This window comes from Lepidochelys kempii, chromosome 21 (genome assembly GCF_965140285.1).
Source record: "Lepidochelys kempii isolate rLepKem1 chromosome 21, rLepKem1.hap1, whole genome shotgun sequence".
Lineage (NCBI taxonomy): Eukaryota > Metazoa > Chordata > Testudines > Cheloniidae > Lepidochelys > Lepidochelys kempii.
The window spans coordinates 1,068,242-1,211,794 of NC_136400.1; the positions used below are offsets into that span (position 1 = coordinate 1,068,242).

Genomic DNA, 143,553 nt, shown 5'->3' on the forward strand with positions numbered 1-143,553 from the left:
TAATGTCCTGGTACTGTGGGGGAGCCTAAAGCCCCTAATCAGGGTCAAGCCCCCCTGTGCTTAGGGATGTACACCTCGCCTAACAAAATGAGAGGTCCCGCTCTAAAGAGCGTACAGTCTAACTAACGCCGAGATGCAAACAATGGGGAGAGGTGCTTGGGCGGCGGGCACAGGCGGCGGCTTGGTTACGTGGACGAGTTCTGTGGATGATTTGCAATTTTCAACAGGCAAATAAAGATGGGGTTTAGTGAGGCTGTTATGTAAACTTTAATGCAAATTGCACAAATTGCCAATGTGGCTTCCAGTGCTGCCAAGTTTGGGCTCCCTGCATGGTTTGCAGAGTCCTGTGCGCTCCATACGAGACCCTAGCAGGTTGCTGGCACTGATAACGTTCTGTCTTGCCCTTGTGCGTGGCAAACTATTCCTGAAATGTCTCTGATGCTGCGCGTATTCGTGGCTGAGCTGGCCAGGGTGGGGGAACTAATTAGAAGTATCTGTGTGTGGCTAGCCACAGGACACTGCCTCTCAATAAACAGATTCAATCATGTCATAGCAACTGGAATTTTGACCTGCGAAGTGCATGGTATCTTGCTCCATGCGGTACACTAGCTGCGGAGCTCCATACCGCACTCGCATGGCAGCCTGTGCACAGGCAGGACAGCTGGAACATTGCATCACGTTGCCATGGTGAAACGGCAACTCTCGCACAGTTAGAGTTGTACGCCGCAGTGTCGCACGCTCCAGATGTGTAGCAAGGAACAAGGCGCCTGTGACAGTCCTGTGCACAGTTACATGTGAACCTCGGAGCCTGCGTTGCTGGTGCCACTCGTTGGCACATGCACCTCAGTCTGGAGGGCTTGTCGCTGCCGTTACAGAATCCACACGGCCTGCCTTGGGGGCCGTTAACCTGCCATTCCGGCGATTTATTGTGCGTTTTAATGGACTTGGTTATGCGCTGTGGCTGTCTGACTGATTTTTATGTGTCCTTTCACTCAGGGTATCTCCTTAACTCCCTGATGGCATTTCTGATGTATGAAATAATTGGGCATCCCTCCCAAAAGTGGCTCTTGAATTGGGAAGTAATAGGTTGTTTTTATACATAACTAAATATTTGGAACCTCTTCCAGAGGTTTGCAAATACCACCTTTTCTGTGACAAACAAGGATTTTTCTAGGCCTGGGAAGGCACAGACCACTGGACATTTCCTGCCTTTTTCTATTGGGGCCCCACAGCAAATAGCTCTGGTAGCAGTTGTCTCTGAACTTGACGTCCATGTCCCTGAGACAGAAGGTGAGAGAAGTTAGAGAAGGAAATGGCCACATCCAGGGGTCAGAGCAGGCCTGGCCCGTTTTCTAGTGTTATATTCAGCCCAGTGAAAAAATACAATAAATATTCCAAGTGACAGAGCTTCCCTCAGAGTCGGGGGGCCCCTCAACCTGGGGTCATGACCTCCAGTAGTGTCACAAACAAGGTCAGGGGATTGTGACCACCCTGCCGTCCCCTCACTGCTGGGTGGGGGCTCCTGGCTAGATGTGGGGTGGGGAGGGCGGTTCCCAGGTTACTGTATGGAAAAGAGTCAGAACTACTGCTCAAGGGACTGACCGTTCTACGGTCTAGATCTCACCATCAGGGCAGCCTAAACTTCTGGTCAGTATCACCGTTACTGATCAGGGAGATGAGAGCATGAAGGCCAGTTTAAAATATTATTATCCAGGGCTGTTGCACATGTTACAAGATCTTGAAGCCTTGGCTACACAACAAGCTGCATTGTTTTAACTAACGGCATGATTTTTAAGTGATTTAGTTAATCCGAAGCAAACCAATGTGGACACGCTTATTTCAGATTAAACCAGGTTTATTTCAGTTTAAATTTTAAACTATGCCAGGCAGCCCATATTGGTCCATCTGCAGTGCTATTTGGCAGAACAGTGCCAGTTTATTCTGTGCCCCCAGGAGTGGGCGTTGAAGCCCCTGATAGTTGGCTGCAGTGTGTCTTTTCGTTTGGTCTGTGTGAGGAAACACAGCTGCAGAGGTGCCTGATGCTTTGTATGGGCATTTGCGGAGCCCTGAGCTGGGGCTTACATTGTGGTGTCGCTCGGAGAGCTGCAGCAAGTAATTACCGGCCTGGACGGGTAGGGCGGCATGCGTTCAGACACACTTCCTATTGTGCCGTGAAATGGCGGCTTAGCGCACCAGCCAGCGTAACTCTGCTTTTCTCTCCAGCACCTTCGTTTATATTTGCACTACTGCTCCTCTCCAGAAGCAGCAAGAAATGATTCCACTGAGGATAACTGTAATTATCCCCTTATGTGATCTTCTTCTTCGCTCATGCCTAACAAATGTGTTTTCTATTAAACAGAGCAGCTCTGTCATGCGGCATGACCTATCTGTTAAATTGCAATAGGCATCCAAAAGTGACACCATCATACATTAAAAAAATCATCTAATTACACAACACAACAATGGCTGCACTCCCTGTCGCTGTCTATAGCCTGGTACATTAGTACTGGCAAAAGCCAGTAAATAAAACCTGTTTCTTTCTGTGTATTGCTCTCTGCAATTGGAAGCAGTGTGCAGCACACTCCCGGCTTTCCACTATTTCTGGTGACAAGCTGTTCCTGGTTGGAGGATTCCAACGCTCATTTTTCTGCACAGAAGCTCTTGGGCTTGGATTTGAGCTTTGCACCTGGGCAGGGGAAATGTCTCCTCACATGCTGAGAGAGAAGGTGCAGCAAGTAAGAGGTTAAAAAAATGCTCTGGCTGCAGCTTTAAAATTTAACATGGAAGGTATCAAACTGAATTGGGTAGGAGGTTCCTTGTCTGGCACACGCCTTGGCAGCACAGCGCTATCTGATCTCAGAGGCAATCAGACACTGGCTGGATTGCAGGAAGCTGCCCTCCGGCAGTCAAGTCCTAACTCTGAGAAGGGCTCAGATCCCTGACGTCTCAGGGGCAGTGTGCAGCCGGGCACAGCTCAGGAGCACCAGGGGGTAGAGTGGGTGGTGTTGTGTTCCTGGAGATAAATACATTCTTTCCCTAGTTTGATTTTCCTAGACAGTCAGCTAGGGGGAGAGTGAAGGATGCAGTTTGGGAGATGAGTGCCACCAAGGAGGACAGCCGGTGTCAGAAAGCAGTTCGGATTGTCACTGACCTGTGCCGGAAGAAAAGCCTGCCCAGCCTGGATTTGGACACCTGCAGGGGGTTCCTCCTCCTGCCTTCAGACCAGAGCCTGAGTATCTCGGAGCCAGGTACAGTAACCCCTGCCCTGCAGGGCTGAGCTCTTCCTGTAGGTAAGACAGCTACCGCACACCAAGAGCCAAGGTAGACTGGCATGGGAGGTGACTTCTCCAAAGCAACTGAAGTTGGCACAGCTGTGTAGCTAGCAGCACTGATAATCCCCTAGCTAGGAGCTGAGGGGCTGGGTCTCTGTCCAGAATTTATCTCCATCTCTGTGTATATGTTGCCATTGACTCCCCACCATCCTGTAGTTCCACTGTCATGTTCTGTCTGGAAATTCCAAGTAACCTGTTGCAAGTTGGAAGTTCTGGAGCTAGCAGCTGTGAGGACAGCTAGAATGGAACTGGAGAGGGAGGGGATATTACCAATGCAAATAACAGAGGCACAATCATGCTGCAGAGAAGTTTTGTCTGTTAAAGTTTCTGTGAAAGTCGCATGTTGTACTGACAAGTTAGATACTTATAGTAAACACAGCAGTGGTTTTAGTGACCAGAGTGGTCTGAAGTGTTTGTCCATATCTCTATTTAGGAGGACAGGAAGGGCTTGAATCGATTTGTTTAACTAATGAGGCATTTAATAGACTTTTCTGTATCTGTTTGCTAGCAAAAGCAAACGCAGTTGTAGTTTCACATCTGTCCCCAGTTCGTCCTTGCCAGCTGGCTAACACTAGAGGGACACCTGGGCATTTCCGAGATGCACTCTGTGTGGGTGCTGCAGCTCTAGCAGCAAAGGGGTATTTCACCCTTTAAGTGAGGTCAATTTCCTGGATCTCTCTGCCTGTCAACTGGCAATTCCAGGGGCTTCTAGATTAAACGTCTCATTGCAGAGGAATCCTTGCACTCTACCTCCACAGTTCAGGAGATCAACCAGGCAACCTCTTTTGAGGTTATAATGCCGTATTTGAGCACTATCCTTTTTTGGAATGCGGCCAGTTGCCCACAAAGTGCAGAATCCGTATTCAGCAATATCTGTCAGCTGCTGAGAGTCTTTTAACGTCTTTAAAGAGAACGTTCTGCCATCACCAGTACGCAGCCTGCACAGATTGTGTTAGGCAGTTCTCACAGACTTCTTGGGCCAGATTCATTCAGTCCAATGGCGTGATCCCCGGGAGGGGTAAGTATTTTGCTACATTGTTTCTTGTTCTTTTAAACAATTTAATCATATTTAAAAGCATCACTATTGTTATTATTTAACACTTACATGGTGGTGGTGCCTGAGCCCCCATTGTGCTTGGTGCTATATAAACACATTCTGTCCCAGAGCATCTCAAATCCTGCCAGCCTTGCCGGCTGGTCCTGGTGCTGTGCTCAGAACAGGCTGGCAGGGCAGTCATTGTAGCCTTATTAAACAGGGCCTTTTGTGTTCAGCACAACCTGTGCAAGGCGCCAGCATACAGGGCAGTGGGAGAGTCGCATGCCATAGCCCATCTCCTGTGCAGGCTGTGTGTAATAGCTCTGCCAGACATCACGTCTGTCTACATCTTTCTACTGCCCACAGCACTACACTGTTAGCATGCCAGTCGGAACTGATGTCTCTATTTCACAGCTCCTTATTGGATAGGGTGACCAGATGTCCTGATTTTATAGGGACAGTCCCTATATTTGGGACTTTTTCTTATATAGGATTCTATTACCCCCAACCCTCTGTCCCAATTTTTCACACTTGCTATCTGGTCACCCTATTATTGGAGTTTCTGCGTATTTGTAAAGCATAGTATTAGGGATTGTTGGTTTAAAACAAGCCCTAGGCTAAACCTGCACTGAAGGGATGAAGTGAGTCTGTTAGGAAAAGGTTACATTTCCCTGGTTTTGGCCATAAGCGGAATTACTGAAGTCTCACCAATTTTCTCAAGTTGAGCTGCAGACCCTGGGGACTGGCACTGGTCTCTGCCAAGAGAGGGCCTGTACCCCCCTGCCGGAGCAGGGCAGCATGCAGCTAATGGGTCCTTCGGCCTGAGGCAAGGTAACACATCTGTGTCCCCAGGGCAGTGCAGTGCACTGGCTTAGGGCTCTCGGATCTTGCTCTCAACCGTAGGAGATGCTGGGGTGGGGGTGTATAGTAGAGGGGGACCCTGCAGAGCCTGCAGGAGGATGGTGCCACCATCTTCCACTCAGCTGCTCCTGCTCCACTTCCCACGGCAGCCAGCACGTTCCCCATGTGCATAGGAGCAGAGTTTGCGCTGATCCTATCTGCGTGTTTTAAGTAAGGCAGGCGTGCTGCACTGGAGTCTCTCTCCATTGTGTGTGTGTGTGTCTATCTGTCAGTCAACTGCTGTTTGGGGCTACGTACCTGTATGTTAATTCTAGTCACTAATGTTACAGTGGCACTGGTCTTTATCCATCAGCCATTTAAAACCCCATTAGTCCACACACAGGGAGAACTGCATGCAGTTTTTCCTTGCAGTGGCCTGTCCCGTTTTAACCGTTCTCAGCATTATACCCTTTCGAGGGTTAAAAACTCTGTCTGATTATGACTGCAGTGTTCCTAGCTCAGAGTGGAGCTACATCATGTATGTGAACCTGGCTATGGGAGAGGATCATGCTGAGCAGAGGGCATGCTAATAGCTGCTACCACTGTCTCTGCTCGCTGGTCCCTGTGTGGGGCAGGCCAGGGCTATGTGTATGCCTACGGAGCATTCAGCACGCTGACTGGTGCCTAGCTGAGCTGGTAGGGCTAATTCCAGAACGCCTGACTGCAGAACTTCTCCAGCCCAGCAAATGAGCATATTTGCATACTGAGCTGAGTACAAGCAGCTGCAATTTCTCTCAGGCCTTCACTCTGATAAGAAACTTCTCCCAACTGCTACTGTTTATTATTTGTAGTATGCCTTAGTTCCTCTCTGAACTGTCTTAGCCTGCCTGCTACACATTTTGCATTAGAGACTTATAACCTGGGATATTGGGCTCAGATCTGGACACCTCTCCTGCATGAGGATGGAGCACAAGGCGAAAGGGTCCAGAGGTGGCCAATGAAAATGCTGTGTGCAGGGAGAGTGCTAAATGGGGAGAGGCTGAAGGAAGAGACTGTGCAAGTCAGAAAGAAGATGAATGGGGGGCCATTAGTGTGGTGTTTACACGAAGGAATGGTGTAGAGCAGGTAAACTGGGCTCTTCTGTTTACTCTCTCTCATTGTGCGAGAACAAGGAACACCCAATGAAAAGATAACATTTAAAAGTGATGGAAGGACGCATGTTTTTACACAATGTTTAACATTCTCCTCCACTCCGCACTACAAGGTGTCACTGAAGCCAAGGGCTTGGGAAGATTAAAAATGGATTAGACATTTATATGGATAAATGAGAAAATCTAGTTCCAGTAGAGAGGATCAAATGTTTATAGGGGATATTAACCTTCCTGATTCGAGGCATAAACCAGTCACTAACTGACGGGGGTTAGGGACATGCTGCCGCATAATGGGCTATTCCACTAGTGGTGCTGGCTGCTGTTGGAGGGAGAATACTGAGCTAACTGGACGCCCGGTTGGACTTCTGGGTTCTAGATGCTCTTGTTTACACGTTACACTTGGAACACACAGCCCCCTTTCTGGTGTACGCCCAATGAATTTGGGTATTTAGCCCATCTCTGACTTGGGGAATGGTAGTTCTGCTTATTCTGCACCACATAGGCTCATTTATCAATCCAGCACAGAACAGACTGAGCCAGACAATCTTGTGTGAAGAATCAGATCCAAGCCCCAAGCAGAAGCCTGCAGGTCGTATGGTAAAGACGATAAATATAACAGTTGGTGCAGTAATGGGGAGGCAGCAGCTGCAGGACTTTTCTTATGCGTTACCTGTTGCCACCGAGACAAGACTGACTCCTTCTCTAATCACAGCATCTCTGGAGCCATTTCTCTATCCGAGTTTGATAGTTTGGGTCAATCTGTTAACCAAGGAATAAATCAAGCAGCGTTTGCCGTTTCTGTATCCGTTTATCTATCAGTCTTTGATTTGCTAAGTGCCCATCACTGATGTTTAAGTGCGGTCTGCAAAACTGAAGTAACGCTCCAAGGCTAGGAGCCATGGCTGTTCTGCATGGCTGCTCCTGCTTGTCACCCGACCTGTAGGAAAGAGTGGATTCTGGGGTGGGCTTTCATAAGCCAATGGAGAGCAGTGTGTGCTGGGCAAAACTGCAGTTACACAGCAAATGGCCAGCCGATCCTAACCCTGTTCAAATGCTGCTGGTTGCCCTGGTCAGTGCCTAAACCTGTGAAGGCAGAAACCTTTGCCAAACGGTTCATGAGCTGGAATAATCGAGGATAAGCTGAGCAGGTTTTTATGCAGGGAACCTTTGTTAAAGTGCTTTGGGGTGTGTGCGAAAGGTGCTACAGTATATAAAAGCAGATGCTGTTCCATTGTATGCACTTAGGGTTATATATCAGCTATTTCTCCCCTATTCAAAGTGCACAGGTTAATGCAGCTGCAGCATGTTCCCAGTCCATTCTGCAGTGTTGTTTACCCAGCAAAGGCATTCTGCAGGCTGCTGCTGGCTAATACTGCAAACAGATCATTAAGTCAGTTAGAAAAATCAGGGATCTGAATGGGAATTTAGCAGGGGAGAGCATCACTTTGCTTTGTCTGCCTCAAATCCCCCCTGCAGCTCTGGAAATCCTGCTTCCCTTCAAGTCTGAAGCTGTTGTGCAGTGGTGCTCTGAGCTGTTAAACAGCTCATCTTGGTTCACCCCAGGGACAGCCGCATTTAATGCTGGCAGAAGTGAACTCTAAAATATCAGTTCATCTTTATCATAGCACTTGGATACCCCGGTAATAGGCACCTTAGCTGGTGGATAGATGGGTTACCTATCTCACTGTGGCAGTGTGAGGCTTAAAGTTAGCAGAACACTTTGAAATATGGGGGAACAGGTCTCAGAGAAGTGCAGAATATCTATTGTTGTTTGTTTGTATGGCTCTGGAGTCGGGATTGATGCCCGTTGTGCTAGGTGCTGGACAGACGGCCAGTGAGAGATAGTCCCCGTACTGAAGAGCATACGGGCTGAGAGTTGTGCCCTCTCCACACGACTGGAAGTGACAACGTTTACTAGAAACAGAGCAGCAAATGCAGTGTGGTGGTGTTTTACTTCTGCCTATCGTCACGCTGGCTGAGCTGGGGATCTGGGAAGCTATAGCAGGTCTGCCAGCTAAGACAGCACCTCTCCAGGCTCTGTCATACCGATGCCTGAAGCACCCTTTATTATTATTCTTTGTTTTGTATTGTTGTCGTGCCTAGGAGTTGTGCTTCTACAGAGCTGGCTGGAAGCTCTGTGCCAGTGAGAGGGCAGGAGGAGAGCTAAGCCCGGGGTGCATTTCTCATTATGCGAGTGGCTGTAAGATAAAGCTTCCTCATGCTTGCCAGGGAGTGCAGCTTTCCATGGGGAAGAGGGTCTCATTCCTAGCCCGCTTCCCTCGTGCTTCAGCAAAATGGATTGTCCAGCCGAGAGAAAGAGAGGGTTCCAGGGTCGCTTTGCTGCAGGCTGGTGTGCCTTATATTGTAGAAGTACAACGCCCCGCCTTCCTTTGGGCAGGTGTCTCAGAGTGATGTGATCACTGACCAATCGGCACTCACTCGCACTGTGACATCGCTCCCTGAAGTGCCCTTCTGGAGGGGGCCATGCAGACAAGCAGGATGCGCCCTGGGGTGAGGCAGGTTTGGAGGCTGTTCTGTGGGTGCCTGTGTCAATACAATATCTCACACCAAAGCTGCTCCCATCTGCAGCTCCAACGTGCTTCTAGTCAGATTCCCTGTGACATGGCTGGCGTGAAGTGTGACATGCCACTGGCTGCATGTTCAAATCCCATCTTTGTCCAGAGCAGATGTGCCAGGGCATGCCACGTAGCTCTGGACAAAGCTTGTCAGAGGCCAGCTGAACTGCAGCCAGGCATGAGCGTGTGGGACTGGGGGTACATTTCACCCAAGGTGGCACTTGCCTTCTCCCCCCATCCCCCAAGCTTCCTCCGGGAACTGCTCTGTAAGGGTTTGTCTGCCGGGGACATGCCCCCCTGGTTTGCCTGGCCTTTACGTGCCTTTCCCTACTTCGTGTGACAGAGCCCAGGGGCCGGCCAGCCTCCCCACTGTGTCCCTCCAGCTTTACACTGCTTTCATGCCATTCACCCCTGGGAGTGACACAGCTCTGCTGGCATTAGTTGGAGAAATGCAGCTGGGACTGGGCCCCAGGTTTTTTACCTAGAGGGCATGCTGTGAGCCCCCCCGGCCTCCCACTGCTGGGGATGGGGGCGCATGTAGTTTGTGATGCTGTGGCTCCATTGTGTAGCCTGATCCCATGACATATTTGGGGCGTGTTGGCTTGTGTCAAGAGCAGGCAGTTTTGGGTGCTGTTACATTAAATCGAAATCCCCCTCTGTGAGTTACACCCTCTGTTTGCAAAGGAGCTTTCACAGTGTCGCATCCAGAGCTGGAAAAGACTTGCTTGTACCAAGCCAATGCCACCCACCCTCACCCCAGCCAGCCCGGATGGCTCTGTCCTCTGCTTTCTTGCCAGTAAAAGCAGCTGTGCGCTGGTGTCTAATGCATTTGCTGCAGCAGCTCCCACAGCAGCCTGGGGACCCTGGTTGGTTGGAATACCGGCTGCTGAATGTAGATTGCGTACCTGCCCCGAGGCAGCTAATGAGCCCCTCCTGGGGGGTTGGTGTATGCAGAATTGGTCCTGCCACAATGCAGTCTGAGCAGTGCTCCGGAACTGGTCTGTGGGCAGGAAGGGTCCCTTGCCCTCCCATTGCTCTCAGCAGTTGAGCAAGCTGCTCTTAGACTGAGAGGTAGATTCTGTGCTGACAATAAGTGTTTATTGATTTATTTGTTTATTACTACATCCTTTTTTTGCAACCTAGACGCATCGCATGATGCTGTATCTGCAACAATGAACCAATAGTGGGCCTGATCCTGCGTGGTGCTGTGCACCTACAGTTCAGCATCTTTCAGGAGCTCCGCAGCATCCTGCAGGGACTGCCCCATAGTGGCACAGACTCAGGTTGTAAAACCCTGGCTGTTGTATCTGTCTGTCTCTCAGTCACTGTGGACAATACCACCATCCTGCCTGGCGTTAAGGGTTAAGGCCCGTAACCTGGGCATCACCTTCAACCCAGACCTCTCTGGATCCTCACTTCCAGGTTATGTCTAAATCTTGCCAATTCTTCCTGCATAGACACAGCCTTTCCTATCCACCCTCCCAGCCATAACTCTTGTCCATCATCTTGCATCTTGAGTACTGCAACATCCTCTTCTCTGGCCTTGACAAATGTGCTCTGACACCTTTCCTAACTGTCAGAATGCTGCTGCAAAGGCCATTTTCCTAGCCTGTCACTTTGGCCACATCACCCCTCTCTTGTTATCCCTCCACTGGTTCCTCCTTCTCCATCACATCGCTGCTGTCTTCCCTTGCGAGGCTTTTCACTGCCTATTCCCACCCTACTGATCTTTAATTCACTCTCTAGACCTTTTTCAGAATAACAGCCGTGTTAGTCTGTATTCGCAAAAAGAAAAGGCATCTTAGAGATTAACCAATTTGTAGACCTTGGCTCCCGCCTCCTACCAGCCCATGCTGGCAGCCTCCATCACCCGCCTGTTCAATAACATCCAAGTAAGCACCTTTCTGCTTTCTCCCATGCTTTCCCCCACGCTGGGGAGGGGCTCCCATAAAGACCTGCAAAACTAAGGAATTTCTTCAAAGCACTCCTTAAAACTCTCTTTGGAGTGATGCACTGATACCACTGCCCGTCGTGCTGACTAATACTGTGTCCTTGATCCCTTGTGCTCCCCCATCAGTCTGTGGCTTGTTTGATACTTAGATTGTTTTGTTCAGTGTTTGTACGGCGCTGAGCACAGCCGGGGCCTACTCTATGGCTGGGCTCCAGGACACCACAGTAACACAAATAATAATAACAACTCTACTTCTCTGTCAGCATTTTCCAAGGGCCAGAGCTCTGGTACTCAGACGGGAGTTGGTAAATGACTGAGAATCACAGTGAGCTCTCTCCAAAAGAAACCCCAACTCCTTCCTTTAGGGAATCTCTCCTGTCCGGTGCCGGGAGGCAGCAGGTCTGGCCTGAGAGAAGAATGGAATCCAGCTAGTAATCTGACCAATGTGTTTGGAATTCCCCAGTCTATGACGTTGGTGGCTGCAGACTTGGGGTCTTTTTGCCTGGTGGCCCACACTCTGGAGGTACCACTGGCTTTATTGCCTGGAGACAGAAAATTCCTTCTGTAAAATGAGGAGAAGCCCTTGGGGGAGAAGAGCAGAGGAATCAGTATAGTTAGAGTCCAAAGCACAAAGTGAAATCCAATGCTGGCTCACACACTGTCACGGAGTGTGTGGGAGTCCAGGCCCTGCACCCCTCTTCCTGGGATCCACTGAGACTCTCAGCCAGCCAGTAAAACAGAAGGTTTGTTGGACAACAGGAACACAGTCCACAACAGAGCTTGTGGGTGCACCCAGGACCCCTCAGTCAAGTCCTTCTGGGGGAGCAGGGAGCTTAGACCCCAGCCCTGGGGTTCCCTGTGTTCCTCCACCCAGCCCCAAACTGAAACTAAACCCACCCAGCAGGTTCCCTGCTGCAGCCTCCATCCACATTCCCGGGCAGAGGTGTTACCTCCCCCTCCCCCTCTTGGCTCAGGTTACAGGCTCTCAGGTCTCCCATCCCCAGGGCACATTCCCAAGTCAACACTCCCCCTGCTGCGTCACATCGTCACACACACACACACCCTTACCCCCTCCCCCCAAAACTGGAAGGGCAGGTTAGCAGGGCAAGCAGTGGCCAAAGACAAATGCCATGGAGCTGTGGGGGAGCCCAAAGTCCCCATTTTCTGGGCCGCTGCTTAGAGATTCTGCAGCATTGTGTGACATCTGAGAGACTGGGCAAAACCAGTGTGTGAGAGAGTGGTGGTGGGGGAGTCAGTGGGGTCTTGAGAAGCAGGAATCTGCAGTGGCAGGCTCTCAGTTCATTTAACTGAACTGTCCGTCAGAGGGAAAAGACCTAGTTAGGTCACAGCCATCCTACCTCTCCCAGGGGCCAGTGCAGGATTCAGAGTCCTCATTGTCAGCTTCACAACATGTTATTGTTTTTCTGTGGCATGAAAATGAGCTCCTCTGGCTGCCTGCAAACAATGAGTTTCCTTCAGAGTCTGACAGGAGTCAGCTGGTCTGCAAAATTAGGCTGCCCCTCAGGGCTGAATTGTGTTACTGACTCACTCCTAATGTCCTGGGGGAGCAAGGCCCAGAGGCCTGGGGCATTCTGGCAGCAGGGCTGTCTACTGGAAGGCAGGGTCACCAGCAAGCCGTGGCAGACAATTCGAATGGATGTGGTTGGTCAGAAGGGGTCTGAGAGACAAGTGGGATATCGAGAGCGTGAGTCCAAGGTGGGATGAGAATTATAAAATGGATCCAATACTGGACGGAGACCCAGTGGAATAAAATGGGAAATAGGTACTATGAACTGGCTAGTGTCTTAGAGGCTGGCAGGAGGGTGTTCACGTGGGAAAAACATTGTCTGGTGGTTAGAGCAGGGAACAGAGAGCTGAGACTCCTGGGTTTTACGTCTGGCTCTGAGAGGGAATCTGGTGTAATGGTTAGAGCAGCTGGCTGGGAGCCGGGACTCTGGGCTCTGGTCCCAACCGTGGCACTGAGGCAGGGCGTGACCCTGTGTAAACCAATTAGCTACTCTTTTACCTCAGTTTATCCATATGTTAAATGTGTCCCTGCCTCATGGGGAAGCACTGCAGTTTAAGGACTGAATGATTGCAAGGTATGTTCGCAAAAAGAAAAGGAGTACTTGTGGCACCTTAGAGACTAACCAATTTATTTGAGCATAAGCTTTCGTGAGCTACAGCTCACTTCATCGGATGCATACCGTGGAAACTGCAGAAGACATTATATACACAGAGACCATGAAACAATACCTCCTCCCACCCCACTCTCCTGCTGGTAATAGGTTTCAGAGTAACAGCCGTGTTAGTCTGTATTCGCAAAAAGAAAAGGAGTACTTGTGGCACCTTAGCTGAGCTGTAGCTCACGAAAGCTCATGCTCAAATAAATTGGTTAGTCTCTAAAGTGCCACAAGTACTCCTTTTCTTTCTGCTGGTAATAGCTTATCTAAAGTGATCACTCTCCTTACAACTTTAAACTTGAAGAGTGGTCAGTTTGGATGAGCTATTACCAGCAGGAGAGTGAGTTTGTGTGTGTATGGGGGTGGGGGGGATGTGAGAAAACCTGGATTTGTGCAGGAAATAGCCCAACTTGATTGTCATGCACATTGTGTAAAGAGTTGTCACTTTGGATGGGCTATCACCAGCAGGAGAGTGAATTTGTGTGTGGGGGTGGAGGGTGAGAAAACCTGGATTTGTGCTGGAAATGGCCCACCTGATGATCACTTTAGATAAGCTATTACCAGCAGGACAGTGGGGTGGGAGGAGGTATTGGTTCATATTCTCTGTGTATATATAAAGTCTGCTGCAGTTTCCACGATATGCATCTGATGAAGTGAGCTGTAGCTCACGAAAGCTTATGCTCTAATAAATTGGTTAGTCTCTAAGGTGCCACAAGTACTCCTTTTCTTTTTGCGAATACAGACTAACACGGCTGTTACTCTGAAACTTATCTAAAGTGACCACTCTCCCTACAATGTGCATGATAATCAAGGTGGGCCATTTCCAGCACAAATCCAGGTTTTCTCACTCCCCCCCCCACCCCCAGACTCACTCTCCTGCTGGTAATAGCTCATCCAAACTGACCACTCTCCTTACAATGACAGGTTTCAGAGTGATGAGTGCATCCGATGAAGTGAGCTGTAGCTCACGAAAGCTCATGCTCAAATAAATTGGTTAGTCTCTAAGGTGCCACAAGTACTCCTTTTCTCCTTACAATGTGTATGATAATCAAGGTGGGCCATTTCCAGCATAAATCCAAGTTTAACCAGAACGTCGGGGGGGGGGAGGAGGTAGGAAAAAACAAGGGGAAATAGGCTACCTTGCATAATGATTTAGCCACTCCCAGTCTCTATTTAAGCCTAAGTTAATTATATCCAATTTGCAAATGAATTCCAATTCAACAGTCTCTCGCTGGAGTCTGGTTTTGAAGTTTTTTTGTTGTAATATCGCAACTTTCATGTCTGTAATCGCGTGACCAGAGAGATTGAAGTGTTCTCCGACTGGTTTATGAATGTTATAATTCTTGACATCTGATTTGTGTCCATTTATTCTTTTACATAGAGACTGTCCAGTTTGACCAATGTACATGGCAGAGGGGCATTGCTGGCACATGATGGCATATATCACATTGGTGGATGTGCAGGTGAACGAGCCTCTGATAGTGTGGCTGATGTTATTAGGCCCTGTGATGGTGTCCCCTGAATAGATGTGAACACAGTTGGCAATGGGCTTTGTTGCAAGGATAGGTTCCTGGGTTAGTGGTTCTGTTGCGTGGTATGTGGTTGTTGGTGAGTATTTGCTTCAGGTTGGGGGGCTGTCTGTAGGCAAGGACTGGCCTGTCTCCCAAGATTTGTGAGAGTGTTGGGTCATCCTTCAGGATAGGTTGTAGATCCTTAATAATGCGTTGGAGGGGTTTTAGTTGGGGGCTGAAGGTGACGGCTAGTGGCGTTCTGTTACTTTCTTTGTTAGGCCTGTCCTGTAGTAGGTGACTTCTGGGAACTCTTCTGGCTCTATCAATCTGTTTCTTCACTTCCGCAGGTGGGTATTGTAGTTGTAAGAATGCTTGATAGAGATCTTATAGGTGTTTGTCTCTGTCTGAGGGGTTGGAGCGAATGCGGTTGTATCGCAGAGCTTGGCTGTAGACGATGGATCGTGTGGTGTGGTCAGGGTGAGAGCTGGAGGCATGTAGGTAGGAATAGCGGTCAGTAGGTTTCCGGTATAGAGTGGTGTTTACGTGACCATTGTTTATTAGCACTGTAGTGTCCAGGAAGTGGATCTCTTGTGTGGACTGGACCAGGCTGAGGTTGATGGTGGGATGGAAATTGTTGAAATCATGGTGGAATTCCTCAAGGGCTTTCTTTCCATGGGTCCAGATGATGAAGATGTCATCAATATAGCGCAAGTAGAGTAGGGGCGTTAGGGGACGAGAGCTGAGGAAGCGTTGTTCTAAGTCAGCCATAAAAATGTTGGCATACTGTGGGGCCATGTGGGTACCCATAGCAGTACCGCTGATCTGAAGGTATACATTGTCCCCAAATGTAAAATAGTTATGGGTAAGGACAAAGTCACAAAGTTCAGCCACCAGGTTAGCCGTGACATTATCGGGGATAGTGTTCTTGACGGCTTGTAGTCCATCTTTGTGTGGAATGTTGGTGTAGAGGGCTTCTACATCCATAGTGGCCAGGATGGTGTTATCAGGGAAGATCACCGATGGATTGTAGTTTCCTCAGGAGGTCAGTGGTGTCTCGAAGGTAGCTGGGAGTGCTGGTAGCGTAGGGTCTGAGGAGGGAGTCTACATAGCCAGACAATCCTGCTGTCAGGGTGCCAATGCCTGAGATGATGGGGCGCCCAGGATTTCCAGGTTTATGGATCTTGGGTAGTAGATAGAATATCCCAGGTCGGGGTTCCAGGGGTGTGTCTGTGCGGATTTGTTCTTGTGCTTTTTCAGGAAGTTTCTTGAGCAAATGCTGTCATTGCTTTTGGTAACTCTCAGTGGGATCAGAGGGTAATGGCTTTTAGAAAGTGGTGTTGGAGAGCTGCCGAGCAGCCTCTTGTTCATATTCCGACCTATTCATGATGACGACAGCACCTCCTTTGTGAGCCAGTAAGTCCCCACCACAAGTGCTGGGCGCTAATCTCAGTACAGCACACGCAACCTGCCTCAAAACTCACTTCTTCCGCACGCCCACTCCCGCTGAGTCACTGCCGTTAAAACGCTTCCCCGCCCCCTGGGATACCAATGTGGAGAGAGGAGGAAGGAAATGGCGGGGTGGGCAAAGCGTAAAAACAAGGAGAACAGAAGGTCCTAGGCTAAGCTCCCAGTTCCTGGCAGACGTCGTCTGTCCGTGTAGGCCCGGTCCTGTTTACCTGTAGCCCTGTGTGTAGTCCTGGGGGGTGCCCCGTGCATGCTCTGGGGGCAGGGAGAGGGCCTTGGACAGTGGGGAACACCCTGTTGGCACTTGACAAACACTCATAAACGGTAACTACTATAAACACCCGCACGTGAATGACTCCGCTCTGTGGCTGTGTGGTCCCTGCATACAGACATGCAGATGCCTCTTCATGCACTGCAGCTCTCTGCATTGTGTAGACTTTGCTGGGCACAGACATTGCTTGGGGTTTTTTCTATGGAAAATTTGCCTCTAAAATTTGTGGGGAAAAAACTCCGTTTGAGGTGGTACAAGTAGCAGGGAGACCTGTCGGGAAAGCTGCATAGAATTGTGACGTCACTCCTTGCTGATGCTGTGTGGCTACAAGCAGCAGCTCTGAAAGGGCAGATGTGTGAAGTAAATTAGTGCACTGGGCATAATGGGTTCATTCGAACCATCTGTAAAAATGTATTTTAAACAAAGACATTAATACAATAGCATGCCATGCCATGTGAGTCCTAATCCTCTAAAGCAAAGATATTCCTTGCTTATAATTCCACCTCTAGTGGCCACGCAGGTGAGGAGTAGCATGTAGGGACAAAGAGCTGACAGGGGAGACACAGGGACAGACACCTACTTTATCTAAACATTGTATAACACCATTGTAAGAATGTATGTTGCATTCCCCTTTAGTGGCTAGTCCACCTTTAGAATAAGAGCCTACTGCTAGCTGATGGAGTTATTCCTTTAGTTCAAATAATAGAGAGAGGGCTCTCTTTTGATGTTGAAGGTTCCAGATTCAAATATAGGGTGTATTACATTTGCAGGTTACATCTTTAATCAAACTATATTAAAAGAATATTAAACGTACAAAACCAGAGACATGCAGATAGAAACAATAATTGAATCACCTATTCACACGTGAATGTTTGTATTTGTGTGTGTACCTATATATGTAGCTATATTTGTGTAGTATGTTTGCACATGTAAATACCATGCACACACAGAGCCTTGTGGTGTGCGTGTGTTGGTAGCATCCCTCGGCACAGATGTGGGTTTAGGTTTGGCTGATTGTTGTTGGTTGAATCACTCCTGAAGCCGTACAGTGAGGCTGATCATGTTTGTAGACTTTTTTGTGTACCTCGGAGCCTATTCCAGTGCAGCTGCAGTAGCCTCATACATAGTCAGGAATCAGAATCTAAAACTCCATAGAAACAGCCAGCCAGATCTCTGCCAGTGTTAATTGTGTGTTTGGAGTGGGCTGCGGAAGGTAGCTAGGAATTGGGCTCAGGAACAGAAGCCTGGTTGGTAAGTCTACACTTCCAAAGTTGCTTTCTTAATTTTGGTTGCCTTTCTAAATGTAATGGTAACCCTTCCTCCGCATTAACAGTTTGCCTCAGCGGTTTTGTTTCTGAAACATTTTCTTTTGCTTTCAAATATTTTGCCTAGATTGTGTTGAGACCAAGCATGTGCTTTTAACTACTTCAGATCAGAGCAAACCCTTTCTATCCTCTTATCCATTGTCGGGCAAAATGAAACTGGGAAGCTAGTGATTTTCTATTTGTAGATGTTTGTTTGTGCTTGACATCTTTTGCTTGTTAAACTAGTCTCAGTGTAGTGTATGCTGCACTTCCATGCCGGCTATGCACACATTCCAACATGTGTGTATGTATCAGTGAGAGATACATAAACATCACCAAAACCAGCAGTGGATCTCATTGCCTGACACAATTCTTCATTTAACTTTATAGCTTAACCACTGCTTGCTTTTTTATCTCTGCTCATTTTCTCACTGTTCACATATTTAGGTGGAATTTCATTTTTTCCCTGAGAAACCCTTGTTTTCTTCTTACAATTTTTGGCAGCTTTCCTTGTCCAGTATGATATTTTTCCTCTTCCTTCTTGTCAGAAGCAATGATTGGTGCTCTTTCTACCTGGGAATTGTGTAAACACAAGACTTGTCTGCAATAGATGTCATCATTTCACTTTGATGAACTCACTAATCTAACAGTCACTAATGAATAGCAGTTGTTCAGGGGGAGACATGAATCCTCTCTGCACCATGCAGTGTCTTTAATTAGACTTACACATTGCAAAATGGCATCCTAGTGGGGCTGAGGCGGGGGAGATTTGGAGATGTTGTGAATGAAATTGTAGACGGGATGCAAAGACGAAGTTACTCTCTCGGGAGTGCTAAACATTTGGAAGCTGTGGATGCTAATTAGGGCCACCTTGAAATTTAGTTCAATTTGTTATGGTACAGTATGCTAGTATTTGACAACATCTGAGGAAACTGTGCAGCAAAGACTACAGGCAGGCTGCCAAGATCTCAGTTCTTTACATACCCACCAGAAACATTAGGACAGAAAATCCAGGGTGCCTGGTCCTGTCTGAGTAGTAATTGCATAGAAATTCCAGTGTCCTGATGCCTCCTGTACTGTAAATTATAATTCTGATTTTCCATCCATGTTTGCAGCTGATGCAAGGAAATGTATTTACTATTGAAATACAGTCTTAGGTCAACACCTCCAAACCCCACTTGAATGCACCTTTCTATGTGCAGTGTAGTTTGTCAGCTATGGGCAAGCATCTGCCCCAAAATCACCTGGCTGAAGTGCTGAATCTGGTCTCTGGTTAAAAGGTTTATTTTGCTGGGGTGTTATGGTGCATGGCACAGAGCCACACAGCTAATTAGAAAAGGCAAAGGAAGCTTGGCATCTGCCTGTAAATCTCCAGGATCAGACAGTCCTGCCTGTGTGAGCTGCTGCTGTGTAGTACATTCTAGGGGTTAAAGAGCTCCGCCTTTGCTACAAGCTAATAGAAACGACAGCAGCATCTAACAACAGGAGCCAGCCGTGCAGAGCTGGAGTGGAGAGTTCTCGATCCCTCAGCCGAGCCTGAAGTCAGCTCCTGAGCCTCTCTACCAAAGAGAGATGGTTTCCATAATTGCTGCATTACCAAGGCTGGGCGATTCCCGGTGTCCGGAGCAGGGAGCTGGGGCCAAGAGAAGCACTGGCCCCTGCACAGAGCTAGGCTGGGGTATCCTTCCCTGCAGCCTGCAAAGAGGCTTTGTCAGTCACATGCTGGGGTGAGTCTTAGTGTAACCCACACACACCTTCTGGGTGTGGTGTTCTGTCCCATCTGAGACCACTTAACGAGAGAGTTAAATGAGTCTGCTCTACAGCCTTAGCTAAGAGCGAATTGATTTTAGCTCATGCTGTAGAGGCTCATGCACTAAGCTCCAGGGGTCCCCAGTTCAATCCTGCCTGCTGACGACCAGCACACAGCCACAACTAGTGCCATTAGGGAGTCAGGACTGATAATCAAGAGTGGGACTTCAGTGGTGACCTAAACCCACCGGCAGCCAAACTGCCCCCCTCCCGGATACCCTATGCCAGGGGAGCAATTGAGAGCAGAAACAGCCATGTGTCCTTTGGAGCTTTGCCAAGAGGGGGCGCCCTCAGGACGTAGTTCCAGCCTTGCCCCATCATGGGATGGGAGGCTTGAGAGGCTGTTTTGTTCCAAGCTGTGGGGCTTTCACCTCTTCCCTGGGGAGCCTGCCCCATGGTCTAATAGTGCTCACACACAGGCTGCTTTTCCTGATGCTCAGTCTAGGGTCACTCCTGTGCAAATCCCTGGGGCTCCCTCAATGAGTCCTGTGTCCCCAGTGCGTTGCACCATGCAAGTGTGTGGATGATGCCTTGTCTCCCCTCACGTCAGATCTGATCAGAAATGTGAGCCCCAGAGCCTGACCGTAGGAATGAGGAGACCCCGATTCCACTCACAATCCAGCCTTGTCCTGAGCGCTTCTGCAGGAAAGCTCCGTGACAGACAAGAGCATGAGCACTGGGTCTAGCCCAGAGCCCAGGTCAGTGGGATGCCCAGGCGAGTTGGCTTAGAGTTCCCTTGCCCTGATTCTGAGCAGGGGCGTAGTCCAGGAGTACGAGCTGTCGCTGCGCTGCAGCTCATGCACTCAAGCGGAGTTAAAGGCAGAGCTGTGGGGATGCTCTTGGGTGACTCCTCCTGCCTCCTGGGACTGCAAGGCACTTCCCCTCTCCCCCCCTCCCCGCTGTGGGACCCAGCAGGCTGCCTCTTGGCTCGGCAGAGGGGCAGAACAGTTTTGGTGACATGTTGTAATGATGCTGGTTCTGGGGGGACCCAACTGAGAGTGCCAATTCAGGACAAATTGCTTAAAGCAGGGCAGTTACTGCCCCAGGCTGGGGTTTCCATGCACACCAAGGCAAACCAAACCAGACAGACAGAGAAGACTTTGGTTTTACCCCACGGGCTAACCACAAGTCACACAGGCAATTCCCTTAGACACTCCAGTTTCCCAGTATCACAGCAGTGCCACTCGTTATGGGGACGAATGGTTATGAAAACCAATATCCCAGTAAAAGAGAAAAGGTTCTCTCGATCCCAAAGTACCAAACCCCAGACCCAGGTCAATAAACAAGTTAGATCTTACCCACAAATCATGCTGTTGCCAATCTTTTAGAATCTAAAATCTAAAGGTTTATTCATAAAAGGAAAAAGATAGAGATGAGAGCTAGAATTGGTTAAATGGAATCAATGACATACAGTAATGGCAAAGTTCTTGGTTCAGGCTTGTAGCACTGATAGAATAAACTGCAGGTTCAAATCAAGTCTCTGGAGTACATCTACAGCTGGGATGGGTCATCAGTCCTTTGTGTAGAGCTTCCATTTGTAGCAAAGTCCCTCCAGAGGTATGGAGCAGGACTGAAGACAAGATGGAGGAGCTGCAGCAGCTTTTTATATTTTCTTGCCATGTGGACTCTGCTTTCTTTGTCCCAAAGACAAGCTGTCCATCACATGGCATGGAAAAACCTCAGAGTTCTGTCCATAGGCATGTCCCTGCATACCTTGCTGAGTCACAAGGCGTGTCTGTCTTCTTTCAGTGGGTCAGTTGTATAGCTGATGGTCCTTAATGAGCCATCAAGCAGGATAGGCAGAGCTGACACCAACTTGTCTGGGGTGTCACCCAGAAGCACAGCGTAAGTTTGAAATACAGACAGTACAGAGCCAATACTTATAACTTCAAATACAAAAATGATACATGCAAACAGATAGTCTAATCATAACCAGCCAACCATAACCTTGTCTTAGACACCTTATTTGACCCCCTTTATACAAGATTTGGTGCCGCTGCAGGACCTTGGTTGCAACAATGATCTATACGGTCCCAGATTATGTCAATAATGTCACACATGTATTGCTGTCACAATGTGCTGTTCTATCCAAGCCAGAGCATTTAGCAGAGCTGCAGTGGTTTTGAACTGGGAACTACGTTTCAGTGGGAAGATTTCTGAGATCCTGGGCTCTGGTCACTTCTGGGGAGAGAGAGAGAGCACCAGAGAGAGAGAGCCAGATAACAATTCTGCTTCACACAGACTTGTGAGGTTTTGACAGCTCTTTCCATTCCAATGTGGAACAAAAGCAAAAACCTTTTGAGCATTTTTGTAGAATGGGCACTTTGGGATCCACACAGTCGGATCTATCTATCTATCTATAGAGATCCGGCTGTCTGGATCCAAAAGTGCCCGTTCTGCAAAAATGCTCAAAAGGATTTGCTCTTATTCCACAATGGAATGGAAAGAGATTTTAAAACCTCACAAGTTCGTGTGAAGCAGAATTGTCCTCTGGCCACCTCTACTCAGGTCCCAGCGGCTTGGGCAAAGAGACATGCTGTGTACGGATTATGTAGCCTTCATTCAGGGGACACCACGGTGTCTCTCTCCTCTTTATCCCAGCAGAGTTCACAGACCAGAGGGCTCTGGCCTTCCCAAGGGAGTGAGCCTGCTAAAGTACATCGGGCATTTTGCAGGAGGAAGGTCGTGAGGTTCAATTGCAGCTGTTTCACATGAGCCTGGGACAGAGCAGCAGTCCTCTGTATTCAGTATTACGGAGTCATTTACAGATGTTGCTACAGCACATTATGATAAAATGTCATGGGGTTAGCACACAGCCCAGTACTATAATTATACTCAGCATGGCTTGTTATAGCTTACTAGATTGGTATCTGTTAGGCATAAAGCATTGACAACTGTTTCTACTACATTTATAACCCTCTGGAGAGCAGCTGATTAAGACACAACACCGTAAATCACTGAGGAATTGTGTTCTCCCTGGATTTGGGAAGAAGGGTTTTTTACCTTTCATTTTTTATAATGGAAAATATATTTCGGTGCTTCTCGTCACTAGAGGTTCTTCTACTGTGCTCCTCGCTGTAGTAGCTGAGCACCTTCCAGGAGTGAATTACTCAACATCACTCACACCTGTCACACGTGGTTTGTCCCTTCATCCTCTCTGCAGGGGAAAAGTGTGTGCTCGGAATGGCTTAGTTTGGTAGGGTGAGCTTTTTGGGGGAGGGATTTGGTTGGTTCTTGTTCGGGTTTATGCGAGCTTTGGGGGCATGGGGAGATTTTGTTTTGTTATTTGCATCTTGTAGCTGAAAACTATCCTTCTGCTTGCCCACCTTGGCCAAACAGCAAGCCGCGCACATGCAGGGTGCCAGGATTCCAGAAGCAGGGTTCTTACCGGGGCAGTAACCTTGTGTTCCTTTCATTGAACCATGATTCCCACATGCCTTATATCATTTGTGTAGGGGCCTTGCCTTTCTGCGAGTGTGGCAGCCCATTGAAATGGCTGCTTGGTTCTCTCTAGGTACGTGTCTGAGACCCACTCCGGTAGTATTTGCTGCCTCGCAATGTGCGACAGGGAATGTCTCATCCGCACTTCACAGATGGGGAATTGAGGCACAGGGCAGATTAAGCCCATGGATAAACTATGAGCGGGGAGTAAGTCCCAGCTCACATAGACACACTTGCACGAGCTCTCATCCGAGCTAGCAGGCCAAACATAGTGGGGCAGCTGTGAGCAGAGCATGGGCCAGCTGCCTCAAGTACAACTCCACCGGCCTCCCCCACCCCCACCCGCATCCCTCCAGGGGCAGCCTGGGTTGTCACACAGGGTGGAAAGAGGAATTTGCAGAGATCTGCTACACTTGGAGCCCTTATGCTAAGAACAGCTCCGGATTTTAAAGGAATTTCATTGTACAGCAAGTGTGACCGTTTGCTTATTACTTGGCTTGTGACTTTTCTATAGCCCTTGCAGCCAAATTAAGAAATAACACATTTCACTCCAGCCTCAGTGTCGAACTTTCCATTTTCTCCTTTGTGGCCTGAAGCTTCCCACTAGAACAGATTTGAGATTTCTTTTTACTGCTAATCCTTGGTTTATCAGCCATGATCTGACTCAGGCCATATAAACACATCAGGGTTATGTAACCTTTCAGTGCTTCAGCGTGCATCTAGTGGAGACAAGAGGAAGGGAACTTGCTGCTTTAAGACAGACAGTCTGCCTAAGCTGGAAGCCAGTTCCCCATCCCTTTGGGAGACAGGTGGGCCTGGCTTCAGATACCCCAGAATATTGGGGAAGTTTGCAGTTAGAGCTAAGCTCTGCATCTTGGGCCTGTCTGTCTCAAAAGCTGTAAATTGTACTTTGTGGGTGTGTATAACTGTAAAGGGAAGCTATGATCAGTGGTGATGTACAGCAATGAGTCAGCGATGGCTGCAGAGTTTCTGAGGGGCAGACCCCAGAGCCACCCCATAGGGACAAAAATACAAAGCACTTACCCACCGTGGCTTGTGTATTCCACTCACACCGGACAAAAGTAGAGTCCTGCAAATTAAAGATGTCTAAAGGCAGATTGATTTTATGCTTGTGATTCGATTTCCCCATCCTGCTAGATGGGGCACTGTACTTGCAACAATCCAGAGGAGCAAAAACTAACTATATCTCCTCTTGAACATTCAGTGTCCCCCCACAGAAGCTCTGTCGCTTGTGTGTGGTATTAGTGCTTAGTAGAGACGTCTCTGAGAGCCAGGATTCACTAGCTGCGCTTTGCCTGGCTGGAGCCTGATAAGATGGAGGCTTCTCATACATGGAGCAGGCACACAGAATCCTTGTGCTCATCAGTCATTTATGATCCTTTGCTCTTTGCTGGGCAATTAAATCCTTCCCTGCCTCACTCCACCCAGAGGGGCCCAAGAGCCAGACTGGAGACTTGAGTCAGTTCCCATTATAAAATAATCTGCCTCTGCATTTGAACCCCCCTTTGGGTATTTCCCTGGGAGTTACTGGCTCTGGGGTTTGGTTTGGTTTTTAAAGCCACAGCACAATGAGCCAGCTGCCCACCCACTATAAACTGGTTCGCGAGCTGTGCCTGATTAGCCCTCGTCAGAGAGATTAGTGGGCTTGCTGCCCCGTTCTAAACGCATCAAGCCACACGTTGAAAGGCGCTGGCTATGGGGGGAAGGTCAGTTCTGGGTTTAATTTGTTTCCATAAAACACACCATTAAAAGACAAAGGCTTTGGCTACACTACTACGAGGCTTTTAGCAACACGACTGTGCTGCTACAGCCGGGCCGCCAGAAGACGTCCAGTGTAGCTGCTGTTTGTCAGCAGGAGAGAGCTCTTCCATCCCCTACGAGTGGCTGCAGCTTCATCCGCAAGAGAGCGCTCCTGTTCACACCGGTGCTTTTCGCCAGTAACACTTTTGTCATTCGAGGGGGAGGCCGACAAAGTGTCAGTGTAGACAAACCCTAAGAATGCAGGCTCCTGATCACGGAACTGAGACTGGAAAGCAGAAGAGGCAATTCTGAGGGCAGGTGTTATGTGGTAACTACTCTGTGCCAGAGAAGAAGTGAGCGTGTAATAGCCAGCTAAGATGGCAAAGGGACCTGCAGCCCTTCCCCCTACATAGCCTCCTGTACAATTTGCTCTGAACCAGGAGCTCTGCAGCAAGCGAGGCCTCAAGCTGCAGCCTGAAGGCAGAGATGAAACCCCCCGATCTCAGCAGCATCCAAAGATGGTGAGCTGTGGCTGCTGGTCCAGGATCTGAGCCTTGCAGTTGCCATCTTTCCTCAGCAGAGAGACAGGGGTGAGAGGGAAGCAATGGGATGTGCTGGAGACAGACCGTGGTGTGTACAGGTCCATTGCTGTGCAGCTCAGGAAGTGTCCCTTGGTTTGAGCATCCAGGCTGGTAGGCGTTGCTGGTGCAAAGGGTAGTGTTTACAACAAGGTTAATTCTTTCACCCAAGGCTCTGCTCAAAGGCCTTTTAGAATGCCACTTGCTCACATTCTCTCAAAGAGCGTCCCTCCTTCCAGCACGTTATAAGTGACAGCAAAGCAAGCAAAGGGCCAGCCAACCCAAAATAAACATAGCTCCTGGAAGCCGGCAGCCAGGTCTCTCCTCTCCTGTGGCAGAGTCTGGCACTTTCCTTTCCAGTCAGAACTGAGAGGGGGTGGTGTCCGAGCAGCAGCTCCTGAGCTGTTCTGGTGGCCCTGACGATGCCTCGCGCCGTAACCCTGTACTTTGGCCTCGCTGCCTTAAGCTGAGCCGTTCCCACGTGCTAGAATCGAGCTCTGAATGTGGAGTAACGGACTCAGGACACAGTTCACTTTCTGTCCCACTGATGGTTGTGTTCACAGAACAGATCCTTAGCAGGGATAGGAGCATTCATAGTACTGGGGCGATTGTGGCCGTGCGGAGATGTCGTGAGCCATTCCCCAGAGGTTTAAATCCTGGCACCTGGGCTCTCCACAAAAAAGCCCCAAGTCACGAGGCTAGTGCTGGGGCCCCTCTTCTGTCTGGCTTCCGAAGCGAATGCCACGCGGACTCTTTCCTTACATTTCTGTGCCGGCCTATGTTCCCCTGCGCCACCAGGTCTCCAGCTGGAAACAGCTTGTCCCTCTTGCATCTGCCTCATTCATCTTTCTCTCTCCCAGCATCCCCTCACTGACATGCAGGAGCGCTGCTTTAATCCCCAGGCAGCATTCTGGCCCAGCCTGCATGAGAGACAAGGGATCAAATAGCGCTGGGTGGGATTTGTTCCCATGTAGGCAAAGGGCTCAAATGCCTGGGTTTGGTGTTGATCTCTGAGCTTGATTCTCTGGATCTGTCAGACTTTGATCTCGCTCTACTGTCGCTGCCTAGGTGGGAAAGCTGCTGCCAGCCAGAGCGGCGCTATCCAGAGGAGACCTGTGCAGCAGCTGCCCACAGCAAGAACCTGCCGTTGGGTCTGTTGGTCCCCAAGCCCAATAACTGGAATTCCCCTTCTGCAGGTGAGGGAGAGCAGCCCCGGCTGGGGGAGGAACCCAGAGGAACAGCTCATTTTCCAAAAATCCCACCTGAGCTCATGGCAATAGAAAGCATGTGAGATAAAGGGGGGGTGACTCCGCCAGACAGCCAGGCTGCTAAAAGCCTTCAGCACTTGAGAAATCACTTTAATGCATCTCTTCCTAAAGACTCAGTTACAATAAAATGGCAATATACAGTTTCAGACACATAGCAAAGCTGCAGCAGTCCCCAGCCTCCCTCCTGCCAGAGCCTGAGGACATGGGGGCATGCTGCGATCCAGTGGCATAGGAGGAGAAACCTCATTCAGCTGATTGGGTTGCATTCCGTTTAGTTTCTTTGCCATTTGCTGGGAAGAGCTGCCAGTGCCGAGGTGCTCTAGGAGATGGCCTGCAGTCCTGTACTGCTGGGTGGATGGTGTTCTCATTGGGATAGGTGGGGACTGATGCTGACGGAATCACTGTGATAGTCTCCATATGGCTGGGCTGTAAGTGTCCTCCAGGTGTTTGCTCATTTCCCCGGTGCATGGCAGCTCCACAGCTATGGAGACTTTCCTGCTGTTCCGGATGGAATTGTTGGAAGTCTCTGCTGCTGCTGAGAGGTGCTTAACTGAAGGGAGGACAAATGCTTCAGCAGTTCTGTTCCAGCAGCTTATGAAGCGCCCATGTTCTTCACTATTCCATGTGCTTGGAAGCAGAGGCTCCTTGGCTTCCATGTGAATTCCCCTCTATAGCTCTGGGCACTGGCAGAACATGACCAGGGCCTGTTGCTTTGTCCTTTGAAAAGCTCCAAACTTATGTCCTCACTCTGATTGGCATAAAATATTTAATTCTTAGCCCAGCCCCCAGACTAATTTCAGAACAAAGTCTTGCTTAGAGTTAATAATCTCTGCAAATACAGGCTTGTCCAGATAATGTGGCCAATACGACCTCAGTCATGTCTCCGCCCCAGAAAGTGCAAGAAATAGGGCACCCTGCTGTTAGCATTCAGGCAGCCGAGTCAAACTGAGATGCAGCCAAGCAAGTTCAGAATAGTATGTCCATCTCAGAGAGCAGCTTGCCACCTTGACGTGATAGCAGTTGTTTTTGCTGAAGGAAACCTCAGCTGGAACACATGGGGAAACCTCATGTCCCCAGTGTACTTGTAATGGGATGGCTTCCCCGGCAGGGCTGGATGCAGCGGCCAGCCAACCCTAGTTACTAAGGAGGTCCACCCAAGCAGGGATCAACTGATTTCCCTTATAAGAGCAGCAGGAAGCTCCCGAGAAGGGGAGATGCTCAGGGAGAGACGAGCAGAGGCCTGCCAAGGCAGGGAGTGAGGAGATTCCAGCAGGGAACCATGAGGCATCACATGGGGATAGAGAGACTCCAGAGATTGTGGGGCGACTAGGCTCTGGCAGGGAACCCTGAGGTGTCAGGGAAAAGGCTCCAGGCAGGGGAGGCCTGGCAGACTCCCAGCAGGAAAAGTGGGAGTCTGAACTTGGTGTGAATCTGAGAACTTCCTGTGGGAATGATTTTGTTATTTTACAAAATCCAGCCCCACGGAGGGGAACCAGAGAAAAGTTTGTTTGGGAATTTGTTTGAGAAAGTCCTGAAAGAGGGGAAACTGAGACAGGTGCCGCAAAGCCACTCTGAGCCACGAGGGGCTGTTACAGAACTGCCCAGGAGTGGTGTGCCTGTGACACTCCCCTTTCTTTGCCCACTGCTCTGAAAAGTCACGTGAGGAACACCCATGGTACAGTCCTTGCCCATAAGCAGCAGAGGAGAGGCACAGCAAAGCAGCCAGCACTGTGGGTGTCAGCAAGGCAAGCAGTATGGGGCCTGTCAGCACAGGTTCCCCGGTCATATCTCTAGTAAATGTTTGCTCCTAGTGAATTTCATCTCAGTAAGTGGCACTATGCATTTCACCTCCACAGAAAGACACCATGCAAAGTACCAAGCTAATGAGCGCTCCAGGCTCCCAGGCTGTGCTGAAGAACAGTTTTGTTTATTGCTAATATTGTACTCTAGTGATGAACATTAGAGGCGCTGCATTCCCTGCTCTGCCATGCTCTCCTCTTCAGCCTCCTTAGAAGAGAAGATAGCCACAAACACAGTCTCCCAGTCCACTGATGTGTGTAACTCCCCATTACCTTATCCTCCACCTGCAGCAATGGGTGCACTGTGCATTGTCACTGTCTTAAACCTCGGTATCAGTAAAGGCAGGGAGCATTCTCCATTACAGGGTAAATTCAAACCAGTGGGTTTACCTTGTTAGTGACTGTTCAGCATCCCCACTAATGGGGAACCCCAGAGGCAAGAGACCAGGGCCTGAATGGAGTTTATGCAACCTCCATCCCTTGTTCTCTGTGACTGTGGGAACTAATGCATTTCATAGCAGCTAAATAGCACAGAGAAGGGCTCACCAAGGCTCCCATCCAGCAACATACCAATGAAACAATGGCCAGACTGGTCAGACCAATGGTTCATCTAGCCCTGTTTCCTGTCTTCCACTGAATGTATCCGATGAAGTGAGCTGTAGCTCACAAAAGCTTATGCTCAGATAAATTTGTAAGTCTCTACGGTGCCACAAGTCCTCCTTTTCTTTTTGTCTTCCAACAGTGGCTGGTGCCAGGTGCTCCAGAGGGAATGAACAAAACAGGGCAATTATCAAGTGAAAGCAAAGCACTTAAATTCATGCATAACTTTAAGCACATTGGTAATCGCGTTGAATCTATGCACATACTTAAGTGCTTTGCTGGACTGGGGCCTATAACGTAGAGACAGCTGGAGGCCTTCCGAAGCTCAGCTTTCTCCCATTTTCTCCCATTTACGCTAGTGTTAGCTCTCTGTCTTCAAAATGAACCTCCAGCTATGTATTGGAATACAGTATGGAGAGCCCTGCTAATAATGCACTAATATATGTGTATATACTGTCCCTGCTGTGTTTATAATACAGCCTTTCATCTGAGGATCTCAGCACCCTTTACAAGGTTGGGTTAAGCCTCAGCATGCCCCTGTGAGGTTGGTGTTATCTCAAGCTTGCAGACAGAGAAACTGAAGCAGAAAGAAGTTAACTTGCTCAGTGTCAGGAAGTGAATCAATGTCAGTTGGGAACAGGACCCTGAGCCTGGGCGACTAACCCACTGGTCTGCCTAGCCAAACACACGGCCTGTCTTCCTAAATAAAGGTTTCAGAGGAACAGCCGTGTTAGTCTGTATTCGCAAAAAGAAAAGGAGTACTTGTGGCACCTTAGAGACTAACCAATTTATTTGAGCATGAGCTTTCGTGAGCTACAGCTCACTTCATCAGATGTTGATGAAGTGAGCTGTAGCTCACGAAAGCTCATGCTCAAATAAATTGGTTAGTCTCTAAGGTGCCACAAGTACTCCTTTTCTTTTTCCTAAATAAAGGCACTGCCCAGTCTGTGAACAGCTGCCACCAACAGCTAAGCATAGTTGCTTTTCTTTTCTTTTTGCTTGCAAAGATCCAGTCTTCTCATGGAAAGACCCTGTACCTACTGGACATTAATGATATGGCAGACTTTTCTTGGTGCTACATGGTAGATTATCTGTGTATTCAATCTGCTTTGATGTGAAGAAGAAGTTACTTGAGTTTTGATGTCCTATAGCTGTTACCAGATTTGGATCTTTCTGGCATGGTGAATGATGTTGATACACTTCGTTGCTATATGTAAATACACTGCAGGGACTGAACCTGTTTTGCATTAGCCCCTAATTGTACAGATATGTGTTTTGGTTCCTGCTTTGTAATTAAAAATAAATAATGGATTGGTTTAGCACCTCTGCGGCTTGGGGAATAGCACCATATGGTAGAGCAGAATTGCAGTACTTGGTTAATTTTCTGCTAATGGCCAGTGGGGCTGAATCACAAACGTGAGCAAAAAGGGTTGGCAGCTTACCAAAGAGATGGAAACCACGTTTAGATATCCAAAGCAAAGGAGAGGATCAGGGTCATGTTTATCAAGTTCACATGTTGCATTAAAATCTGGTGAGGAGGTGGGGGGTGGATCCATTGAGGACTTCTTTGGACAGCTCTCCCCATCCATTTTTTCTGTTCTATCTCAGGTGTAAGCATTTTTCCATCTTTCCTTTTTATTGGCCCATGTCCTGTTTTGAAATTTCTACCCAGGTCACTAGATAAACAGCTCTGTGGTTTTCTATCAAAGCAGCAGCTTCAGCTTCAGCTGCTAGGTCTCCAGCATATCTCCATTTATCTTCCTTGTGTTGCTTTTCACAGCTTTTGTCTGCTTTCTTATATGCCTCCTTTGCCTTTTCCAGTAGTTCTTTGGTCTTAGCATTCCGGAGTTTTCCGTTCAGTACTTTTCTTTCCTCAGTGAGAGGCCACATCTCTTGGTTTATCCACTTCTTGCTTTGTCTATTTTGATATCCAGTTGTGACGGCTGCAGCTTGAATCACAGTGTCTCTGAGCACTGCTCATTCTCCATCAGAACCAAGCTGTATCTCACCTTCCTCTGCCTCTGGCAGTGTCGCAGATCTGCCCCTTAGTTCCTGTTGGGATTTCTCACAGTACTCCTTTGTTTTCAGTTTTATACTCTTAATGTTCTCTACCACCTTCTGTTTAAAGCTGATCATCTCAATTTCAATTTCAGTTTAGCAGTGCAAGTGTTGTGGTCACTGCAGAATATCTACAGGATGATAGGATCTCATTCTGGGTCAGGTGACCTGATGCTCAAGCTAATGCAGATGTGCTCAACCTGAGTGTTCATATTGCCATCTGGTGAATTCCATGGTTCTTTGTATGAGAACAGGTTACTTGCAGAAATAAGATCAGAACCAAGCGCAGCTCAATGAGTCTCTCCCCATTTTGGTTGATGGTCCCCAGCTGATGCATCCCCATGCTCTTTCCATGTCTTGGTTGTCACAGCCTACTTTTAGCAATACAGGTTTCAGAGTAACAGCCGTGTTACTTTAGCAATACAGTTGCCCATCACCTAGCTGATGTCGCTAGGTCCCAAGTCTGGAATCCGGGGCATCAGTGAGAGCAGATTGATAGGTGTGGATGAGAAGTGCTGCAAGCAACAGAAGAAATATCTCATTTACTCAGGTCATAGTGACAACAAACCCTCTGCGGTAATACACTCATTATGGAAAAATCACCCATTAATTGGGACCTGACTCCAAACCAGAGTCCAAAAGATGTCAGTTGTACAGTGCTGTGCTCAAACAGGAACAGAGCAGTGGGGAAAGAGATGAGTTCTGCAATTGTATCCAAAGTGCGATTGACAGAATATCTAAACTATTCATTGTCTGCTAATAATTTTTTGTGGTTTGTGACTGGTTATCTAGCCACGTGGTTTGATGTCTGTTGGGTGAATGAAGCTTCTGAAGCAAAATAGTTAAAAATAATGAATTATGCAGTTGGATTAATCATAATTCAAGTTGAAATTCATGAAACATAATAAACTAGTGTCCAGACTCATGAAGAAGGAATAATTTCACCCTCTGAGTAACTGATGTAGAACTCAGAACACTTTTCACAAAGTTGTTAATGAGCCACTTTTCCAATTATTCTACCAGCTCTAGAACTCATGGAAAGGACCTCAAAGCCACATCCTTGAGTCAGTGGCATTCAGGCACTGGAGTCTATAAAAACACCCCAAGAAAGAATTACAGAGGGTGGGAAAAACTGCAGCTGCCTATGGAACAAGGGTGGTTTAGACTGAAAATGTGAGGTTGCCTTGTATGCTCATGGGCAGCCGAACATGATCCAGCCACTAGCTCCCTCCAGCCTCTCCCTAGAAAGCAGGTTGTCTCCATGCTTAGCTGGCAATAATTAGGTGGTTTTGATGTTATAATCTTATATAATTACTCTCAAAATATCCTCTGATTCATCCCAGCCTTTGAAGTCGGCGCTTTGCATTCCAATAAGCTCTCTCATTGAAGAAGCATCTTGTAGTGGTAAATTAAACTTTTCAGAAGTCATTTCTATGTAATTGAAACTTTGGTGTAGCTGACTCCAGTACCTGGTATCTCCACAGTGTTGTGGAACATTCTTTAGCAGGGACAAAGGGTGCTCTCTCTGTGTGTAGAGCTCTGCATCCCTGCGCCAATGCCCTTCCACCGGGGCCCTGCATGCTGGAGCCACTCTTCATGGTACTGCAGAGCCCCTGGATTTCCCAAGTGAGAATCTCAGTGGGAGTTAGAATCAGCCACAGGGAGCTAGGCTTCCAGGAAGGAGGGGTGGGGTTATAGAATCATAGAATCATAGAATATCAGGGTTGGAAGGGACCCCAGAAGGTCATCTAGTCCAACCCCCTGCTCGAAGCAGGACCAATTCCCAGTTAAATCATCCCAGCCAGGGCTTTGTCAAGCCTGACCTTAAAAACCTCTAAGGAAGGAGATTCTACCACCTCCCTAGGTAACGCATTCCAGTGTTTCACCACCCTCTTAGTGAAAAAGTTTTTCCTAATATCCAATCTAAACCTCCCCCACTGCAACTTGAGACCATTACTCCTCGTTCTGTCATCTGCTACCATTGAGAACAGTCTAGAGCCATCCTCTTTGGAACCCCCTTTCAGGTAGTTGAAAGCAGCTATCAAATCCCCCCTCATTCTTCTCTTCTGCAGGCTAAACAATCCCAGCTCCCTCAGCCTCTCCTCATAAGTCATGTGTTCTAGACCCCTAATCATTTTTGTTGCCCTTCGCTGGACTCTCTCCAATTTATCCACATCCTTCTTGTAGTGTGGGGCCCAAAACTGGACACAGTACTCCAGATGAGGCCTCACCAATGTCGAATAGAGGGGAACGATCACATCCCTCGATCTGCTCGCTATGCCCCTACTTATACATCCCAAAATGCCATTGGCCTTCTTGGCAACAAGGGCACACTGCTGACTCATATCCAGCTTCTCATCCACTGTCACCCCTAGGTCCTTTTCCGCAGAACTGCTGCCTAGCCATTCGGTCCCTAGTCTGTAGCGGTGCATTGGATTCTTCCATCCTAAGTGCAGGACCCTGCACTTATCCTTATTGAACCTCATCAGATTTCTTTTGGCCCAATCCTCCAATTTGTCTAGGTCCTTCTGTATCCTATCCCTCCCCTCCAGCGTATCTACCACTCCTCCCAGTTTAGTATCATCCGCAAATTTGCTGAGAGTGCAATCCACACCATCCTCCAGATCATTTATGAAGATATTGAACAAAACCGGCCCCAGGACCGACCCTTGGGGCACTCCACTTGATACCGGCTGCCAACTAGACATGGAGCCATTGATCACTACCCGTTGAGCCTGACAATCTAGCCAGCTTTCTACCCACCTTATAGTGCATTCATCCAGCCCATACTTCCTTAACTTGCTGACAAGAATACTGTGGGAGACCGTGTCAAAAGCTTTGCTAAAGTCAAGAAACAATACATCCACTGCTTTCCCTTCATCCACAGAACCAGTAATCTCCTCATAAAAGGCGATTAGATTAGTCAGGCATGACCTTCCCTTGGTGAATCCATGCTGGCTGTTCCTGATCACCTTCCTCTCATGCAAGTGCTTCAGGATTGATTCTTTGAGGACCTGCTCCATGATTTTTCCAGGGACTGAGGTGAGGCTGACTGGCCTGTAGTTCCCAGGATCCTCCTTCTTCCCTTTTTTAAAGATTGGCACTACATTAGCCTTTTTCCAGTCATCCGGGACTTCCCCGGTTCGCCACGAGTTTTCAAAGATAATGGCCAATGGCTCTGCAATCACAGCCGCCAATTCCTTCAGCACTCTCGGATGCAACTCGTCCGGCCCCATGGACTTGTGCACATCCAGCTTTTCTAAATAGTCCCTAACCACCTATGCATGGTGGCTCCTGGGTCCAGGATGAAGGGAGGTTCCTTGCCACATGGATCTCAGATCTGTAGTGCTTGGAAGGGGCCCTTGAGCCTCTCCCAGCGGGGTATCAGTGAAGTTTTCCTTGTGGAGATTTCTGCCCCACCCCTTGTGGGAAGGGAGAGCCAGCCATTGGAAGATATGCACACAGCTAAACCTTGCAGGAATACTTCATATAAAGCTATGCAGATCAAATTCTGCTCTCATTTACACTGGTATCAATCCAGATGAACTGCATTGACTCCTATGGAGATACTCCGGATTGAACCCAAGCATAACTGAGAACAGGATTCAGCCCACATTCTATGATAGGGAGCCGCCGAAACCAAGACTCCCTCCTCTACAGGCTGTAACAGTTTGAAAATGTGCCCTGCTCCTTTGAGACCATGCATGGTGCGTCTGAAGCAGCCCCCCTGGGTTCCTGGGCTGCTGTCCCCAACAAGCCCAGCATTCCCTGGCACCTTTTGGTATCTCTGTGGCTACTGCCTAATGCTGCCCTGCACTGGGCAGTGAAAGGTCTGATATACTCCTGGGGAAAGAAAGTGATTGATTTGTTTTCTTTGCCTGGTCACACTGGCAAAGAACTCAGTAACTGGGGGGTCAGCTGCCTTTTACTAAGGTTTGCCCTGTTGTCTGTTCTAGGAATTGAAACGCTTGCTCTTCTGCAAGTCTCTCAGATGGCTGGGCTGTGAAGTACCTCACCTTGCCTGGAGGTATAAACCTGTGTTAGTTCCAGTTGCTACTGTGAGAAAGATACAGTGACTGGTGACATTTGCTCTTGTCATTCAAGTTACTGGTTGAACAGAAGCTGTTCTGAAAACCAAGTACACCCAGCTCAGAACCTGGGGACTTGTGGGGCCAAATCTCAGTTCGCATTGAATGCCATTTGCTGGCTGAGTGGCTGCTACATGGAGGCTCCATTCAGAGAGAGGCTGCTTTGCATTCCTTATTACAGCACACAAGATGGAAGAATGTCTGAAGGAGGATAAAGCTCTGTCCGGTTCCTAATTGTTTTCTGACCTGTTTTGCTACCGAGAACTTAATGAAATATCTCCCCATCAGTTGTGCCCCTCGCCTCTACCTGATGGGGGCTTGTTTCTACAGGAGCACAGTTTTGGTGCTTAACAACACATTCACATCAGGCATCCAGCCTGTTTGATGGCTTGTGAAAAGCAAATCAGCTGCAGTTAGACTTGGAAGCAACAGATGCAAATAACCTTTCTAGTTCAAGAATGTTTCAGGAGATATTTTCGTAGCTTGCAGACACCAAGAGAACACGGCCAGTTAATTAGAATTAGAAGCATTAAAAAGCTGGAAAAATACGCCCCCCCCGGCCAACACCCTGAGAGCGAAGGGCTACGAGGTGCAGATGGATGCCCTGATCGTCGGACCCCTGCAACGAGCTTGTGCTGCGGACCTGTGGGATCGGTCGATGCTACGCACAGCTCATGCGGCGCCTCATGGTCTCAGACACCATCCGATGGTCCAGGGACATCTACATCGAACACATCACCGGCCACCAGCAGTACCAGGAGGTGTGAGCCAGTCCGACATCGTGCATCAACTATGGGAAAAGGACTGAGAGACTTTTTCCATTGGACCATATGAACGGGAATCATAAACTCACTGAACATTAAATCCCACCAAATGAGGGTAGATCCATCCTCATCATCGTATCTGCTCATTATACTCCACACCTGAACATAGCCATTATATGGACAACATATCCCCATAGCTCAATGTCTGTACTTTGACCTGTTAAACTTTTACCCCCAATCGGGGAGATTGCAGATTATTTATTCCTTACGCCACCCGCTCCTAAACCGAATTTCGCACCCCTTGATAATCTGTACCGTATTCCCTGATAACCAGTAACTTCTATGCCTAAACTCTGTATGGTTTTCTTTTTACTTCAACATTACCTTAATAAAATTATTAAATTTGAAGCCTAGGACACCACCCAAATGGAAACAAGTAGCCCAAGGACACAGCCACAAAACTATCAGCTGGTTGACTGGCACCTGACTCTAATGCCAACATTAGAGAGCAGGTGGGGGATACTTCTCACCCTGATTGGGCCCTATGCGGGCCTGAAGCTGGGAGTCCGCAGTCATAAGGGGGTCAAAGGTGATCAGATTTTCTTCTTAAATGCCCTGGTAAAAAGAGGTCTTCATTTCGCATTGCTTTCATCCCCCTCTCTGAGCCTTCCAGAGCTTAGTCCAAGCTGGGTTCCTGCTTCCGCAGGACCCACTCCCTATTACCCAGGTGGTCTGTGATTGCTGTTCCTTGGGGTGCTCTTCTTTTCCTCTTGTTAACATTATGCTTCTATCCCATATTTTCCCTGCTTCCTTGGGTGTCTCTGCACAGGTCACAAGGCAGAGCTCCAATGGCCAATGTCTGTGTATAGCTGAGGTTTAATGGATAAATTCAAGGTGAGCTCTTCTCTTTCATTAACCCATTTGTGCCTGAGATTCCAAGCAGCTCCCTGTGCACAGATAGCAAAGCCCAGCTGGTGGTGCTTGGTGGAAAAAGAATTAAATTGCCAGTTGGTGTGTGTCCCACATGGGCTGCCATAGCAGCAGAGCGTCTTTGCCTCTCCCCTAGCCATATGCTCTCATAGTAATCTGACAAAAACCCACAGTCTGATTGCCAAAAGCTCTAGAGATAGACCCATACATCTTCATAGCTGCTATTGTAACAGAGAGGTGCTGAATGACAGAGGGGCCCTCACAGGACTCCGCCAGGCCCTGCCGTGTTGGTAGGGGGGGTGGCTGGCTTGCTGTACTAGCATCCTTCCCCAGGGACAGTGGGCACAGTGCAGCCAAGACTCTGCCGTATTGCTTTGTAAGGTTTTTGTAATGACTTGTGCTGTCCAAGGTCACTTGACAGGTTTTTGTGAAGACTAATTAGATAACGTCTTTGCAGAGCTGGGAAGGTGCTGTCTTATACAAACTACTTTTATCGATCAGTCTCACTGACTTGAAAGTATCCAAATGCTTCGGAATCACATCAAGACAAAGGGCTCTGAGGTTATTTCGTAAAAGGAGCCACCTGAGATATTCTCACTCTTCCTGCTCTCCTGTAATGAAACGGTGGAGTTTGGTGTTCCTCAGCAGGTGGCTGTCACATCCCAGTAGAGCTCCGAGCCAGTTCTTCATCTGAAAGAAAATCTTAGCTGGGAATGCAGCAGCCACACCTGCTCCCGGTGCCAAGACTTTTCATCTCTCACTAGGCCATTTGCAATGTTACCAGGCAAGAAGCATTCCCAAGAGAGATGCGCTCTCTCTCTCATTCTCAACACACAGAGTCCAGGCCAACTAGAAAGTTGTACTGTCACAAGCTCGGTCCGTGTAGTGCCACCAACAAACCTGTTTCTGCAGCGTGCATCCCACTTAGCGCATTCTGTCCACACAGAGTCCAGTTGCATGGCAAAAGCGTGGTGCACAGTTGGTAGGCATCCCACAGTTCCCTGGGAGGCATGCAGGCATTCCACAGTACACAATGACAGTTTCCCACGTGGCTAGAATGACCCAGAGATGCTACAATGTTGTGTGAGCTACCAAATTTCTTTTCTTTTCTCTCTCGGGGAGGGTTGGGTAAAAAGCTAAATTATAGCTAGTGATATAGTCAGTAGAGCTCTTCACATCAGACTAAGAATCATCTATGAATCTTAATGATGGTGAAAGCTACTTCAAAGTAATAAAAGTCAGGGTTGCCGTAATTAGCCCAGCATTGTCTTGCGGTGAATAGACTGGTGTAATTGGGGCTTTGTCTGGAGCGTTAATTCGTTTTCTGTTTGGACTCTGCTAATTATCTCCATTGGTAACTCAAGCCTGGGGAGCATAAAATCACCAGGGACATAAAAACTGCATTTTAATCACACCATATCCTCCTAACATGTTTTCAAGGTGAAACAAAACGGACCATTTATTGATGAGCTGTTTTCAGGGTCTTCAGAAGGCATTGGGCCTGGGCAGGGGGTCTGGAGGGAGGGGGGCAGGAAGGGCTTTGACAAACCCAACAAAGGCTCTCCCTTTGCCTCTGCAAATAGCACAGACTTGCTTTTAGATTGAAGGTGGAAATCTCCAAACTGTCCTGTCTGCCCACAGGGTCCATCCCATCTCCTGGGCACCCCTCCTGGAAAAGACCCACAAGATGGAATAGAGAATGGAAACCTTCCCACAGGTTGGTTGGTTGGTTGGTTTTCTTCCTTTTGAGTAAATCCTGCAGGGTTTACTAGACAAATCAATCACAGGAATGTAATTCTCTAGACAGCTACAGATAACTAGAGAAGAGAGATCATTCTCAGTTCAGTTTGAACGATTCTAGCACCATTTCTCTAGAACCCTGTTACATTCCTCTAGGGCTCTATTGGTTTAAACTCATTAAATTCTATAGGCTGTTTCCATGACAAAGAGATTTCTTTATTGGACATTTCAGTGTGTGAGTCTCCAACCAAACATTATCCCAGTGTCGCTGAGACTGGAAGTTGCGGTTGCCAAGTAGAGACCCTGAGGATGGCCTGCTCTCAGATGCCCAGGCTTCTAAGCCAGGTTCCTGCCCCCCTGTACGGTGAGCCCATGACATGGCCCTTGCGCGGCTCTCCCAGTCACCCCTGCTTCTGACTGTGCCAGGCGCCGTGTTGTCGTGCTGAGGCAGCAGCTGATCATGTGCTCCATTTCTCAGGAAGGAGAGAATGCTCTGGGGCTCTGGACTTGCTGCTGTTTCCTTGGCTTTTTGGAGGCCATCTCCTCCTCCTTGTTTTTTACTTGCATCGGCCACCAGAGTGGCTAAGCTCTGTCTCTGCCAAGGTCTCCAAACCAGCGTTCCCATTCCAGGACTGCGTGCTGCAACCAAGGTCAGGCCTGGCGTCAGTGGCAGCCTCTGGCTGGGGGATGGCATGTGGATGTGACACCTTCTCAGCAGCCATGAGCAGCCCTGGATCAGGAGCCAGGGACATTGCTTGTAAGGGGAGCCAGCTGGCCACAGGTACTTCCCAGCAGGGTCACTGGCTGCACATGGGAGCAGGTAGGTGACACAGAGGCCACTTGGCAAGGTGTTGGAGGAGCAGTTTGCACTGACTTTTGTATCGGGGTGCCAGCCCACTGACACTGTGGGGCTATCCTGTGAGCTGCTTCACTTGGGCTGCCTCCTCGGCAGCAGACCCCAGGGAGCTATGCCACTCTCTGCAAAGAGCAATGCCTGATTCATGATGCTGGTTTGGTTTGGGTCTGGCTGGGAAGTGACTTAGGGGAGATAGACCGCGCCCTCTGAGATCAGTCGCTAGTGCAGGCAGCTGGGGGCATCTGGCAGCTTGACGGTGGTTCTGCAGCGTAGCTAGAGCTTCTTAGCACCTGTACAGAAACCGGGCAGAAAGAGGGGGCCAGCTACTGCAGCGACCCTGCATGCAAGGGGCCTACAGGGAGCTCTGTGCACCAGTCCCAGCAGGATTCTGAGTGTGCTGTGTCCATTGGACAGAGGGAGCAAAAGGGACCCAGAGCTTCCTAGGGTGGCTCCAGCTGCCTTCACACAACATGCGCCGCTCCTGAGCTGCACCCCTCTGGCCACTGTCTCCCACGCTGCTCTGTTAAAGTGACAGCTACTTCCGCAGGAAAACAAGAGTGCACAGTGGTGTTTCGGTGATGAGCTGATCCAGGCTCTTCATTGGCTCAGAGGACTCGTCTGATTCATTGTTTTTCTTAGTGTCAGGAGGCAGATATGGGATATCAGAGACAAAATTGACTCAGTTTCTTTGATGTTTTAACTGTTCCTCCTACTGCATAAACAGTGAGAAAAACTCATTTAGCAGCAGCTTCCTCTGTACCACCTGGCCTCCTCCAGCCAGTGAACATCCCCTCACCCCTTCTCAAAACCAAAGCACATTAATTATGGTCCAACTCCATCAAATTAATATTTGTTTGTTAAATCTGTTCTCAGATAATCCAATGTCATCTTCAAACAAGCTGATGTTTTTCTGAGGCCGGCTCTTTTTTTAACACCATCTGTAAACTCCTGGTCCCATCCTCCTTTGTTTTAGGTGAGCTGCCAGAGGAAGGATTTCGGAGCTCATGCATAAAAGCATCTCTAAATCCTGTCAAATCTTGTGAATGCCAGCTCAGCAAGGAGACGTGTGGAGCCATCTCAAATAGGCAACAAGTTTTCAGAGTTGATGATTCATTAATTCTGAAACTTTTCATTAACAGCTATGGTGTGTTAGCAGATTTGTGAGTCCTACATAATTCCATGGCATGAAAGAAATGTCTTAGGAGAAGTTTCCTGCAACACAACCACTTCTATCAGTGATAGATTCTGCATTGCAGCTCTGCTTATTTCCCTTATAGCATCATGCACTGTAGGTAGTTTAAATAATCAAAAGGAGGGAATGCACATTAAGGGGAGGAATTATGATTATTACTATTTTGAGTTTCCTGATGGTAAATCCAAAAAGCAGCTTTGTCCTGATGCAGCCAGGCTGGGCTGTTGCATTTTGTAACTCTTTTCCTTTTAAAACTTCCTGTCAGACAGCTGAACTGTCTGAGGATTTGCTCTCTCATTTCTGCTGTCCCCTTGCAGGGTGATATGGATACTTCTCATTCAGCCTCAGGGCCTTAGCTCAGGGCCAGCAACAAATGTCCTTATTTTTGTTGCTAATCATAGGAATAATAATAAGGATAAAGATGCTTTCAGGGGATGCACCACATGGTAACCTCGTGTTGTTGATGCTAATATACTGTGTGTTCATATCTATATCTCCAGGCTTAGGGCTAGAGACTTCTGACAAGGATTTGAAGGAACTGTAGTGGAAACTATTTCTTCATTTAAAAAACCATTTGCAAAGGAAAGTGCCAGAAAAGGAGCAACAAAGACACATTTTCAAACAACCCAACTGCTTATGTTTTCATAGAATATTAGGGTTGGAAGGGACCTCAGGAGGTCATCTAGTCCAACCCCCTGCTCAAAGCAGGACCAATCCCCAATTTTTGCCCCATATCCCTAAATGGCCCCCTCAAGGATTGAACTCACAACCCTGAGTTTAGCAGGCCAAAGCTCAAACCACTGAGCTATCCCTCGTACAGAACTGTGTTTGACACTGAGAACCCTGAGAAAAATTCTAGGACTTAGCTCAAAATACAGTAGATCGGTGTCTCGGAACTCTGTGATGTTGAGAACACAATTAGCCAAGTCTCCTAGGAAGCTCCGCCATCTGTCTTGCAATTCTATTTATTATTAAATGAGACTAAACCCATTCACTCACCAGCCCATGACATGCCCTTTCTCCCGAGGCTCTGATTGCAGTGGCTTGAATAAGATAATCTGTACAGTCTGACTCAGACATGGACTGTTCATGGGGCTGCCGAAGGAGAGTAGCTGAGTGCAGGAGGTTTCCAGTATTCAGAGAGGTGGGAGGTGGGTGCTTATTCTCTCCATGTCCTGCTCCTTCACTCACTGGCAGCTTTTACATGCCTCCTTCAAGGCAATTAACCTGTGGGTAGCAAAGAAGCTTTCCCCAGCTCTCCTAGACAGCCTGCAACCTAGATAGTTAATGCAATTGGGATGCAGCTCCTAGGTGTTAATACAATTAAGATACATGGAACACTGGGAACCACAAAAAGCTGTATCTCCTGAAGAGGTTTCTTTACCTCAGTGGCGCTAGCTTATTGATATCCAGATGTCACATTGTGTATATATGACACTTGTTTGAGAATTGTTTGTTTATTTCAACTGATGTTAAAAATCATGTAGATCCAATAGCAGTTGTGTTCCCAAATAGCAAGCCAGCGACAGCTAACAATATGAACAGGTTCCCTCATTATGCCAACAAAGTGATTTTCTTTATTTCATTTTTAGATTCAGGTGTTTTGTCAATATGAACATTTAAACCCCCTTCATTTTTTATAGATTTTTTTTCTAGCCTTTAACATCAAAGATCTAATTATGGCTAGATCTAAAGTAAAACATAGAATCAAAGGGAATAGAACTCATGGAAAGACCTTGTATTTTATGGTGAGACATATTTCAAGGCCTATTTCTATAACAGCTGCAATGAAGAACAGATGCAAGTTGCCTGGATTGTCTGATAAAGGCTCAGCTGCCCAATAACAGGTTTGGAGTGATTTATTTTTAAATTGCAGTTTTGGGGTGAATTAAGAACCTTTTAGAGCTCCTGAAAGTGAGAAGTGGTTGGCATTATCTAGATTTAGGCATAGTGCAAACAGGTATTGTACACTCATACACATTTATGCCAATTGTAAAAAATAGCAAATAAATAGCAAATAAATAAATTTCTACCAATGCACTTCAATCTCAACCAGCAATAAAAAGGCTGGTTTGAAAACAGCACACTCTCCGGATTCTCCGTTGTGTGTGACAAGCCCAGCGGTAGCAGAAAATAACAATTTTCTGGGACTGTAGGCAGGGAGGGTTCTGATCAGCCCCAGCTCTCCCATCCAGCTGCTCTCTGTGTCCTGTCCTCACGTCTCTTTATTCTGTGCAACTCTCCTGTTTATTGTTACAACCTCTGTATACTTTGCTCCTTCCCTGAGACATTGTACTCACCCGCCCTCCTCCTAGGGTGTCTCTTTACCTGTTCTTGTCATTATCCGTCCCAGTCCGTCTCTCCCTCTTTCCATCATTCCTTCTCTTCCCTCAACACCTGTCCTGGGAGAGCGGGAGAGTCCTGCCCAGGGGTGGCCACAGTTATGGTTGCTCTCTCAAGGGCTGTTCCAACCAATGAAAGCCTCTGTCTCTTTGCTTCCTGGAGCTGGTTTGAGCTCCATTGTGCTGGCCCCTTTGGTAGAGCAGAGGCCTGGCACTCCTCACACAGATATGGTTCGAGAGAACTGGGCAAGGAGCTCAGAGTCTGCCCCGCAGTGCAGTGTGGGGAAAGTAGGCAGGTACCCAGTGGGTCTCGTTAGTTCCACTTCACACCAGATGGTTTGAACGTCCAGCAGATGCTTCTGTTATATTCCTTCGAGTATCTCGATGGCTTGATTGGGTTTGTGGTATTCAGCAAGTGTTAATTTTAGTTCTGTAAATACCTTAACAATACTGACAGGTTTCAGAGTAGCAGCCGTGTTAGTCTGTATCCGCAAAAAGAAAAGGAGTACTTGTGGCACCTTAGAGACTAACAAATTTATTTGAGCATAAGCTTTCGTGAGCTACAGCTCACTTCATCCGATGCATTCAGTGGAAAATACAGTGGGGAGATTTATATACACAGAGAACATGAAACAATGGGTATTACCATACACTCTGTAATGAGAGTGATCAGGTAAGGTGAGCTATTACCAGCAGGAGAGTGGGGGGGGGGGAATAAAACCTTTTGTAGTGATAATCAAGGTTATTAATTTCCAGCAGTTGACAAGAACGTCTGAGGAACAGTGTGGGGAGGGGAATATACAGGGGGAAATAGTTTTACTTTGTTAATGACCCATCCACTCCCAGTCTTTATTTAAGCCTAAGTTAATTATATCCAGTTTGCAAATTAATTCCAATTCAGCAGTCTCTCATTGGAGTCTGTTTCTGAAGTTTTTTTGTTGAAGAATTGCCACTTTTAGGTCTGTAATCTACTGACCGAAGAGGTTGAAGTGTTCTCCGACTGGTTTTTGAATGTTATAATTCTTGACGTCCGATTTGTGTCCATTTATTCTTTTACGTAGAGACTGTCTAGTTTGGCCAATGTACGTGGCAGAGGGGCATTGCTGGCACATGATGGCGTATATCACATTGGTAGATGTGTAGGTGAACGAGCTTCTGATAGTGTGCCTGATGTGATTAGGCCCTATGATGGTGTCCCCTGAATAGATGTGAACATAGTTGGCAATGGGCTTTGTTGCAAGGATAGGTTCCTGGGTTAGTGGTTCTGTTGTGTGGTGTGTGGTTGCTGGTGAGTATTTGCTTCAGGTTGGGGGGCTGTCTGTAAGCAAGGACTGGCCTGTCTCCCAAGATCTGTGAGAGCGATGGGTCGTCCTTCAGGATAGGTTGTAGATACTTGATGATGCGCTGGAAAGGTTTTAGTTGGGGGCTGAAGGTGATGGCTAGTGGTGTTCTGTTATTTTCTTTGTTGGGCCTGTCCGGTAGTAGGTGACTTCTGGGTACTCTTCTGGCTCTGTCAATCTGTTTCTTCACTTCAGCAGGTGGGTATTGTAGTTGTAAGAATGTTTGATAGAGATCTTGTAGGTGTTTGTCTCTGTCTGAGGGTTTGGCGCAAATGCGGTTGTATCGTAGAGCTTGGCTGTAGACAATGGATCATGTGGTGTGGTCTGGATGAAAGCTGGAGGCATGTAGGTAGGCATAGGTTTCAGAGTAGCAGCCGTGTTAGTCTGTATCCGCAAAAAGAAAAGGAGTACTTGTGGCACCTTAGAGACTAACCAATTTATTTGAGCATAAGCTTTTGTGAGCTACAGCTCACTTCACTGGATGCATTCAGTGGAAAATACACTGCACATCTACCAATGTGATATAGATGTTCCTCAGACGTTCTTATCAACTGCTGGAAATGGCCCACCTTGATTATCAGTACAAAAGGTCCCCTCTTCCCCTCCACCCTCCCTCCTGCTAGTAATAGCTCACCTTACCTGATCACTCTCATTACAGTGTGTATGGTAACACCCATTGTTTCATGTTCTGTATGTATATAAATCTTCCCACTGTATTTTCCACTGAATGCATCGGATGAAGTGAGCTGTAGCTTATGAAAGCTTCTGCTCAAATAAATTTGTTAGTCTCTAAGGTGCCACAAGTACTCCTTTTCTTTTAACAATACTGTGGCAACCCAGGTTCTTGAGAGCTTTGGGTACTGACCGTGTGAGCTTTATTTTCTGCATGTCAACCCATGGCCCAACTGTCTGCACGTACACAGGACAACAGGGGGCACAGTTTCACTTCGGACCACATTTTGGAACATTGAGATTTTTCCCTTTTTGCCTGTTTTTCTGTTACCCATTTTGCACCTGAGAGTCTTGGCTAGATCCTGGAATATAGCTTTAATGGTCACTAAGCTGCACAGCTAGGCAGGGGAACAAATGTGCAGTTGTGTACTCAAATCCAAAACTACCAAAACGGTTATTTGCAACTCTGTGCACAGACCTACCTCAGCTCCCAAAGTCCCAGGGCACACGTCGATGCTGAGTGGGCCGTCTCTTCTTCATATATGCCAAAGTGCCAGAATCTAGGCTATGGGGAGGAATCTTCCTACGATGTTATATCAGTGATTTGTCCATTAATATGCTGCAAAAAGTGATGTAAAAATAAACTGTCCTATCCTGTTCTGAGATATTGTGGATCCTATTAAACCCCATGTCATGTGCATGCTCTTTATTTGTTCCATGATTCTTCCACTATTGCTATGAACCCTCTTCCCTCTCCAGAGAAGAGATTTAAAACCTGAAACCTACACCATATAAGGGAAAATGACCAAACAGCCAGAGGACAGTGTCAGCTTTCACTTTGGGTTTGTCTGTTTTATTTAATGCAGGGGAGAACATGTACTGCCTGCTATAAAACCTCCCTCTCTATTTGATTTCACTGTGTCAGCAGCCTGTGGTTTTGTATTCTCCATGAGCACAACTGGATGGAAGGTGCACTTTAATAGGCCAATAACCAGCCTGCCTTTGAGAGTCATGGCAGTGGGTTTTTAATAGCACATCAGAAAGCCCGTGTTTTGCAGTGGAAGGCACGTTCTGCCATAACAGCAGAAAGGTGCGTCTCCAGGGTGGTTTATTAAAGCTCGGTCCCACCGCAGTTCTGCAGTCAGGCTTGCGGCTAAGCGGCCTGCTAGGGACACAAACCCAAGTGCAAACTCAATATCTGACAGTGCCAATGAGCCAGATCAATTGTAGTTTTACCCCTGAATCTGAGCGTTCTGAACCATTCACAGCAGAGATCGCTATTGCCTGGTAGCCTTGCAGCCCCTGCCCCTTCTCGTCCCTGCCCCTTCTGCTGACTCAGTCTGTCTGAGTCCAGCGCGCGACAGGGGACCTGTGCGTGTTCAGCGGTCACGCACAGAACTGCAGGGCCCGGTGTAGAGACAAGACAAGCCAGCTTGGACCATCTTCTCATTTTACCTTACAGCTTTCTCACAGCCATCTTTTCTTTTCTTTTCTTTTCTCTTCTCCCTCCCTGCCCCTCCTGCTCCCTGCCTGTGTGTCACCCTCACCTCTCCTGCCCTTAGAGCTCTCCATCAGCCTCCTTGCAGTGATAGTTAGTGTGTGTGGCCTCGCCTTGGTGGCAGTTTTTCTCTTTCTCTTTTGGAAGCTGTGCTGGGTGCCCTGGAGGAACAAGGCCATTTCTTCTAACGTCTCCCAGAGCGAGGCGGCCTGCAACCAGGAGACCATGGCAGACAAGCTAAAGGACACAGGCACGCTTGGCTTCCTGGAGGCAGCTGTGAAGATCAGCCACACCTCGCCGGATATCCCAGCCGAGGTCCAGATGTCCATGAAAGACCATATCATGCGGCACGCTCGGCTACAGAGGCAAACAACAGAGCCGGCATCGTCCACCAGGTGAGTGCAGTGCTGTGCTCCGTGCAGCATGGAGACCGCGTGGGTCTGTGCAGATCGGCGCCACGAGCTTGGCTGAAATGGCTTTTCCATTTACATTCTGAGAGCCTTGCATTTAAGAAGCTGTGCAATACCTGGGCTGATCTGCAGGCCTTCCCAGACACCCCACACCTTGGCGACTGTTGGCACTTAAAGCAAGAGGCGTAAGTTCAGGCTTCGGTTGGATTCTTACTAGCATGAGCCTGCAAGAAGAGACAGTTTTGCCCCATACATAGAAGAGATGTAAGTTTCCTTGTTAATATAGCACCTCCTGGTGGCTGGAGGTGGAGCTGCGTTGTTGGCCATTGGTCAAAGACTATTTGCCTACTCTTCCAGGAGGTGGTCAAGGATGGAGTTAGCAACTGTTGGGGGGAGGTTGGGTTTCTCAGGGAGATGTTGTTCCCTGAATTTACAGAAGGTACAGTAATCCTGAGCACAGGCTGAAGAAGAATGGAGCCTGGCCAGCAAACCAAGAGAGGATTAGAGATGCTGTAGGTATCCATTGACATGGTCTGTGGGCAGAGGCTGTTAGGTTCTATATCCCTCATGTATGTCCCAGCCCATGTTCCCCAAGTCCGCTCCCACTGCACTACTCCTTGGGAATGACTTCAACTAAATTTACCAGGTGGTGCCTTTCCATAGGGGAGAAACGCTGTCTCTGGAAGTTCAGTAGTAAGTGGCACTGAGCTGCCAACAAAAGCGAACCATTGTTTCTAGTTTCAGAGTAGCAGCTGTGTTAGTCTGTATCCGCAAAAAGAAAAGGAGGACTTGTGGCACCTTAGAGACTAACAAATTTATTTGAGCATAAGCTTTCGTGAGCTACAGCTCACTTCATCGGATGCATTCACGAAGTGAGCTGTAGCTCACAAAAGTTTATGCTCAAATTTTGTTAGTCTCTAAGGTGCCACAAGTCCTCCTTTTCTTTTATTGTTTCTAATGTCTGCCTGGCGCTAGAGAGAAGCCCTAAAAGCTAGAGTACAGCCTGCAGCTTCTTGGCTTCTGTGCCTAAACCAGAGGGGCTCCATGGGCCCCTGAAAGAATCCCCATGATGTGTAACAGGGGCGTTCTTCATGTTCAAGTTTAGCCTGGATGATTCATCCCATCTGATCAGTCCTGGAGCTCAGCAATGGGAAGTCAGACTTTCCAAAACGGTTATTAACTAACTCACAAGGAATCAGATATTATATCACTCTACACTAGCGACCCTAGATATGTGTACGTGTCTAACTTACACCCAACAGGGTAGTTATACCCTGGGCTCAATGCTGTTTGATTATTGAGAATGTGTGATAACACGTACCTCTAGTTTCCGGCAACTGGCTTGCCTTGGGTGTGTTCTTAATAATTATTTGTTGTTCGATATGTAAGAACTATGTCTGAGCCTGAGGGGAGATGTACCGAGTGGGGCTGAAGGAAATACACCCATCCCCATGCTGGAGCGTTTGCCAAAGATTTGTTTGGTTTTGAACCAGCTGTCGTATTAATCTTAGAATAGGCTCTTGATTAAAAGTAAAAGATTCAAACCCTGTTACTGTGACTTGCCCTCATTGTGTCAAGCTGTCAATATGCTTGTGGCCACTTTAATTTTGTGACAGCACAGACAGGGCGAGGGAAGGATTGGTATATTGTCAGATAGAATTAGACCCCTTTGCTCTCTTCTTGCTTCTCTGGCTCACAGCAGGACTCACTGGATAAACAGAATTGAAGTATCACTTGCTGGCCAGGCGTAGGAGTAGCTGCTTGCCAGTGCCCCTGATCAATGGCTCATTGCTGCCCCAGCCGCAGCCCAAAGGCCTGTGCATGAGAGTCATTAACATTAGAGGTGAGATGCATGGGCCTTGGATGGCTAGTCTGGGGGAGAATCCAAAAATTCTCCCTGTGTCCAGAGTCTGGGAAACAAGGGCAGGGAGCTGAGTCCATGCTTCTGGCTGAAGTGCTGGCCACAACCCCAGTGAGGTGGGCAGCACCACCGTGCAGGCAGCTGTTGCTCAGAACTCTGCTTGCATTGGCGCCCAGCATACAAGACACACATCTCAGTCTCCCGTTTGAAGGGGAACAAAAGCTCAGCTTGTGACAGCTGGAATTATGCCAGGCTTTGTCTGTGACCATTGCATTGCTTTTCGGGCAGCTCAGTCACATGGACACATGACACACGTGCAGCATGTGCACACAACACTGTGCACACAAACACTGCACACATGCCCAGACCCCCCTCTTTGTGCACACACAAACACACACACGCTCTGCCTCTCCAGCACCTTTCATGCACAAGAGAGGGTAAAAGCTGGGTCAGGCTGAGCATGTGTGGGGACAGCTTGCCGGGGCCTGCCGACGGTATGCCAGCCCTGCTAGTTTTTCATAGTCACTTGCATCATTAAATTCACCCCCAAGATGCAACAGAGAAAAAAATTAAACAGGAATTTGTGTCAGACTCCACTGGCAAACATTTCACTGCACCCTGAGTTACAGAGGGGTATTTGGGATAATGGTGCGGATGTGTTATCGTCACTCATCTCCCTCTTGCACCTTCCTCAGATGTACGGAGGTACGAAACTGCATGGAAAAAATCATGTACAAACCTCCAAGAAAGAGACACAGCACGTTGGCCTTTGTGACACACTCAAAATTCACCTGGGCTCCAAGATTTGCATAGTGGAGAAGGCCCCCTGGGTAGCAGCCCTGTTTCTTTTGTGCACTTTAATTATCGTCCTGTCACATCATTTCTGGCCCCTAAGTGCCACATCAAAACCAGAGATCAAGCTGCTAACGCTGCCCTCCTTTGTTTGATTCGCTGCCCTGGGGCTGCTTCCCTGTACTGAGTATTGCATAGCTGAGTATCCTCTTGAATCCCTAATTAATGCATGTGGATGGGTCTGAATGATCAAATCAGGCACATGAGACGTCTCTGTAGCAGGTCCAGCTGCTGTGGGTGTTGAGGCTGCAGGTAGGGTAGAGACAAGTGCTGGAGCAGGGACTGTTCTTGGATTTATTTCCAAATCGCTCCTTCCTGTGCTAGCTGAATGCCAGGCACGCACATTTTCATTCTGTACCCTCCTAGTGCCTGGTGAGATCCCCATCCAGCTCCACACAACCACGACACACTCACTGCCAAGTCAAAACTCCCCCTAGCCCTCCTGAGTCCAGTTCCCTGCTCTCACAGGCAGCCCTGTCACATAACCCTGTTCATAAATGCATCGCTAACAGCCGTCGTAAAGCTGGTTAGCTGGTTGGCCCCACTGCTCCTATTGGGAGGCTGTTCCAGAGCCTCCCTCCTTTGATGGGTAGGAACCAGCTTCTCATTTCCAGTCTAAATGTATTCATGGCCAGTTCATTGCCATTAGTTCTTGTGCCCACACCGTCCTTCACTTAAACAGCGCCTCTCCCTCCCTGGTGTTTACCCCGATGTGCTTACAGGCAGCAGTCGCATCCCTGTCAGCCGTTGTGTTGCTAGGCTAAACCCGCCAAGCTCTCCATCCTCCTTGTCATCTAGTAGCCCTTCTTGGTACCGCTTCCAGTTTGAGTTCATCTTCCTCGGGGCCTGCTATATTAAGGAAGGGTAATTCCAAAGCCAAGCTACATGACCCCCAGTGTCAGCCTTCTCCCCTCTCTTGGATGCTCCACAGTCCCCAGGCCCTAGAGTCCTCTGCCAGAGGGGTGCTGCCCCCTCCCCTTGTATTCAGGGAAAGTCTAATGAGCTGTACCTGCCCCAATGATTCAGCAGTACCTAGGCTGCTGCCCCAGGGGATCCTGCCATGCTTTCACATGGCCTCTCACACCCCACCGGGCAACTGGCAGGCTCAGCACTGTGTGGTGCAGGCCCAGCTTTGGGAGTGAGGCAGGTTATGGGTGATCAGGCAGGGAATGGGGGCTCCTTGAGTTCTCAGTTTTTAGCTACAGAGCAAAAGGAAGAACTGAGAGGAGCCACTCAGCTCACGCAGGGGGAGATTCTGCAGCCCTGCAGAGACCATTAAAGTGAACAACAACAGCAGCATCCTGCTAGAGCACAGAGAACCTGTACTGGGAAATCAGCAGGGCCTCTCTGAGCCCCTTCCTGTCAGAGGGAAACATGAAAAATGTATCTGAAGTAGCATGAAATGCTTTTAATGCTGAGGTCCCCTGGGGCTGGAGCAGCTTCCACGCGAGATGAGGACCCAGCCTGCTAGGTCTGCATGTGCCACTACCCGATTGGCATCTGTTGGGGAGGTCTGGGTGCAGCAGGGGCCCGAAGGCAGCCATCTTAGCTAGTCCTGCCTCTGCTTGCCTGGCTTTCACAGTTCTGTGAATTCTGAGGGGAAGGAAGTTTAGTGCCAGGGTCTGGCAATGGAAAAGGGCGAGAGAGCTGCAGAGTCTCCCCGGCCTATGGGCTCTGGCTTGGACACAGAGTATTTGCTCTCATTTGTGTCACAGGGGCATGGAAGGAGAACAAATGAGAACTGGAAGGACCCTGGGTGTCTGCTTGTTATCTAGGCTCCTCAGTCGCAGGCACGTCTCTGTGTGTGAGATGGGAGGCGGCACCTCTGCAAGATAGGCTGGGATGTTTCCATTGCAGATCCAGGAAGAGAGCCTAATGCCCCTAGCCCATAACCAGCTCAGAGTTTCCCCACAGACAGCACGAGCACCTGTTCCCCTCTTTCTCCCATTCCCAGCTCTGCTTGGGCTCATCTTGGGAGGGAGCTGTGTGAATGCGCCAGGCAAAGTGTACAACTGTCCTCTTCCCCTGCAGGCACATTTCCTTCAAGAGGCACCTGCCTCGGCAGATGCACGTGTCCAGCATGGACTATGGCACAGACCTGCCCCTTGAGGCCGAGCAGCCAACCAGCATTGGCAGGATTAAACCAGAGCTTTATAAGCAAAAGTCTGTGGACTCCGAGGACCCCAAGAAGGAGGCGGCAAAAACCTGTGGGAAAATAAACTTCACCCTCAAATATGACTATGAGAATGAGACACTGATTGTGCGGATCCTCAAGGCCTTTGACCTGCCAGCCAAGGATTTCTGTGGCAGCTCAGACCCCTACGTCAAGATCTACCTCCTGCCTGACAGGAAGCGCAAGTTCCAGACGCGAGTCCACAGGAAGACTCTGAACCCCACCTTCGATGAGTCCTTCCACTTCCCTGTGCCCTATGAGGAGCTGACTAGCAGGAAACTCCACCTGAGTGTCTTCGACTTTGACAGGTTCTCCAGGCATGACATGATAGGGGAGGTTATCTTGGAGAACCTGTTTGAGGCCTCGGACATTTCCCGGGAAACCTCCATCTGGAAGGATATTCAGTACGCGACAACTGTGAGTATCTGCTGCAGGGGAGACATGTTGGCCTTCAGATGGGTTGAGATCTATGCAGGTATTGTGCATCAATGTTGTATGCACTGTCTGTGCACATTAAACTGGATAGTGTCTCTAGCCACCTGCACCAGGAGTGTGTCTTTGTCCTCTCCTCCCACACCAGTAAATAAGAGTTTATTAGAGTAGCCAGCTAATGGAGTTTCTTGATTAGCACAAGTGAGAGGGTCTTGTACTTTTAGCACTGAAGACCCACAGTTTAAACTCCACCAATGATCACTGCAGGCATAGTGGGGAGGGAGGATGTTGTGTGTGCAGGCCTGTCAGCTCTACCAGGGTCCTCATTTATTGCAGATGCCATTCTAGCTCTACTTGCTGTTATCTCCCTGTTCAGTACTGTGTGTTGTTCCCCACATGTGGTGAGTTAAGTACTCAATCCATGGTAGCCTGAGAGCTCTCAATGTCTGCCATATGCATAGTATAGACATTAATAAATTACTCTGGAGGAACATCCTGGTCCATCAGATCACTTACCTCCATTTTGAGAAGTTACATCGTCTTTATTTACTGCGTGACTTGTTTCCACAGTATCAGAAAACATAATTTCGGAAACATGTAGGAACTGCTAGGTTTCCTGGAGTTTTTCTTTTTACCTTTTTGAAAAGTAACATTTTCAAGTCCTCTAAACAAAACAAATTAGCAAAAAACTCCAACCTCCAAGCTGACTCTGCGTGGAAAATTCAAACAGAGATGCTCCAGCCATTATTATTCAGTATTAATCTGGCTCTCTCAGAAGCCCCTTGGAAATCTATGCCCAGAGGGATCAGCTGGAAGCATAACTTTTGTTTGCTTTTCATTTAGAGGGTTGCATCATCATTTCACCTCTTTTAAAGTTCAACCAGAAGTTGTGGGATTAATCACTAGGTAAAATTCTATTCCGTGTGCTGTGCAGGACAGACTAGAGCATCGTAATGATCCCTCGTGGCCGTAAAATCTGTGAATCTGGGGATAAAATATACAAATAGTGCATACTTCCTCATTCAGACACTGCCCTTAGCCCCAAGTGCGCAATTGGCGTCTCATTGGGCTGTGATTGTCTGGCGGGAGCAGTCAATCAGCGCTGCTTGGCAGTGTCACTTCTCACTGCCCCCTAGCTATTGGTGGGGCTGGGCTGGCCACGTGAGCTGTGTGTGTGTGACACTGACCAGTTACCCACGCAGTGCTACCCTCATCCAATCTTTGGCAGTGGAGCAGTTGCAGTAGCTCCCTCCCTTGTGCTGCACGGGGGGGGAGTCCCAGCAATAAGGGTGATGGTGAGACAGGGCAGCACATTATGGACAAGGGTCTGTAAAAGGCTGCAGCGTTAGCTGCACGCCCCCGAGCCCTGTCAGCAGGTGATGATCCTGCTGGGGAAGTAAAACCTATGGTGCTGACTCACTGAAAAGAATGTTCATTACCCCTTGGGGATAAAAGGACATGAGGGTGGTTCTTTGCAGAGAAGATCTAGTGTGTGAGCTGAGCAGGCCGGAGGGAGGGAGGACCCTTAGGAGCAGTGAAGGCTGGAGACTCGAGTTTTGGTGGGTGTTTTGAATTCCTTTTGTGAATGAAGGTGGGGTGGTTCTGACCCATTGTGACTGGTCACACTGTGGTTATGGCCAGCTGGGGGCACCACCTGCCCACACTGACTGCTCAGTTCAGAAGTGTACGTCAACCACCACATGAATTGCTGCATTTCTGCTCTTCCCATATCACCTCCAGGAGTGCCTGTTTGGAGATAGGTTTCAGAGTAACAGCCGTGTTAGTCTGTATTCGCAAAAAGAAAAGGAGTACTTGTGGCACCTTAGAGACTAACCAATTTATTAGAGCATAAGCTTTAATCTGAGGAATAATCTGAGGAAGTGAGCTGTAGCTCACGAAAGCTTATGCTCTAATAAATTGGTTAGTCTCTAAGGTGCCACAAGTACTCCTTTTCTGTTTGGAGATAGTTAGTCCTGAGGGCTAACAACAGACCATTTGTAGGTCTGGAAACGACTTGCTCTTTTTCTGTCTTATGTCACAGCCTTATTTCTGAGACTGCAGAATATGGGATTTCCGTAGCCCTGTGGCCCAAAGCAAAGGCCCTGCCAACGCTGCCTGGCGATGAGCATATCCGACTGACTGGCAAACGGAGTGAATGCTGTGTGTAATCCCGCCTGGAATTCCCCCAGGCTTATTTGGTCTCTCAGCTCTCTCGCTTTCTGCCTGGGGACTGAGCTCTTGCATAGCAGTAGCTATTCCACAGGGGCCAGCAATATTAAAGGACACCTGTTGGCACTGCTCCAAGCCCACTAGCAATATTGCTCTCACTCGCTGGCCACACTCCCATCTTGCCGGTCGATTTCTGCCAACAATATCACTCTGTCATCACACTGAGTTCTGACCTTTCCTTGCATTCCCCTCAAGTGAGGGCTCTCCTTGACCTACAAGTGCTGCCCATCTGCTGCCTGGTGAGACTGGGCTGGTGAGGCCCTCTAGTTGTGCTCTGCCTAGGGAGGTGCAGTGCCAAGGGAAGGGAGAGAGCTGCACGTTGCTAATGCAATTGCTGGAGAGCCCAGCATGTGGCCAGGGCTGGAGTTTGACTGTTCTGCGTGGGAAAGGATGGAGTGAGCTGAACTAAGCAGTCAGTCCCCTGAAGTGTTTCTGAGGCCAGGGATAGGTGAGGCGTTCCAGTTCCTGTTTGACTCTGGTCTCCATCCCATCACACTGCCAGTTCTGACTCTGACATGCTGGCAGCAGCGACTTGTTTGGCTGGATTCCCAAAGACAGGGCCCTTGGGAGCCCGGGCTGCCCGCAGCCATACCAAACCAGTGTGTGGCTGTGGGTCTCAGTTACTGACACAGCATCTGGTAATCTGTAGTGCATTTATCGTCACACCAGCCCATGTGTAGGGGGGGAGCTGAGGCACAGAGCGACTGAGTGACTTTCCCAAGGTCACACGGGGAGTCGGTGGTAGAGCAGGCACTCCAGATCTCCAAGCTCTACACTAGTCCCCCCCCGGATAGACCCTCAGCTCTGGCTGCCTCCAGCAACACTGTCTGCATGGAGATTGGGTGTATTTGCACCCAGGTGGCCCCTGCACTTGAGCTGTTTGCAGCTGGGATACTCTCTAGGCAGAGCTCTGCAGGAGCCTCTTTGTTCCCACTTCCTCTTGGATGTCAGTTCAGCCTGTTTCAGGGAAATCCAGGACCTGTGATCGGGTCCTTCCGCACTGCCCTGCTGGTGCTAATCCTGAACGGTCCCGTGGCCTGGGCTTCACCTAAAACTTAGGTCAGCCTCGCTACGTCGCTCAGGGCTGTGCAGAATGTCCTGTCCGGATGGCCATCGTCAGGTCGACCTAATCACTGGTGGGGATGTGGCTAGGTGGGCAGAAGGATTCTTCCGTCAGCCTCGCTCCTGCCTCTCAGAGAGGTGGATACTACGTTGCTGGAGGTACCTTCGTGACGGTGCAACATCTGCGCCGCTGCAGCACCAGGACTGTGCCGCTTGTGGCAACTGCAGTGCAGACATACCCTCGGCGTCGACTTGAACTCAGCTCAGAGGGACCTCACGGGGAGCCTGGTGTGTGCGCAGGGCGCGTGTCCGTGTGCGCGCATTGCCGCGCACTGATTCTGTGCCCTGTTCAGGGGTGAGGTGGTTGCTCATAACTGACAGCGCTCAATGGGCTGCCTGCTACTCGGTTCCAGACAGGGGCGTTTTCAGAACAATGCCTGTGGTGGCTGTTTCTCTTACAAGAGGATTTTCTGATTTTGTTGAGGGATTGAGGATCTGATCCAATGAACAAGAGGCACCAGTCGAGCCAGACACTCCCCAGCCCACCCAAAACACCAGCCCTTTTTTATCTTCATCCATCGTCCTTCTATTTCGGCACTTAATCAATACCCCCACCCCCGGCACTTACAGTACTGTCCCTGAACCCACTTCTTAGTGCTACTCCAGCCACTTGCTCCATTGTTTGTTCAGTTTGTGAGGCTCCTGGCTCAGGCCTATACAGTTTTGCATAGATTCAGTGGTGAATTTCCTGGTCCCAGGGTGTACAGTCTAAACCTGCCTTGCTTTATCAGTTATTTGACATGACTAGTGCATTGGAGACTTAAGACACAGACGTGTTCTTTTGCTGATTTAATGTTTCTAACTTCAAATTACTACTAGGGAATCGTTCCCTGCTTTGAAATCCTAATACCAGCTTTGCACTCCAGACATTGTTATGAAATTGCTTCCCTTTCCCACTGTGAGAACATGCTTCGATTTCTCTTTGGCCACAGCTGGGGTTCTCTAGCTAATATTTACCTACCGGACAAAAAGAGTTGATTAGGTCATTTCATAGCCAGAGTCTGCCCTTACTCCCTGCAGGTTGATCTAGCTGGCTTGAAGCTGGCTTGAATTTAATTTTCGAATGGCTTTGAAAGGCTCTTCCTTATGAAATGTTCCTTATAAGAGGGAGTTTAAACAAAACCACTTAAATACGTAGTTAAGAAATTTGCCAGATTAATTGTCTTGCTTGAGATTGAAGTTTGTGTACTGGGCTGCTTTGGAAGGGTGTCTGTTATCTTTAACGATCATCACATACAGGCATTATCTTTTCATCCTATTGGTCAAGGCCAGGCTTAGCATCTGTCAATATGGCACCTACGTTTAAGCCATTCCTGACACCTAGAAGTGAGAGGTAATATGTATAGACTGCTCGAGAGAGCTTTTCTCAAAAGCATATTCGGTGGCTGGCGCGCTGGGCTGGTGTTGCTCCCAGACCCTTGTGTACCATAGATCACTTGCAGTTCTAGGTGTAAATTATTCTGGGTAACAGGGCGCTGCTGTGACTACCAGAGGCAGGTGGCTTCTTACCCATCCTGGACATAATGGAGTAGGGAGTGGCTCTCTGGAATGAGAGGATCTAGAGTGTAGGCTGAGCAATTCTGGGATAGGAAGCTGAGAAGCAGCCCAACTGAGGAAGGAGGCTTAAACCTAACTTTGTGGTGTTCATTTCTTTGGTAATAAAGCCAGCCCAGGTTGGGACAGGCATCTGCTAGCACACTGGTCAGCCCTTCGGAGCTGAGGCAGATGATATGGAGTTTTTATAGCGCCTTCCAGCGTGAAATCTGAAAAATACAACACAGTTAAAGAACATCAAAGCCCAGAAGGAAAAGGTATTTTTCTTTCCTTTTCTCCGGAAGAAGGAAAACAAGTTTCCTCTTTATTGTAAAAGTGTCAGAGGGGAACAAAAGGATTGGATCGTCACGGGAGAGGGTCTGTGACAATGCCAGCTGTATAGTTTGTATTTGAATGTGCAGCAGAGATCAAGGTTGGGTGTGTAGGAAGTGGTAAGGGCTTTCTCAGGGGAGAGGGAATGGGGTTAGCTAATGGCACATACTGAACAAGCAGAGAACCCCTAACAGAGGGATTATTAAAGAACAGGCCTGTGAAGGGGTCATATTGGCTGTGGGGTGAGCAGAGCAGGCTATGTGCAGACAGTAGCATCGAGAAAGCCTTGAGGAACTCCCCCAGGACAGTATGGGACAATTGCTTGGCTCTGTCCTGCCATCCTCTCCCTGTCACATACATGGTCCCATTCATTTCCATGGTCTGTCACAGCCAGTTGTAACTACCCAGGTACACTTCTGTTTTAGCAGAGAGTGGGAAGATAAATGTGGTTCTCATCCTACAGTACCAGCAAAGGCTTGAGCAGCGAAGAACATGTTAGTTTGTTCATGTGGGAAAGCAGAATGTGCCCAAAGGAGGGTGTACAGCCATTCAGACAGTGTCGCTGCTCAGCAGCTATTGAATGAACTGTAGCTTACGAACTTATGAGTCATTCTGGTCTTGGTGTTTGCAAAGCTTATTGATCCAGACTTTCCGCTAACTCTGCCGAGCTGCAGAGGTGAAGTTAGGAAATGGCCCAGTGTCTCAAATGGACAGGCAACTCACCCATCCAATAGGGCCCTTCTCACCCATCTCATTTGTGGTCACAGAGTAAAACCCTCCGGACCATGCTCCCAGTCAGTGCTGGTAGTGCCAGGTCCGTGCCCTGTGCAGCTTCTTGCAGGGCAAGGAGAGGAGAAGGTGCCTTTCGGATGCTCTCTCATTCTAAAGGAGATCTCTTCTCGTGTCCAAGGCCTCCTGCTAGAGATACTCCCAAGCCAGCACTCTGACTAATGCATGGAATGAATAAAGGCCAGCACTGTGCCCTGCCCAAATGAGCAGTCACTGGTGTGCTGCACAGACCAGTCAGGCACAGAGAACCAGAACCAAGCACAGATGCTTTCCCACTCATTATTTGTCTGCTTGGGCATGATAACAAATAGTCCGAGCCAGAATGGCTGTTCCCCAGTATTTGTGTGTGTGAGCAGTGTCAGGATGAGCTCCACCCTGACATCTGGTGGTGAGGTGTGGCAAGTTGTGGAAAAGAACTTCCGGGGCTGATCTCATTTGCATAGGCACACTCACCCCGCCTAGAATGAGGCCATAGCTACCCAAATGGTCACTTTGGCTGCTGTGGGATCCCCAGTGTCTCTGTTATTGGGGCAGGAAGAATAAATTGTTATTACCCTGATTATGGGAACTGTGCTTGGAACTGTACTGGGCCTTTTGTTATGATGGAGGGACTCACCATCAACTGAACAGCACTCGCTAGGCAAGGGTCATGGGTTCCAAAATTCTGTGAATTGAGAGAGGTTGGGGACAAGTATTAATATTTGGTGGTATGGGCCCCTTGGTGAGGGCCTTACATGCTAATTGCACTTCCTTCTCTCTCCACTGTGGAATATCAGAGCTAATTTTGATTCCATTAGGAGTCTAGTTACAGGCTGCTGAGCTCATTTTGGGCTAATGGTGCACCAGCACTGAGGCTCCCCTACTACAAGCTAAATTCTCCAAAGAGTTGAACTGACTAAGAGCTGAAATCACTGAGTGTTGTGTTAAGTAGTGGGGGAGCCTGAAGAAATATTGTGGAGCAGTTTGCGGGACGGCTGGAGTGCCTGGTGGACAGGCTGGTGGAGCAGTTTATAGGCCAGCGGGAGCTGCTTGTGGGACGCGAAGCAGAGCAGAGCCGAGCTGAGCGAAGCAGTTTGTGGGGCGGCGAGCGGAGCGGAGCGAAGGCCTATGGAGCTGTGGGGCGGTCAGCTTCAGATCATGTAAGGTGCCCCTTACCTCTCCCTCTCCTCCACCTCCACCCAGGTTGGGAGGTAAAGCTCTGCAGATAAACTTTCGAACTCTGGGGCTGCCCTGACCAGGGACAGAGACTTTTGGGTCACTAGACTTTTGGGACTTTGGGTGATTTGGAGTTGCTGGACTCAAGAACCAAAGGGAAAGGGCATGCCCCAATTTGCTTGGGGTGGGTTTTTTGCTCATGGGTTGTGTTATGAATCCTGTTGGTGGTGTTTCCCCAACATAATGCCACATTGTTTCTCTCTGTTATTAAAAGGCTTTTTGCTACACTCAGACTATGTGCTTGCAAGAGGGGAAGTATTGCCTCTTGGAGGCGCCCAGCAGGGGTTGTATATATTTGTCCCAGGTCACTGGGTGGGGGCTCGAGCCGGTTTGCATTGTGTTATTGGAATGGATCCCCTAGATATTGAACCCGGCCCTTGTTGCTGCCAACTCTGACGGGCAGAAGGGTTACATTTTGGGGGGCTCGTCCAGAATCCCTGGGTCAGTACCCCTCGCAAGCACCTGTTGAGTGATCCACTACATTGGGAAACAATTTATATTTTGTTTGTTTGTGCTTATATTTTGAGGAAATTACTGTTTGTATAATGGCTAATATGTCAGGTTTGTTGGGCCCTGGCTCAGCTGCTTCTAGCTCAGAGGCTGCAGCCTCGGCTGATGATTGGACAAAAGCTCTGGGGCAAACACTGGAAAAGGTTGTGCTGTCCCATGCTGCGTCAAACTCTTGTCGTAAGTTAAGATCATTTGCTGGGGAGGAGGAGTTTGAACCCTGGTTAGAGCATACCACTGAAATGCTGCAAGTGTGGGCCGTATCAGGTGCAGAAAAGGGAAGATGCCTCATAGAGAGCCTTGGCGGCCCAGCATTAGATGTGATTCGCACCCTGAAGCTCATTGACCCTGGGATCACTGTGAAGGACTGCCTAGAGGCCCTTGAACACACCTTTGGGAGCGTAGAGGGCCCTGAAGACAGCTACTGTAAGTTCCTTAATTCCCGACAGCAAAAGGGTGAGAAGGCTTCAGCCTACATACAGAGACTGGAGAGACTACTTCAGAGAGCTGTCATGAGGGGAGCAGTGACTGCTGAGCAGATGGATCAGACCAGACTGGCTCAAATTGTAAGAGGAACTCAGTATCAGAACCCGATTCTACTTCATCTCCAGCTAAGAGAACGACAGGAACATCCCCCAAGTTACTCCCAGCTGATAAAAGAGGTCAGAGAGGAGGAAGAAAGGCAGACTGCCAGTGAGTTTTGGGAAGCCCAAACATCTGATCCAGCCAGCACAACACCACTGCAAATGGCCAGTGTACTGATAGTGAGCACCAGAGAAGAACTTGCCCAACAAATGCAGGTCCTGACGGAACGGATAGCTGAGCTGCAAAGTACCATTGACCGAGTTAAGACTTCCAGGAATAAGAAGCCTCAAACTGTGACGATTGAGAAGCCCGCACTTAGAGCCACCATCCCACCCAAGCGAAGGGGGAAAGGTCAATTCTTCTGCTACCGATGTGGTCAGGATGGACACAGTGCTGCCAAGTGCTGTAATGAAGAAAACCCCTCCTTAGTGTATGGAAAGCTGAGGATCAGTTGGGAGAGATCTGGTAGCTGCCAGAGGGTCTGGGGACGGGGACCCCCCAGGTCTGCAGGATTTGAAGATTCCCTCAGAAAAGACTGTCCAGCTGGGATCCCCACAGGACTGATAGGGCCTCGAGCAGAGGTCACGGTGAGGATCGAAGGGGTGGAGTGTAAAGCAGTGCTTGACACTGGATCTCAAGTGACTATTATATTTCAGTCATTCTACCAACAGATGCTTAGACACCTGCCTATACAGCCACTGACTGGCCTTGGCCTGTGTGGCCTCAGCATGGATGAGTACCCCTACCAAGGGTATGTCATAGCGCACCTGGAATTCCCAGAGGAGGTTGCTGGGGTAAGAGAAGAGGTAGACACAGCTGCCTTAATATGCCCTGACCCTAAAGGGACCTCTGATGTGTCTGTGCTGATAGGGACCAACTCCAGTCTCTTCAAGGTACTCGCGGATTACTGCAGAAGGCGGCCTGGGGACCAGTACCTGAATACCCTGATGATCCATACACTTTGTGCTGAAGCCTATAGGAAAATTGAGAGCGCTAAAAGGGACACATCTGAGCTACCGCTTGGGGCACTGAAGTACGTGGGCACGACCCCCTTAGTAGTGCCTGCAAGGACGGAGCAAGAAGTGCTTGTCATGAGTACCTGGCTGAAAGGCAGTAAAGGGACATTAGCAATGATAGAGCAGCCGATGGGAGGAGAGCTCCCTGAAGGAGTGCTGGTCCCCAGTCGAGTCATAACCCTACCTGCTGAAGCCCAGGAAAGGGTGACGATACTGATTGCTAATGAAACGAGTCGTGATGTTGTTGTGAAGCAAGGACAAAAGATAGCAGACCTCTTTGAGCCTGAGTCGATTGTAAAACCCCAGTGTGAAACTCCAGTTCCGACAATAGACCCAGCAAAGTTTGACTTTGGAGATTCACCAGTGTCCGAGGACTGGAAAGATCGCCTGAGGAAGAAACTTTGTGAAAGATCCAAGGTGTTCTCACTGCATGAGTGGGATGTGCAAAAGGAGTAGAGCACAATATCAGACTACATGACTCTCGACCTTTCAGGGAGAGATCTAGGAAGATTGCTCTCTCTGAGATGGAAGATGTGCGACATCATCTTCAGGAGATGGCTGCGAATGGCATCATTACAGAGTCCCGCAGCCCATACGCCTCACCCATTGTGGTAGTCCGTAAAAAGAATGGGAAAATCCGGATGTGTATTAACTACCGCACCCTAAACAGCCGTACTGTGGTCGACGAGTGCAAGATGCCTTAGACTGTTTGCTGGGAAGCCAGTGGTTCTCTGTGTTGGATCTTCGAAGTGGATACTACCAGATCCCTCTGGGAGAAGAAGATAAGGAGAAGACAGCCTTCATCTGCCCATTAGGGTTTTATCAGTTCGAACGCATGCCCCATGGGATTTCTGGAGCACCTGCCACCTTTCAACGTCTCATGGAGAAAGTTGTGGGAGACATGAATTTACTGCAAGTGCTAGTTTATTTGGATGACCTGATTGTGTTTGGAAGAACCTTAGAGGAGCATGAAGAAAGACTTCTTAAAGTGCTTGATAGGTTGGAGGATTATGGTCTGAAGCTTTCAATTGACAAATGCCAGTTCTGCAGAACCTCACTGAAGTATGTGGGTCACATCGTGTCCCAAGAGGGTGTGAGTACTGATCCTGATAAAATAGAAGCACTCACTACATGGCCACGTCCAAGTAACTACAGAGAACTCAAGACCTTTCTTGGATTTCTTGGATGTGTCAGTGGGGTTCTGTGGTCTCTGATAGGCGCCTTCCCCTGCAGTCTGTAAGAACCTTCACCTGCAGCCACTGGCTCTCAGAATTCTACCTTGGAAAACAACAACAGAAAAAACTAATCCCCATTGAATTCTTCCGCCAAATGTGTCACTAATCTGTATAGACAAGAGCAAATGCACCGACACCTATGCAGAAAGAGGGCTTGGGAACTAACTTGAGCCACAGAGCCAGAGAATCATTACAAGTGGCGATTGCTAAGCTCTGTGTAGAGAGCCAGGCCCCAGTGAGGGGTTTCTGAGGGATGTAAGTGATGTATGGAATGGGTGCTGCTGGCTCCCTGGATAAAGCTGTCATAGCCCTGCAGGTCAGGTATCACTGAGGGGTCATAGAATCATAGAATATCAGGGTCCTTTCCATGTTCTCTTTTACAGGTACATTTATCATAGAATCATAGAATATCAGGGTTGGAAGGGACCTCAGGAGGTCATCTAGTCCAACCCCCTGCTCAAAAGCAGGACCCATCCCCAATTAAATCATCCCAGCCAGGGCTTTGTCAAGCCTGACCTTAAAAACTTCTAAGGAAGGAGATTCCACCACCTCCCTAGGCAACGCATTCCAGTGTTTCACCACCCTCCTAGTGAAAAAGTTTTTCCTAATATCCAACCTAAACCTCCCCCACTGCAACTTGAGACCATTACTCCTTGTCCTGTCCTCTTCCACCACTGAGAATAGTCTAGAATCATCCTCTCTGGAACCACCTCTCAGGTAGTTGAAAGCAGCTATCAAATCCCCCCTCATTCTTCTCTTCTGCAGACTAAACAATCCCAGTTCCCTCAGCCTCTCCTCATAAGTCATGTGTTCCAGACCCCTAATCATTTTTGTTGCCCTTCGCTGGACTCTTTCCAATTTATCCACATCCTTCTTGTAGTGTGGGGCCCACACAGTCTGCATCAGTTACAGTCTGCATTTATCCTGGCAATCCTGACATGTGCGGGGGCTGCTTTGTGCAGCTGGGGGTTCCTTGCACCATGTCTGCGGGGGGATGGAGTTAAACAGGAATATGCTATCTGATACTTCTGATGCAGCTTTGTCAGGCTGGCAGTGCGATATCCAGTCAGTCAGCTCCAGCAGATCCCATAGGGTAAAATCGATGGCAGTGACACCAGGCTGTGATGTACAGCCGAGCTTGGCTCTCTGAGGAACAGGCTCCATGGAGGAGTTCAGCACTTTCAGGAGCAGACCTGGTGTGGTGCATTAAAGTTCACAGGCTCTAAAGCCTGTCCGTACAACCTGGGAGGAGGAAGGTTTAAAGCCTTGCTCACGTTTTCTCCTGTATTTGCTGGGCTGGCTCCTAGCTATTTCCCCCCATCTTAGCTGCATGGAGGGTCAGAGCCTGAGTGGGTGCCTCTTTAATGTGGGGATAGCTCTTTGCTATCAGTGAGGAGCACCTGGGCCTGTGCTCACCGGCGCCCAGGAAGAACGGGTCTGCACAGCTGTCCGACTCGTAGCGGTGCCATGTGCCAAGTTAGACGTTCTCCAGTCCATGCTCCTTACCCTGGTTACACCAAGCTCCGCAGGCGCAGATTGAAATAAACCAGTAGAGAGGAGCTAGGCCCAGCTAGCCCGAAATGGCCCCTGCCTGGCCAGCCAGGCGCACGAGTCCCTTTGTCTGTCTGAATGTTGCCGCATGCCCTCCCCCTATCGCGCTGTGTCTGGAGGAATGGAGGGAACCCGGAGCCCAGATCACAGGGAGCACCTGGGCTTTGCACGGGGGGGCAATTGACTTGGCAATTGCATGGGATTAGGAGTCAAGATCTGTGGAATGCCCCCTTGAACCATAAACTAGCTGCCATGGAGCCACATGGGGCCCCCTGAGCTCTCGCCTGGGGCTGGGGTACGCAGAAGCCACAGGGCAAAGCCCGAGGGTAGAGCAGGCATGACTGCCCCTCCAACACCCACTGCATGGAGGGAAGCTGCTGGGGCAGGAAAGCTTTAAATGACGACTTAGCACAATATTCTAACTGAAGCACCAAGATATTCTGCTGCATTGGGGGGAGGGATAGCTCAGTGGGTTGAGCATTGGGTCTGCTAAACCCAGGGTTGTTAGTTCAATCCTTGAGGGGGCCATTTGGGATCTGGGGCAAGAATTGGGGATTGGTCCTGTTTTGAGCAGGAGTTTGGACTAGATGACCTCCTGAGGTTCCTTCCAATCCTGGTAGTCTATGAGAATTAATGACAAGAGGAAGATCTGGGCCAAGATATAGAAAATCCTGTGGCGAAATCCTCAGGGGGCCATGTCCCTCCTCACCACCACCATGTAGGGGCCAATGGTTGCATTGCAGCGCCCACTGGGTCTCTCCCAGGGCCTCTTGCCCTCTGTCCCTCACAACCCTGGAGCAGCTCCAGCTTCTTGCAGGTGCCCAGGCGCTACTCCGTACAAGGCTGGTCCCTTCTAGCAGGGGCTGCCCCAGAGGGTTCAGACACCCCATGGCCATGTAGACTGTCCCCAGCCCATAGCACCTCAGCTGCAGGGCGTTAATGACAGGGAGGTGGTGGGATGTGCCCCTGGCAGTATTGGGCAGCAGGGTTTATGGGTGCCCAGCTGTGTATTACCCTCTGAGCCCGCTGGCTTCTGGTCTAGGGACCAGATGTTTAATAAAAATGCCACTGAATGAAGGCTACGTCTCTTGCCTGTGGCGTGGCTGGTGCTGGGCAGAGGGGCAGGCAGACACCCTTATACTTGCCCAGTCTGACCACTGTTTGCACAATACTGGAGCTAACATGAATAAAACGTTACCCCGGGGCAGCACATATCTGGGTGGGGGACTTATGTGGCAAGTAGGTTTTGTCCTGAAGCTCTGCACAGGGGAGGGTTTCACTTTACAAGATGAAAAATAAAGCAATGGTATTGATGAGTGCCCTTCTCTTGTGCCTTTCTCTTTCCGTATGTTCATCAGCATGTGCTGTATTGTTATATTTATTCAGTGGCCAAAGTCTGTGCAATGAGCTTTGCAGTCATATAAACCATACACCTTATAGAGCTTACCCTGCACCTGGGGGTAGGACGAAGCAAGTGACGCAAACAGACTGTGCAGAGTGAGAGGGGAAATAAATTACACTGGCTGGTTTAAATGGGGAAAATATTGTTGCAGAATAACATCCCACAGGGAGCACAGGGTCATGGACTCTGACAAGGAAAAAGCAGAACAGTGGAGGTAGTTTGCTGGGCGCTCTTGTTACAGGTTAGAAAGTATCTTAGCCTCAGAGACTATAATTAAAATCAGAGTTCCATTCACTTCAGTGGGAGGTTTGCTGAGTATCAAAGAATCACATAATTCCACTGGGATTCCTCAACAAAAATACTTGATTTGTATTAGACTGAGGAAAGTTTTCCACGAGTGAAAGCAGACTTAAGTAGTTCTCCCTCTTAATCATACAGTCCTAAGAACTCAGTGGATGTGTGGACTAGGATAACATTTATACTTTAACCAGATTCCTGTTCCAAACATCCCATCTGAGGGTACACTGAAGATCTATATAGTTTGCAGGAGTCAGGGATGATCACTGCAGAAGGTGATGTGAAGCCCAGTATGCAGACTGCAGATGGGCAGGCATGTATATCTGAACCTGAATACACAGCCCTGATACTGCTCTCATTCCTGTCAAATTGGAGATGCAATACGGACAAACTCTACTTTAGTTTGGAATGTCATGTTTTATGTTTCTAGGAATGTCCTACTGCATTCTGTAATATAACAAATACACAATATTGTCCTTTCTTCTCCTCTTTCTGGAAGTGTCCCTCCCCCTCAAACCCACTTGCGGGAATCTGCTGTAAATCACACAGCTGAGCACCTGCTCAAGACATTCGTTTTAATCTCACCCTACTTGAATACATCATTTCATAGCCTCTCCGTGGAAAAAAATAAAAAAACTCCGCCCCACAGATTTACTGTTGTGATGAAGAGCCATAGAGCATACGGTGTAGCCACCTGTGTCTCCTCGCCTCATTAAAAAAGAAAAAGGAAACAAAAGAGGAGTAGATTATTAGATGAAACTCTTAGTGGGCTTGGGAACATTAAAATAGAGAATGGCTCTTTCCAAGAACTAATGATTAATACAGCTATAACACCGATTAGCGTAGCTAATGGAATTAAGAGCCAAGCCATTACATTGCAGAGTGAGAGAGTAAAGCTGCTAGCAGGACAGCCTAACTCTTCACTGAATGTAGATGATATCGCACAGGATAACTGGAATAGAAACTAGCAACATTTCTGCAAGTGTCTAAGCACTTAGGCAGCATTGTTCATTCATATTCTCTCTGAGCTCAGCGACCTCACTCAGAAGCAGCTATTATTTTCAAGCTATCTGCCTTCCTCATCTCTCTGGCTGGGAGTAGTTGGACTTCAGTCAAGACCCTGAAGCCACAGAGATTCTAAAAGCTGCAGATGATATGCAGAGAACTCTGATGCTTTAAAAAGGCCCCTTGTTAATATTCTGGGAAGCTAGAAATTCAACTCACAATGGACTTGTCAGTAGGTGCTAAGGATAGGGCAATATAATAGGTGAAAACACAGTCACTAGGTTGTATCTCATTACTGAACGTTGACAATGAGATTGGGACTAAGATGTTTTTGTCATGCCATTAGATGAAACTGTGTTTGTCATTTTGAAGGGAACGGTCTTTAGGAGAGTTGGTATTTTAAGACGAGAGAGATCCTGGAGGGAGCTCTGAATGGACTGGTATATCAAACTCTTTTACAAGCAACTTGCATCTTCTGTGACAATGTGTCTTTAGATTCTCACAAGTCTAGTCATACAGCCCCTCTATCCAGAAAGCATTTAGCTGTCAGTGCTTCTTTCATACTCTTCGTGTTTGAAAAAATTTGGGATTTATTTGCTAGACAAGAGAAGTCTAGTGTCTAGAACCAATACTTTAATACATCGCTCATTAGTATTCTGCACATCTAAGTGGAATAAATATCTAATCTTTTGCCAGAGAAAGAGTGGGAAATAATTTGGCATAAATCACATGCATCAACAAGACCTAGTCCGCTACACATGGGCATTTTACCTTTCCCCAATGCATATACTTCTCTTGCGAGTTCTGTCACTTGGATACTAACAGCTGCAATTTCAAGAGATAATTGTAGCACAATGGAAGGAACCAAATACCCTTTCTGCAATGATAAATGGATTGTATGCCCTATGCATGAAATAAGCAAACTTGTAACCATGCTTTGTATATGTTTGGGGATTTTTCTGCTTAGTTCAGAGGATAATGTTTTTCCACAGTCTGAGAAATACCAATCTGTTTATAAACTCAGTTTGGCTTCACTTTTTTTTTTTAAATTCCCATGAGCAAGACAGTGATACACACCAGACTATGCTATTAGAAGGTGTGACAGGGCGGGCTGGGCCTGCAAAGGGTGTTAAGAGCTGTGTGTAAAGAACTGTACACAAGAATCCATTTGCGGTGCACAACAACATGTGTTATTGGTCCTAGAAACCCCAGGAACTATGCTACGTGTTCCTGAGCACCAGCTACTGGCCGTGTATCTGTTAACTTGCTATTTACATATATAGCCATCCTAGAGGGACCAGACATCCCAAGATTAGGGGCTTTGTCTTATATAGGACCCTATTATCCCCCCCTCCCAATTTTTCACACTTGGTATCTGGTCACCCTAAGTAAGTGTTCCACTCATTTATAGAGCACTCACAACAAGGGGTTAAAACCCCAGTGCAGCCTGCAGGTGGATCAGGAGACTGGGTCATTTGACAGCAGCCTGGAGGCAGAGCTACTATAAAAGGCAGCCTTTTCCTCAGCAGTAGAGATTTGGGGGGTGGCTCTCTGGTAGTGAGGACTGTGTTCAGTTTAGGGAGAGTCAAGCAATGTCAGAATGGGGGGCGAGGAGCCTGTGACTGCAACTCAGTGCAGTAAAGGGGGTTATTTGTGCTGGGAGAGGAAGAGTTTGTGCCTGGCATGGCCAAGCAAACTGATTACATTAGTCTTGTGTTATGCCCTAATTAAGAGGGAGGAATGTGATGAGGCTGCATGCAGGTCAGCAGAGAGTCAGAGGAAAAGTGGAGGCCTGGCTGGCCAGATGGGATGGAGCAGACTGGCCCTCTGACGGTAGGTTACTACTACAGCTTTCGGCTCTCCATCTACTCCATTCCTGAGTCTCACTTCCACCACTCTGGCAGTGCAACAGGGCTGTGATATATAGAGATAGAGAGATAGTTCACTTAGATTTTCTTAACTTCACTTGATTATGTGCTACGGAGCTGTAACATTCCTATTCATTATAATGCTTGGGGTTTTGCCTCTGAATGTTTTCTCTTTTGCTAACCTTTCTCTGGTCCCCTTTAGTCTTGACCAATGACTGTGAAATGTCAACAACTGTAATGGCAGTCACTGCATACCACCATCTGGGGTGTCTCCTTTGCCTGCTCTTTCCAGAGCACTTGGTCACCATTTAAGCCTCTTCTATTGGCTGGAGTGCCCTGTTTCTAGGACTCTTCTTATATAGACGGTAGAGTAGGCAATAGAGCTGGAGAGGGGATTATGGACTAGCCCCAGAGGCACCTGAGCATTTTGCTTTACAATTACAACACACACTGATCTGGCAAGGCAGGAGGATGCACAATGTGTGTTTCGTGGGTACCCTGGAATGTTGGTGTAGAATACCAGGGAAGGAAGTAGTAAGAAGACACAATAATTAGTTGTGATTCTTCTCTCTGTTTGCCAAGTACCAAGAGGCCAGTGAGCCATTAATCCAGTCCTGACAGCGCTGAAGCAGATTACTGGGTGGCAAAGGGAAGCAGGGAGAGAAAAAGGCTGTAATTTATCAAAATACCAACCACTTCCTCCAGGAACTAGCGGTTTGGTTTCCTTGGAGCTGGGGTGGCAGAGGCACTCCAGAGTTTGCTTCAGCCCTTAAGTAGCTTTCACTAGTGATTTGATGCAAAAATGTAGCTACTAATTGCACAGTTAACTACTGGTCCCGGTACAGCTAGTTACTTTCTTCTTCTCCTTCGCTTACCTCAGTCAAACTCCTCTCTGGCCCCATTTACTCCAGTATGTATGTGTCAGGTCAATGTACATGGTCATACATGTTCCGGTTCCGTGTCTAGTTCAGCATTTTCATGCTGTGTAATTGTGCTCATGCTACTAGCATTGCTGTACTTAAAACTTCTACTGAAAATGGGTCTGGTCTGAGAGAGCCTGAGATGCTAATGAATCTGTGCTTGCTGAGCTTATAAAAGTGGCGGCTGGGCGAAGGTAATTCACATCATAAAGATCCAGAGAGAGACGTTCCCTGGCTTGGGGCTTTTGCATGCAGCAGGACAGCAGGTAATCCCTTTGCATACATACTGAGTTCCTAAGGCAAAGATGAGAACACTCCAGGACATAGCCAGTATGCTTTTGTTGATAGGATAACGGTGTGTGTACGTGGGGAATAAGCATGAGTAACTGTCCCCAGTGTCATGTGGACAGGCTCATATCTATGACTTGCACCACATTGCTATTCTAACCTTTTTTCGTTATATTAGCAGTTGCACAATTTGGTCCCCTTCTAGCCAGCATGCACACAAAATTGAAAACAATGCAGCATGCTTCCACAGTGATTCTTGTTTTGCCTGTGTCTTGAAGTGTTCTATTAAACTGCTGCTGTGCCACCCCAGAAGTGTCTGCATTTTGTTAGTGGTTGATATATCCCATACCTATCTCACAAAGATTGTGAGACTCTGTTAATATTTATGTAGCACTTTATTTTTGCAAAGGATAAAAAGCAGAGTGTGGACTGTTAGATGAAGGGCACGGCTTTTCCATTCACAAAAAGAAAAGGAGGACTTGTGGCACCTTAGAGACTAACCAATTTATTTGAGCATGAGCTTTCGTGAGCTACAGCTCACTTCATCGGATGCATGCTGTGGAAACTGCAGCAGACTTTATTTATACACAGAGAATATGAAACAATACCTCCTCCCACCCCACTGTCCTGCTGGTAATAGCTTATCTAAAGTGATCATCAGGTGGGCCATTTCCAGCACAAATCCAGGTTTTCTCACCCTCCACCCTCCCACACAAATTCACTCTCCTGCTGGTGATAGCCCATCCAAAGTGACAACTCTTTACACAATGTGCATGATAATAAAGTTGGGCCATTTCCTGCACAAATCCAGGTTCTCTCACCCCCTCACCCCCCTCCCAAAAACCACACACACAAACTCACTATCCTGCTGGTAATAGCTCATCCAAAGTGACCATTCTCCCTACAATGTGCATAATTAAGGTGGGCCATTTCCAGCACAAATCCAGGTTTTCTCACATCCCCCCCACCCCCATACACACACAAACTCACTCTCCTGCTGGTAATAGCTCATCCAAACTGACCACTCTCCAAGTTTAAATCCAAGTTAAACCAGAACATCTGGGGGGGGGGGGTAGGAAAAAACAAGAGGAAATAGGCTACCTTGCATAATGACTTAGCCACTCCCAGTCTCTATTTAAGCCTAAATTAATAGTATCCAATTTGCAAATGAATTCCAATTCAGCAGTTTCTCACTGGAGTCTGGATTTGAAGTTTTTTTGTTTTAAGATAGCGACCTTCATGTCTGTGATTGCGTGACCAGAGAGATTGAAGTGTTCTCCGACTGGTTTATGAATGCTATAATTCTTGACATCTGATTTGTGTCCATTTATTCTTTTACGTAGAGACTGTCCAGTTTGACCAATGTACATGGCAGAGGGGCATTGCTGGCACATGATGGCATATATCACATTGGTGGATGTGCAGGTGAACGAGCCTCTGATAGTGTGGCTGATGTTATTAGGCCCTGTGATGGTATCCCCTGAATAGATATTTGGGCACAATTGGCAACGGGCTTTGTTGCAAGGATAAGTTCCTGGGTTAGTGGTTCTGTTGTGTGGTATGTGGTTGTTGGTGAGTATTTGCTTCAGGTTGCGGGGCTGTCTGTAGGCAAGGACTGGTCTGTCTCCCAAGATTTGTGAGAGTGTTGGGTCATCATTTAGGATAGGTTGTAGACATTCAGACATTCACGAGATCTGTAGGGGGGAAGTGCCTTTGAGAGCATGCCCAATTGCACTGGGGATGGGATAGGGAACAGATGCAGACCTCTAGGATTACATTTGAATCTGGTCTCAGGGGGCCTGTAACTGTCTGACCACTCTTTAGTGGCCTCACTCTAGATTTTACTAAACATCACAAACCCACAAGCACAGCTGACACTAATGGCCTCCTTACTGGTAGCCTCAGAGGAGAGACTAAAAATTGAATGTACTATGGCAACTTAAGTCTCCTTTCTGCCACCAATTCAGGGTAACAGCCCCTCTATTCTCGCCTCCATGGCTCACTGCAGGAGTTCTCAGGAAGTATCAGATCTCCAACCATCACCTGTCTGGGCACTGGGCAGGGACACCTGCCCCTCTCTCTTCTGATTGAGGGGCTGTAAGGCTGCACAGCTTCCTGCCTTACGCTGTGATAGCCCTAGCAAGCCAGTCTGCCTAAAGGCCAACACCTGAGCTCTGCTTATGTCTATGGGCTATTTAACAGACACCAGCTGCATATGAACTGCATATTGCCAGCAGTTACAAGTCCCCACACAGCTCCTTCTAACAAGCACATTTTTTTTCTTAAGGGAAAAGCATTACAGCGAACACACACACAACCACTAAAAGTTCCTATTCTCAATGCTAACAGCATACGCGTGGTCCCCCCTGAGTCATGTGGAACCCTAGTAGGTCAAAGCCCTTTGTCCAGGGTGGAGGCCCCACAAAAGGCACTGTCCATTTAGTTGGATTAAAAAGGAGACCCTGAATCCATTTAAATGCTATGTATTTATGTCAGAAGGCCTTCCTTTGTTTCCAATGTCTGGAAACCCATTTGAACCAGAACGTGCAAACCTCCCTGATGATGGCTCCTCTCTGGAGGCTCTTACAATGTGAGATTCAGATTAATCCCCTCTTCCTCTCCTGCCCCCGCTTTAGTTCCTGAGGGGAGTTGTGGTAGCCTTCTCCCGTGAAGCAGACCCAATCACATGTACAGTGATAGATACTCAATACGGTGTCTCCCCAAAGACACGCAATATCTATCACGCTTTCACTGTCCGAGGTGGGCATCCCAGGCCAAAGCACTTTCTGGGGACTGGGGAAAACGTGTGCTGCTGTTGCCTGTAATATCTCTAGCTGGATAGAGGACTTCAGAGATTTCAAGGCCAAAAGGGATCATTGTGATCATCTCGTCTGATCACCTGTGTAATGCAGGCCAGAGATCTGCTCCGAAATCATTCTTGGAGCAGATCTTTTGACAGGAGTTCTCACAACAAAATCTTTGGTGGCCTCAGAGTGCAGTTACCAACTCCTACTGATCGCTGCTCTTACACTTTGTTCTAAAATAATTAACTTTAGGAAAAACAAATGAATACGTACCTAGACACGTCCAAATCATTGTAATGTATTTATTGCTAGCTAGTCTGCAGGTGTGAAAAGCGATATTAACTAATATACAAGTATCACTTTTCACAGCAGACTTACTCAGCCCTGCCAAGCCTGGGGAAAAATTAAGTCCTGGATGGGGAAGTGGATGGATAGGCACCAGGGGCAATGAGGGGCAGGGGCGGCAATTGGGAGCCAGAGCTGGAGCGGGGAGCCAGAGCTGGAGCCTGCAGCCAGGGGATGGGGCCAGAGTCTGAAGGCTCAGGGACCGAGCATGAAGCCTGAAGCTTTGTGGCCAGAGCCTGCCACCCCAGGGCTGTAAGCCTGAACATCACCAGCCCCAGGAAGGTGGGGAACTCACTGGCTGACTGCTCCTCCAGCATTATGCCCCAGGTGTGTCAGACAGGGCCCAATCCCTGCTGGCAGCCCCAGCAACCAACAGCAAGGCGGCACATCCAGGAGCAACAGGGAGGGGGAAGGGCAGCTGCTTTGTCTCCCAGTCACTGTCCATGAGACTGTGACCGCAAGAAAAGGTCCTGGTGGCTGCATTTGAAAAACGCTGTTTTAGAATACCTAGCAGTTACCTAGTGCTTTTTATCTCCAAGTGCTTTACAGAGGTAGTCAGTGTTGTTATCCCTAGTGTACAGATGGGGAAACTGAGGGACAGAGCGGGGATGTGACGTGGCCAGTGCCAGGTGCCCCAGAGGGAATGAATGGAACAGGTAATCATCAACTGATCCATCCCCTGTTGCTCATTCCCAGCTTCTGGCAAACAGAGGCTAGGGACACCATTCCTGCTCATCCTGGCTAATAGTCATTGATGGATCTATCCTCCATGAATTATCTAGTTATTTTTTCAGCCCTGTTATGGTCTTGGCCTTCACAACATCCTCTGGCAAGGAGTTCCACAGGTTGACTGTGTGTTTGTGTGAAGAAATACTTCCTTTTATTTGTTTTAAACCTGCTGCCTATTAATTTCATTTGGTGACCCCTAGTTCTTGTGTTATGAGAAGTAGTAAACAACACTTCCTTATCTACTTTCTCTACACCAGTCATGATTTTATAGACCTCCATCATATCTCCCCTTAGCTGTCTCTTTTTCAAGCTGAAGAGTCCACATTCTATTAATCTCTCCTCATACGGAAGCTGTTCCATACCCCTAATAATTTTTGTTGCCCTTTTCTGAATCTTTTCTAATTCCAATATATTCTTTTTGGGATGGGGTGACCACATCTGCACGCAGTATCCAAGATGTGCGAGTACCATGGACTTGTATAGAGGCAACATATTTTCTGGCTTCTTATCTATCCCTTTCTAAATGATTCCCAACATTCTGTTTGCTTTTTTGCAAATTTTGCCACCTCGCTGTTTACCCCTTTTTCCAGATCATTTATGAATATGTTGACTATGAGTGGTCCCAGAACAGCCCTCTGGGGGACACCACTGTTCACCTCTCTCCATTCTGAAAACTGAAAAACTAGAGTTGCCAATTGTAGTTGGACGTATTCCTGGAGGTTTCATCATGACATAATCTTTAATTCCAGGAAACTCCAGTACGACCCTGGAGGGTTGACAACCCTAATTCCAAATCTTTCAGTTGGTTTGGCTGTTTTAAATACTTAGGAGCGGTTTCTAGACTTTGCTCTTTGTCTCCTCCCAAGGAGGAAGCATTTTACAGGAAGGGAAAGTCCTTCTTGCAGGCAAGGTACATTGCATTGAGTATTATTGCTTGTCTGGCATCTGCAGGTGAGACCAAAGAAAACCAGTTGGAAGGCTAATATTCAGGTAGGTCCAAAGAAAGCTGGATTAAAGTTTCTGGGGTTTTAGGTTAGATTTCAATTCCACAGCATAAGGAGGACTGAGTGGTTTATTGAATGTCTGCCAGCGTGCACGGTGGCAACCCAGGAGCTTGACAGTCCCAGCGTTTTGAAACATGAGCGTTTGTATCCTTCCCAACTGGCCTCAAGTCAGGAATCTCTGTGACATTAAAGAGCCAAAACACAGTATAACAATATGGGTTGAGCCAAAGTCAGTCTGTATTTCCTAGAAGCGAAAGATACTGGGAATGAATTACTACCTCAGTCACCCTGATGTGTCTCTTTCTGTCGCATCGTAGGCGCGTTGTCCTGTGCAGGCAAATGGCAGACTATGGCATGGGACCTAGTCCAGCACGCATCAGTCCTACAAGATAACACACCTCACCAGTGCCTATAGCATGATAGAGGGCAGTTGGTAGGAACAATACATGCAGGTGAGCTACAGCATCAAGGGTGACTGTACAGAGAGCAGAGGAGGAAAATCCAGAGTGGACAAGTCCAGACTAATGAAGTGAAAATCGGTAACAAAATACTCCTAACCCATTTTCTGCCACAGTCTTTTGGCAAAGTTTAATTTATTTATTTATTTTCCAGGTGGGTTTGCCATAACAATACCTAGCTCTCAGAGTGCTTTTCATCAGTAGATCTTAGAGCAATCATAATCACGAACATATTTATCCTCACAAAACCCATGCCATAAATGTGACCCACTAAGAAACCCCCCAACAAGGTTTTGTAGTTAATTGAATATTTGGTTTGGTTGGGGTCTGAAACACTGGGAGGGCGGGGACTTGTTTCAAAGTGAACATGTTTCAAATTTTTCAGTGAACAGAAATGTTGGAAAAAAGTTTCATCATTTGGATGGAAACATTTTGGTTGACATTTTCATATATTTGTTTTATTTACTTCCAAAACAGTTTGCTGAAATAGACCGAAATTCACAGATGGTTTTGGTTGACCTGAAGCTGCGTGTTTTTCTTGTTTCTTTGTTTTTTATTGAAAGTTTTGCCCAGCTGCACCCTCCAAAGGCATCTCTTGCCTGAGGGGAGGCTGGGTTTTGCTCTGGCTGTGCCAATGGAGTGGAACAATTAGAAAGGAGCTCTGCCTTGTTTATCACATTAGACAGCCAGAAATCCAAACTTCTGGGATGCAATCAGCTCCCTAAGATGACCTGCTCACATTCTGTATTGTCTTTTCCTGTCTCTGCTCTATATTCCTGGAGCAGAGGAAACAAATGTCACATGCTTGGCAAGGGAAGATATAGTAGTAGCTGGCGTAGCTTGAATGTACAGCATATAATTTTCCTAATGGTCTTCATTGGGCATTACATGTCCTTTCCTCTGCTGTTGCTTATACAGAAATGAAATGACAAGTGCATTGGTTGTAACAATGAGAAGTAAGTGTTGCACTGTGCAGGGACTTGCATATTCCTTGGGAGGCAGAGAACGGTTAACCTGAGCTGTAGGATAGGAGTCAGGCTACTTTGTAGGTCTGTTCCAAATATTCAGCTTTTAAGAGAAAGGGGAAATACATGCCTGGGGCACACGGATACACATTCCATTATGCCAGGCCTAATAATATAGTGCTATTCACTGCAAAATTATGGGAGCGGGGGAGGGAGGAGAATAGGCTAGCTTAGTGAAACTTCTGGGTGTATCAGTTTTATAATTCAAGAGGGACAGACCAAATTCTGTCAGGATAATGATCAACTAATTTCTCCTCCAATGTTATCTTTTCTTCCAGAATAAAACACATTTAACAGACACCAGTTAGAGCGGTGTCACTCACTTCAGACCTTGATCCTGGAACAAAAATATTTGAGTTTAGAAATTAGCTTTATTACAAAATAAGTTGGTGGGTTTATTTGTTCCAGGCAAATGGCTGGCTGGATGCAGATCGTTAGAATGCCAGGCTGTCAGGTCGCAGGGTTTGTCTGACTCCTACACGTACTGCAGACTCTTGAGTACTTTCTAAATCAAGGCAAAATCCTTTGCTTGGAGCCTTTGCCTGGAGTTTTGCCACCCCCATCACCACCCTGAAACCAAATAGTTGTGAAAGAGACTTCCAGGATAACATCCATTCTGGCCCTCTTACCACAAACAGTGCCAGCTTCTCCAGTGATATGAAAGGTCTTAATGTGAAAGCGCATGTTAATGTATCTGATTTTGTCTGAAAAAGCACAGTATTAAGTCTATTTGAATTGCAGCTTGCTATTAGCACATTGAATTAGGTAGGTTAAAGTGAATTGCTCTGGTTAATGTGAGCTATCCAAGTGAGGCTGCGTAAATGCTATCTTACCAACAACTCATTCTACATGATTGAGAAGACAGGTGGCAGGTTACCTTCTAGCCAGATGTGGAAAATCTCATCTCTTCCTTATGAAGATCCAAATCAGAACATGGAGAAAGATAGTCTTCCAGAAACTGCAAGAAGAAGAGAAGCTGGTTGTGCGGGGCAGCTTTCTCCAGGGTGAAATGTATGCTGGCATTGAGGGACAGCCAAATGCTGACTGACCACCTAAGAAGCAGTGTGGAAGCCTGGTGCTGGCCCTTGGCACAGGGTGTATTTTGCCATCCAGGAGGATCGGGGGTTCGGTGCAATCTCAAATGCTAAATCAAAGCGACTCTTCCAAGGAAGGCCTTTAGGTGTTCAGAAAAGCGCTTCTCTCATTCTGTTCACCCTTCACATGCTGTTCTGGGCCTACAGTCACCCCACTGGAAGAAGGAAATGGGCTGTGTTTTGGGTGTCTTAACAGCAGCCATATATTGGACAGTTTGTGTTCTCTGAAGCAAACCCTGTAAACTAGGAATTTGTGTGCCAGCAAATGCCCGAAATAGAGCCTTTCATCTTCACGTCTCTTCCAGAAAATATCCTGTCTTGCATCAGGTGTTTCCATGAGTACTGCACAGGAACAATGTAACTGAGGCGGTAAATGCAGATTCCATAGGCGTTACTAACCCTAAACGTTCACATAAATCAGTGAAATCCTGTTGCTCACAGAATGTAGTGTGAGCTGTGCAGCATGCAGTGCTGTTCAGAAGGGAAATCTGCAGTAGTTTATAGGCTGTTTTTAGAATCCAAGCATGGAGTAGCCAATGTCCCTTGGCTTTGGTGTAATTCCTAATAACCCCCTCCTGTGACTGCTGCCCACAAGTGCACTTTTCTATTCTCCCAGCAAGCCCCTCCAAACTGCTCAACTGAGAGGCTGAAGGTTGGGCAAATATTGTCAAAAGAAAGTAATTTTTCCTGAATGGACTGAAAGGTGTTTGCCTGCGTCCTATGCTCCCTTCACAGCTAAGGGCTGCTCATGATACCCAGGGCTGAAGGTAGATCCCCGAAATCAATAACTCATCTTGTGGAATCAGGGGCTACACAGTAGAAGTCCTGCATGTGCTCAAAGAGAACAGGACAGTTGCAGAGTGTCTCAGAAATCTCTACCTGCTTCAACTCCGTCAAACTGAGGTGAAAGCATCACTTTGGCTGGGTCTGTTCACTTCCTTTGTGTCTGGAGGAGTCATAGCCCTGTCTTTGGCCAGGGCCGGCTCCAGGCACCAGCTTTCCAAGCAGGTGCTTGGGGCGGCATTCAGAATGGGGTGGCAGTCCGTGTCCCACGGCGGCAATTCCATGGCAGCTCCGCTGCTCTTTCGGGTGCGGTGGCAATTCGGTGGTGACTGCTTGGGGTGGCAAAATTGGTAGAGCCGCCCTTGTCTTTGGCATCAAAGTCTGTTTTATTATAGTCTCACATAAGACACCTCAGTGCCCACACTTGCTGTTCTCTCATACCATACCACTGCTCTTCAGAGTGAAAAACACACACTCTTCTTCAGCTCAGATACACACAATGGAGGGATGTCGCAAACACAGCAACCACCCCAGAGTGTGCAGCATCCCATCATGCTTTGGAAACCCACAGGTGTTTGTGCAGAGTTCCCTCTGCACCCTGCTAGTCCAGGTGGGCTTGGAGCCTCTCAGCAGGGAGACACCCATTAAATGGGATCACTACATCTCAGAACAAACCCCAGTTCTGCATTGGCACAGCTCGAGCTGGCATTCCCATCAGAGCTTCCCTGTCCATGCCAAGAATTTGAGTCGTGGTCTTTTCCACAGAAATATCCTCAGACGCTCTCTAGCTGGCTGCTGCTTGTATTTAGACACACAAGTTTCTCCATCACTCGAACAAATATTAGTGATTTTTAGAAGCAATGGACATTTATGTTTCTTTCCTGCTTCCTGCATTCAGAAGAGGGAAATCTCAGGCCATGGCTTTCCCTTGTATGTGGTTGGTAGGGACATGAGGATTTTAAGTTAGTGAAGTCTTAAGATGCATCCATCCATCCAAAGGAAGAGGAATAGACACGGGTTCTGGAAGCCAAACTTCAAAGTTTGGCATAATCAGTACTTAGACTCTTGTCAGTCTGTACCCTGGGGATATGCCAGCTATTTGGGGCCATGCTTTATTACTCAGGGATGTACCTCCTATGTGGTGGACACTTTCCAAACACTCCAGACATGGTCCCTGCTTCAAGGAGCTCACAGTCTAGGGGAAAGTCAGCCTGAGGAAAAGCTTTCCAGGTTCATTGGCCCAGAGCAGCATCCCAAAAGCCAATGGAAACACTCAAAACAGCTTTCAGAGTAGCAGCCGTGTTAGTCTCTAAGGTGCCACAAGTACTCCTTTTCTTTTTGCGAATACAGACTAACAAATTTATTTGAGCATAAGCTTTCGTGAGCTACAGCTCACTTCATCAGATGCGGCCACTGAATGCATCTGATGAAGTGAGCTGTAGCTCACGAAAGCTTATGCTCAAATAAATTTGTTTGTCTCTAAGGTGCCCCAAGTACTCCTTTTCTTTTTACTCAAAACAGCAGTTTCCTTTACAGAGCACCCCTCACTCCAGGGTTTCCCAGCACTTTGCAGGCAATAACTTATTAAGCCTCACAGCATTCCTGGGAGATGGGGCCCCATTGTATTAATGGGGAAGCAGATGTGCTCACTGTCTCAGAATTACATCTAGGAACTACCAATATGTGAAGCTGGCTGTTGGGTCCACACCTGCTTTTAAACTAGCATCTGCAGATTTGGTGATTTACTTATACTATATTGTTTTATGGTCCGGATACGAAATTGCAGCCTCTGCTGCCTCTGAATGCCAGGCTCCAAGTCTTGAGGATACTGGTGTCATAGGAGGCAATGGCTCTGGTATGTGCTCTTCTGCCTTGTCTAGCTCTGCTGGCTCAAGTCTCTTCTCAAAAGAAGCCTTGTTTGGGTGGGGTTACAAATGAGTCTGATTTCAGAGTAGCAGCCGTGTTAGTCTGTATTCGCAAAAAGAAAAGGAGTACTTGTGGCACCTTAGAGACTAACCAATTTATTTGAGCATGAGCTTTCGTGAGCTACAGCTCACTTCATCGGATGCATTATGCTCAAATAAATTGGTTAGTCTCTAAGGTGCCACAAGTACTCCTTTTCTTTTTTCAAATGAGTCTGAGCATCTGACAAACACATCCCAGTAGCTCTGTTTGTAGCCAGCTTCCCCACTGCTGATGCTTAGGCCACCTGCCCCTATGTATCAAGCTATCCACAAACCCAGCAATGCTAAGGAAAGAATGCATGCTTTTGGCAGAGCAAGCCGGGCTGGAAAGAACAACGTTTTGGAGGTCTGCATCAGCTCCCTGAGTCTCTTAATTTGCAAAGCATCTCCTCAGTTGTGAGTTTAGTATGCTCCAGTTTCACACATTACTGTACAATAAGGATGTAGTGGATCCAGAATCTCTGATTCTCTATAGCACCCAACACTTGTTGTTGCTGAAACTCTGTTTCAGCCACCAAAATCCTCTTTGTATAATATTGCCTTCCTCTCCCGGCATGAATTGTCAGCAGGGCTGGAAACTAGGAACTTCAGAGCTGCACCAGACTTCTTACTGCTTCAGCTAGAGAAACAGCTCCATTCAGAATCCAAGGCCACCATTGACCATCTGTCTGACCCCCTGTACCGCACAAGCCAGAGACCTTCCCCCACAATCCTTCTCAAAGCAGAGCTCTGAGAAAAACACCCACTCTGGATTTTAAAACTGCCTGTGATGGAGAATCCACCACAACCCTTGGTAAATTGTTCCATGGGTAATTACCCGCACTATGAGAAACATACACCTTATTTCCAGTCTGAATCTCTGGGAGATTGAAGAGCCTATTAAATATTTGTTCCCCATACGACCGTAATCAAGGCAGCCATTAACCTCCTCTTTTTGTTAGGCTCCAGGAGCTCAATCTATTTAACTTAACACTATAAGGCATGTTTAAGTGGTAGCAGTAGTAACCTGTCGCCCTCTAGTGGCCCAGCAGCATAGCACTAGTAGAATGGCAACATCTCCTCCTCTTGTGGCCACTAGCATTCTGCCAGCGCTATACTGCTGCTCCCAAGATAACTGAACTCTTTTCAACTCTACCAACAAGTCAGTGCTGCTCCTGAAAGGAGCCAAGACAGCAGGCTTCCTTCTGCCTCTATCCTGAGCCAGCTCCTCGCATCATCATTACCAAGGAGCAAGAGCCTTTGAAAAGCTGTTTACAATCTGGAAGTTCCAAACACGGTGCCCTTCAGAAATTAAACCAGAAGCATTAGGCAGTTCAAGTGCATGCTATGGGCCTCAATCCCTGGCCACGGGCTGGCCGGGCCCCCCTCTGTTCCTCCCCCACTCCCCCCAAGACACACTGCCGTGCGACCACTCTCCAGTCACAAAGCCTCTCTAGTTAGGGTAAAAAAGAGACCAAAACATATGGTGCCCCTTTACAAAAGAGCAGATAGCTGACTGGCAGATTTACTGCCTGGCAATTTCCACAGCAGAGGAAGGTTAGGTTGGAATTTTAAAGGCAAAGTGGAGGAAAGCTAAATACTCTGAGAGATGCGGGCTTGTCAGCCTCTTTGCTCAGTGTTTTTTTTTTTTAGTCCCAGTTCCTTGTATTTGCTGAAAAACCTCATTTACCCCATCCATACTTAAAGTAACTAATGAGCTCTGTGTGCTGTGCAGGTGAGGGTTAGCTAGAAGTAGCCTTTTGACCTGTTCACTTCTGGTTTCATGAGCATACAGTTAGCAAGATTTGGGTGGCTAGGTGTTAGACCTAGGGAATGAGCAGAGTCCAGTAAATGAAAGAGACGCTAGGGAAGATTTGTGATTGAATTATGATTGTCACATAGGCGGCCCTTCCCTGAGGCCCTTAGAAGCACTATCTGCAAATGGCTAGGCTTTCCACTAGCAGCCATGAGTAATGCAGCCTGATTGCACAAGTTGATTAGAATGAACTATTCTGGTAAAACCCTCTTCTGGGAATTGGGCTCCATTGTAGAAATACTGTGTATTAGGCAGACTAATACGCTCACTGAGATCAAACCCAAGCAAAGTGTAATACTGTGATGTGCAGCTTATGTCACCTTGATGAGCAAGGTGGAGTAGTGGTGTTCTGTGGGAACCACCACCACACTGATACAGGGACAGTTCCCTGGCTCTGTGAGGAACAATGTCCCAGCTAATAGCAAGTTTGCACATGACACCCCAAAGAAATTCTCCAAATGATACAGTACTAGGGCAAGACGATATCCCAGGCCAGTGAAACCAAATTAGGAAGGCAAATGAAAATCACCTTGTGTCCCATCCAGAGGGTGCAGGAATTGTGTGGTATGTAACGCATGTTTGTAATGGCCTGCAGTCTGGTTTGGATGCTTCGTGCTTTCCAGGCTGTCTGCAATGCAGCTTCACATACATCAGTTAATGAGATTGACAAATAGCATAATGTGCCGCAGTCCTGCCCAGGATAAGCAGTGTCAAGGGTCGCTGTCATGGTGACGGGCATCTCCCCATCTGTGTGGTCAGGGCACGGATAAGGCATCAGAAGACCTGGGTTCTGTTCCCAGCTCTGCCACTGAGCTGCTGGGTGAGCTTGGGCAAATCACTTTCTCTTCCTGGGCCTCAGTTTCCCCTCCCATCCAGTGTCCGTCTTATTTGTTAAGACTGAAAGTGCTGTCTCTGACTAGATGTACGGGCAGTGCCCTGCACAATGGGGCCCTAATCTTGGCTAGGCTCTCCAGGCGCCGCTGTAATGCGGTGTACAAATGCGGATAGGGTCAGAGGCTGCAGCCTAGGGTCACAGGAAGCACCTCAGCTCAGTTAGAATACAGTTTTTTAGCCAACTGAAGCTGTGGTTGGCCTGGCCTGAGATTTTTTTAATGGCTGTATAATGGCTGTCCCTTGATGTTGGGTGCTCAGCATGGGGTTTTGTACAGCGACTGGAGTCAGAAGAGATATAGCATCTGTTTTTTAAAATGGGATTTTGGAGCCGCTGACTTAAATACAATCCAGTTTGCAAGGATTCATGAAGAACAGTGACGGCTGAGCTGATAGTGTTATCTCTGCACCTCTCCCGCCCCTCCAAACGTGGGAGTCCTGTGGGTCCTGGCTCATTACGCTCCATAAATGATTTAATTAGTTGGCAGGACAGATGTGGAAGGATGAGTCTGAGGAAAGGGAGGGGTCCCATCGCCACCTAGAGGAATTCTAGTGAACCTCATTCAAATAGCTCATTCAAGCCATTCAAGTGGAATGGCTCATCCTCATTCAAGTGGAAAAGCAACATCCGGGCAGGTATTTACCACAATAAGATGAGTTGACTCCTTGAGACACTACAAATAAAACCAATGTAGGGGTCTGAGCAGTGGTTGTAGAGGGGTGGGGGAGAATGTTGACCCCTTTGTGTCAGTTAGTAAAACAGAATGAGACAGGCAAACTGACTCAGATGAAGAAAAGCCTTTGCCCAGAATTCAGACTAACTCCCCAAGTCTCTGCCCACTATCCAAAGAGGCTTGTCTACTGAAGCATTGTTGGACATTATGGTATCTGCCTTGCCTCTCACACATTGATGAGATAGAGAAACTTGGGATATGTTGCAATTTGAGCAGGAAACCGACTGGTTTCTTTTTCACAAGAAACCTGGGTTGAGCAGAGAATATTTGCAAAATTAGGATTTTTAAACAATACTGACTTCCCCAACAGATATTAACTCGGGAGAACAGGAAGCTTTTAAGTCCATGGTATCTAATTCAGGTGCACTGCTAGCATTCAAAATGCATTCCCCAGAAGTGGGTTTCTGGGGTGAGAGAGAAGTGAAGCAGTTCTGCAGAATGAAAAAGGAAAGATGGGTAAAAGAGTCAAAAAATGCAAAGGACTGACCTTGATGCATGGCTGGTTCTTACACACTTCTAATGCTCTGTCCCCTCTTTTATTAAAGGAAAGCGTGGACCTGGGAGAGATCATGTTTTCCCTTTGTTATTTGCCAACTGCAGGTCGCCTCACCTTAACAGTCATTAAATGCAGGAATCTTAAAGCTATGGATATTACCGGCTACTCAGGTATGTGTTCATTTGCTCAAAGAGTTAGTGTCATTCCCTTTTACTTAACCCACCTGGCAGCTTGCTGGCTTTGATGCTGTGCTAGTTTGTGTTGTTTCTGAGGTGCCCTGATAAAGGGTGTGGGGTGTTTGTGTGTGCAGACAGATATGGAGCTGTACTCACAAAGCTTTAAAAATAAAACTAACTTGGAAAGCCAGCCCCAGGAGAATGAGAGGGGTGCTCGATCCTCCCAGGAGCCACGCACCACTCAGCCCAGGGAAGTGGGGACAGTTATGGTTCCTCGTTCTCTGCTGGGCATGTCGTGCTGCATCACCAGTTACAACAGTGCGGTCCTGGTGGATTGGAGCTCAGACATGTCCCTCCACTTCTCTCGGCACTCCCGGGGCCTGGGGAATGATGCAGGCACTGGCTCCAGCCGCTTTTTGCTAGCAAGGACATTCCCCTCCACCTATGGAAATTTCTGCTAGCCACTTGTTGCCAGAATCTAGACTATTTGCCTGAATAATCTGACCCATGATGAGCAAATGTGTGTGACCGGGAATTCCACTCCAAGCACTGCCCTAGCACTCCAGTGTGAGAAAGTTTAATCAACTAGCAAGGTTTTGTGCGTTCATAGTTCCTAAAACCAAAATCTTGCCTGGGAACTCACCATGCACAAACACTAATGTTTAACAAGAAAGCCAGCCAAGTTTCTTACCTGGAGGTCTAATGGAAGTACTTGAATTCTTCTGACAAACCTTTTAATAAACAGGTTTCAGAGTAACAGCCGTGTTAGTCTGTATTCGCAAAAAGAAAAGGAGTACTTGTGGCACCTTAGAGACTAACCAATTTATTTGAGCATAACGAAAGCTTATGCTCAAATAAATTGGCTAATCTCTAAGGTGCCACAAGTACTCCTTTTCTTTTAATAAACAGTAACACTAACTGAAGAGATCTCTGAGCACACTCAGCTCTGCTCAAATGGAACTTGCTGCAGTGTGAAATGTCTGAGAATCCCAGTTTCAGATGGAAGGCAGCTTAGTAGCTCTGCAATAACATGCTGTTTATTTACTGGAACTTCAAAATGCATTGAGATTTCCCCAGCAGTCTACCCAGCAACCAAGCTGTGCTCGTAACTTAGAGGCACTCTGCCAAAACCAGCCACTGGTGAAGCAAGTGACAGCTCCCTACCTCCTCTTCTTCCCCCTGCCCTTTCGCACCAAGAAAAAGGGCTGTTAAATGCCACTTCTTGCTATCAGGCCCCTGATGTGACAGCCATTTATTTCCTCGCCACTTAAAACAATAAACTTGTATGTGCAAGTTATGGAAACTTTCCTAGAGAATGGTCCTAGAAATAGGATATTTTTGGCTAAGATACAAAGGCATTTTGCTGTATCTAATTAGACTGTATGCTGAGTACCTGCTGTGTGTGTGTGTCTGTCTCTCTCTCTCTCTCTCTCTCTCACACACACACACACACACACACACACACACAGTGCTATAGCAGCAAAAGATCTCTGTAAATTAAGTTCCACTTCATATTTTGATCTTCAAGGTGGCTGTGTTACATTTTTACTCTGTTCTACAAGTGTTTGAAGTTGTTGTTTTTGCTTCAGGAAATGTTTTGGGGTTGCTGTATTATCAGATGCATTTGCAGATTCAGTTCAGCTCCATTGTGCTAGGAGCCGTACAAACTGGTAGGAAGACCAGGTGGTTTCCCCAAAGAGCTGACAATGTAAAATGACAAAAACTAAACAGGGATTGAAAGCAGTGGGATGAAGGTGAAAACTGGCACACTGCTGGCTTGTTCTGTGGAACATTCCCTCCACTTGGAAATACAGTGAGGATTCTATGGTAGGCACATGGCACCTTCCTGAGGTAACTTAGACACTGATGTATCAAGGCAATGTCAGGATGAAACCTAATGGGGGAAAAAGTACAATGAAAGATTCTCCTCAAGAGACTGACAGTTACTCTGAACTGATACAGACGGCAGCTGAACTGTCTCATCGTTGCAGAGAAATGAGTCATTGCTGCTACATATCCTGTGTAACTCATTGGCAAAATGCATGTTGGGTCCCATTCTATTAGTGGGTCCACTACAGGATAACAGTCTACTACTTCTACCAGCTTCATGGAGTTACTCCTTTAATTAAAGGGGTAGAAGGCTTTACTTTGGTGCTGAAGATCCTGGTTTCAAACCCTGATGATGACCCATGTGGGCTGAGTTTATTACACATTCACTTCCCAGTGGTGAATTGGTGAAGAGAGCAGTTCTTTTGGGGCCCCTTCTCCCCTTGGTCAAAGTAAGTAGAGTTCTGTCAGGTCAAATGTCTTATAATTATCGCTATAACCAGGGAAATTTGAATGGGATTCTTGTTCATGCCATTCCTGCATTCTACAGAATATGGGTTTAAATAAATTTTCTTTTTGCAGCAAAAAATAACCTCCCTTGTTTAATCTGTTTGCTGCTCACTCATGTTACTGAGCCCTGAGCTACTGCTGTGGGACAGAAATTGGAATATTTGCAGGTAGAAGAAAAGGGTGGAGTTTTTTTTTTAAATAAATTAGCTGTGTGGAATGGCCTCTTATAAACATCCCACAGAGGTGGTGTTATGCACTGTATTTACCTCCTATAGGACAAAATGATCCTCCATAAGCAGTAGGTTTTTCCCTTCCACTCTTCCTCAGATCCGTATGTCAAGGTGTCTCTGCTCTGTGATGGGCGGAGGCTGAAAAAGAAGAAAACCACCATTAAGAAAAACACTCTTAATCCTACCTACAATGAGGCGATAATCTTTGATATTCCCCCAGAGAACATGGATCAAGTTAGCCTGCTCATCTCCGTCATGGATTATGATAGGTAGGTGGGAGCTTCTGGAGAGCAGAAAGAAGGGACAAGCCCATTCGGCCTGGTTTTCATGCTCCATTCCAAATCGCCTTGGTATTGCTGCCTGGATTACACAGCCAGTTTCTGTCAACATGCATCCCATAACGATGCATTGCAAAATGTCATGGACATTTAATGCTATGGATAATTATGTTGCTAGAAACATGAGAACAATAAACCTGATCCTTAGGTTTTAAGTAATTTTCTCCTTGAGTGAGCACAATATGCCCCATAGCTGCAGAGTGTTGAATGCATTTCATCTGAGCCATCATCCCTGTTAGAAGGCAAACCACTTCCCCCAAAGTGGAGCCGTTCGTTTCTGAGGGATTCGTTTATTAGTGAGCCCCAAGCACTTATTCTCACTCCTCAGTTATCAGAACACACATCCATTGGGATCCTGTCTGTTGACCTAGTCTGGAAGTCAGCCCAACATACAGAATCCCAAAAGGCCTGTAATTGGATAAAACCATCAGCATGATTTTTATTTATATTTTGGTAGCTCCCAGAGGCCTAGCTGCAATCAGGGCCCCACTGTGCTGGGAGCAGCATACACGTTGCAAGAGATAGTAAGAGATTGTCTTAGCAGTCCACAGGAAACTTCCAGTACTTGTAAGCAGTATGGCTGTATAAGCAACGTGCACATACGCTTTCTAGTCAAAATAATTACGCCACTTTCCCATTGCCTTTCAGAGTTGGTCATAATGAGATCATTGGAGGTTGCCGTGTGGGGATCAATGCCGAGGGCCTGGGCCGAGACCACTGGAACGAGATGCTGGCATACCCTCGCAAACCGATAGCACACTGGCACCCATTAGTGGAGGTGAAGAAATCCTTCAAAGAGGTGCTTGAAGTCAATTACTTCCTTTTGACTGCATGTGCCACGCATGGCTGAGCTGGTGCAAGGATTGCAAAAAGCTTCTGTTCTCAGTTGGGGAGTTTCTGAGATGGGCTGAGTGGAGCTTTTTGCTGGAGGTGGACCCCAGAGAACCAGCATCTCTGCTCTGGCTTGACATAATTCCTTGGCTGGCAAGCAGGAGTGGAAAGGAATGGAATTTACAGATCAGGTTGTTTTTGTGGTTTTCTTTTTTTTTAATCTGAGAGAACAGACAGGAAAAGGGAACACTGCTGTGATCCAGAATAAATACCCCAGGCACACCACATGTTTCTACTCTTAACTGCTCCAAACATCTTTGGAGAGCATTTCGCTGCATCTTTGTATCCCTCAGTATGGTCACTGGACTTGAAAAGGCTGGACAACGTCCTGACCATCCACAAGGTTTCCCTTTCCCTCGCTCTCCATTTCCTCCCCTTCCTCCCGCAGCCTTCTGGTCTCCTTTGCTATCTGTCTAATTTGGATGGTAAATCCCTAGAGATGCAGTTGCCAACCTGCACAGTGCCAGGCACATCAATGGCACTTTAGTGATGATAAACAAAGCCACCATTTACAGCTATGCCATCTAAAGCAATAAAGACGATAACATCCCCACACTGGCCAGGGCCAGGACAGCCAGCGTTCCCCTCCTATGCAGCATTGCCCAATGGCTAGGTGTGGTATAAGGAGTATTTTGTTGTCCTCTGAAGTGTCAGAGATTGAGCTCTGCTGGTGGCCAGATGCTGGTCCCCATGGATCACAGCAGTGGCCTGAACCAGTATGTGTCCATTGAAACCTGGTCATCTATCACCAAGATGCTTTAGAATACCGTAAATCAGGAGTCAGTAGTGTAAAACTAGTGCAAGTCAGACTAGAATCAGACCCAGAATCATCTCTGATATGGAATTTGTTTGACAATAGCAGTGACTTTGGGTGGTGAGCTGTGCTGTGAAATATAGCACTCAGGCTAAAACTGCAGCATGTCACACACCCCCTCTGGCAGGAATATAGGAGTTATTCCTGTCTGCTGGGCTGGCATTTAGTGGCTGCTAAGTTTCAGGATAAATATGCAGTATTCAGTGATCCATTAGCCAGGAAGCTTAACCTCCTCTGCAGTATCAGTAGCAGCCACACAGCACCTGGTTCCAGCTGTCATGTCTGATGCAGGAGGATAGAATCATTTCTCCATTTGGCAGTTTGCATGATTTTATTCCATTATATTTAAGACCCAGATTGCAGTTTCAAGGCTCAGTTCCTATAAAATTTCTGGTAACAAACAAGGAAAAATTCAATTATTTACAGGAAAATTCAAAGAAACAGGCACAATATGAAACCCACTTAAAATGGAAATCAAAACCCACTGCTGGGCCACCCAAATGTTGAAAACAAAAAATCAAATGCATCATTTCACCCTAATGCTGGGCAGATCAGGGGGACAATTACGAAAGCCCAGCATCATCAAGTCCTGTATTCTTGCCACAACCCACTACACACAGCCAGCAAGCAAGCAAATGGTCCCTTTTCATAGATGCTAAGGTCAGAAGGGACCATTATGATCATCTAGTCTGACCTCCTGCACAACACAGGCCACAGAATCTCACCCACTCCTGCGAAAAACCTATCAGCTATGTCTGAGCTATTGAAGTCCTCAAATCGTGGTTTAAAGACTTCAAGGAGCAAGAGAATCCTCCAGCAAGTGACCCGTGCCCCATGCTACAGAGGAAGGTGAAAAACCTCCAGGGCCTCTTCCAATCTGCCCTGGAGGAAATTCCTTCCCGACCCCAAATATGGCGATCAGCTGAACCCTGAGCATGTGGGCAAGATTCACCAGCCAGATACCCAGGAAAGAATTTTCTGTAGTAACTCAGATCCCACCCCATCTAACATCCAATCACAGGCCATTGGGCCTATTTACCATGAATATTTAAAGATCAATTAATTACCAAAATCATGTTATGCCATCATACCATCTCTTATTTGTGTCTATTTTTTAGCCCGCCTGTGTGCAACTCTTTTGTACACAGACATATCTAAAAACCAAATAACAAAACACAACAAAAAAACCTACCAGAGTCCCAAGCAGCAATTACTGGGGAAATGTTTTTTCTGTTGCACTAAATATAGATAGTCTTGTAAGAGCGTTTAGGGTCAAGATGTCTTTAATCTCCCTCGGAGCATAAAAATAGCTCTGCTGCCCCCCTGCTGGATCTGCCGATCACTTTCCTATCGAGGATTCTCAGGAGGTCAGGACACAATCCCTGTGTAAAACAGATGGGTAAGGTTGTTAAAATGCCTTGATGAATTAGCTGCTTCATCCTTGCACATCCCCCTCCTCCTCCTGCTCCTTAATGGTCTGTTGTGTCGTGTTGGGCATCACCCACTGTCATGTTCGCAGACGTCAATTCACAGAAAACAAGGTGGGTGGCAAATGAAAAGTTTCTCCTATAAATGCTGGGTATCTTGTTCCCAGAGCTTGTCAGCAAGTGTGCCTTTTCAGATCTTGTGTGTGCAGCTGAGCTTTCCAACAAGGGAGCTGATTGGCTCTATTCTCATGATGTACAGTCTTAGCAAAGCTGATGACTCAAATCTTTGGTCACACTTCTCAAGACAGAGGCACTCGTTTGAGATGTCCCTATCCAGTGTACTCGGTACGCATCACCTGCATCGAAAGATCCTCTGGTGAAAACACCTAGGTAGTGTGAATTGTCACAATGAAGCAGCCGCTGTCTCCCCTTCTTGCCCTCTGGGGTTGGGTGAGCTTACTTTGCATTATTGTGGGGAACAGTAATAACCAGGCTATTCAGGGCAATGTCTCTATTAGGAAGCTTCCATTAGACTAAGCAAGTTCTGGATTTCCTTCTCTCCGTCCACCACATGTGTTCCCTCTGAATATGAGGAATATCAACAACTTTAGAAAGAAATGGAACAATCTGTCATGTGACAGTTTCTTTCCAAATGCAGACCTGGATCTTAAGTCAAAAGCAAGGAAACCAATTTGAATTTTTTTTTAAAGTGATCTAAATTGTAAAACAGAAAATTGTGTCAACCTGGGGGAATTTGAAGTGACTTATGCCATTCAGTTCTGTACGTCTTTCCCCTCCTCCTCTCAGATAAAGCTCCCGGCCATCTCATCTTCCTTTCCCAATTTGACTGCACATGTGCAAATTGTTATACGTTCTCTAATCTGCACTCAACTAATGCCTATTTTGTGGGGAGGGGGCAGAAATCTGTCTAAAAGGTGCTCCTGTCACACTCTGGACTTAAGATCACAGACCTCAAATAAATCAGAAAAAGACATTCCTTGCTAGGAAGGACTTTCTTTAATGAAATGAACTAGTCCCTCCCCCAGGTTTCCTCTCCTCCAAGGCTGCTGCTGCCCATCCCTGTACAGTTCCAGCTGCTGGTGTGTGTTCCAGACACAACACTGCACTATGGCTTCTCAGTGGCAATCTTCCAGAGTTGTGTAAAACCTGGATTTCTCTTCCAGGGACTTCTTGCCTTCCCGTTGGCATTTCCTGACTATTCAACAAGAGGAACCTGTGTGCTGCATGGCCTGGTTCCCCCAGCCATTGCATCAGTCTTACACGGATGGCTCCTGCAGGAATAGCACTGGAGTAGTAAAATGGTGAATCAGGCCTGAGTCTGCATGAGCCAAGTCCTTGCTCTCCCTTTCCCTCTTTCATGGTGGTGATCTCCAATGAACCATTGTCAATAGCCACAGCTCCGTTCACTCTTGTCTTGCTGCCAGTAAGTGAGAAGCTTGCACTTCTTTGGTGACTTTCTTCGAAGGATTTCAAAGCACTTTAAAGTAATTAATTAATTACAGGCCCCTATTAGGTAAGGAAGTGTTATTCCCCCTTTCTTTGAATGAGCACAGACTGATTAAGGGGCTTGTCCACATTCACACCAACTTCAAGAGAGCTGGTCATGGAACCCAGGAATCCTGCTTTCCAGTGCCTTGCACTAATTGGTACCTAACACACGCTTCCTACAATCATCAGCACACGGCTAAAGAACCAACACGCTGATCCAGGACAATTCAGCATCTGATGAGTTTCCCCTTGCAGTACTAGGTATGCTTCAGCCATTCCAATTACTTTCTCATGCCTTGCTGTCTCCCTCAAAATACTTCCTGACATCAGTCAGTCAGGATCTTTAACAGCCATGTTTACAGGAAGAGATTTTTAAAAATCAGAGTATTTTTAGGAACATTAAAGGAAACAGTGAAAAGTGGAGATTTGTCTCTGTCTCGGAGCACCTAATATCACCAGCCCAGTATAAAATGCGTCTCCAATGTTACGAGGCAGTTTCAACATTCAGCACTTGGGCATTTATTTGTTTTTAAACTTTTTTCTGGAGAAATAATTTAACTTCACTGGGAGCAGGATTTAGTCCATAATGAAGGATAACTGCTCATCTTTAATGATATGCAAAGCCAATCTCCTCTAGTCCTTTGAGTCCATCTGGCCTTCCAAGAACTGACACTTCCCTGGCTGTTACAGAAAGAATGGCTCACTTCTCTAATTAAGAGAAGGGAAAATTATCCTGAGGTTTCTCAAGACACATAGGTCACTTGACCTGGTCTCACTAGAGCTTCCTTCACTGTTAAGAATAGATAACATTATCAATGTAAAAGCAGGAGAAATGCTGCAATGGCACATCCTAAACTCTACCAAGAGCTTATTTCTGGAGTAATTTCTGATGTCCCATCTTTTTGGAGGCAATTCTACCATTGAGATTACATCTGCATTGTGCTTTCCTCTGGGGCTTTAGGTTGTAGTGAGCAGCCTGGCAGGACAGGAGAATGCCTTTATTACCTTAAGGTACCCTAGGTCTGAGAGACCATTCTTGATTCTTAACGCAGTTCTTTCTGCTGACCTTTAATTAAATGCCCACTCTGCTGTGTAGTGGATTGCTTTGGAAATGAAAAGGTCTGTCCTCTTTGAGGAGAAGAAGTAAATGCCAACCCTTAACCCCCCAGTTCGGCCCCCTGCCTCCCCAGAATGAGTATTTGTACAGATAAGTCATGAAAGCAGGTCTGCTGCTGGCATAATGTTAGCTTTACATTAATTTGAGTGTACCCTGCAAAGGCAGAGCTGAGCCAAGATGGGCAATGGCCAGCACACCTTCCCCTGTGACTTGCTCAGCACTGACTGGAGACCTCACAATCCGGCCAGGCATATCTGTGCATTAGCACATCCGATCCTCTTGGGCAGATGGACTGTGCCCATTGCAAAGAACATGGGGAGTCCTGAGAAACTCCCCCCATACAAGGAACCAGCCCAAGGCCTATGCAACCCTGATGTCACACTTGCAGCCCTCTGGCTTTGAGTAAATGACTCTTACATGGAAGCAGGATTTTTTGACTATTTTTCTCTCTGGTTGGTCACTATCATGTTCCCACCACGATGCCTTTTCCCCATGCTGACTCATTCTTCTCACTAATGGGCCTGGGCCAAAGCAAACATTTATTTTCTGAAGTGAAAAACGGGGAAAGAATTAATGAGAACTCTTACAGGCCAGCGAGTGTATTCAGATAGCATGTCTTAAACAGGATCTTTGGAGCCAGCCATCCTACACAAAGGAGATTACATAGCTCTGATCTGCCATCCTGTGCTGGTGGCATAACAGAGTACAGGAGAGAACTGCACGTGGAAGGGACAGTACCTCCAAGGTAGCAAGTGATGGGTGAAAGGCCTGATTGGCCACTGCTTTGCATCTCGGATCACCATTTATACCTGTGCAAAGTGGGTGTTAAATGAAACTGAATCCGAATTCTCCACCCATACATAATTGTCATGGCGTTTTCCACCCACTTTACATGGAATGAATTACTAGACCATCAGAGGCCAAAGCTGCAATGACATCACGTGGACATGAGAGCCACAACCAGGTATGGAACCACATTTGTTTCTCTATGGCAGTAAACCCAGCCACTTGCAAGGTTTATACTGGGTTGGGGAAGCAATTACTCTGGAACTTATTATCACAGTTATTCTGAGAGTTTAAGTGAGTAACTGCACCTCTCAGATCCTACTGGGCAAGTTGATTTTCCCCAGGGTCCTGTGTATGCTTTCCATGGCACAGGGTGATTTACGTGCATGGATGATGGTTGAGAGCATTGGTCCTCCTAAACAGTGTAACATTCACGTTGCACGTTTGGACTGGAACAGGGAAACCCTGTGGCAAAGCCAGTCGGTGGTGTGACTTTTGCCTGGATTCATTCATTTGCAGTGATTTGGTGCAAATCAGCTGGTGAATTTTCTCTTATGTGAACTTCATGCACTTTGAGCTCTAATATTTACATGCAAAGATTTTTGCTGGCTCAGGAGAGGAAAGATTTGGTTTGGGGTGGACAACACTGCAACAGGAGCCAGGAGCAGGTGCAGTGTGAAATACCATGTTCCCTGCAGTCTTTGGGAGATACATGTAGTTTGTCATTCGCATTCAATAAAATGAGAGAGAGAAGGAGACTGGCAAGACGTCAAAAGCTCGAGTGATACTGGTTTTAAACTACACTAATAGCTCAAAGACAAATTGCTAATAATTTATGGTCTGAAGTCCCTGACAATGAAGTGTTTACTACATACTAACCTATCCATCCATCCCCAGTCTGATCTGATTTTCAATTTGAAAAGTGGCTCCGGCAATGGGTCCTGTGGAGTCTCATTATTTCTCTGTGCTGCAGTGATTTAATTCACTTTGCTGTCGTTCAGTATTACCAAAAAAAAAAAAAATAAGTTGCATGGTAAAATGGGAAGCAGCGGGAGGGCAAAACTTTCTCCAGCTAAGGAGCATGGGCATGATTTAGCTGATGCTCAGTCTCTGCACCGGGGTTCAGGATTAAAAAAGTAATAAAACGCACTGGCAACCTCCCATAGGTGGTGTCAGGCAGGTATGGCTGCCACCAATGAGGTCTTAATGACCAAGTGATGGAAGTAGACAATCATAGGCTAAACCTAATTCAGCAGCAGATGAGACTGTGGAAAGTAAGACTGTGATCGTGACAAGGGAAATAACGTGCTGCTTTTCTCTCCCATCAGTGGCAAGGCCGAGCAGCAAGCTTCGACAGCCAAGGCTCATGTCCATCTCCTAAGCCACCTCCCACACCATGAGCCACTGAAGCAGTGGACTAGAATGGAACTAAACAAAGTTATTTTGCACTTGTCCTACAGTCTGAACAACTTGTTGCTGAGTGGCACCAGTGAGGCGTTCCAGGCCTAGTTGTTCCAACATAGGTAAAGGCAGAAGAAACACTTTGTGGTCAAATTTGTCTTGGTCTGTTATGTCTCCCAAGATGATGTTTGTGGTTTGCATTTTATGGATCTGCTGCCCGAGGAAGAAGATGGAATAAAACATGAGCTGGGAGGTTGGTCTGTAAAATAATGTGTAAAATGCTGGACCAGTAACAGAGACCTTCTCAGCCTATCTGAACACCGATGACATGCCCCAGGGAAGAGGCATGGGGAGAAGCATGCTGCTGCATTTTCTGACTGATTGGAACCGTATAAATAGAAGCCTTGATTAGACTTCATGTGACCAGCTCTTTATTATTGTGATCAATCTGAATTCAGCCACATGTTTACAGGTTTCTTATTCACGTAGAAATGTTCATGAGCCTTTCAAAGTTTGTGCCGTGTGTACCCCAAACTTCCTTCTGTGATGTATTGAAGATTTGTTGATTCCTCAGGGAAAATTATCCATTTTCTGTATTCTCACTAGGGCCATTTGCATGAACACAGTTATAGATCATAGAATATCAGGATTGGAAGGGACCTCAGGATGTCAATCTAGTCCAACCCCCTCCTCAAAGTAGGACCAATCCCCAATTTTTGCCCCAGATGCCTAAATGGCCCCCTCAAGGATTGAACTCACAACCCTGGGTTTAGTAGGCCAATGCTCAAACCACTGAGCTATCCGTTCCCCCCGACCCCTGTCTGCTACTGCTGCTTGTTCCTCTGTGACGTCACTTGTCTGATGCGGAGTGAAGAGTACTGTGTTGACACAAGCAGGGTTCTGATGTGAGGTGGGAAATGTGTTATAGGAGCAGGTGAAAGTCTTGCATAAACACTAGATCTTTATTTTTATAAATGATCCTTAGCAGTACAGCGTGAGAGAATACAGGGGAGCACAAAAAATATAAACAAGTTTTTTTTTAATTTTTAAAGCTTTAAATTAGGGCTGTCAAACAATTTTTAAAAAATCACAATTCATCATGAGATTTTTTTTTTAAAAAGTTGTGATTAATCGTAATTTTAATTGCGCTGTTAAACAATACTAGAATCCATGCTGAATTTCAATTGGTAAGCATGTCCTCTGGAATGGTGGTGGAAGCACGAACGGGATACAAATGTTTAGCATATCAAGCACGTAAATATCTTGCAACGTCAGCTACAACAGTGCCATGCGAACGCCTGTTCTCACTTTCTGGTGACAATGCTGCCCGCTTCTTATTGACAATATCTCCTGTAAATGTAAACAAGCTTGTTTGTTTTAGCGATTGGCTGAAAAAGAAGTAGGACTGAGTAGACTTGTAGGCTCTGAAGTTTTACATTGTTTTTGTTTTTGAGAGCAGTTATGTAACATTTCTATATTTGTAAGTTGCACTTTCATAATAGATTACATTACACTACTTGTATGAGGTAAACTGAAAAATACTATTTTGTTTCATTTTTAATGTAATATTAAGATGAGCACTGTACACTTTGTATTCCGTGTTGTAATTATATAAATATATTTGGAAATGTAGAAAAACATCAAAAATATTTATAATAAATTGATATTTATTGTTTAAATTTAACAGTGTGATTAAAACTGTGATTAATTAGAGGTTTTTTATTGTAGCTAATTTTGTGTTAATCTCTTGATTTAATTGACAGCCCTACTTTAAATTTTTCCATAAATTGTAAGCAGCTACTTAATAAGAGAAGTGTCTAAAATCTCAAACCAAGGTAAAAGTCTGTTGTGAATAATGAATGGTTGCTAATGCCACTACCTGCAAGATCCAGAAAATGATGTTACCACATCTCAATGTACCAGGTTTTTGAATCCTACAAAGTCAGCTGGTATTTATCAGCAAATGGACTTTTTGAGACTTTTAATCTTGGACTTCTGTTCTCTAAGTTGCTAAATACATTAGTGTTTGTTTCACTGATATTAAACAATTTTGGGCAGTCATCCCCTTCCTCTCTAATCACCAATGTACAGGTACGGTGACTCAGGTTAGCAAGCACCTGAGCCAGCAATCAGTTTCCAGCTCAGCCTCATTTCCCCTAAATGTCACACCATGCACTAGTCTATACTGTGCATCATGATTGACTGATCTGAATGTTCTAGACTTGTATGTATATCTTTGCTGGGTGAGAGGAGGAAGCCTTTGTTCGGTGAAGCACAAATACCTAACTTCTCACTAGACTTTGTATCTTAATACTCTGTGTGCCACATGCTAAAGGAGCAGAAACTCAATAAAAGATTTGATTTGTAATGCCTGTTTTACTGGCCTAAATGCTTGTGTCTCTTGGGAAAGTAGTGACTGTGTCTATCCATGTCCAGATGTTCAGCCAATCAGACCACACACACGAAGACCCCTATGTGACTTTAAATTTGAGTGAAGACACCCTGCTGAAAATGAGACAATCCAATGATATTGGCAGTGATGGTGTAGCCGTGTTGGTCCCAGGATGTTATGAAGACCGGAGGGGAGGTCAGATCTTTTATTGGCCCGTCTAATGGTGAAAGAAGAGCTTGAAAATATTTCTCTTTCACCAACAGATGTTGGCCCAATAAAACATATTACTTTGCAGTCCACTGCTACGTACACTTTGTTTTAAAAAGAGAAGTGAAAGTACAGGGAAGGTGCAGAATTAGGTGTAGTGATTGGTGCTATAGCTTATACCGCCCAGGTGGTATCCTACAAACACCTTCTGGACAGTATATCCTTTCCTGTAGTGTCCTGTGTCTTCTAGTAGGAAAAAGCTTTAATAGGTCAAAATAGTGACTCACAGGCAGGGAAAGCCGAACCACTATGGACCACACAAAGACTGACCTAGCCCTTAGTCTAGAAAAGAGACACTTAAAGGGGGGAAATAGAATAGAGGTCTATAAAATCATGAATGGGGTGGAGAAAGGGAATAGGGGAGTGTTGCTTACCATGTCACATAATACAAAAAAACTAGAGGTCACATAATGAAATGCTGAGACAGTAGGTTTTAAACAAACATAAGGAAGTCCTACGTCACAACACACAATCAACCTATGGAACTCCTTGCTAGGAGATGTTGTGAAGGCCAAAACTATATATGGGTTAAAAAAAGAACTAGATAAGTTCATGGAGGACAGGTCCATCAATGGCTATTAGCCAAGATGGTCACAGACACAACCCCATGCTCTGACTGTCCCTAAACCACCAACTGCCAGAAACTGGGACGGGACAATGGGGGATGGATCGCTTGATAAACTGCCTTGCTCTGTTCATTCCCCCTAACTCATCTGGCACCAGCCACTGTCCGCAGACAGGATACTGGAATAGATGGATCTTTGGTCTGACCCAGTGTAGCCATTCTTATGTTCTAAACCACGGTCTGAGCTGAATTGAACCTGTTGAGGGTCGCTATCATAAGTTAAAAAGTGCCTCCCACTGCTTTCAGGGTCTTATGTTAATCTTCTGCAATGCATGCATGCTATTATCTCCTGATGGGCCTTCTGGGGCCACTGAGAGTGTGTCTACACCAGGAGCGGTGAAAGCTTCCTAAAAGTAGGGGGTCACTGGTGCCTGAAGTGTGCCCCCCCACCCCTCATGCCACCCTTTCCCCCTGAGGCCCTGCCCCATGCCACCCCTTCTCCCTGAGCCCCTGCCCTGTCCTCTCCCATGAGTCCCCACTCCCACACTGCCTCTTCCGCCCCCCCCCCCGACAACTCTGTCCTTGCTTGCTCCTCCCTCGCATTGCTTGCCTTTAGGGCCAGTAAAAAGTGGCAAAGCCATGCTCCCCCCCCCCCCCGGCAATTCCAGCACCCCTGGTCTACATTGCAATGTGAGTCCAGGATTCAAGCCCAATCCCTTTCGGTCTACACAGCTATCATGCTAGGCCCCCACAGGGCTGGAGGGGCCAAGTCTGAGTCAAGCCCAAGTTTTATGCCCTATTGCTTTGCAGTGTAGATGTGGCCAGACACTGCAATTTGGCCAATAGTATCCCACAAGCCCACGGACCATCTTCTGGACAGTTAAGTTTGGATGGGCAGGCAAATTTTCTCACGCTACACCATGAACAGAGGGCTAGAGCGGCCACATTGCGGGAGGGCACTAGAAAGTCTGGGCTGTGGGAGGTTGGACTCAGGTCCATATAAAACTGTGTAGACGCTGTTAGAGAGGAGTGAGGCTGGGCTCAGGGTTCAACAATTCCTAACCTGGGGGTTAAAAATGGGTGTGGACGTGCAAGCCCTAGGGTAACAAACACAGGCTCTGCTAACGCTAGTCACTAACCCTAGGCTTACACTGCAGGCTATGGCTACAGTGGGCACTGAGCCTGGGTTCTGGCTCGTGTTTGAACCCAAGGACCCAGAGCTTAAATTCAGGGGGTGCTGGCCAGAGTGGTATTCCGGAAAATATTTTAAAACCTGCTGGGCAGAAGCCCTGAGCCCCAATTCTTCCCGGGGGGGCTTCCTGCCCTGTAGCTGAAGCCTGGAGCCACATAGCCACACAGGGAAAAGCCCCTAGACCACCCCACCTTGCAGGGCAGAAGCCCCATGCTCTTCCCCCCACAAATCCCCTAGCCCCATGACCTCCCCACTTTGCAGAGCTCCACCCCCTTCCCAGTCTGGTAGGCAGAGAATGGGGAGGATGTCGCGGGGGGGAGGGGGAGGCACTGGGAACTACTCTATGAGTCTTTAAGCCCTGCCAAGACCTCATTCTGTCCACACACAAATCAGTCTGGCTACCTACCAGGGCAGGTCAGAGCCCGACTCCCACTGAGCCTTGGACCCAAGTCCTGGCATGTTTGCAGTGTGGCCGCAGCTCAAGCCACAGCCCCATCAGCAGCTCTGTTAGCACAGCTGTGAGACCCAGGGCCAGCAGTCGGCCAAACAGGATTACAATGAAGTGGGGTGCTGAGTCCGTAGGCCAGTTCCTTCAGAGCTGTGCTCACGAGGCAGCACGGACACACCCTGCGTGTCGTGAGTCCTATGGTCGGACTCTGCTCCCCAGTACACTAGGTTCACTGGCTCTGGTATAATTACTCTGGAGTCATTGTGCCGTAACTTAGATTCGATGTGGGCCCCTGCTCCACTCATTCCTTTCAGAGCTGGCCTGGGTCCATTGCTCAGTCTCTTTGGTGACTGAGCGAGGTGCACAGCTTGCCCCTGCCCCACTACAGCCTCCCCACGAACACTCAGCTGCTCATCAGCCAGCACAAGAATGACGGTCACATTAGTCAAGTTCCCCAAGGGTGTGGCTGCAAGACCAGTTTGTTCGTGGCACATTGGGGTGTGAATCTATCCCATGCTAGCCAGCCATGGCCTCTGTGTCCACGTGGCTCCCACTGATGCCAACTGGTGTTTTTTAAACTGCTCAGACCTAACCAGCTTTGACCCAGGCCACGTTAACTGGGGGAGCCCAGGTTCACACAGGCTGGTAACCTGCTCCCTCTGCAATGAGAACAGGTGAGTGCTCAGAGCTCTCTAGTGCTTCCTGCTCGCCCACCCCCAGAGCAGTTCTCCTACAATTCCCTAGGCAGGAATCAGAGAGCGGCTCAGCTGACTGTAACCCAAAGAACCCTGGTTCGTGCTCCCAGAGGTCCCAGTGAATGCAGCCCCAGGGAGGTCACAGCAATGTAGGCAGGGCTTTGCTGCAGGGCAGCTCACACCCCACCTAGGCTAACCCAGGGCTCAGACCTAGGTGCCCATCACAGGGGTTACGGTTGCAGGGAAGACTTACCTCCTGGAAGCTGCATGTCCAGTTTCGGCTGGATGGTAAGATGTAATCTAAAAATGTATTAATCACTCTCCCACTCCGTCCCTTGCTTCCTAAAGCCTCGCTTCTTGGGCTTTGTGCTTCTGTAACCATCACTGTTTTTCCATCATGTCTCTCATTAGCTGGGATTTAGTCAAAATAGACCTGGGGTTTGGCATCAAGCTTCTATTTTTAATTCCTGCTTCACACAGATAATCAATTTCCTCTTGCTATTGATTGTCAGCGGCATTGCTGAAATGCTGCCACCTTGTTACTGAATAACACCCCCAACCCAGCATGCTACGAAACCCACAGTTAGAGTAGAAACACCGCAGCTGAGCTATGACTCTTGGTGAGGGGATAATCAATCCACTGTTTGTTCATCAGCGCCTGACCTCAACTAGGCCACAAGCTGACCACACCATTTCCCTTCGTCCCAATGGAAAACCTGTTCTTTTAGCTCTGCGAGCAGCTTGGGCCAGCACATGTGGAATGCAGAACCAATTCTTTCTTTCCTCGTGCAGAGGGGCAGGCCAGGGCCATGCACCACGTACACTTTGGACTTAGGTGGGATGTCAGTGCTACATTGGCCAATGGTCGCCCGCTGCACAAGGGTGATTTTCACCCCTCTAGTACGGATTCATGCCAATGGTCCCATTAAAATCAGTGGGACAGCTCCTGGGCCTGATCCAGCCAAGTCACTGGCAGTCTTTCCAATGGGAGCTGGAGCAAGGCTCTGCTAAGTACTCCTCAAAGTATGCATTGCCCCTTCAGCCCCTCAAGCTCCAGCCCCTGATTGCGTACACCCTCCACACAACGGAGACACGTAACTCTTTACAGGGCATGAACCAGTTACTGGCAACTTTGCAAAATCAGAACAATAGCCACAAGTGGTGAATTTTACTCAGTGTAAGGGAAACTAGCTAACCAAACCCTGCCAAATGTTCCCAAGCCCTGGGCCTGACCTCAGCCTCATTCTTCTCTTTGTTACAGCCTCACACAGCTCCTGGTTTTCAGAGCCATGCTAAAGGGCAGAAAAACCAGTGGAGTGCTGTTGCCTGAGGTGCAGCTTAATTACCAAGTGCTCCTGTGGGACTCTCTGAAATGAAGCTAGAAGACAATGTGACACACTGGGTGTATCTAAATACTTGTCCTGCAAATATGTTTTTGCATGACACACTTGTCATGGTCTGCCATCAATCCTGCCTTTACTTTGCATCATATACAGGCACGTTAGTGTTCAGATATGTGGGAGAGAAAGACCTCTGGGCATCCCTCACTGGGGGCACGTCTTCACTAGCAACCTTAAAGCGCTGTCGCAGCAGCTCTGTAACGTGGCTGTGTAGTCACGGCAGAGCGCTCTCCCAGCGCTATAAAAACCCACCTCCACGGGGGGCGCAGCTCCCAGCGCTGGGGCACTGTCTACCCTGGCACTTCACAGCACTGAAACTTGCAGTGCGCAGGGGAGGGCTTTTCACCCCCCTGAGCGAGAAAGTGTCAGCGCTGTGAAGCACCAGGGTAGACAGGCCCTGGGTTATAGCATCGATCCCCCAGTACTCTGTGGAAGGAAACGTTTCAATGACTACAGCTGATTTTGTTCATCCTCACACAATCACACTCTTTTAAAAACAGGTAACAGTCAGAGTAAGAAACATCTATTTTAGCTCCAGACTGAGCTATACAAGCCTGACTCCACAGCTACACTGGAGCTGTATGAAGGGGACACAGTGTGGATGAGAATCAGGCCCGGATCTCATACACTGCTGCAACTCTGAAGTAACCTTAGTGATCTTGATGAAATTAACTGGTGTGAGACATGCAGGACTGAACGGGACTGTGCCAGGTCATCTAGTCCAGTCCCCTGCACTGAGGCAGGACTAAGTATTATCTAGACCATCCCTGACAGGTGTTTGTCCAACCTGTTCACTAATGACGGAGATTCCACAACATCCCTAAGTAATTTGTTCCAGTGCTTGACTACTCTGACAGTAAGTTTTTCTTAATGTCTCACATAAATCTCCTTTGCTGAAATTTAAGCCCATTGCTTCCTATCCTGTCCTCGGTGGATAGAGTGACCAGATAGCAAGTGTGAAAAATCAGGACAAGGAGGTGGGGGGTAATAGGCATCTATGTAAGAAAAAGCCCCGAATATCGGGACTGTCCCTACAAAATCAGGACATCTGGTTGCCCTACCTGTGGATAAGGTGAACAATCTATCACCCTCCTTGTAGTGAGGCAGCATGGCCTCCCTCCAGCACAGAGGGGGTTAACTCCCCCAGGATGGGCAGGGCAGGCAGTATAAGAGCAGGGCCCTGCAGCTCAGTTGGGGCTGGAGCCAGGAAGGAGCCAGACATCTTTCCCAGGGAGCTGAGCCCTCAGCCCCACCCACTGCCCCAGGAGATTGAAGATCCCAGGGAGAGACGGGAGGAAGGGCCACGAGACTGAGAGCCAGGTCCCAGCAGCGAAGGAGCAGCACCAGCAGAACCCAGTAGGAAGTAGTTCAGGGAAACAAGATTTTGGTCCATTTGTGCTGCCAGGACGCAAGGCAGCGACTGCAAGTTTCCCTGTTGGCCCCGCGGTGGGATCGCCTGTCATTTCTAGGGCCCTGGGCTGGGACCTGGTGGAGCAGGGCCTGGATTCCCTACCTCTAGCCCCGTATGCGGGGCTGGTTGCATGCAAACCTTTAGGCCAGAAGGTCAGTGATTCAGACTGTTTAATTACTCTGCCCATGCCAAAAGGCCAGCGCCCCAGTGTATTGCTGCCCACCCAGCCAGGAGGCCGAGGCTACAATCTGACTGGTGGTGTGCTGAATCCTCCTTTTTGCACCCTGAACTGTCATGGGCAATTGTGCGGCCACAAGTCAGACTGCCTGGCGAGCTGCCAGCGGGCATACCACCTGCCCGACACTATCAAAAGGGGTTGCCCCAGCCCTGAGAGGGAGGAACTGTACACTCCTCTTCATAACACCCTCTTATGTACTTGAAAACTGTATCATGTACCCCCTCGGTCTTCTCTTCTCCAGACTAAACAAACCCATTTTTTTCAGTCTTCCCTCATAGGTTATGTTTTCTTGATCTTTAATCATTTTTGTTGCTCTTCTCTGGACTTTCTCCAGTTTGTCCACGTCTTTCCCGAAGTGTGGTGCCTCGACCTGGACACACTGCTCCAGCTGAGGCCTTAGTGCTGAGTGGAGTGGAAGAATTACTTCTCTGTCTTGCTGACAAGCATCCTAGAATGATTGCTTTTTTTTCAACAGTATGACACTGTTGACTCAAATTTTGCTTGTGATCCACTATGACCCTCAGACCCTTTTCTGCAGTGCTCCTTCCTAGGCAATCATTTCTCATTTTGTATTTGTGCAATTGATTATTCCTTCCTAGATGTAATACTCTGAATTTGTCCTTATTGAATTTCATCCAATTTATTTCCGACTATTTCTCCAGTTTGTCAAGATAATTTTGAAATCTAATCCTGTTCTTCAAAGTGCTTGAAATCCCTCCCAATTTGGTATCATCTGCAGACTTTGTAAGAGAGCTCTCTATGCCATTATCCAAATAATCACTGTAGATATTGAATAGAACTGGACCCTTGATGGATCCCTGCAGGACCCCACTCGATGTGCCCTTCCAGCTTGATTACAAATCATTGATAACTACTCTCTGGGAATGATTTTCCACCCAGTTTGCATCCACCTCATAGTAGCTCCATCTAGGTTGTATTTCCCTCATTTGTTTATGAGAAGGTCATGTGAGACAGTATCCAAAGCCTTACTAAAGCCCAGATATACCACATCTATTGCTTCCCCACAATTCACAAGGCTTGCTTGACAAGTATCCCGTCAGCTGGTTGCCCTCCTTCCCTAGGCCCCCAAGGACTAGTTTATTGCAATATCTTCTTTTCCTTTTTAAATAAATTGTCCTTTTTAGTTGGGGAGCTTGGCCATCTTCCTCCATCTGCCACAGATTCCAGGCCAGTTGCTGTGTCAGGAAACTCTCCTAAGCACCAGTAGCCCAAGACCTGCTGATGACAGGAACCTTGTCCTAGCAAGTTATTGTTACATCTCAAGGAAGTCTTTGGGCCCTGATTTTAGACTGTCACAGCTGGACAAATTGAAAAAGGAGGCCAGAGCAGCCAGAGAGGCTTTACAAAGCCTTAAGAAATAAATGACGGTTCTGTGCCGTTATCTGAGAGAGACCAAAGCAATAAATACAGAAGACAAACTTCAGCACTGCCATGCAGTGAGTGTGTCCCCCACTGTCTAACTCCCTGCAGCTGTCTTGGTAATGTGGTGAAGTACCTGAGCAGTCCTTCCCCCTTGCAATCATGGGACCCTCAGCTGAGTGAGAGTTCTCCCAGCAAGCATCTGTGCCAGTTTGAGAAAGTTCCAAAGTCTGCCTGCGATGCCAGGAGCCAGGGAAAGGTTTGTGCAGTTGGGACATTATGCCCTGATCCAGCAAAGCACTTCGCACACGTGCTTTCCCTAGAAGCCAATAGAAATATAGAGCTGCCAGACTGCATCTGATCTGGGGGCCATCTAGTCCAGTATCCTGGCTCTGCCAGTGGCACTGGCTGCCTCAGAGGAAGGTGCAAGAGCCCCCCAATTAGACAGATTTGGGATAATCTCTCTGACACATGTATTAATGACTCTCTATTTTGTAGCAAAGCTTTGCATATAGGCAAGAAGGGCAACAGGTCCAAAGAGAAAATCTTTCCTGTGGCGTCCAGTGTGTGCGATCAGTGTCGTTCCCCATGTTGGTAGCCAAATCCAGCCGCGAGCTCTGCCAGAGCAGAGCTGTCAGCAGTTTGCTATACATGGACTTCTACTAGAGCAGAAGCCCAGTCACAGGTGCATATTCTCCAGCAACCTGGACGTCATTCTAGCAGAAACTTCACCCAGAGTTCAAAGAAGATCACTGTCACCAAGTCTGATCTCTTAGGTAGCACAGGGCAACTCCTAGCTAAAAAGCTGTGACCGTTTCTATTATAAACCCCTGAGCTCTGCTGCTGTCGGACTTTCTGAAACGTTCCCTTTCCAGGCTGACCTATTCCAAGCTTGCTCTCTGTCCAGAAGAGCTTTTTAAGGGTGAGCAAAAATGGCTCAGTTCTTTGTTGGTATGAGCAGCAAGGGAAGATACTTTCCCCTTTATGAAAAACATTCTGGTCATTTCTTTAGCAGCTGCACAGCAGAAACGGCAGAGGGCTGGAGGCCGAACCTTGGCAAGGAAAAAGCCCTCCCAGGTGAGAAGTCTTGGAGCACCCTAAGGACCATTGTTTTAGCTCTAGCTGTGTTGTGAACATGTGGGAATCCTGCGGCACAGTGTGCAGTCAAGTTGGACTGTGCTTTTTTTTTTTTTTTGCTAAGTGTGCATGAAAAGGGCACGTGCTGTGCAGACTACCCGTGGCTGTCACAGTTACAACCTCCCACAGTCCATGCACACATTGTGAGGCAATTGGAAGGAAATTGCCCTTACTGATTCCATCATTCAGTCAGGACTTCAATGCCCTGGGTCTCCCTTAGCTTTTGTGTTGTGCTCTGTAGTCCGTTCCAGCAATGGGTTCGGTCTTGGATCGCCACCTTGTTCCGCAGGCCCTGCTGAGAAGATCAGCTGCAGTGTGTGTCTGTGCATGGGGCTGGAGTGGCTCACTCCTAGTGTGAACTTACGTCCCGTTTTGGCCAGCACATTCCCTTTTTCAAGCCCTGCCCGGGCCGTCCTGACTTTTTTTTCCAAAAGGAGGCATTTGTCCCTTGTGCTCTTGCTGGCACAGTTGGCAAGAGAAAATGGGACAAATGCCCACTTTTTCAAAAAGGTGGGGTGTGGTGTGGAGGAATTTCGGGGGGAGGGAAGGGCAAGCAGAGATGCCAGCTCCCTGCAACAGGGGAGGCAGGGCTGGGGAGGGGAGGCAGTGTTCCAGTATGGGGGGGAGGGAGGGAGGGTGGCAAGGTTCTAGCAAGGGGCCAACAGCCTCCTGAGGGCTCCCCGCAACCCCTGCAGGGTTCTAGCCATGGGCAACAGCCTCGCGGAGGGGGTGTGTGGAGAGAATGGTCCTTGGGCAAGCAGCTGGGGGTGTCCCATTTTCTCTCTGGGAAATATGTCACCCTACTCACTCCTCACTGTGCAGAAGGGAAAGATGTAGGCTGCTTCTATTGCCCAAGAAGGAATGCCGCCCCATGAAAAGGGCCAAAACTAGGCCACTGCGCCATTTAAAGTCTAATTTCTGGTAAGATCAGACTTTGTTCTGGTCATCTGCCCATGGTGAATTTGGGACTAAGGCTCTCACTCATTGTTACAGTCAGCCTGGGTTTACAGAGAATGGCACTTAGTACATGACTGCATTAAACATCTTGGGATAGTCCTTGTGCCTTACATTCTCAGTGCACCATCACTGGCAATTTTACTTGAATCTTTGTGTTATGAGGAATGTTTATTTCCTGTACCTAGATGTGTAAAATAATTGTACAGTTTTGTGCCTTGCAGTGATTGTCTTTGTCTTTAGAGAGTCTCTATATTTTAAAACAGGGCATTAAGCATGCAACTATGTGTATAGTTTATTTTTTCCATTTAACTCCTAATTAAAAAGAAAAAGGAATTTACAATACACTTTATTTCCGAAATCCAGTCTAGACATGAATTCAAAAATGTAGTTTATTAAATTTAATAAAATAACTTAGAATGGTTCATTGTGAGTCTTCATTTTAATATATGTTCTGTTGCCATGGAAAACACCCATGGTGATGAGCATAACCTGCAGCTTTGTCAAGTACAAAATAAAATGAAAACAAACAACCCACAATTCCCCCTGTTCCTTCCTGTCCCTCTTTGAGTGTCTGCCAGTGAGGCTGCAATGCCCAGCTAAGCCCAAGTGCACAACAGCCAGTCTCCCCTATAGCGTCTTCCTCATACCACCTGACATGTGGGTTATAATACATTTCTGTTGGGCCCCGGAATTTCCCTCCATGTGCAGCGTGGTACTGCTGGACAGGGGCATTTGGAAGATTTTTTTTCTACCTCCTCCAAAGCTGAGCTGCCAGACTGTATGTTCCAGTGGTTGGAGCTGGTGGAGAAGGTAGTGAGCTAGCTGAGTAGACAGATGGATGGTCTGGCACAGCAAGAGGCAGGATACCAGACTGTGGTTAAGGGATTGATCCACTACTATAAATCCTATATACCTGAACAAAGAAAAACTGAACTTCCTGTACCTAGGACAGTGTCAAACACCAGACTGCCAACCTAGTCACAATGCGGGTCATTGTAACTGTAGAGCTCCTGCACCCCAAGAAATCAGGGCCTTCAGATGGATTTGATTTCCAAACAGTGCTGGAACATTCAGGGACCAGACTCAGAGTCACCCCCAAGAAGTATTAAATATACGAATGAACAAGAGGAAAAAGTCTCACTGGAAAGCTTAGGAAGGCAAGAAAATTACCATAAAGTGATGGAAGCATCTCACAGGAACGTCAAAGCGGCACATTCAGGGAACTGCTTAGTTCCTGAGGACATGAGCCAAGCTTTGCTCTTGCTTCCTGGGTCTTACACAACACATGTGGATTACAGCTTCCCTGGTTATTAGGCTAATGATTTTGGGTGCCTAGACACCTTCGAGCGGCCTGGCTCTCAGAGGGTGGGTGCTTGGCATGGCCTGAAAACCAGCTCCTTTATGGCATTGTGCACTGGGCACCAACTACCACTGTCACTTGGGAAGATGAAGGCCTGTGGAGCCAAGAGACCAGTAAGCAGAGCATTGAGTCTCCCGCCCACAGCCGAGAATCCTGTGTGTCAATGAGAGAAGGCACTGACATATAGCCAGATATTGGACCTAGCACTCTCACTGGCAAATGGAAAACATGGATAAATACTTCAACAAGGACAAGAAATCACTGTACTATGGGAAGGACTATCAGCAGCACAGTGTACAGAGATGCCTAAGCCATGTGTGAGGCAAAAAATTCCCCTGGCTGATCTGGGGCAGATGGACAATGCTGCTACTGAGGGCCAATGACAGCTGGAGCAGGGAGGATTTTAATTCTGGTGGGTCCAGTTCACTAATGGACATGAGATTTTTTTCCCCTGGCTTTTTTCCCTTTGGTGCATTGCCCCATGAGTGATTGCTGCACATCTCCCCATCTGCACATTCTGGGTCTCCTTACTCCCAGGAATCTATCCCAGAGCATTCAGTCACCCTTGGGAAAGACAGTGGCAAGGACTAAAGCTAGGAACTCAAGAGTATCAGGAGGTTCTCACCTGATGTGCCACGTATGGAAAGCTCCCAGGCCTTGTCTTCACTGCGGAGTTAACTCGAAGAATAACTCAAGTGTTGGCTCTAATTCAAGTCCTGTCCACACTCCCAAGTGTGGTGGTGCTTTGAACTCAAATTGGTTAGCCTGTCGGCAGGTATAGCCTTCAGGCTGAGTTAGCACAACTTGTCAGCTGCTAATGCTCTCCGTGCCACTTGCATGTCCTTGGGCAGTGTGGCTGCTCTCACTTGAGCGAGGCGAGCTCGAGAGGAGTTAGCCAGAATGCAACTGACTCATGTTCACTGGGCAGTAAAGACATAAGGCTTGTCTGCACTTGGGATTGACTGAAATAGCTTGTCCAGAATAATCATCCATATCTTGGCGGTTGATTAATCTTTTATTCCAGAATAAGCGTGTCCACCCGGGGTTTATAGTGCAATAACTATCCCAGAGTAAGAATTCAGAATAGCTAATTGGGTAAATTTCCAGCCTTAGCCATCATGACCTCGTGTAACGTGGCCAGCCCTTTACCTCCAGCGTCCCCTCATTTTGCAGCCACGCATTAGGCCCAGCCCAAGAAGCCCTGCTGCCAGAGTGGATGGCATATGGCTCTTTCCAGGCACAGCCACCTGTCTGTGTGGGCAGCTTGCAGGATCAGTCTCAGTAAATGATCAGCCAAGGCTTGGGATGTTGCCCCAGAGGGGAAGGGAAGGAATGGGCTGAAGATCTGAACAGATGCTTCTCTTCCATATGCTTCTCTTCCACATGTCGCTCTCCAAACAGTTCTGAGCTGCGGCATGAGGCTGGCGGAGGGAGAGCTGAGTAACCAGGCTGAACAACCAGCTGCTTACAGAGAGGGAGGGACACACCACTCTGTCAGATGTGCCATTAGGAGAGGAGCTGTAGAGGGGTGAGAACTCGCCGGCCCTGGACGCATCTCCCTATCAGTGCACAAAACAGGCCTTTTCACAAAACCCTCTGGGCACCAAGGCTCCTGGCTCTGACTGCACATGGAGTAACAGCAGCCTATTAAGGGTAGCGGCTTTGTCACCCAGCCCCAGTTCATGTGACTGGGTCCAGAGAACAAAATCCAGCCTCCATGTTACCCAGAGGCTCTCTGGGGTCACCCCACTCGTAAAGCGACAATTCCTGTTCAGTGCTGTCTGAGTCTGACCCCCAAAGCCTATTTTCCAGCGACAGCGTCTCCACACGACTCGCTGTGATAGCAACTAGGGCTGCCCGAGGCCAGGGAAACATGGCGGCTGTGCTGAAGTTTGTGATAATGCACTTGTTGCCGGCGCAGAGCAGGAGACAGGACAGCTGGGTGCCCGACGTGGTGGGCGCGCAGATCCGTTCTGACGGGTGTGGTGCTGCCCTACAGACGTTTGGGTAAGGGGACCGTCGGCCCCTCGCTGACACCGAGTGGCAGTTTTGGTGGGTCTTCGCCCAGTGCCAAAGGACAGGGGCAGGGCCAATGGGAAATCAGGAGCCTGAGACTGATGGTCCCCGGGGCCAATGGGGAGGGGCCAACCTCCAGGTCAGCCCGATTGACAGGGCAGACGGGCCAATGAGGGAGTCAGGAGCCCGGGGTCCCGTCCTCCGTGTGCGCTGGAGCTGCCTGAGGCAGCGCAGGGCCGAGCTAAGGGGAGCGGGGGCCCGAGCTGAGCCGGGAGCAGAGCCAGAAAGGAGCAGCCCAGAGGGCCGGGCCGGGCCGGGAGCAGAGCCAGAAAGGAGCAGCCCAGAGGGCTGGGCCGGGCCGGGAGCAGAGCCAGAAAGGAGCAGCCCAGAGGGCCGGGCCGGGCCGGGAGCAGAGCCGCGCCGGCCGGCCGGAGGGGCGCCTGGGGAGCCGCGCTGAGGCCGGGGCCGAGGCCGGGGCCGTCCGGAGCCGCGTGCGGTGAGCAGCTGGGGACTGCGAGGGGGGACCCCAGGCCGAGGGCCCAGCGCAGGGAGAGGTCACCAGCCCAGGGGTCTCCCAGGCCGGACCGGGAGGGGGGCCGTGACCCCGACGGGCGGAGGGGGCAACACTGGGGGAAGGGCCCTGCCACCTAGAGCCTGAGGGTGGCTCCGGCCAGAGCAAGTGTCCGACCCGCCGGGCTGCCAACTTTCTGACCGAACGAAACCGAACACCCTTGCCCCGCCCCTTCTCTGAGGCCCCGCCCCTTCTCCGAGGCCCCGCCCCCTCCATCTCCCCCCCTCCCCCACTCGCTCTGTTTCACCGGGCTGGGGAGGGCCCTTTCTCAACTGGGTGTTTGGGTGAAAACTGGACACCTGGCAACTCACCCGCGACGTCCCTGCCGCGCGGCCAGGGCCTGGGACGTGCGAGGGACGGACTGACCTTCCCTTGCAGCCCAGAGGCGGCTGGTGGTGTGTCCCCGGCCCACCGAGGGGGTGACGTGGTTTCCTGTAACCGGCCCATTTGTCCTTATTTTGTTTGTTGGTTGCTGTTTAATCAGTCGTGTTTGCTTTGAACCACTCTATGTAATGAGCAGTGGGTCAGGGACGTGGCCGGGGCGGAGAGACCCCCCCACCGTGGGGACACCCTAGCCACTGTCCTAAGTGACCACGACAAGACTGGGGGTCCAGCCCCCCCAGGGATCCTGGGTCTGGCCTTGTTGGGGTTATGAGGACTCTGCCCCACGGGAGGGAGGAAGGGGAGTCCTCGAGGGCAGGCAGGCCTCTGGGTAAAGGGAGTGGGAGTGAGGACTCAGGACTCCTTTCGCTAGCCAATTTCACCCGGGTGAGGTATAGGCCAGGGAAGTTCCCCATGATAGCAGGAACATTCCACCGCTTACATTTGGGTAAGTGCTAGGGGCTGTGGGCGGGAGGGATAGTAATGCTTGGATTCAGAGAAACAGCCGTGTTAGTCTGTATAAGCAAAAAGAAAAGGAGTACTTGTGGCACCTTAGAGACTAACAAATTTATTTGAGCATAAGCTTTTGTGAGCTACAGCTCACTTCATCGGATGCATGTCTCTAAGGTGCCACAAGTACTCCTTTTCTTAATGCTTGGATGTCACTGTATAGACTCTTCAGTGCAAGTGAAGAGCAGATCCTGTAACTCAGAATGTGAGGCTAGATGGCTGGGCCCAGTTAGCTCAGATAGAGATCAGAATAGCTGAGGAAGGAACCATGAGGGCTTATCCAGTGCCTTAATAACAACAGAACTCTCAATAAAATCCGTTATTTCATATGGATGAATATATGTGAGATTTTCATCCATACATCTCACAAGCATTTACACAGGCAGGTCGCTGTCATTGCTCCCTTTTACAGTTGGGGAAACTAAGGCACAGAGGGGGCAGGGCAGGGGGCTCATTCCAGCTCATACAGGGGTTCAGTGACAGAACCCAGAGGCTCCATCCACTTGGGCGTGCTTCCTCCCTAGGGCAGGGCTGACTGGAATTCTAAGGACAACGAGGTATCTTTGTTCAGAACCGGGGTAAATGTAAGAACCGGTAAGAAGCAGCTGGGCTGCAATAGCTGGATCCCCTCCTTGCTGAGTTCCAACCTGGGGAAATCCAACAAACTTCTGTGTAATTAGGGATCTAAAGAAGGGCATTAAAGCTGAGACAGGAGCCCTTTCAGTCTGATAACAGGTGGATTGGGAGACCTTGACGCATGAACCAACATGAGGTAATTAGAGGAAAAGTAAACAGAGGCTGTCCAATCTCTTCTAATCTCACCCCATAGAACAATCCTGGGGAACTAGAGAGCAAGGGGCGGGACAGGCCAGAGCTCGTTAGAGCACAAGTGCAGAGGGTTAATGGAGGGTTAATTGCTGGGCTCCGGTTAAAGCCTACACAGGTGTATGGTGTTCCAGGGTGCTGACTGGGCTGCAGGAGAGCTTATCTCAGGAGGGTCACAAGGCAGGCTCTGTAACCTGTGCCCAGCTGAGGGCAGGGCTGTTAGTTTCTTGCACTGCAGCCATTGCTAGAGAGATTCCTTTTCCAGCTGACCTAGGGGAAGAGCCAGGCCTTGGGCAAACTGGAGTGGACTGTAGCTGCCCAGGGGCCAAGGCCAGGACTCTGAATGGAAGGGACGGCAGGTGGCAGGGAACTGCTGCCTCTAGAAGCTCCCACACTAGAGCAGTGGGTTCAATGCACCTGAGCTTAGCTCCAGGGACACCCTGAGAAAGCGGAGAGAGGGGCTGCTTCAGAAGGTCCCTTTCACAGGGTGTTTAGCCTGCAGGGCTGGAGCTCGCTGGTGTAAGCTAGCTGGTAGTGACACCTCTTAGGAGAGTAGCCATGCAAAACGTGTATAGCTAAGAGTACTGCACTGGGCAAGGGGGATAGTGCTGCCTGACCAACACCCAGAGGAGCTGCCCAGCCCAGTGCTCCTGTAACAGACCACAGCTGCCAGCTAGGGAACATGGGCTACACATGAGAGCAGGCAGCAGGATGGAGAAAACTGCTTTATGGAGGGGCTGAAAATAGAGGGGTTCAAACTAAACCTAGGTGGGACAAACTGCTGAGCACAGCGCTCTGCCTGTGGAGTCAGCTTGCAGGGCGAGGGCCTTGCTGGTAACTCCATGTCCTCCGGGAGCCTCTTGTAACTGCTCCCACGCTGGCTCTGCAGACAGGGGAGACTCAGGCGAAGTGCAGACAGCCTCCCAGCTCTGCTGGGTTGGCTCACAAAGGGGAAGGTCTTGACTCTTTGGGAAGGTGCACTACTAGTCATATTGGAAAAACCCACACGCTGTATATAGCTGCAGGGGGGGAAACGTGCAGTGACTGCTTCAGGCCAAACTGTGGGCTGCAAACTGCTGGTGCTGCAGTCTGAACGGTCCTGGGTTCATGGGGCAGCAAGATTTATATTCCCAGCTGTGCTTGTGGCCTAAGGGAAACTAGAGAGAAATGCACAAGGATTTCTGCAAGCAGGGAAATGGGATTTCCTAAACTTTGAGAAGCACTTTCATTCCAACGTCGTCATGATCCAGATCCACAGAGCAGTTAGATTCAGCTAGGGCATGTGGTAACCGGAAACAGGATGGGTTTGCTTCTGTGTTGTATCCCCATTACTCTGCCTTATCGATTTTAGCTTATGAGCACACAGGGACTGGTTCTTCCCAAGCATTTGTATGGTGCCTACCTCCTGACTGGAGTAATGGGTCCAAGGTTGAGCAACACACCTCTCTCCCCCCCACCCCCAGCCCCCACAGCAGGGCAAATCACAGGGAGAAAGTCCCTGTTCTGTCTGCTTGGCAGCTGAGCCGTGCCATCCAAACACTAACTTGTAAGAGAAATGATGGGCAGCATGTCAACTCCCATGTAATCCATGAGAGCTCCACTGATTCTCACGTGTCAAAGAGCAGCCATGCCTGTGGGAGCAGTACTTATCTAAATGTTACATCTGGCCATGTCAAAGAAATAATCAGGGTGTAGAATGGAGCCCCCTTCCCTGGCAACTGGGATGGGGGCTTCCAAATCACTTCTCCTGGGGCAGAGTTTCAAATGCAGAACAACTGGGGGACAGGGTTTGCTAGTGCTTGGTACGTGTCTCTGAACTCTTCCATGCAGAATCCTGCTGCAGGGCATTTCACTAGTGGAGGAGGTTTGTGGCCTGTCACGTGCAGGAGGTCAGGCTAGGTGATCATGATGGTCCCTTCCAGCCTGAAAGTGTTCCAGTCTCTGCCTGTGAGAGCCACATGGGAGGGCCCTGGGGGATGCCACAGGTGGCAACAGAATGTTTCTTCCCCCCAAGCCCATATGGAAAGCAAGGGGAACCGCTGGTGGCTGCTCTTCGCAGGGCTCCCGTGGGGGATGCTTCTGATGTAGCAGTTCCTTTGCTTCTGCCCTCTCCTCAGACATGAGATCATCCCCTGGCCCGTCTGACCCTTGGCTGTGTCCATGGGTGGTGGGTATCAGGTACCAGGTGTGACCCCTTTGCTTCCTGCTCCATGCAGCTGGAGTCCTGTCTCCCTGTAGGGTGGCCCTGGCTCAGGCCGCTCCACCCGCCCTCCCAGGGCTCCAGGGCTGTGGGGAGCTGGGCTGGGGGGAGCTAGCCTGGGGTGGGGACTGGTGGCTGCAGGGGATGGAGGTGGCTCTGGACTCTGGTGGAGGGATGCAGAGGGGCGGGCCTGGGAACTTGCACCACCCCTGGCTGTGTCCCGCCTGGGCTGGTTCTGGTTTCTCTGGCTCTGCAGAAGAGAGATAGACATATGCTGTGGCCAGCAGGTTTGTGTGCTGACCTGCTGCCTGGCATGTCTGGCTCACAGACTAACAGGGGTGATCCCGCTGGGCCCCAAAGTTTGGGCCTGGATTTCAAATTCCAGAGCTGGGGTGGAGGAAGCCCTCAGGACGAGCTGCTAAGGGTCATTTCCCTGCCTTCCTATCGGAGGGTTGCAAGCGCTGTGGGGTGAGCAGCTGGGAAGGGAGGAAACCCTTGCACTCTCTGTACAGCACGTTGGCATTGTACACTCTGGGCTTAGAGAGACACGTAGCAAACCAATACACAGGAAACCTGACCCAGTAATCAGTTCACATCTGTAAATACTTTCTGGGCGGTTAATTACTTCCAGTGCAAAGGGCTCGTTTCTAATCTCCCATTAGCAATCGCACGTCTCTTTCCATTTCAGACCGCCTCAGCAAATGAGTCTTGCTGCCACAAAGGACAGGAAGAAGAGCACTAATGACTTTTTTTTAATTAAGTCAGTTGTTGGTGCTACTCTAGGATAAAATGAATCTGTTTTTCATAAATGGAGTTGGATTCTGTTATTGCTCCGTCAACTTCCTCCGAGTGCTGCAGTCCCAGCTGCCTCACTCCTGGTTTGTAGTCCTCCATTAATACACTGCTTAGTCAACTGCTACCTGCAAAAAGCCTCAGAAGTTGTGCCTTACATTTGCAATGTTAACATAGATCCACAGGCATGGCTCTCAGCTCTAGGACAGCCTGTCAGGTCCAGTCCCCCTGAATCTTGAGCTCAGACTCCGTAACACTGGGGTTTGCTGCATTCATAGAGGGTGTCACCCACCAAAGAAAAGATCTTTACACCTAATTCTTAATGCCAGTGGACATCCAGCACTGCTTCACCCCGTGCTCCAAAGGGGTGCACAAGGCAGTGCTGGAGGAACTATTGCATGGCCTTGTGATTAAGGAATAGGATAGGGTGTCAGGAGAGCTGGGTTCTTTCGCTGGCTTCGCTGCTCAGTCACAGCATGATAGGCAAATGACTGCAGCACCATGCTGCTAATGGATGACATTTTGCATGGCTGTTGGGAGGCTAAATTCATCAAAGTGGGCAAAATGCTTAGGTACTAGCATGGCAAGTACTGGAGTTTCCTCTCCCTGCTCTGGGTGCTGTGTCCAGCTGAATGCTGGAGACTGTTATACGTTATTTGTATTGTGGTAGCACCTAGACACTCCACCTCCATTGTGCTAGGTGCTGTACAAATGTCTAACAAAGCTCCTGTTACCATTTCCATGTGGAAGGAATATCCCAATGTCGCGGCTAGAACTGGCTCAATAGTACATCACAAACAATTATTCTGCTGAATCCAGCCTTGCTTTCTGTTCTTAAACTGCCCACCAAGAAATCACAGATTTTATAGATGTTTGTTGATGTTTGAAGATTTAATGTGAAAAAGTTTCAGCCAATGGGCAGCTCACAAACTGGAGCACTATTGATCTGTGGTTGGGTCTCTGCTATTCCACCCACGGGACTGGTCAGAACACAGGTTGTTCATGAAGGTCTGTGCACCAGTCATGGGTGTTTTCTGTAAATATCCACCTGGCCAAACTCAGCTCAGGTGAATGGGGAAAGGGGGCAACGGCTGGGGAGTGGCAATGCAGCTCCAAGGGTTTACAACTACTTCCCCCACACCCCGTCCAGTGCTGGCCAGTGTTCACTCCCCCAGGTTCCCAGTTCAAGGCCAGGTCTGTGTAACCACTGCTCCATTTGGCACAGTCACTGCGCTACCTGCTGGGAGGGGTGAAATTGCACCCCAGAGCCCCCGGTTCTACTCTGGCACACCAAGTTACACTGGGTGGCTGCTCCCAACTCCGTTACGCTCCTTGAGAGCTGCAGTGGCTTCGGTGTCAAGTAGGAGGGTCCTGATGAGGGCAGGTTGCACAGACACAGGCAGGTCCCACGTTCTGCAGCATGGGGGGATTTCATTCCCTCTCCACAGTGCAGTGATCTTGGGGATGGTGGGGACATAAACGGAATGAACTCATCTTAGCACCTGGAGAGAGTTGCGGGCACCTTGCTGTGTCTGTGTGGTGCTGGGTTCACCTTCTGCAGGCCTTTAGACAGAAGATATTACAGAAAATACAAGTGTTGCTGGTATGAGTGGCTTCTCCTCCGCAGTGCCTGCTGTCTGGAATGGCCTCCCCAGCTCTCCATTCATTTTCACATTGAAGATGTGTCTTCTCCTCCCCTGTTCTGTTGCGAGGTGGCTGCAGCATTCTTCAGCTATGTGTTGGTTTAGCCCCATGAGTGTTTGGAGGCCCAGCTCCTATGAAGGGCTTTGGGCTGGCTGACCCCGTGCATTGCCTGCTATCCGACTGCCTTGCCTGCTGGAGAAGATCATAAATGAATTTTCTAGGCAGTGATCATTATGAAAACCAGGAGGACCTTTCTGGCTGTTGTGCAATCTCTTCTTTATCTAATGAAGGCTCTAATTACCATGTGCTGGGCCCTCGCTGCAGGGTCTCTGCCATCATGCTGCCTGCTTATTTGGATAATTGTGTTCCCCTCTGGCAGAGCTAATTGGGTATAGGTAGCAGACTGGGCAGGGCTCTGTCCATCCCTGAACTCTCAGCCAAGAGATCAGAAGCAATTGTCTATCTGCTTCCTTTCACACTGATAATGCTGTTTGCAGCCCTGAGAGGCATTGTCCTGCCACCGAATCAAGTGGCTACTTCTCAACACATACCCAGAAGCGCCAGTCACCCTGAAAAAAGAGGTGGATCGTGACCTAGAGAAGAGGAAAAGTGTGTGACTGTCCTTCCCAGTGTAATTAGCTGTTGGTACCAAGGGTGGGATGGAGGACAATATAGCCTGTCCTTATCCAGCTGCCCTTGTGAGAAACTGAACAACGGGAGTGGATTTATGAGTGGATCTGTTCCTTTCCTGTTTGCGCGCACAGCGATAAAGGCTCGGGTAACATTTACCTAGTGCCTGTCATCCGTCCAAAGAGCTCAAGGCATTTTGCAAATTGATTGCAAGCTCGTGTGTACTGGGCTCACGTCACTCGTTTCTGAGACACCACCACTTCTGTTCCCCAGCACACAGTAACACCATGCAACAGTCTAGGAGAGAGAGGGAAGAATATGGTGAGGGATTTTGGGAAGCACAGAGTCACTGGCCAGTCTATAATTTGGCCAGACAATAGGGCTGCTATTTGCTCGCTCCAACAGAGAGAGCCAGGGGAGCTTGCCTGTCCAAACAACGAATTGCTTTCCAGCATGAATTAAAATTTTGGCTGAAGCAGAAATCTGAATTTTCCAGGTAGCTGGAAACAAGGACAGGAAACACCCCTGAAGGACAGAGATGGTGCCACAGACCCTGGCATCATGGGACCTGTAAAGTGCAGTTTTATTCTAAATGAAGTAGTTGAGAATGCATCCACATTGCCCTTGCAAAAAATCCACCTTCGGAGGAATGGCTGTGGATTCTCCCAGCTGAATACCAGCTTGCCTAGCCCATGTCAAGGCCTGCCAGTTATTATCTAGGTTTGCACATGTATTGAAATCAGGGTCTGAGGACTGGCTGTATTACTAAGGAACAAATTGGAGATGTGGCATGGTAAGACGGTGTGTTACCTTTATCTGAGGGGCCTTGAAATTTTCCCAGCCAGAAGGGAGAAACAGAACTGGAAGCCCTGCCTTGATGTACCTAGATAAGCCAGCCAGGAACAGCTCCCAATTAACACAGAGCAGGCAAACTGAGAGCAGCTGAGAATTAGTCTTACATTTGACATTTAATGATTGAATGGATAAAACATGAATGCAGGAATGTTCCATTGAAGATGGCGCTGTTCCGTTCAAAAAATAAACTAGGTCAGTCCGTGGGGTGTTGGCCATGGACTCTGCCTGCTTGGTTTATGGCTAAACTACTCCTCAAGAGAGCACTCTCGGGCGGGGGTTGCTTCTGTGACGCTGCCTCCATGCCTAGCATCAGACCCCAGATAATGCAGAGAAGCTGAATCACCAACATGCTTTACGCATGTGCCATGAAGCCACGTCCACTGATGTTCACTAGGCACTGTCAGGACACAGCTGTGCGGAGCAGCTCCACAGCCACCACGCCTGGATTTGCCTCCACTTGTAGCAACTACCGTCAGCTGGAGCTGTGGGTCACTGCAGCACGCACGCTGACACTGGCAAGGCTGTGACACAGGTTGGGGCTAATTCTGTTCTCACCAACCTGTGTAAATAAGGAGTGACTCCATTAAAGCCAGTGGGGTTATGCTGGCATAGGTGAGCTTGCAAGCTACTCTGTCATGTGTTGCCCTACAAGTTATAGAGGAGCTGGGGTGCAACACTCTTCTTCCCCTTCCACGTGCATTTGTGTAGCTGTGTTAGTGCAGTGCAATCTGCTCCAACATCTGATACAGTGTATCCCCACCAACGAACCGTAGTCACACAAGAGAAGACAACCCCCTTTCTTCTGCCCCAAAACAACTTAAGAAGGCTCAGAAAGTCACAGAGGGTGATTCAGCTCAACCCTCCCATGGCACCGACTTTGTGGAGAACAGTAAAGGCATCAGGGGCAGCCAGAGCAGGCTGCTCCTCAGCTTGTGTGAACTGTCATGGCACCATAAGTGTCTGTTACTTCCCACACTAGGAAGCCTGCATATGCTGGCACCAGCCTCGTTCTAGCAGCCATCTTCCCCTCTGCAATGCTGCTGATCTGCGTGAATGTACATTGGAGACGAGATGGCCAAAGCATAATGCCCCCTGCCACAAATCTGCGTGTCAAAGTAGCAGCAGCTTTTCAACCTTGCACTGGGAATTAATAGATAGTGCTTATTCTGGCCCAGGAAGCAGTGGCATCTCTCCTGCCCGAAACACAAGTCCCAGGAGTAAAAAACATTGAAATACCAGATGGCATTCTGCAAACATGAGCCAAGATCATTTATATTCCAAATAAACAAGAGGGGAGCTCACACTGACCCAGAAGGACCTGCCTTCTCTGGAGCTGGTCTTCCAGAAGTAATGGTATTAGTATAGGCAATATCACCTGTGGAGTTCTTGCAAGATGCTGGAGATGAGGGAGCTTTTGATGTCATTTCCCTGGACCTGGGGCTCCGGAGTTTTCACTGCAACGTTTCATGAGCTGTAGTGTATGCCGCCCTTCATAGCGAATACATTCATCCCTCTGCTTCATCTAGGGCTACCTGGTCGTCAATGACAGTCATGGCAATGCCCAGACTGCAGCCACAGGGGTCCAGAATCATGAATGATTAAGTGAACCAATAATGTATGGTTACAAATTAGTCCCCCTGATGCAGAGTTAATCTTGTGATTGGCAGGTGAATCTGGGATGGGTCATTCAGATGTCTATGGAGTCCACCCCTTCGTGCAGGGGATGTGGCAATTAATTCAGATTTACAAACCTCTGTGATTCAGGACAAGTTCAGACTCTGCGGAGGAGCCAAGTTACCATGGGATGAGCTAGATACAGAACAAGGTCGTCCCAAGGCACCCAGAACTGTCTCTCTCGCTACATAGATTCTGGAATCAATTTGAAAGCTAAAAATTTTATCAGAGTTTCTCCAAGCCCAGAGATACAGACTTAGATTTTGAAGGTTTATCTGCATGATGGGGCAGGTTTTCAGAGAATAGCCCAGTGCTTGGAGACTGAGGTACAGTCTCATTGTACATTAATTAATAAGGCAACAGCCATTATGATTTCTTATCATGTAGACTAGCAGAACGTCTACTGCATCCTTAAAAGCCTTCTAGAAAGAACTGTCTCTTTGTCACTGACAGAGAGATTTATTCCTTGTATGTCCAACTTTGCACCAGTCAGCCTCACTGTGAGTTGTTCTTGTGTTATGGCAGAGTTTATCATATATATGCAAATCATAGGTCAGCTCAGAAGTCAACTAAAGATTACTCAAATCCCATACCATAGTCTTTCTGAAAGGAGACTGCTTGCTTATTCTATTCTAAGGAGTGTACCAAAAAAATGTCATACAAACCGCACGCCTAGAATTAATGATAATCACACTGCAGAGAGGAAAAACTGCATACAAGAGGTGGCTTTTAAGTTTTTGGATATCTCAGAGAATTTTTGTCTCTAAAAGTAGCACAAAGCACTTAGTGTTTCAGAACCCCCTCTCTCTATCCCTGTCCATGTCAGATCAGCCCCACATGGGCGGGGAAGGTAAAAGATTAAAATAGCTCAAGAGAAGCAAGCAGGCATTATCTGAGTGCACTAGTCTTCTGCATACAAACTAGCAATACCCGATGAGCCATCTACAAGCTAGTGTCCCACTGAGGTCAGAGCAGCCACAGGCATTGGGGAGTATGTGTGACTGCCCATCACAACTCCAGGGCTATCTGGGGAAGGAACGTGAAGAACTGCTGCTGGAAGACTCATTCCACCTCACACAAGGGAGCTGTAAACTGCTGGTGGGTTCCCCTGTAACTAGTGGCAGTAAATATTTATAGAAAACTCCAGAGATCCCAGCTGGGATCGGGCCCCACTGTGCTGGGTGCTGCATGAGCGTGGAAGAGACGCATCTCATGCCCACAGAGCTTTCACTCTAATGGCCCAAACAGGCAAAGGGCAGGGGATGCCCCAGACAAGCTTAGGCACCTGGGGAGCCCAGCCCCATGAATGCCATGAGCAGCAGGTGCTGGCTTTAATCGTTAGGAGCAAGGGAACAGTCCCAGCTTGTCATCTGATGTTACTGACAGGCACCTGAACCCACTACCTGGTCCTGAGGAGACCAGTGCTGCTCCTCGATAGCCAGGGTTCCTGACTCTAACTCTCTGGTGTCAGTCAGTCCTGGGGGGCAGGGTGATATTGGGGGGCACTGGCCTGGAGAGCTCTGAAATCAGGCAGAGCCAGTGTCCATTCTTACCAGGGGCCCAAGGGGAGCCCCTGACTTCCAGCTGGAGGTGACCACTGGGTTGGGACACAGGCATGTTTACACTCACCCCCAGCATTCACGCCAGCACCAGGGGTCCAATCAGCATGCAACCACCCGAGCTTAGCCAAGACCCAGCATGCTGTGTCTGAGGGGCTGGCAGGCCTGGCACCTGAGAACCCTGGAACCCTTGCTCACTGGACAGACCAGTGAGGAAGTATTCCCTCCAGTGTGTCTGTGACCATGGCTATCTTGGTCAGCACTAGAGACTGAATCCAGCCCCTGGAAAACTAAAGCAGCAGCTCCTACAGGACCAAGCCCCCAGGCAGGGTGCTGTCCCAGCCTGATACTTCTGTGGCTCAGGCACTGAGGGGTGCATTGCTACCTTTGCTAGAGCTTTGCCAGTCTAGTGCTAAGGGTCTTGAGATGGGATCTCCTGTTCATTTCAGGATGATCACAGCATTAGTTGTTCAGCCTCCTTTCACGCTGAGATTTTTAATATCTGGAGCTACAGTAAATCAGCAGCTGACTCAGGTATAATCACATGAATCAGAGATCCAGATAATGAGATCCTCCAAGCAGTTTCCCTTTATAGCCAGCCGAGAAAGCATATTTGTCACTCACGTCTGACGGAAAACAGAGTCGTTATCTAGCCCTTTGATTAAATTATATGAACCACACATTTATCCGTCGCATTGGACTGCAGCAGTGACAGAACCTGAACAAAACCCCTTCAAATGTACATCTTCATTGGCGTGGTTTATCCAGAGATAAGATGAATCCATGCAGTATATTTATAACCTCTCATCTCTCAACCCTGGGTTGTGATGTCTCGGCAAGGTAGGGAGGGCGTGCTGGGAAGATGTTAGGAACCAAGTAACCAAGCAAGTATCTGTCTCTGTGTACTGAACGCCAGACCTTGTCCAACACTGCTTAACGTTGGACAGTGACTGGGTTATGTTAATGCCTTGGGCCCCCATATTCCATCTACATTAATACAACAGGGATCAACAAACCAAGCAAGTGAAGAAAGAGAACTTGGGCTCAATCAACTAGGGAGAGCAGGTCAGGAGTCTGCCTCATCTCAGTGATAACAGCAATGCTGTTTATAGCATGCTGCCCTGCTGGGGTGTTCAAAGCCCTACAGGAAGCATTTGAAATCTAATATAATTAAATCCATAAACAATCAATATAAAAAGTGACACAACACTTTTAACAAGCCCCACCATGTGGTGCCACTTAAATGAATGAACCAACCAACCATCCTGGGGCAACATCAGCAATAGCAGGCTATGTTGTGACGATCAGATTACAGCTGCCACACAGCTCTATCCACAATTACACCATGGGAAGAAAGTACAACATGGTTCATACTGGCTTTGGGATTGGGAACACCCGTTAACAGGCCAAGCAGAGTGAGGATTCCCTGGTGCCTGGTGACTGCCTCAGGACTCCAGGTGCTGTGGTGAACAGCACCCGTCTATCTCTCTCTATCCTGAGGATTGGGAACATACATCAATCGTTCTGGTTCCCTCTTCTAGTCACAGGCACCGACTTGCCATTGTGCCCTGGCACCTCTGCCCCAGGCTTCACCCCCACGCCACCCCTTCCCTCAAAGCCATACCCCCACCCCACCCACCTCTTCCCACTCCTTACCCCTCTTTCCGCCCCCTCCTCCGAGTGCACGTCATCGTTCCTCCCCCTCCTCCCCTGCCTCCTGCATGCCACGAAACAGCTGATCAGCAGGACCTGCCAGTGGGCAGGAGCTGTTGCAGGGAGCGGGAGGTGCTGATAAGGGGGCTGCCGGTGGGTGCTCAGTGCTAACCATTTTTTCCCCATGGGTGCTCCAGCCCCAGAGCACCCATGGAGTCAGCACCTGTGCTCTCAGTATTTTGCTGGCATGAAAGACTTCCCCCAGGTGTCCTGAGGATGAATTGAAAAGAATAGGCATGGCCCTGATACTCCTGGCTTTACCCAGCTAAAACAAACCAACCCTCTGTTGGCAAAGTGGTGAAAAAACGTGCCTAGAATAAAATTAGTGCAAACACCCATTTGTATGGGTGAATATCTAACACGTGGAAATCTTTGGTTCAGTCACAGGTCTGCACTCAATGAGTCCAGTGCCCAGGAAAGGAGAGCAAAGCAGGGCTAGGCCCCAAGGTGCTGCAAAGAAGCACCGCCCATGCTGTGATGTCCCTAGCCAATCCATGTTAATGGATGTGCAGTGTGAGGCCCATCCCAGCCAGCCCTCCTGGAGGAGAGTGTCCTCTAAGGCAGTGGTTCTCAAAGCCAGTCTGCCACTTGTTCAGGGAAAGCCCCTGGCGGGCTGGACCGGTTTGTTTACCTGCTGCACCTGCAGGTTCGGCCGATCGCGGCTCCCACTGGCCACAGTTTGCCGCTCCAGGCCAATGGGAGCTGCGGGAAGCGGCGCGGGCCAAGGGACACGCTGGCCACCCTTCCCGGAGCCCCTATTGGCCTGGAGCGACAAACTGCAGCCAGTGGGAGCAGCGATCGGCCGAACCTGCGGATGCGGCAGGTAAACAAACTGGTCCAGCCTGCCAGGGGCTTTCCCTGAACAAGCGGTGGACCGGCTCTGAGAACCACTTCTCTAAGGCTATGTTTACACTATGGACACCACTGCAGCTGCACCGCTGTAAGGTGTCCTGTGTAGCCACTCTATGCTGATGGGAGAGAGTTCTCCTGCCGGCATAATTAAACCACCCCAATGAGCGGCGGTACCTATGTTCACAGCCCATATGCTCAGGATTTAGCTGATCGCCATACTTGGGGTCGGGAAGGAATTTTCCTCCACGGCAGATTGGAAGAGGTTTTTCGCCTTCCTCTGTAGCATGGGGCACGGGCCACTTGCTGGAGGATTCTCTGCTCCTTGAAGTCTTTAAACCACGATTCGAGGACTTCAATAGCTCAGACATAGGTGAGAGGTTTATTGCAGGAGTGGGTGGGTGAGATTCTGTGGCTTGCGTTGTGCAGGAGGTTGGAATAGATGATCATAATGGTCCCTTCTGACCTTAGTGTCTATGAATCTATGAATCTAGGAGACACTATCCTGCCGGCATAGCGCTGTCCACACTGGTGCTTTTGTTGGTGAAACTTATGTCAGTTAGGGGTGTGTTTTTCACACCGCTGACCAACAAAAGTTTTGCCAACAAAAGTGCTAGTTTAGACATAGACAAAGTGTCAGTTCATCGTAACCAATCAGGCATTAGCTGCATGTTTCCTACTAATGTTGTGTTGAACTGATTTCACAGCAAGCAGCATTTTCAACAAGTTTGGGGAAATCTCTTTAAATTATATCTCAAATAAGCATTTAATATGGATGTTAAGATTTGCTTTCTCTGGCAGGGGAGGAATTTTAGGTCCATTATCTTTGCACCAGGAGAGAGAGGTACATTTTCAATGCCTTGACTATGAAATCTGTGTTTCTCTCAGAGGAGATAAGCATAAAATGAATGGAAGGAAGCAATGAAGGTTAGGAATGATACAAAATGCTCTAAGCTCCCAAAACAAGGGGACGAGGTGCTGGAGCTGAACATTGGGCATTATCTACAGCAAAATAAAAACAATCCTTTCAGGCAACAAACTGCAAGAAAATCAATTGTTTCATGTAGGTCTTAATGGTTTTTGGTAAACTTTCCTGGTCTCAAGCCAGAGGCTGCTAATGTCATGGAATCTTTGGTTATTAACTACAATAGTCACTGATTTCCAAGAGATGCATGTTGCTGTTTCAAAGACTAATCAATAGTTTATAATTGCAACACAGTTTCAATCAACAGGAAGAGCCAAGATGACCGGGGACTGATTGTATCAAGGGTTAATAAAAAAAAATATAAATGGAATCCAGCACCTAAGTATAGATGAATAATTACTAGGACTGTCAAGCGATTAAAAAAATTCATCGCAATTAATCATGAGATTAAACAATAACAAAATATCATTTATTAAAATATTTCTGGATGTTGTCTACATTTTCAGATATATCGATTTCAATTACAACACAGAATACAAAGTGTACAGTGCTCACTTTATATTTATTTTTTATTAAAAATATTTGCACTGTAAAAAACATAAACAAAAGAAATAGTATTTTTCAGTTCACTTCATACAAGTACTGTAGTGCAATCTCTTTATGAGGTGAATTGAAAAATACTATTTCTTTTGTTTATCATTTTTACAGTGCAAAGATTTGTAATAAAAAATAAATATAAAGTGAGCACTGTACATTTTGTATTCTGTGTTGTAACTGAAATCGATATATTTGAAAATGTAGAAAAACATCCAAAATATTTAATAAATTTCAATTGGTATTCTATTGTTTAACAGTGCGATTAATCGTGATTAATTTTTTAAATTGCGATTAATTTTTTTGAGTTAATCGCATGAGTTAACTGTGATTAATCGATAGTCCTAATAGTTACCCAGCAAACTTCTGCAGTTTTAGCACAAGAGGAGTGAACTTGGCTCTCTTAATGATAACATGAAGGGTGGCTCCAGGCACAAACCAAGGAAGCCTCCTAATGCAGCAGCACTGACATGTCTGCATTGTACCTTCACTGCCAATGGTGTTAGAACAGAGCAACTCTGACAGAGGGAGAAACTCATGTTTGAGAGAGCAGAGAAAGAAGTTAGGTTGAGGCCCTTCCTATCTGTCTGTAGTGGGCTGCCCCGGTGGGAATTGAACAGACAGGTTATCTTTAGATAGCATCTTTTCATCCCCAAGTGCTTAACAAACTATTGAAGTACAGAAAGCAACCCAAGTGCAGCCATCGCTGCGGCACAATCTCTCTGTCTAACCGAGGTGTCTCAGCACCAGGGACAAAGTTCCACAGAAAAGTTATTCTTCCAAGAACATCTTGGGAGTCAACCCCCATGGGTTCCGTGGCATAGCCAAAGTGCTAGTATTAGTCAGCTGCAGCACCAGGAAGCACATTCTATCCTGGCGAGGAAACTGAAGCAGGGAAATCCAGACAGGTGTGTGTATTATTTTGTCTAGAGCCATATATCTCTCGCGCTAAGTACAGACCAGTGGTGTTCAGAATCCTGTGCACCGGCTGTCTGTATCTCTGTCCATCCGTCTGTTGGCTTTCATTGTCGTGTGCCCTTGACACATTAAACTGCAAACCCAGAGTGCCCACATGGCTGCAGTTCTGAACAGGGGGTGTCTAAGTAATGGGAAGCCTGAGGGGTCAGCACTGGGCCCAGGAGCTAGGCAGTTGGACTGTGAGATTCCAGCTCTCCTGAGTGGGTACTAGACAGAGACTCTGCACCCTGAAAGCATGCTAGAGACCCTGCCAGGGGCAGGGCCTGGATTCAGGTCAAAATAAGGAGGCTCAAAGAGCACATGGGTCCAGCAAGGTGAGTGCCAACCACAATGGACATGGGAGTGTCCGCCCCGAAGGAAGCTTTACCAGGGCTCTGTGTGTGTGCGTGTGCAACACGTGGTTTAATGGAATATTATTGGTTGTAGTGAGGTTAATGAGTCCAAATCAGCCTCTGTGGGGCACTGTGACTGGTCAGTGACTGAGGAGGGGAAATGATGGCAGTGAAATACAATGTTTTTCTCTACATAAAAAAAATCTTCTGAATCTGAGTACACAGTTCCTCTCCCAGAATCTGTGCTTCAGCTTTCCTTCTCTGGGTGAGGTTTTGTATCAGATTCTGTGGCTTTCCCCTGCAGATTGCTCTGTGGAGGAGTTAGATGGTCTCCAATTAGAAATTCACAGGGTGTAAATAGAGTCCTTTTCTAAACCCAGTAATTCATCTAGAATGTGTACGTTTGCAAATTAAAACCAAGGCTGGTTCTAAATTACATTACCCCCTTCCATGTGTGGAACTGCCTGATAATATTTCCCTCGTCTCTCTATCTTGTTAATTACCTGTACGTGTTCCTGGCTTACACTGAAAACCCAGCCCTTGCTAGATTTGTAAGTAATAAACTAAAAAGAATGACAGCTGCTGATCTTTCCTTGGAGAGCGGCCTGGAGGTTGCAATGCCTCAGTGCAGGACTTCTTGACACATGCCAGAAGTGGATGTGTTCATTTTTGAGGGCGTTACAGAGCAGCAGGAAGGCGCCTTATCCCCACAGAGGGTATTAGCTCTATTATCTACAAGAACAAGGCACTTACTGTTCCCCTGTGATGTGTCTATAACAGTTCAGCCAAATCTAAAGGCAGTGGCAAAAAGTCCACATCTGGGAGCCAAAAGAACGGGTTTAATTTACAGCTGCAGTGTTAGCTTGTGGCATGGAAGGAAAAGAAAGGTGCCAAGAAGGAATTAGAAAGTCCAGGAAGACTTTAACAGAAGCCATAATTAGGGATTTACTAACCTGCCTGCTTCTACTCATTCACAATTTGCTCTCCAGCCTATGGATCAGCTCCGTCAGCAGCCCCAGCAAACTGTGCTCGGTTTTAGGGTTTTGATATCACGCTAACGATAAAGCCTCTTCCGAACTGTTCTGCATCCTTCCAAGGTGCATGGGCTGTCAGAGTGGAAAGCAGCACATGTGGCAATGTCACCCCTTAGTTTGCCACTCTGGGGCTTTGAGGCAGCACCACTTGGCTTTTGCAGAGACCCACCCCAACCTGTGTTCTGCTTTCTCAGCCCTTGTGTCTCTGCTCTATCAAGCCTCTGAATTGTCCAGTTCCCTGGATGGGAGCTTTGTGTTGACTGTTTGGTCTGCAGAGCTGTAATAAAATGAAAACATAGGGCCAAATTCTGTTCTGTTATTCCAGTGTGAAACCAAAGTGACACCACTGCAGTCAGTAGTTACTCCAGATTGAGACCGGTTTGGCCCAAACATTAGGTGGTGGGGTGGAGGCTGTGTTGTGCTGAAGTGAAGCATGGGCTCTCCATGGGTTATTGAAAGTAACTCCCTCCCTGTCGACCAGAAATAATCCAATAGCATCAGTTCTTCCCTGGCCTGAATAAAGAGGCATCCAGAATTTGTGTTTACAGTGGCTGAACAATTGAACCATTTAAAAAGAAAAGGAGGACTTGTGGCACCTTAGAGACTAACAAATTCATTTGAGCATAAGCTTTCGTGAGCTACAGCTCACTTCATCGGATGCATTCAGCGGAAAATACAGTGGGGAGATTTATATACACAGAGAACATGAAACAATGGGTGTTACCATACACACTGTAACGAGAGTGATCAGGTAAGGTGAGCTACTACCAGCGGGGGGGGACCTTTTGTAGGAATAATCAAGGTGGGCCATTTCCAGCAGTTTCAGACAAGAATGTCTGAGGAACAGTGGGGGGCGGGAGGGGGGAATAAATATGGGGAAATAGTTTTACTTTGTGTAATGACCCATCCACTCCCAGTCTTTATTCAAGCCTAAGTTAATTGTATCCAGTTTACAAATTAATTCCAATTCAGCAGTCTCTCACTGGAGTCTGTTTTTTAAGTTTTTTTTGTTGAAGAATTGCTACTTTTAGGTCTTGAGTGACCAAAGAGATTGAAGTGTTCTCCGACTGGTTTTTGAATGTTGTAATTCTTGACGTCCGATTTGTGTCCATTTATTCTTTTACGTAGAGACTGTCCAGTTTGACCAATGTACATGGCAGAGGGGCATCGCTGGCACATGATGGCATATATTACATTGGTAGATGTGCAGGTATACGAGCCTCTGATAGTGTGCCTGATGTGATTAGGCCCTATGATGGTGTCCCCTGAATAGATATGTGAACACAGTTGGCAACGGGCTTTGTTGCAAGGATAGGTTCCTGGGTTAGTGGTTCTGTTGTGTGGTGTGTGGTTGCTGGTGAGTATTTGCTTCAGGTTGGAGGGCTGTCTGTAAGCAAGGCCTGGCCTGTCTCCCAAGATCTGTGAGAGTGATGGGTCGTCCTTCAGGATAGGTTGTAGATCCTTGATAATGCGTTGGAGAGGTTTTAGTTGGGGGCTGAAGGTGATGGCTAGTGGCATTCTGTTATTTTCTTTGTTGGGCCTGTCCTGTAGTAGGTGACTTCTGGGTACTCTTCTGGCTCAGTCAATCTGTTTCTTCACTTCAGCAGGTGGGTATTGTAGTGGTAAGAATGCTTGATAGAGATCTTGTAGGTGTTTGTCTCTGTCGGAGGGGTTGGCGCAAATGCAGTTGTATCGTAGAGCTTGGCTGTAGACAATGGATCGTGTGGTGTGGTCTGGATGAAAGCTGGAGGCATGTAGGTAGGGATAGCGGTCAGTAGGTTTCTGGTATAGGGTGGTGTTTATGTGACCATCGCTTATTAGCACCGTAGTGTTCAGGAAGTGGATCTCTTGTGTGGACTGGTCCAGGCTGAGGTTAATGGTGGGATGGAAATTGTTAAATCATGGTGGAATTCCTCAAGGGCTTCTTTTCCATGGGTCCAGATGATGAAGATGTCATCAACGTAGCGCAAGTAGAGTAGAGGCATTAGTGGATGAGAGCTGAGGAAGTGTTGTTCTAAGTCAGCCATAAAAATGTTGGCATACTGTGGGGCCATCCGGGTACCCATAGCAGTGCCGCTGATTTGAAGGTATACATTGTCCCCAAATGTGAAATAGTTATGGGTGAGGACAAAGTCACAAAGTTCAGCCACCAGGTTTGCCATGACATTATTGGGGATACTGTTCCTGACAGCTTATAGTCCATCTTTGTGTGGAATGTTGGTGTAGAGGGCTTCTACATCCATAGTGGCCAGGATGGTGTTTTCAGGAAGATCACCGATGGATTGTAGTTTCCTCAGGAAGTCAGTGGTATCTCGAAGGTAGCTGGGAGTGCTGGTAGCGTAGGGCCTGAGGATGGAATCTACATAGCCAGACAATCCTGCTGTCAGGGTGCCAATGCCTGAGATGACGGGGCATCCAGGATTTCCAGGTTTATGGATCTTGGGTAGCAGATAGAATACCCCTGGTCGGGGTTCCAGGGGTGTGTCTGTGCGGATTTGTTCTTGTGCTTTTTCAGGGAGTTTCTTGAGCAAATGCTGTAGTTTCTTTTGGTAACTCTCAGTGGGATCAGAGGGTAATGGCTTGTAGAAAGTGGTGTTGGAGAGCTGCCTAGCAGTCTCTTGTTATATTCCGACCTATTCATGATGACGACAGCACCTCCTTTGTCAGCCTTTTTGATTATGATGTCAGAGTTGTTTCTGAGGCTGTGGATGACTGCAGTACAGCAACACCTATTTGCACCAGCTGAGAATCTGGCTCAATCCATGTAAAATTATCTTCTGCCAAGTGAAGAAAAAGAAAGGGCACATCTTACCTGCAGAACAATCAGCTACTGGCTAATTTAATCACAGGCCAAAGCCGGAAGTTTGCTACTGGGGTTTGCTACTAAAGCTGCTTTCTTTCATCAGAGAATGTGGTGTTTGTTCTTTCAGCCCACGTCTCTGCAAAGCTGCGCAATCAGTACATCCTTTCAGGGGCTACAAGGATGGAAAGCCTGCAGGGAGCTGGTGTAAAAACTCTCAAAGAGGAAATATTTTGTTGTTCATTTGCAGAAATCGAAAACGGCAGCCAAGGAATTCCCACGATTATTTGAAACATTCACCCCCCGGGCCTCGCAGATCACAGAGGCATCCCAGCAGCCTCTCTGCCCAGGAGAGTGAACCGCAGGGTTTCAGGCAGGGCAGCAAGGACGTCTTCAGTTAAAAACGGAGTTCAGGGAGGCGGAAGGTAATTGCCTATATGGCATCAGGCTTAGCATCCAACTCCATGATACGTGGCAGCATCTTCAGTGACCACAAGCAGCCAGGGCCTTGACTTGCCCAGCCCCCATTCGAGTCCCTTCCAACTGACTCAGAAGAAGAGCATCGGCTGCTGAGTTCCCACCCCAACACTGCACAGGGAGGCTGGGTCAGTCCTGCTGTGACCTGGCAATAAAGAGGAGGAAGTGTCTGCTTGTACTGAATAAAAAGGGGTGGGGTTTGGGGGGCCCTGCACAGAGCGAGCCAGGAGGCTCTCTAGGTCCCAGGCTGACAAAGCAGACTGTGCTGATGAATGTCAGCACACATGCCTCCCAGCCATGGAAGGGACTGTTAACTGCACTGTTACTGACCCCGAGAAACACATGCCCCTGATGAGCCCCCAGTACTCCTGAGGATCTCTCGGCCTTGCCCGTAACCTCAAGCTCCCTGGACTCCAGCGTGTTTGGGTTAGTTTCCTGAAATCGAGAGTTCCCAGATGCAGCAATAGAGATGGGTGACATGATATTAATTAATCTAGTTCCCATTTCCTGCATTTGCTTGTTTCTCTGCACCCTTTGAAGGAAGATCTTATATTCCCTGGTAAATGGAAGCACAAACTACAGGCGTGGAATTATCTGGCTTGCATGGAAACAGTGGAAGAGGGGAAAATGGCCAACCAATAAACAACTTGATACAGTACCCAGGCTCAGTGAGAGCAAAGTTTTACAGGATTTATTGGCTCTGATCCCTTTTGATTAGATTTAATTATATTCCTTCCTTTATGCTGTTGCAAGCTGAGCTGAACATTTCAATTTCTCAAGAGGGCTTGAATGGAGACCATAAGGGATCAGGAGCCAGCAGATAACTCTGACATTGAGTTGGCTCACCTGGGGTAACTCTGGTTTTTCATTTAACATGTTACTTTCCTGGAAAAATAGAGTAAGGGAAGAGTTGGCAATTCAGAGCAAAATGCAAGGAGTGATCACCTGCATTCATGTCACTCCAGGTCACAGCTGCGGGGCTGCAGGCTGCATGCAGTTTGCCTGTTATGGTGCTTTGGGTTTCAAAGCTTCAAGTGATTTTGTTTCAAGGTAAAAAAAAAAAAGACTAGAAAGACTGTAGGAGCCAGATAGTCATGGTCAGGAAGCCAACATTTATCAAGAAAAAGCTTCCCAAAGGGCAGAGATGTGATTTCCATTGCAAATTAGCTCATGTATTAACATTTCTTTTTCTTTGTTCTCATTTTCCTCTGGGTTTTTTTAAAATTTCAGTTTAATTTTTTAATTCTCTTGATTTCCTGCTTGGAGATCGCTCATCTCCCACATGCCGTTAACTCCTTTGTGGCAGGCAACTTAGCATTGGCCTTCTCTTAGCCCTGCTGTAACAACATACCTCCCTCTGCCACATCACTTTAGGATACTTCATGGTACAATGGGGATGGAGCAGCGTTTGGCTTGCACATTTGCTGCTGATATATCATCCCACGATATCTCCTCTGGGCCGGGCTCCTCCACATGGTGTTGGATGGCTTTCAGCTTAGCATATCCCTCCCTTCTTCCTTGGGCAAAGAGCTGCTGTGCTCACACATGCCCTTGGTCGCCCCTGATCGCTACTAATCTTTATCAGCATTTCCTGGCCTGACTGACCCTTTCCAGGAAACAGAGTTCTGCTGAGTCTAAACAGTAGCAGGAATCTACCTCTCTCACTTCCTGAGCTATGAGGTTAATCAGTAGCCTCTTCTCCCAGGGTGCCTATAATGACCTGCCACTGTCGTGCCCCCCCGCCAGTGCACTGTGGTAGCACCATAACATGTTTCAAAGGGCTCAGTCATATTCCCCAGCATGCCGGTCCAAGGGGTAGAGTCCGGCTCAGCACATGTTTTTGCTTCAGATTTCTCAGCCTTGGGAACTATCCACCTCTCTGGAATCCTAACGCTCTCTATTTCTCAGGGACTTTGCTGGGTGTTTCCCAGGAACCTAAATGAACAACAAAGTTGGGCAGATACAGGAGTTTCCTGTATGGGCAATGCTAGGGCAAGACACGTGGCTTCCCCCAGAGCATGACTCATGTCAGACAGAGCACTCTTGAGCACCAGACAAAGAAGGTGGCTGGGTTTCCAAAGACTTGGCAGCATAACTCCTGCTGAGTTGGTTGGTTTTGGTTTTTGTTTGTTTTTAAAGTTCTTGCTTCACTGTGAGTTTAAATGATAATCAAGTCAGGAGACAGTTCATCTTGCGGAGCAATGTCCCTTTCTCTGCATCTAGCAAAGAGAGACTCTGCAAACTTAATAACAGTATGAGCCAACCAGAGCCTTCCACTTTAGCTATGACAACACCTTTTTCCTCTGCTGCATAAAGAGGTCTCCTAAATCCATCCTGATGCTGCAGCTCTTCCCAGCAGCTAGCAAGCAGAATTTCCAGACTCCTGAGTGGCATTCCCTAGCAGGTGTGGGTAGTGACCCACTGTTCCTTTCTTGCAAGTTTTGGGCACTTGTTCCCTCTGGCTTGAAGGGCTCGTTGCTGGGGATTGATGGGGCCTGAGCAGCCTGCACGGAATAATGAGGAGACCTGGGCTGAAGTGTCTCCAGAGGACACAAGACTAGAGACACAGGGGCAGAAAGAGGAGATAAATCCAACTCAGGCCGTGAAGGACCCAGGGCATTTTCTCCAGGAATTTAAAAGAACATATTTTAGTGCAATGGCGGCAGTGCAAACAATCCATGTTCCAGGCCCTCGGCAGCCTGCGGAGGGCATGGCAACTAACCCTCCCTTCTCCCTCACAGCCCAGACTGCGCACTTGGGCCAGCCTGTTGGAGGCTGCAGAGAATATTGTGCTATTGCACAGCAGTTCCGGGGAAAGTCTCTGGAATCTCGTAATTAACAATTGTCCCATTGTACTGTCTACACACGGGAGGGCAGGGTTCACGTTGTGTGGGCGGCCTTCCTTGGACGTTCTCTGCCGCCCAAGTGCTTGACTGTCTCTCTGAATATCAGTGTGATGGAATGAAGTAATAACTAGGGCTTGCAAACACACCGGTTTGGGAGGAACTCAGCAGACGTTCTGCGTTTGGCAGTAATCCAGCCCGAGACCTCTGTGCCCGTGACACTGCGAGAAGGAACCATGTCCAAAGCAACAGCATGATTCTCTGCTGGGCAGTCACCAGCAAGGGCCAAAGGAGCCTCCACTGACCATCTCCCTGGAGGGACAGCATGGCTGAGAGCAGCTCTGCAGTGGGTGTCTGTGGCAAGGACACCCCAGAAGGGCCCATCTGGCTGTCGAGCACATATGTCCCAATCCTGGCTGCCTGACTAACATGGCGCAGAGATGCTCTCTGTGCCATGGATGAGGCACCCAGGACCCAATTCTCAGCTGTACAAGAGCCCTGTGATGCCTCCCTGACAGCGGGTGTAAATGTCATTGGAGCCAAGCCCTGGTACCATGGTGTCACCATGGGGCTAAAGAATATGGCTGACGCTGGCTCCCTGTGAACTGGCAGAACTCTCTAGGGAGTCAGAGCAGCAAAGTCCCTGCATCACCTCTTGTTGATCCTCCCTAGTGGGATTCCTGCAGGAGAGAGGGTCAGCGGGTGACAGGCTTTTCGGCAATGGGGTTAATGGCTAAGCTGGCTTTGGTTTTAAAGTGCATGTCATTTTGATGAAAAAAGAACAGGTGTTATTTAGTTCAGTCGGATTTCATCCCTCATGGGCAGCACTCACCTCTCTGCATATTCCCAGCCCTCAGTCTTCACACATGGCTTTGGAGCTGAGTAATTGAAAAGTCTTGTTAGTCTAAATAACCTATACATTTCCTCATCCACTGGCAGTTATAGCTCTTCTTACAAATGGCTTCGGTCTAAGCTTTTGATAACTGGGTCTTTGCAGGGTATTAAGAGAGGAATCTCCAAAGAAATGGCTTCATTTAAGAGAAGAGAAGAGACTGGAAAGAACAAAGTCCTTGTGCAGCTCCACGCTCACACAGCCAAGTTGAGAAGAGAAGGGGCTGCGTGTGGGACACAAACACACATCCTGGAACAGGCCCAGTGCCACTCTGCTAATGAACCAGTGCCCAGCTGACGGATTAGGCATGGCCACTGAGCAAGGCGAGCCCCACTGCATGAGGGCAACTCCAGTTCTCAGATGCTCCACCACCTTCCCCAGGTAGGGGCATTGGGTTAAACCCATGGTCCTGGCTTCTTTTGGGGCCTGATTTCCAAAGGTGCTGAGCATGCTGGGACCAGGTAACGGTGTTCCATAAGCCCTAGTGCACACGTGGTTAACCCAGGCCCCTGCCTCTCACCTGGGTGATCGGTGGGGGCCTAGAGGGGAGGTGCGGGTTCTCAGCACTGCTGAAAACCAGGCCTGGGAAAAGACAAACACACGGGGTAATTGTCGAGCATTTAAAGCCACTATATTGCAGCCCCTAGGGTGTGCAATGGTCTCTTTTGGAAAGTACATTGCGCCAGCATAGGAAATGCTAAGTCCTTCATATTGCAGTGTGACTCAGCCCCAGCCTGTGTAAGGAAAGAGACCCCCACTTAGCCATTGTCCAGCACAGTAGCGTTCGTATGAATTGCTGGCAGCCTGCATGGTGCTGGGCAGACGTATGCTCCTTGCCCAGGGACTTTACAATCTCAGTCAGACATTGCTGTGAAGACACACACCACTGCGTGGTCATTAGCATGGGAGGAAATTCTCTCCAGTGGCCCTGCTGATGTGGTGAGTGCAGAGAGATCCGGGGCTGGGCACTTGCGACCAGGAACTTGTTTTATAAAACACACAGCTCAGAAAAAGGCTGGCCAGGGAAAGAGTTACACTTTGCCTGCTGGCAAAGAGACAGTGAGCCTCACAATCAGTCAGGGCTGCTCTGGTCTCTAGCCTAGGAGAGAGCAAGGAAGCCAAGTGTGGACACAGGGGAGAGACCCCTTGATTTCATGTCCTGAGGGAGGGTTGGGTATCGGGCTTCTTGCTGCTGGAGTCGCCCCGCATCTCCGGGGGGGTGCATTTAGAAGATCTACCTACACCCAGAGAGAGAGCAATTATTGTGGGAGCATTTCTCTCTATCTGCCCCTCCCTGCCAAATACAGGGCCTGCTCTGGGTAGTCTGAGGGTATGTCTACACTGAAATTGGACACCTACGGCTGGCTCTTGCCAGCTGACTCAGGCTCACGGGGCTATTTCATTGCAGTGTACACTTCTGGCCTTGGGCTGGAGCCTGTCTATAGGACCCTGTGAGGTGCGAGGGTCCCAGAGCTCCGACCGCAGCTCCATCCAGGAAGTTAACACTGCAGTGAACCAGACCTGCACCGTGAGTGAGTCAGGTGGCATGGGCCAGCTGCGGGGGTCTAATTACAGTGTACGCTTACCCTTGCAGTCTTCTGTAACTAGAGCAGTTTTCTTTTATGCCCTTGTTGGCTTTGCACTTAGACGTAGCTTTTATAAACTTCTAACATGCTATACATCCCCCTTGGCATCCAATAAAGGCACATATGGCTGAATTACGCTGGATGGAGTTACGGTGTGGATGCAGAGAACCAGATACATTTTCCTATGTGGGCCATACCATATACCACTGAAACCATTTCCACTAAGTACACTGAGTGCCTCTCTTCAATGGACTTGCTGTATTTAGGACACGTTTTTTCCAACACACACAGGGGAGTCTCTTCTGTAACATACTCTAAGATGTATCTTGAGTTAAAATTAGCCTCTGTAGTATTACGCACAGCATCATGTTTGCATGCTGTTTCCCTCTTGCTGTCCTCAGCACATTTCAGAGGGAATCTTAAGGGTTTTGCAGTCCACTCATTTTCACTTAGCATTGTCTATATTTGCACCTTCTGCACTTCCTTGCTGAATAATAGGAACCAGCCCTCACCGTTCTGCTAAGCACCACTGACTCCTGTGCCCCTGAGATACGCACACGCCTAGGGAATTGCAAAATTACACAGCACAACAAGAAGATAAGTTCATGCTCTGGGTTGTGGAGTAACTTCTTGAGCAGTGAGCGATGATTTTGTTGCTGTTGTGTTGAAGAAGCAGATTGATGGCAGCAGTGGCCATGCGCTATCATTCTAGAAAGCTCACAATTAGTGCAAGAGAATGAGTAGCATCTCACATTAGCACTCAGCTGACTGGCCTGACGCTTTCATGCAACATGGGTCACACCTGAGCGCTGGGGACTGAGTCCATTGTGGGAGCCACTAGACTGTGGTCAAGGGGCTGGACTCAGGACTGTGCTGTCCGTTCCCAGCTCTGCTGGGGACGCCTCATGTGACCTCAGGCAAGTCACTTACCCTGCCTGGGACCGGAGTCCCACTCTGTCTGATGGGGAAGATGCTCCTAGCCCCCAGGTTGTTGTGTGCATATGTTCTTCATTATTAACGGTGCTGCAAGGCTGCTGACTAGCCCCTGGAAGCACTGAGGCAGAACAAAGGAGCTGACTCTTGAATTCTCTTGGAGGGAAATCCTGAGACAATGTGACCTGACGAGAGTGACCGGGGGCTCTATGGGAGTCCAGATGGTCTCCCTGCCCTGATCCAACTTCACCCTTGTGTATGCTCTGGGGTTTGCCTACATGTCCTAAGTGTGATCTTCCAGTCACCCTGCAGGAGGGGTTGCTTCTCCCGCTGCCAGGCTGAGCAGTACAACTCTGAACACTCAGGCAGGTGACAGAAGGCCCTGGATGAGAGCAGTCTTGGAGCATGAGCCATCAGGCCCAGGCAGGGGAGGAGTTTGCCATTATGATGCTTCAGTAGAAGAGAGGAAGTTGAGCACCTGTCCCTGTTTATCTTCCTGCCCCTCTGACCTGGTGGGTGGCTGCTTTGCCAAGCTAATGCCAGAGAGAGCAACACAGCGAGCCCTTGCGGCTAGGGATTGGATAGATGCACACGCCCAGCCTCTCACAGCTGACACAGCACCCTCAGCCCTTGCTGCCCAGAGCTAGAAGCAGACACAATAATCTGTTCCCAGGAGGAACCCGTGAGAAGAGAGGCGGTGGGTGGAGAGATCTGAGCCCAGTGCCACAGCCTGCTGCATTTGGAGAGAGGCTGCCTGGAGAACACAGTGTGAAAGACAACGGGGAAGCAGCACCCAAGCACCCTCATCTCAGTCCTTCTCCCCAGCATCTATGCTGTTCTGATACCCCTCTCAAAGCTGCAGCCTTCAGCATTGCCAGACTAAGGCAGCTGTGCTCTGTGCATTTCATCAGACCTTCCTTCCTCAGCACAGGGCAAGTGTTCATTCCAGCACCATTTGCATTGTCCAGAGTTAGTCAGCAATTTGTGGAGTAATCCTTTTAATTGCGCAATTAGTGAGTCAGTTGCAGGGGTGGACAAACTATGGCCCGGGGGCTGCATCCGGCCCTTCAAACGTTTTAATCTGGTTTTCAAGCTCCCGCCAGGGAGCGGGGTTGGGGGCTTGCCCGTCTCCACGCATGCCATGCCTCCGCATGGCTCCCGGAAGCAGTGGCATGTCCCCACTCTGGCTCCTATGTATAGGGGCAGCCAGGGGGCTCCCACAGGCTGCCCCTGCCCCAAGCGCAGCCCCTACAGTTCCCATTGGCCGGGAACCATGGCCAATGGAAGCTGCAGGGGCAGTGGCTGCGGACGGGGCAGCGCACAGAGCCATCTGGCCACACCTCCGTGTAGAAGCCAGAGCGGGGACATGCCGCTGCTTCCAGGAGCTGCTTGAGGTAAGCGCTGCCTGAAGCCTGCACCTCTGACCCCCTCCCATGCCCCAGACTCTTGGTCCCAGCCCGGAGCACCCTCCTGCACCCCCAACCCCTCATCCCCAGCCCCACCCCAGAGCCCGCACCCCCACCTGGACCCTGCACCCCAACCTCCTGCCCCAGCCTGGAGCCCCCTCCTGCACCCTGAACTCCTTGTTTCTGGCCCCACCCTAGAGCCCGCACCCCCAGCTGGAGCCCTCACCCCCTCCCATACCCCAATCCCCCAATTTCTTGAGCATTCATGGTCCGCCATACAATTTCCATAGCCAGATGTGGCCCTTGGGCCAAAAAGTTTGCCCACCCCTGGTCAACTGTGTGTTTCTCTGTTTCATCAGAAACGCGCTAATTGGTCATTTCCGTTGACTTTGACTCTGTCTCGCCGGCAATAGCAGCAGCACTCCATAATCGCCGGTTTGTGACGTGGTGCTAGCATGTCAATAGGCAGCTCTGTGCTCCGGGACCCCCAGGCTCACAAGGGGGGGTCATGCTATCTGCTGGCAGCTGGCTGGCCTCTTCCTCACTCCCTAGGTTAGCCCCTTAAAAGCATAATTAATTTATGTTTTACTTCTTCTCTTGTGATCTCTCAAATGCTCCAAGAGGCAGACCTGGCATCTCTTCTGCTGCCTTCCCAAGTGCTCATCCTAGCCAGGGCCTGGTGAAACTGCCTGTTGCCAACTGCAAAGCAAAGCACATGTCTTCTGTGGTGTGGCCTGGTCTACGGCTGCTGCGGCAGCGATTCTGGATCATTCTGCTGTCTCAGTTGTTGACTAGGAAAGGGTGCTGGAGGAGGCCCCTCCTGAGGAGGACTGAATCTTTCCCTAGGATGGAAGCTGGACTGGCTGCACCAGGAGAGGCACCCTGTGCTGACTGACTGGTCTCAGGGTTCTGAACCACCCATTTGGGCTGGGTTTCTAGCTCTCGCTAGAGAGAGAAAGTGGCAGTTTTACTGTTTAACACCGTGAGACGTGTGTGTCCTTCACAGAGAACAGAACCTTGGTATCTTAGGACCTCAACAGTCTTGAAAGGGTTAACAGTGAACCCTGTGTGGTATTAGTTACTGTCCCTGCTTTGCAGATGGAGACATTTAGACACAGTGATGTGACTTACTTAGGGTAGCTCAGTGGGTCTGTGGCAGGCAGGGCTGACAAGAGACTCGGGAGTTCCAGAGCCTGGTTCCGGTTGCTAGTGGTCTGAGAACAGAGGAAGAGAGTTGCTGTGACAGCGACACACTTTGCAATTGATGGGTTTGTGAGTCAAGAGATGGTCTCTTCCCCTGGGAATGTCAGCATTTGCTTTGGGTTTGGTTTTATAATGGAACTCGTGGTTGCAAGAAACACTTGAAAACATGCCCAGTGCAACTGAAAGTTTCAAAAAGCAGAGAGCAAATAAATGAACTGAAGATTTATAATTTTTTTTAATCTCACGATTTTAAAGCCAGTCAGATGATTTCTGAATGCTTGGGGTTGGCAGTGCTGGCTCCAGAGCTGTCTTTCCCCTGCCAGCAAGGTCATGCAAGGGCTAGGACTGGGGGACTGAAGGGGATGAGGATTCCAGGCAGCAAAGGAAGGGTTTGTTGCTAGAAAGAATGGACTTAAAGGGGGGCTAGGAGCTAAAACAGGGACAGAAAGCCCAGAATTTACTCTCAACTCTCCCCACAGCAGGGAGAATCGTGATTCCTCTGGAACTTTTAGCTCATGAAAAAGTGAGCTGTAGAAAGTTTGTACCAATTCCAGATGGACTCTGGGCTAGAGGCTCCATAAAAATAATGAAGAACTGAGCTATTGGAAGGGAGGGACATTTTAAACAATTGCGCAGCATGAACTGCTCAACTTTGAATTTGCATGTTTTCCAAAAGCCTTGGTTTGAAAAAATTGCACTAAAATTTAATAAAAAACAACAGTAAAATTCTTCAGATTGCAGTTTCATGAAATTGTGCTGCGGGATGAAATGTAAGCCGCCTGGCAAGGTTTGTCTCATTGTTGGTGACAGCCTTACTCAATAGAAATACAATTATGTTATTGCAGATTGGAAACAGTTTATGCAACATAATCCATTGTGATCAAAGCATGGAAATAATTGCAATTCTCAGTTAAGTAATTGAAACTGTCCAAAAAATAATGAAAGATTGTTTCCTTCTGCACATTGCAACGATTCTTTGACAGGTTCACAAGCTCTGGCTGCGAACATTTTGACTTTAAAACTTTCTTTCAAAAGTGAGATTAAAAAGGGCATTCTGAATAGCAGAAAGGTGCCAGAAGGCAAGTCAAAGCCCTGCCATATGCAGCTGTGGAATGGAGCTGGACTGTGTTGCTACTGGCCCTGCAGCTCTCCAGAGACCCCATCCATTTCTGTGGTCTCTGGAGAGCTGCAGGGTTGTGGCTGGAGGTTGTGGATGGAGACTGGGTAAAGTCCCATTTCTCTTCTTCTCAATCCAATGACATTCAACATCAGGGTACAGAACTGAAGCTGGATAAGGGGCAGCAGAGCTGTAATATACATGTGCTGGGCCTGGCCACTGGAGGAGAGGGTGCACTAATTTGTCTGTGGGGTCGTTAGATGGAGGAAGGCACACAAAGTCTGGAATAACCTTTGTTTCTGTGATGCTGCTAAACAGAGGGGAAGGGAAGGGAGATGCCCTGGCTGTGCTGGATGCTAAGGGTGATGCAATCTTGGGAAATGGCTGGAGGAAGGGTGGGCAGGGTAGCTCAGGGCAGAGGAGCAAATGGAAGGCTGATGAGGATCCATCAGAAGCAGACCAAGGAAGCAAATACCAGACTTCACCCATGTGCGGATATTCTGCACCTAGGGTGACCAGACAGCAAATGTGAAAAATCGGGATGGGGGGGGGGGGTAATAGGAGCCTATATAAGAAAAAGACCCAAAAATCGGGATTGTCGCTATAAAATCAGGACATCTGGTCACCCTATCTGCACCAAGCTCCCTCTCCAAGCTATTTGGCGACTGTTCTTGTTAGCGCTAAACGGCTCTTTTATGTCTCCGCAAAGTGTTTCTACCACCTATTTTTCCAGATGTTTCCTCTGGCTCAGAATCAGCAGTTGGGAATTCCAGCTGCATTGGGGGCTTTCCATTAAGCAGCTGTAGCATGTTCAGTTCAGTCTTGAATTTCTCATAGGTGAAGACTTCACACCAAAGCTCAGACTACTCCCAGGAGAGGTGAACTGGCAGCAGGCCAGTTGGACAAGGCACAGTTGTTAAGGTCTCCTGTATTCTTAGGGGGTATAAATCAAAGTGCAATTGCAGACAGGAAAGTGACTATTTTCAATAGCTTCTTTGCACTCTACATGTCTGCTTCCTGTGCATCCTTTGGGTCCCTCTGCTCCAGCATCTCTTCCTGTTAGCCATGCAGAGCGGGCACTGCCAGAGGTGAGCGAGTGAGGCTCTGACTGCAGAGGATCAAAGGACCCCGCTTACTTCCATACTGGGGGAGTTGGACCCTAGAACAACTTGTGCCCATTGATCTTTTGTTCTGGCCTCGCATTGCCACAGATGCGAAAACACTCTGTGGGGCATCTTGGAGGCTGGGTCACCAAGTCTTTGTTCTCCTGTAATGTCATCATGTGGCTTTGACAGATGATGGTTCCTTTTAAAATGAAAAATGATGAGGTGCTGGGGTCTGTCCTTCAAACCAAAGAGCGTGGCCACTGCTCAGAGACTGAGAGCCCAAGCTGCTGCCGCAGTGTCGCTCACTCCCCTGTACTCTTCCTGGGAGATGGATTCTTCTGCCTAGCCGGGTGAGGTGCTGGGCTTCGTGGAGGGAGAGGGGCATCTGCAGTGAGCTGCAGAGATGATCTTGGAGCATGCTGGAGGCCGCACTTATATGTCAGCACAACTGGGGTGAGACTGGCTTTTCCTGCAGAAGGCAGAACATCCTGGGAAAAGAGCCCACAGAAGGTCTCCTGGCAGCCCCTGAGAACTATTGCT

The 143,553-nt window shown here is 48.2% G+C and overlaps 1 protein-coding gene across 5 annotated transcripts; it reads left to right on the plus strand.

Moving 5' to 3' along the window:
* The first annotated feature begins 2,624 nt into the window (after positions 1-2,624).
* Positions 2,625-97,494, plus strand: SYT6 (synaptotagmin 6). 5 transcript variants are annotated; one of them, XM_073320217.2, is made up of 8 exons: positions 3,161-3,248; positions 38,357-38,432; positions 46,503-46,750; positions 51,510-52,068; positions 84,150-84,270; positions 86,941-87,112; positions 87,830-87,980; positions 95,054-97,494. In XM_073320217.2, exons 2-8 carry the CDS (start codon positions 38,415-38,417, stop codon positions 95,123-95,125), a joined length of 1,341 nt encoding a protein of 446 aa, XP_073176318.1. In that variant the 5' UTR covers positions 3,161-3,248; positions 38,357-38,414; the 3' UTR covers positions 95,126-97,494. The 5 variants fall into 5 exon arrangements, with proteins under 5 accessions (XP_073176322.1, XP_073176321.1, XP_073176317.1 ...); XM_073320218.2 differs by lacking the exon at positions 3,161-3,248 and adding an exon at positions 4,283-4,350; XM_073320216.2 differs by lacking the exon at positions 38,357-38,432 and having other exon boundaries at positions 2,646-3,248; positions 46,420-46,750.
* The last annotated feature ends 46,059 nt before the right edge of the window (positions 97,495-143,553 follow it).

Bases quoted from the DNA above. Each gene is read 5' to 3' on its own strand.
- SYT6 (XM_073320216.2), top strand. From the start codon at position 3,095: ATGAGTGCCACCAAGGAGGACAGCCGGTGTCAGAAAGCAGTTCGGATT. The intron at 52,069-84,149 runs GTGAGTATCTGC...CTTTTATTAAAG, and splicing joins ATATTCAGTACGCGACAACT to GAAAGCGTGGACCTGGGAGA. The intron at 84,271-86,940 runs GTATGTGTTCAT...ACTCTTCCTCAG, and splicing joins GGATATTACCGGCTACTCAG to ATCCGTATGTCAAGGTGTCT.